The 144,179-nt window shown below is 44.6% G+C and overlaps 1 protein-coding gene across 1 annotated transcript; it reads left to right on the top strand.

Moving 5' to 3' along the window:
* The first annotated feature begins 74,503 nt into the window (after positions 1-74,503).
* On the top strand, positions 74,504-139,104 carry LOC100490372 (octopamine receptor). The gene is made up of 4 exons (XM_002937281.5): positions 74,504-74,798; positions 112,464-112,749; positions 130,926-131,102; positions 138,273-139,104. Exons 1-4 carry the CDS (start codon positions 74,750-74,752, stop codon positions 138,976-138,978), a joined length of 1,218 nt encoding a protein of 405 aa, XP_002937327.2. The 5' UTR covers positions 74,504-74,749; the 3' UTR covers positions 138,979-139,104.
* Positions 139,105-144,179: the final 5,075 nt, after the last annotated feature.

Here is a 144,179-nt window from a genome sequence, read left to right as displayed (position 1 = left end):
ATTACATTGCCAGTAGATTTGTTATTCCTGCCCCAGCCCTAGCTGGTGATTTACCGGCTGGGCCAGTCAAATACTGGCTGGGTGGTTACTGTAGACACTGATTGTGGTTGTGTAGAGCAGTGCTATATGAAAGACTGGGTCAGCTGACATTTTTAGTGGCATTGGCTGAATCGTAGCTGGTTCTTTCTCAAAGTGAAAAGCAGATATGGGTCTGGAGCAGTTTCCAAACTGGGAGGCTCGGGCCCCTAGGCGGATTCAGGCTAAAAGCTAAAAAAATGCATTAAAAGTATGAATGCTTATATATAATGACTAATGTACCCCCTATTGGAAAATATAAGAATCATTTAAGCCACCAAGGGTTCCATGACGATATAACAACATGAGGCTGAGTGCTTTTATACTGGTCATGGAACTCCAAGGCTCTAATATCCTCATATTTTACAACAGTTGAGTCATGTGACAGAAATTACACCACTAAGCTCTGATTATAACTGATGACATCACTAAGCACTGTTTATAAGGATATGATGTAGAGGATATTCATGGCTTTTGAGAATTATACCCCTATAGACTATCCATCAACTGCAGGGAAGGCACTATTGCTACTGTGCCATATCTGAGGGGTCCCAACCAAATGTTTCACTGCAAAGGGGGTCTGAACCCCAACAACCTGACATCTTCTGGTCTTCTGGTTGGAGCAGTGGGCCCTGGGGGAGTGCGGATCTCTGATGCACACGTACGTGGCACTTACATACAGTATATATATATATATATATATATATATAAAAGAAACAAAAGGAGCACTCCCTACAAACAATCAACTGCCCCAGGTGCTGCCAAAAGTTTATATAAATGAAGATCAAAGTGCCGCACACACAGGAACTTTAAAAAGAACAAAAAATCTTTATTAATCCAACGTTTCTAACACTAAATGTGTTCTTCTTCATGGACAAACCTGAAGAAGAACACATTTAGGGGCACATTTACTAACCCACGAACGGGCCGAATGCGTCCGATTGCGTTTTTTTCGTAATGATCGGTATTTTGCGATTTTTTCGGAAATTATCACGACTTTTTCGTTACCAATACGATTTTTGTGAAAAAACGCGAGTTTTTCGTAGCCATTCCGAAAGTTGCGCAAAGTCGCGATTTTTTAGTAGCGTTAAAACTTGCGCCTTTTAAGTTTTAACGCTACGAAAAAGGCGCGACTTTGCGCAACTTTCGGAATGGCTATGAAAAACTCGCGTTTTTTCGTGCAAATCGTAAAGACGCCGAAAAAATCGCAAAAAATACGAAAAAGTCGCAAAATGTTCGTTTTCCAATCGGAATTTTTCCAATTCGGATTCGAATTCGTGTCTTAGCAAATCAGCCCCTTAGTGTTCGAAACGTTGGATTAATAAAGATTTTTTGTTCTTTTTAAAGTCCCTGTGTGTGCGGCACTCTGATCTTCATTTATATATATATATAGAGAAAGGTCCTGATGGGGACAGAAACGTTACGTCGGCTGTTTATGCTACTTTGAATATATGTTTTGATTTTTCACAAGAAATCCCGGAGTTGCTGGTCTTTTTTATACTATTGGAACCCTTTACCGAGCACCCGAGGTATGTTATGTAGCGGTGTGCCATCCTTTGTGTGTGTGTATATAAATATATATAACAAGCAGAATTGTAAACTCTATCCATTCATTCCATTTCAACCCCTAACATCTTTCTTACTCCCTTCTCTCAATCGCTCTTAGAAATTCTATTCCTACTCCTTCCCCTGTCCCATTCTCTATATTGACTCATTTAATCAAGTGAAATTCTAATTATCAAATTTTCATTCATGTATAATCAGACATTATCTATGTATTCTTAGTTCAAGAGTATGAAGTATTCATCAATCAAGGGTTTTAGGAAAGTTCTGGGCTGGCATTATGGACCCCTGGCAAAAAGGCATATCCAAGGTTCACCAATGGCAACAAACATGGCAATGCATGAAAATAGTTAGAAAAATGGTACATCTACTTTCTCTTTATCTAGTATAAATAAATTTGAAGCAACTGGACTTGTTTAGTAATCATTGAAGACGTTTCACTACTCATCCGAGCAGCTTCTTCAGTTCAACTGACTGGTATGGGAAGTCCTCAGCATATATACTCTTCCACTAATCCAATCACAATGGCAAAATTCCCATACCAGTCAGTTGAACTGAAGAAGCTGCTCGGATGAGTAGTGAAACGTCTTCAATGATTACTAAACAAGTCCACTTGCTTCAAATTTATTTATACTAGATATACCATGACCTGGATGAATGAAAATCTTCATAGACATACTTTCTCTTTATAATTACTTTATAGAACACAAAATAAAATAGTGCTCTACTACCATCCAAATATGAACAAAATAGTATTCTGCTTAATGTTCTAATTCTGTTTGCTGATCCGAGTTCCTGCCTGTGTAACTAATAGCCGAATCTCCCCAGCAACCGTATGCGACAATCCTTAACTACTTAGGGAAGCTCTTAGCATTAATATTTGATCATCGACATCATCAGTTTATAAAATGGATGCCATTTCCCTTTCAAATGAAATATTCAGCACATCCAGAAATCCGACTATTTTTGTAACAATGTCACCTATCTAATATACCTATCACTGTAATCTGTTCCTTCAAAATGTAGGAATAAATACCATTTTATATGCTGAAATCCAGCTGCAAAACAGTTCTACTCTTTCTGCATCATTTGGAATCCTGGCAGGGGAGGAGGGACTAAAACACTGATGTTACACATTGTAACAACTTCTCCACAGCTTACAGACAGCATGCAGGAACTACATAACCCACAATGCATTGCACTGTGATGTTCCTTTCCTTTTTGACATCACATGTGCAGGGAATTGTGGGACTGTGGTTTCCAAACTATGGAAATCTATTTATTTATTGGTGTATTTGTCCATGAGAGACGCCATCTTGCCCTATATTTCTTGGTATTCCCCCAAAGGGCAGAATTACCCTCCTTGAGAGGTAGCCCAGGGATTTTGTCTAATCTTCCTAGAATTAGACAATAGAAATGACTTTCGGCGCATAGAGAGATAGGTGCTGTTTTTAGGAGATAATTCCATGTGACAAGATCAAAGGGAATTCATTGGTTCATTAGAATTTATGATGAGTGCAGAACAAATGGAATCACTTACAAAGGTTTCAGTAACAACGTGAGGATTCTATGGGTAGAAGTATTCATTATCATTCCTTATCCTCAATAAACATACTTCACTATTAAGGGAATTGGACCTTTGTTAGGCTTCTTTATTTCTAATTATAAAACCGTAGGCGAGTAAATGCCTTGCTGGGATTAAACTGCCACATCCGACAGGTTATTCCTGCTCTGGGCTCGGAGGGGCTTTAATGCTGATAAAACGTTAGTGCAGGTTTGCAAATTAGTGCTTCTTTCTGTAACATTACATGAGTTTCTAGATAAAAGGGAGCAACGTCTGTACTGCATGCCCAGCATCCAACTGCAAAACCAACAAGGAATAGCTTTATGGTATATCTGCTCTCCTTGGTACGAGAAGCAACACTATGTGGGGGCAAATAAAGGGGAAAATGAAGAGTTGAGATCAAGTACAGGTACTGTTTTATTATTACAGAGAAACGGGAATCATTTAACCATTAAATAAACCCAATAGGGCTGTTCTGCCCCCAATAAGGGGTAATTATATCTTAGTTGGGATCAAGTACAGGTACTGTTTTATTATTACAGAGAAAAGGGAATCATTTAACCATTAAATAAACCCAATAGGGCTGTTCTGCCCCAATAAGGGGTAATTATATCTTAGTTGGGATCAAGTACAGGTACCGTTTTATTATTACAGAGAAACGGGAATCATTTAACCATTAAATAAACCCAATAGGGCTGTTCTGCCCCCAATAAGGGGTAATTATATCTTAGTTGGGATCAAGTACAGGTACCGTTTTATTATTACAGAGAAAAGGGAATCATTTAACCATTAAATAAACCCAATAGGGCTGTTCTGCCCCAATAAGGGGTAATTATATCTTAGTTGGGATCAAGTACAGGTACTGTTTTATTATTACAGAGAAAAGGGAATCATTTAACCATTAAATAAACCCAATAGGGCTGTTCTGCCCCAATAAGGGGTAATTATATCTTAGTTGGGATCAAGTACAGGTACCGTTTTATTATTACAGAGAAACGGGAATCATTTAACCATTAAATAAACCCAATAGGACTGTTCTGCCCCCAATAAGGGGTAATTATATGTTAGTTGGGATCAAGTACAGGTACCGTTTTATTATTACAGAGAAAAGGGAATCATTTAACCATTAAATAAACCCAATAGGGCTGTTCTGCCCCAATAAGGGGTAATAATATCTTAGTTGGGATCAAGTACAGGTACCGTTTTATTATTACAGAGAAACGGGAATCATTTAACCATTAAATAAACCCAATAGGGCTGTTCTGCCCCAATAAGGGGTAATTATATCTTAGTTGGGATCAAGTACAGGTACCGTTTTATTATTACAGAGAAACGGGAATCATTTAACCATTAAATAAACCCAATAGGGCTGTTCTGCCCCCAATAAGGGGTAATTATATCTTAGTTGGGATCAAGTACAGGTACCGTTTTATTATTACAGAGAAAAGGGAATCATTTAACCATTAAATAAACCCAATAGGGCTGTTCTGCCCCAATAAGGGGTAATTATATCTTAGTTGGGATCAAGTACAGGTACTGTTTTATTATTACAGAGAAAAGGGAATCATTTAACCATTAAATAAACCCAATAGGGCTGTTCTGCCCCAATAAGGGGTAATTATATCTTAGTTGGGATCAAGTACAGGTACTGTTTTATTATTACAGAGAAAAGGGAATCATTTAACCATTAAATAAACCCAATAGGGCTGTTCTGCCCCCAATAAGGGGTAATTATATCTTAGTTGGGATCAAGTACAGGTACTGTTTTATTATTACAGAGAAAAGGGAATCATTTAACCATGAAATAAACCCAATAGGGCTGTTCTGCCCCCAATAAGGGGTAATTATATCTTAGTTGGGATCAAGTACAGGTACTGTTTTATTATTACAGAGAAAAGGGAATCATTTAACCATTAAATAAACCCAATAGGGCTGTTCTGCCCCAATAAGGGGTAATTATATGTTAGTTGGGATCAAGTACAGGTACTGTTTTATTATTACAGAGAAAAGGGAATCATTTAACCATTAAATAAACCCAATAGGGCTGTTCTGCCCCAATAAGGGGTAATTATATCTTAGTTGGGATCAAGTACAGGTACTGTTTTATTATTACAGAGAAAAGGGAATCATTTAACCATTAAATAAACCCAATAGGGCTGTTCTGCCCCCAATAAGGGGTAATTATATCTTAGTTGGGATCAAGTACAGGTACTGTTTTATTATTACAGAGAAAAGGGAATCATTTAACCATGAAATAAACCCAATAGGGCTGTTCTGCCCCCAATAAGGGGTAATTATATCTTAGTTGGGATCAAGTACAGGTACTGTTTTATTATTACAGAGAAAAGGGAATCATTTAACCATTAAATAAACCCAATAGGGCTGTTCTGCCCCAATAAGGGGTAATTATATGTTAGTTGGGATCAAGTACAGGTACTGTTTTATTATTACAGAGAAAAGGGAATCATTTAACCATTAAATAAACCCAATAGGGCTGTTCTGCCCCAATAAGGGGTAATTATATCTTAGTTGGGATCAAGTACAGGTACTGTTTTATTATTACAGAGAAAAAGGAAATCATTTTTAAAAATTAGAATTATTTGCTCATAATGGAGTCTATGGGAGATGGCCTTTCCATAATTCCTTAATGGGTTTCCAGAAAAGGGATCCCATACCTGTATATATATATATATATGGGCATTGCAGTGAGAGTGCTCTATGTGGAAGACAGAGATTCTGCCATGGGAATAGCAGTTAATACATAGAGAATAGAGAGGGCCCTTCTCATGTAAGAAACTAGACTCAGACTGGACGCTGTCTGTGCAGAAATGCGAGAGCGCTGGGGAGACAGTTGTTTGTGTTTGTTTGGACTTGGTACAATGTGATTTCCTGCGCCGCTCGCTGACTGCAAAGTAATTTCACTTCGGAGATGACTCAGCCGGCATTATGGAAATGACAGGCATTTCTCGCTTGGCGTTAAGTGGAAGGCCAAGCGGCACAGACGGGGAAATGATTTGTTCATAATGAAAAAGAAAGGCTTTTTACAAAGGCAAAATACTGAAAGGGGAAAGAAATAAAAAAAAAAATATATGAAAATAATATTAAAGACAAACTATTGAAAAATAAGCAAAGAAAAATGATGTATATACAGAAAGCACATTAAAGGGGAAATAAGCAAAGATTAGAGAAAAGAAAGAAAAGGCATATGGAAAGAACATTAAAGGGGAAATAAGCAAAGATTAGAGAAAAGAAAGAAAAGGCATATGGAAAGAACATTAAAGGGGAAATAATGGAAGATCAGGGGAAAGGAAAGATGAATATATAGACAGAACATGGAAGAGTATGGAAGGAGTATGAAAGGGGGAAGATGAATTTGCTGAAAGAATATTACAAGAAAAAGAATGTTAAACATATTAAAAGGAATATTTTAAAATATTAAAAGGAAACACTGTCAGGGTTTCAGTTAGAGAAGGAACCAGGGTAGTTTGGGGTCCAGCTAAAGAAACAAATGAGTAAGGGATCGGCCAATAGAGAGGCTCTGACTTGTGTTCCAGTACCAGCCCAGCAGTGGGTCCCCGGCTATTATCCATCTCAGTGTCCTGTCATAGAAACTATTGTGGGAAAATGAATGAGATTATTAATACAGGCATGGGATCCCTTATCCGGAAACCCACTATCCAGAAAGCTCAGAATTACGCAAAGCCTGTCTCCCATAAACTCCATTTTAATCAAATAATTTTTAAAACTGATTTCCTTTTTCTCTGTAATAATAAAACAGTACCTGTACTTGATCCCAACTAAGATATAATTACTCCTTATTGGGGGCAGAACAGCCCTATTGGGTTTATTTAATGGTTAAATGATTCCCTTTTCTCTGCAATAATAAAACAGTACCTGTACTTGATCCCAACTAAGATAAAATTACCCCTTATTGGGGCAGAACAGCCCTATTGGGTTTATTTAATGGTTAAATGATTCCCTTTTCTCTGTAATAATAAAACAGTACCTGTACTTGATCCCAACTAAGATATAATTACCCCTTATTGGGGCAGAACAGCCCTATTGGGTTTATTTCATGGTTAAATGATTCCCTTTTCTCTGTAATAATAAAACAGTACCTGTACTTGATCCCAACTAAGATATAATTACCCCTTATTGGGGCAGAACAGTCCTATTGGGTTTATTTCATGGTTAAATGATTCCCTTTTCTCTGTAATAATAAAACAGTACCTGTACTTGATCCCAACTAAGATATAATTACCCCTTATTGGGGGCAGAACAGCCCTATTGGGTTTATTTAATGGTTAAATGATTCCCTTTTCTCTGTAATAATAAAACAGTACCTGTACTTGATCCCAACTAAGATATAATTACCCCTTATTGGGGGCAGAACAGCCCTATTGGGTTTATTTAATGGTTAAATGATTCCCTTTTCTCTGTAATAATAAAACAGTACCTGTACTTGATCCCAACTAAGATATAATTACCCCTTATTGGGGGCAGAACAGCCCTATTGGGTTTATTTCATGGTTAAATGATTCCCTTTTCTCTGTAATAATAAAACAGTACCTGTACTTGATCCCAACTAAGATATAATTACCCCTTATTGGGGGCAGAACAGCCCTATTGGGTTTATTTAATGGTTAAATGATTCCCTTTTCTCTGTAATAATAAAACAGTACCTGTACTTGATCCCAACTAAGATATAATTACCCCTTATTGGGGGCAGAACAGCCCTATTGGGTTTATTTCATGGTTAAATGATTCCCTTTTCCAGGTATAAGTCTCCATCATTATTCACTCATTTGTTGGAAAGCTCAACATGATCGGTTATGATGGGTGGCCAGCTGCCCCACTGTTTAGCTCTGCATTTGGGCATTGAAGTTTGCAGATAAGGTTGCCACCCTGCTGGTATTTGACAAGCCTGTCCGGTAAAACACCAGCTAGGGCTGGGCCAGAATTACAAATTTACTGGCAATGTTACCCCCCCTCTGCGTCTAAACAGACGGGGAGGGGCGGGGCAGGGCAGGGTGGAGGGGCAGGTGGCTAGGGTGGGAGAGAGACAGCGCGGATGGGCTTTAGGGGGGCTCTCTTTGGCCATAAAAAGTGGGTGTGTCCAAAAATTTTGGTGGCCACGAATCCTCCCTGTCCCCCAAGCAAAAAATATCTTCTGCTGCCCCTGGACCAGAGTGGTATCTGCCCCAGCCCAGTCAGATTCTCATTGCCGTATACATAATATCCAAGCCGCTGGCATTGGCACTGAGTATATAGAAGATGCTACACGGAGTACTTATACTGTACCTCTCTCTTTCCATTGATATTCACGCCGGGAAGCCTCCTGTACGCAGAGTTAACAATTAAGCACTCATTTTGCTGACAGAAATAACTGCAAAGCAAATTCATCATTCCTAAGTGAATTGTTCACTTAATTAAACCAGTAAATTCATCCATCAAAGTCTCTTTAGGGCAGAAAAACATTTAATTTACTTTTCAGTCTCGGTATCATTGACCCACAAAGTGTGTTTGTATCCCCAGGGGTGTTGTACCTGGGCATGGGCAGACTGGCCACATAGGGCACCGAGCAAATCTCCCAGTGGGCCCCTGTGCCGGTGGGCCCCCAGTGTGTGACAGATGCCATCAGTTTGCTCATTTCTGCCACAGTTAAAGGTGTGTGATCAGGTCACCATTTTGTTCATTTTGGGCAAACTCAGTTCTATAAGAAAACTTTATTTCATGCTTTGTCCTATGAAAACGTATGGGCATGGGCGGACTGGCCACATAGGGCACCGAGCGAATCTCCCAGTGGGCCCCTGTGCCGGTGGGCCCCCAGTGTGTGACAGATGCCATCAGTTTGCTCATTTCTGCCACAGTTAAAGGTGTGTGATCCGGTCACCATTTTGTTCATTTTGGGCAAATTCAGTTCTATAAGAAAACTTTATTTCATGCTTTGTCCCATAAAAACGTATGAGCTTATGGTCTGTAGGTGACTGATACGGCGATCAAAGCACAATTTCAGACGCAATCACCATGAAAAACCACAATGCACTGCGTTTTCCCATCATACATGTGTTGTTGCGGGCACAATGCGAGCATTAAATCAGATTAAATTTCGCTGCATCTGACTCAACTGTTCTGTGCAACTGGGTCTGAGTCGTCAAAATAGACCAACTGCACCTGCGTTTTGTTGCGTATGAGATGCAGTTGCGTCAAATATTTTCCTAGTCTGTCTGGCATCATTAATGGTGTTCAGCGTGCGAATGGCGTCTGCGTCAAGTGTGCTGGAGCTACCGCCTGGTCAAGAGTAGTGATCAGCGAATCTCTCACATTTCTATTTTGCTGAAAAAATCCACAAAACTGCTGAAAAATTTATGAAAAATTTGTGAAATGAGACTACTGTGCGACTTTTTGGATGTGCATGACCATGACTTGTTTGACATGTTCCTGGCCTTTTTGATGAAACCATGACTTTTTTATGCAACCGCAACTTATTTGCGCGACCACGACTGTTGTTTTACGGGCCAGTAACCATTTTGACAAGGCCATAACTTTTTCCTAACTCTGCAAATTTTTGTGGCATCTTGCAGTGAATCCATACCTGGTGAAAAAATTGGCTCATCACTAGTCAAGAGATGCATGTAGCTCCAGGTTTCACACTGCGCCGTGCCTCAGTAGCCCCAGCAGGCTCAATGCGGAACGGAAGGCAGGAAGGACTGACCAGTGCTGAGTGCAACTGTATGAAAGTGCACAGAATGCATTACGGACAATATTTTCAGAGTATGGAACAAGTCATTCAAAGCCTGTTGACTCCAGTGCATTTGGTAAACAAAAAAAACGTAAGTAAAAAAGCCCATTGGCTCCAATGCATCCAACTTGAGAAAAACCTTTTGACTCCAGTGGTTTCAACATCAAAAATGTCCTTTGACTCCAATGCATTTGGTAAATGTTGCCATTTCAGTTTCGCCAATTGGGGGCAGTGAAATGGGGGCAATATTGGAGCATGCAGCATTAAAAAGCCATTAGAGTGTTAGGGGGTAAAAAAAGGCACTATTTTGCCAAGAGCAGTAACCCATAGCAACCAATCAGCAGGAAGCATTTACTGGTCACCTGTTTAAATGCCAACATCTTATTGGTTGCTATGGGTTGCTGCTCCTGGGCAAACTGAGTGCCTTTTATTACATATGGGGTAAGTCGCTTGGCACAAGTGCTTTGGGATCCCTGAAACTGCCGCTGTGCCCAGGATGATGGACCTAAATGGATTGTTTCATATACATGAAGTTTTAATCCACTTTTATCCTACTCTTTGTTTTTCCCTTGATTTTTTTTGGAAGCGTCTGATTACCGTGAATGCTGCACTGAAACAAGTGATTGCGAGCGCAGAGGTGAAAAAAACCCGACGATGAGAAAGCATTAATATGTATTTATGTACATTCCTGAATATGAAACAATATCAGCAAATTATAAATGGGGAATTAAATAAGGTATTTAAATGTAGATTAGGTGGAACAACTTGTGGCAGGAATTTGTTTGCCCTGGAATCAACTGCAGAGTCCCGCCGCTCATGCTGGGTAAGTAAGGGAGCTGCTGGGGGGGGGGCATAACAATGCTGCGCTTGTGTCCCCCGCTCCCTGGCCACTTGTGTCTCTGGCTGCTTGTGCCCCCCACTCCCTGGCCACTTGTGTCTCTGGCTGCTTGTGCCCCCCACTCCCTGGCCAATTGTTGCAACTTTTTAAAAATGTATTATGCAATAATAAATTATATAAACTATAGTAGGGTTTCTGTAGCAAACACCCCAGCTATACCAGTGCAGGAATGGCTGCCCCCAGGGCTACACAGCAGGGTATTTATATAAACTATAGTAGGGTTTCTGTAGCAAACACCCCAGCTGTACCGGTGCAGGAATGGCTGCCCCCGGGGCTACACAGCGGGGTATTTATATAAACTATAGTAGGGTTTCTGTAGCAAACACCCCAGCTGTACCAGTGCAGGAATGGCTGCCCCCGGGGCTACACAGCGGGGTATTTATATAAACTATAGTAGGGTTTCTGTAGCAAACACCCCAGCTGTACCAGTGCAGGAATAGCTGCCTCCGGGGCTACACAGCGGGGTATTTATATAAACTATAGTAGGGTTTCTGTAGCAAACACCCCAGCTGTACCAGTGCAGGAATGGCTGCCCCCGGGGCTACACAGCAGGGTATTTATATAAACTATAGTAGGGTTTCTGTAGCAAACACCCCAGCTGTACCAGTGCAGGAATAGCTGCCTCCGGGGCTACACAGTGGGGTATTTATATAACCTATAGTAGGGTTTCTGTAGCAAACACCCCAGCTGTACCAGTGCAGGAATGGCTGCCCCCGGGGCTACACAGCGGGGTATTTATATAAACTATAGTAGGGTTTCTGTAGCAAACACCCCAGCTGTACCGGTGCAGGAATGGCTGCCCCCGGGGCTACACAGCGGGGTATTTATATAAACTATAGTAGGGTTTCTGTAGCAAACACCCCAGCTGTACCAGTGCAGGAACGGCTGCCCCCGGGGCTACACAGCGGGGTATTTATATAAACTATAGTAGGGTTTCTGTAGCAAACACCCCAGCTGTACCAGTGCAGGAATAGCTGCCTCCGGGGCTACACAGTGGGGTATTTATATAACCTATAGTAGGGTTTCTGTAGCAAACACCCCAGCTGTACCAGTGCAGGAATGGCTGCCCCCGGGGCTACACAGCGGGGTATTTATATAAACTATAGTAGGGTTTCTGTAGCAAACACCCCAGCTGTACCAGTGCAGGAATAGCTGCCTCCGGGGCTACACAGTGGGGTATTTATATAACCTATAGTAGGGTTTCTGTAGCAAACACCCCAGCTGTACCAGTGCAGGAATGGCTGCCCCCGGGGCTACACAGCGGGGTATTTATATAAACTATAGTAGGGTTTCTGTAGCAAACACCCCAGCTGTACCAGTGCAGGAATGGCTGCCCCCGGGGCTACACAGCGGGGTATTTATATAAACTATAGTAGGGTTTCTGTAGCAAATACACCAGTGTTACCAGTGCAGGGTGTTACTGTTCTTTTAAGTAATTGGGCCATTGAGTCTCAGAAAGTCTCTCCCCCAGTCAGACACCCTGAGTGAGTTTGAGTGTTTATGGCACATTCCGGTGTCACTGCAAGGAAACGCAGCTATAAAATCAAAGTGCTGCGCTATTTGGCCTGCGGTGCCTTTTGTGATTTAACATTTTCCCGATGCCCAAAGAGATAAAATCTGCTGCATCAACACATTTCATAATAGCCTGAACGAGCCCCATCACTCAGCCTCTGCTAGGAGATTTATATATTAGTGGCGCCTCAATATTACACTGTAAGTGACCGCAGTATTGGCTTATTACAAGCACTGAACAATAGCCACCAGATTTATATACCGGCCTTTCAGGCAGGAGAGAGTTACAGCTCACAGCTGGGAATAAGGAGACATTAAACACCACTGAAGATATTTCACTTAGCAAATTCTGGTGCTGGTTGGGAGGGGGGCTACTTGGCAGAAAGAGACAGCAGGGCAGTAGGGTAGGAATGTGTGTGCCATACTCTGCCTGCCCTACCCTGCCTGTGTGTGCCATACTCTGCCTGCCCTACCCTGCCTGTGTGTGCCATTCTCTGCCTGCCCTACCCTGCCTGTGTGTGCCATACTCTGCCTGCCCTACCCTGCCTGTGTGTGCCATACTCTGCCTGCCCTACCCTGCCTGTGTGTGCCATACTCTGCCTGCCCTATGCTGCCTGTGTGTGCCATACTCTGCCTGCCCTACCCTGCCTGTGTGTGCCATACTCTGCCTGACCTATGCTGCCTGTGTGTGCCATACTCTGCCTGCCCTATGCTGCCTGTGTGTGCCATACTCTGCCTTCCCTACCCTGCCTGTGTGTGCCATACTCTGCCTGCCCTATGCTGCCTGTGTGTGCCATACTCTGCCTGCCCTACCCTGCCTGTGTGTGCCATACTCTGCCTGCCCTACACTGCCTGTGTGTGCCATACTCTGCCTGCCCTATGCTGCCTGTGTGTGCCATACTCTGCCTGCCCTATGCTGCCTGTGTGTGCCATACTCTGCCTGCCCTATGCTGCCTGTATGTGCCATACTCTGCCTGCCCTATGCTGCCTGCATGTGTGCCATACCCTCCCTGCCCTATGCTGCCTGTGTGTGCCATACTCTGCCTGCCCTATGCTGCTTGCATGTGTGCCATACTCTGCCTGTCCTATGCTGCCTGAGTGTGCCATACTCAGTCTGCCCTATGCTGCCTGTGTGTGCCATACTCTGCCTGCCCTATGCTGCCTGTGTGTGCCTGCCCTATGCTGCCTGTGTGTGCCATACTCAATCTGCCCTATGCTGCCTGTGTGTGCCATACTCAGTCTGCCCTATGCTGCCTGTGTGTGCCATACTCAATCTGCCCTATGCTGCCTGTGTGTGCCATACTCTGCCTGCCCTATGCTGCCTGTGTGTGCCATACTCTGCCTGCCCTATGCTGCCTGCGTGTGTGTCATACTCTGCCTGCCCTATGCTGCCCGAGTGTGCCATACTCAGTCTTCCCTATGCTGCCTGTGTGTGCCATACTCTGCCTGCCCTATGCTGCCTGTGTGTGCCATACTCTGCCTGCCCTATGCTGCCTGTGTGTGCCATACTCTGCCTGCCCTATGCTGCCTGTGTGTGCCATACTCTGCCTGCCCTACCCTGCCTGTGTGTGTCATACTCAATCTGCCCTATGCTGCCTGTGTGTGCCATACTCTGCCTGCCCTACCCTGCCTGTGTGTGCCATACTCTACCTGCCCTATCCTGCCCCAGTGTGCCATACTCTGCCTGTATGCTTTGAGAGAACTGAGAGAGAGAGCTGAAAGAGAACTGAGAGAGAATTGAGAAAGCTTAGAGAGAATTGAGAAAGCTTAAAGAGAACTGAGAGAGAATTGAGAAAGCTTAGAGAGGAGATAGAGCTGAAAGAGAATTGAGAATGCTTAGAAAGAACTGAGAGTTGAGAAAGAACTAAGAGAGAGAACTGAAGGAGAGCTAAAAGAAAGTCTAAGGTCTAAACGGTCTAAGGGACTGATATCGGCAGATACAATCGGCCCGTGTATGGCCACCTTTACTGTGGCCACCTTAACTCATACTGCTTTAAAGCCTGCACAGAAAGCAGGAAAACACTATTCATTAATATCAATAAACATACATTGCTTTCCTAGAATTTGATTCCCAGGACTCCCAGGATTTAGCCGGCAGCAACTACAACTTAACAAAGCTAAAACTAGGTTATTGATAGGTTAGCTAGGTAATATAGATAGGTTATAATATCTGCAGAAGGTGGAAGCAATGCTAGTCAAAAACATAAGGGTTTTACAAAACCACTAAACCGATTGTGGCTACAGACCCTCACTCAAATATTAAAGAACCCCCCCCCGCTGAACAATAATTATACAAAACACTAAACCTTACTGGGACTGGAACAAAATAGTTCCCAGGCACCCAGTAGTATCCGTATGCAATATGACTAACAAAACCCAGCACTAAATGGACAGTCCCAATGCAAAGTATAAGTATAATACATTCAGATAGCATACAGCCATTACAGTCACAAGAGGTTTATGTTGAGAAAGTCAATACTCATCCGGTTAGAGTATCATAAAAGAGTGAATACTCATCCAGTGAGAGTATAATAAAAGCTCAATCAGCGAGGAATTGGGTCGGGGGAGAGACGCCATCCTCCACGCGTATCACCACGTGGCTTCATCAGGAGCTGAGTCAAAAGCATAAGGGGGCTATGTGCAGACCTCTTGCTAAATGACACAAATGCACGTTCCACCCTTGGGCTTATGTGATCAACTATTTTGATCATTTATGACCAAAATGGCTTAAAAGTGATTCAGTTTGAGCCAAAGATAACTTGATTTACAAGCAATAGCAGTCAGGATCAGCCAGGATTCGAACACCACTTGGGGTGTTCCTGGCGGCGTGCATTTGCCTCTGTAGCCACTGGAGGCATTTTGGGGGGTCAGTTTGATTCTTCTCTTGTCTGTCATCTGCTTTCTGTCTGCTCCCTTTCCTCCATTTGGTAGATCCCACAAGCTGCGCTTTAATAACAACTGGTGGGAACATTAATATAAACCATCTCATATTTTTCTATCATTTTTCTACTACTTTTTTGTGCCCTACTATATACAGGGTCCAGGGACTTCTCCTGTCTGGATCCCACATAGGCATCAGTAATGGAACAGTTGGGACCCAAGTCACTACCTGCAGCCAAGTTTCTTTAAAGCCTTCTCCGACTTTGTAGTTTGGCCTCCTCTAGGCTTATCCTAAAGACGTTTGCCCCCAGAATTTGACGAGGCAGCTGAGCTCTTCATGGGGCTGATCCCTCTGCCCTGTTTACTAACTTAGGTCTTTAAAGCTGACTTACTACAAGCTGCCTTAGTTGCTAGAACAGATAGTTAGCACATAGCCATAAACTCAGCCTTACACATTTGGTGCTACTTTCATCATGAAACACACAAGGTTCCTCTGCCAACGGTTCGTCTGCCTCCCTGTGCTGTAGGCTCAGGGCAATGAACCCGGACCTTCCACTATACTGGTGAGTTATATACAGTATATTCCTGGATGATTCCTTGTCCACATTACATGCAGCCATGCTTGCACTTTTGCAGTTGTTCCTACCCATCTTCTCTTCCTTATAGATCTGAAGCTCTTCTGGGTAGGGACACCATCCCAACAATAAACACTGCTCTTCTAGGCTTAACATCTCATTACTTCCCTGCATTCAGTCATGGGATGGGGTAGACCATCCACCCTAGTTGGTTGCTTATTGAACTAGTTCTTTTTGTTTTATCTGTCAGTGGAAAGCTACAAGTTGTAGAAGACAACAGTATTTATGTAATTCCCCCTCACATGTAAATCCCGGCCTTGTTGTGTTGCCAGTAGCCTGAATAGATGAACAAGCAAACAGTGTCTAATCCATTCCAGCATGTGGTAAAATATTGATCCTTCCTTAGATATGGTTGAAGAGTAAATGTCCCGGGCAGATAACTAAGGTTCTGTAGAGTCATAAATTGCATGTTTGGGGCGGCAGGATTGATTTTTAGCAGCGCCATCTCAAAAGCACAGCACGGCACACTTTTATTGAAAGTGTTATTGCACACAATCTGCTTGTTCCCCAACTTGATTATAACCTCGGACTGCAGTGCCGATTCATTTGCTGAAATGGATAAAGTAATAATATTGAGGGGAATAATACATCTCACTCTTGGACCATATGGATCTGTGAAGAGCGAACAGAGAAGGTCAAGTCATTTTGGTGAGTTTGTATGGAAGTTAAATGTAAGAAAGGTGTTTTTCCCACTGTATATATACCCCTTAGTCTTAGTTACTATGTGAGGAAAATGGAAATTGATCAGGCTGGATGGTCACACACACTCACCAAGGGCCACAACAGCCAGGTGGGCCGGATTTGGCCCCCGGGCCTTGTGTTTGACATATATGCATTAGACCATAAATATCCCTGGGACAGTGAGCCAGAACATGTCACGCCATACACTATGGAGCAGATTCGTCAAGTACGAGCTCGAATCCCAAAATGGGTAAAATTCGGATTAGATACGATAATTTCTAAAGATCGAAAATGTCACAAAAGTGCTTACGAAAAAAACATAATAGCCATGATGATAATATCGTATTGGAGATGCGGATGTCACAAAATTTTCGTATCTGAACGATAGCAAATGGCGGGAAAACCTTTCTGATCCTTCTGTGCATGATTTTGGAAGCCCCCCATAGGGCTCAATGGCACTCTGCAGCTCCAACCCGGCCCAAGGAAAGTCTCCCATAGGGCTCAATGGCACTCTGCAGCTCCAACCCGGCCCAAGGAAAGTCTCCCATAGGGCTCAATGGCACTCTGCAGCTCCAACCCGGCCCAAGGAAAGTCTCCCATAGGGCTCAATGGCACTCTGCAGCTCCAACCCGGCCCAAGGAAAGTCTCCCATAGGGCTCAATGGCACTCTGCAGCTCCAACCCGGCCCAAGGAAAGTCTCCCATAGGGCTCAATGGCACTCTGCAGCTCCAACCCGGCCCAAGGAAAGTCTCCCATAGGGCTCAATGGCACTCTGCAGCTCTAACCCGGCCCAAGGAAAGTCTCCCATAGGGCTCAATGGCACTCTGCAGCTCCAACCCGGCCCAAGGAAAGTCTCCCATAGGGCTCAATGGCACTCTGCAGCTCCAACCCGGCCCAAGGAAAGTCTCCCATAGGGCTCAATGGCACTCTGCAGCTCCAACCCGGCCCAAGGAAAGTCTCCCATAGGGCTCAATGGCACTCTGCAGCTCCAACCCGGCCCAAGGAAAGCCTCCCATAGGGCTCAATGGCACTCTGCAGCTCCAACCCGGCCCAAGGAAAGCCTCCCATAGGGCTCAATGGCACTCTGCAGCTCCATCCCGGCCCAAGGAAAGTCTCCCATAGGGCTCAATGGCACTGTGCAGCTCCAACCCGGTCCAAGGAAAGTCTCCCATAGGGCTCAATGGCACTCTGCAGCTCCAACCCGGCCCAAGGAAAGCCTCCCATAGGGCTCAATGGCACTCTGCAGCTCCAACCCGACCCAAGGAAAGCCTCCCATAGGGCTCAATGGCACTCTGCAGCTCCAACCCGGCCCAAGGAAAGTCTCCCATAGGGCTCAATGGCACTCTGCAGCTCCAACCCGGCCCAAGGAAAGTCTCCCATAGGGCTCAATGGCACTCTGCAGCTCCAACCCGGCCCAAGGAAAGTCTCCCATAGGGCTCAATGGCACTTTGCAGCTCCAACCCGGCCCAAGGAAAGTCTCCCATAGGGCTCAATGGCACTCTGCAGCTCCAACCCGGCCCAAGGAAAGTCTCCCATAGGGCTCAATGGCACTCTGCAGCTCCAACCCGGCCCAAGGAAAGCCTCCCATAGGGCTCAATGGCACTCTGCAGCTCTAACCCGGCCCAAGGAAAGCCTCCCATAGGGCTCAATGGCACTCTGCAGCTCCAACCCGGCCCAAGGAAAGTCTCCCATAGGGCTCAATGGCACTCTGCAGCTCCAACCCGGCCCAAGGAAAGTCTCCCATAGGGCTCAATGGCACTCTGCAGCTCCAACCCGGCCCAAGGAAAGTCTCCCATAGGGCTCAATGGCACTCTGCAGCTTCAACCCGGCCCAAGGAAAGTCTCCCATAGGGCTCAATGACACTCTGCAGCTCCAACCCGGCCCAAGGAAAGTCTCCCATAGGGCTCAATGGCACTCTGCAGCTCCAACCCGGCCCAAGGAAAGTCTCCCATAGGGCTCAATGGCACTCTGCAGCTCCAACCCGGCCCAAGGAAAGTCTCCCATAGGAGACTCAATGGCACTCTGCAGCTCCAACCCGGCCCAAGGAAAGTCACCATACCGAAGCTTGAATGAATCCGAAACTTTCGTATTCAGTGTGACAAATACGATTTTTTCGCACAAGTTGTTGCACAAATTGTCGCAAGGTACGTAAAAGTTGCACAAATTAACAAAGAGGTCGCAAAAAATATGCACGAAAAGTACAAAAACTCAGATTCAATCGTACTTTAATGAATGTGCCCCTGATTGTATATTTAGTTTGATAGACATGTTGGCCATGATACATATCTAGCTACAAGCCCAAAGTCACTAGCCAATATTTCCAGTAAAATATAACAATATTGTCATTGTGTAACCTCAGTTAGCCTTGGGTCCAAAAAATAACCTTATACAGGTATAGGACCCATAATCCAGAATGCTCGGGACCAAGGGTATTCCGGATAAGGGGTCTTTCTGTAATTTGGATCTCCATACCTTAAGTCTGCTAAAAAATCAATAAAACATTAATTAACACCAATAGGATTGTTTTGCATCCAATAAGGATTATTTATATCTTAGTTGGGATCAAGTACAGGTACTGTTTTATTATTAGAGAGAAAAGGGAATCATTTAACCATTAAATAAACCCAATAGGGCTGTTCTGCCCCAATAAGGGGTAATTATATCTTAGTTGGGATCAAGTACAGGTACTGTTTTATTATTACAGAGAAAAGGGAATCAGTTTTAAAATTCTGAATGATTTGATTAAAATGGAGTCTATGGGAGACGGGCTTTCCGTAATTCGGAGCTTTCTGGATAATGGGTTTCCGGATAAGGGGTCCGATACCTGTACTAGTGATGAGCGAATTTTTTCACCAGGCATGGATTTGCAGCAAATTTCCGCATTTTGTCATTGACGAATTGTTTTGCTGCGGAAAAATTCGGGGCATGTAAATTTTTTTTGTCATGCGTCAAAAAAGGCTGCTGTCGCGTCATAAAAGGGTGGGGTCACATCAAATTGGGCATGGACGCGTCAAAAAAGGGCGGACGGCAAAAAAAGAAAAAAGACACAGTCGACCAAAAAAGGCGGGGGTGACAAAAAAATTGTGCGACAAATGTGTTTAGCGAATTTTTTGACGTTTCACGAATTTTCTTGCGAATTTTGTGGCAAAGCGAAACGTGACAGATTCGGTCATCACTACCTTAGACCTTTGGTTTGTAATATATGAAGTGCCCTATTGCCCAGCCTACACCTCGCTCCAGTTGTTTATTAGAAGTCTGATCCACTTGTATTAATGGGTGGGTAAAGGAGTTTTTCACTTGATCCCTGAGACCAGTGGCGAAACTACCTACACAGTAGACCCCACAGGGGGCTGGGGTGATGGGGGGGGGACCTGGACCTCTCCTACCTTTTTTTTTTTAAATAGCGGAACAGCGTGGTGCAATACAAGTGGGCCAGGAGGGGGGGCAGGGGCGGAAAGGATATTCACACCAGGTCCCCTCAGAAGATTTTTTTGCAGGGGGACCCAGTGCGACCAAGTTACACCACTGCTAGAGACAGAGATGTTGTCTATTGTAACACTCATGAAGGCAAAATGTACAGAAGGACACTACTGATTTAAAGACGTTATAGCCATCCGGAGGTCTCTCAGCAATACAGGCCCCTTATCTGATCATGACAAGCCCGGGGCTGCTTGCAAAACCATGAAAGTGAGGCCCATATATGCTTTATGCATAAAGAGTCGATTTACTGTCAGTTGTAGGTACAGAATGGAGACACACAAATAGGGGCATATTATTGTATAAGCATTGTATGGCTATTGGGCTATCAACTGTGTCTTACTGTTAGCAGATCTTGTCCATTGATGCAGGGGTTAAGGGTGAAGACACACTGAGCTACTAGTAGAAGCTACTTTTTCATGGCTGCTAAACTCCAGAAAATCCCCTGCCATAGATAATACTGAGAATTGCCTCTGCTAAAACACACGTAGAGACAATTATCAGTAAATGATCTGCATTGTCTGTTTTAGTAGTCGTGACAAGTAGCTGCTACTAGTAGCCCTGTGTGTCTTCACCCTAAGAACTGCTTTGGCCACTGCCTAATCAGCAGCAGTGGGAGGCTACTTTGTACTTTTGTGGTTAAAAAAATACAGCGTCTGTTGTGGGTTCATCTTCTTTTTCCTGAGTTAAATGTCTGATTGTGGGAAAGCAGAATCTCTAACCCTGCTGCACAGTTTGTATTAAACACTGAATAAACCCCACTGATTGCTGGAAGCGGAAGGTATCTATGTAAATAAGCCATTGGCCAGAATATATGCAGGTACCCGAGCGGCGGCGCGGAGATAGGGGGGCGTCAGAGTGAATCAGCAACATTTAGACTGGGAACTTGATTGCCCTCAATCAGAACTGTGACAATCAGATATCAAATCACAGTCTGCATTCATATCGCATGGGAACACGGCAGCCCATCCGTCTGCCTTGACTTGCAAATCAAAGTCATTTTTGCAATATGCTGTTTTCCTAGAATCGTGTCCAGTTTGTAAATCTGGAAAATGTAGGACAAGAGACCTCTCAGGGCCTAGCGGCTTACAGGGTGGCGTTGGGACCATGGAGGAAGCTGGGGCACAGACTGGGCAGGAAATAATCCGGTTTTGTGGTGATCAAGGGGTTAAGAGAGTTTGTGGTGGTTTCCAAGCAAATGATCAGGGCAGGCGTGACCTGACGCCATCACATTCGGCGCGTGCCGGCATTCCCTTGCCAGGAAACTACATGGTGCCTATAAGTGCCGCCATCTTGGAGGAGAGAGTTTGCCACAATTGTAGCAAAAAAATGCATCAAAATTAGTGCAACTGCACTTTGTTTCAATCAGATTCTATTGCTGCAAATATTTTTTTGTCCGGTTGGTGTTTCTGGGATTCTGCATTTAAGTGACACGTGTGCCCGATTCTTTAGACGCAAGTGTGCTCTCCGATGGGCGCAGGATTCTGAGCGAACCCTGGAGCGAGCTGGTCCGGTAGTGGCAGTAGCTCCAGGATTCCTCTACGTCAAAAAGCACATCAGCCCTCAATTTGGAACAGGAAGGCAATGGCTGAGAGTGCCAGGGCTGTGTTTAATTCCATGGTGGGCCCCCTCACCCTGCCACAGCAAAAAAACTTGGCCACTCCTACTTTATGCCACACCCCTAAATACGGCACCCTATTTTAACAAACCTTAACCCTGACATGCAGGTGTAATTACTACAGAAAATGTATAACGAGCATATTAACCCCAGCTGTGCCAGTATAATCACTGAAAACTGGCCAATGAGCACTTAATTAACTCCACACTTGCCAGGGTGGCAAAAATCCACTCCTGGTAACTTTAAGAGCTGAATGTGCATTTTTTTAAAATGGAAATTTGGCTCTTGGAGTACAAAGAGTGCAATTGCTTTCTCTACACTAGTGATGAGGCCCCCCCGGACCCCAAGGAAAGTCTCCCATAGGGCTCAATGGCACTCTGCAGCTCCAACCCGGCCCAAGGAAAGTCTCCCATAGGGCTCAATGGCACTCTGCAGCTCCAACCCGGCCCAAGGAAAGTCTCCCATAGGGCTCAATGGCACTCTGCAGCTCCAACCCAGCCCAAGGAAAGTCTCCCATAGGGCTCAATGGCACTCTGCAGCTCCAACCCGGCCCAAGGAAAGCCTCCCATAGGGCTCAATGGCACTCTGCAGCTCCAACCCGGCCCAAGGAAAGTCTCCCATAGGGCTCAATGGCACTCTGCAGCTCCAACCCGGCCCAAGGAAAGTCTCCCATAGGGCTCAATGGCACTCTGCAGCTCCAACCCGGCCCAAGGAAAGTCTCCCATAGGGCTCAATGGCACTCTGCAGCTCCAACCCGGCCCAAGGAAAGTCTCCCATAGGGCTCAATGGCACTCTGCAGCTCCAACCCGGCCCAAGGAAAGTCTCCCATAGGGCTCAATGGCACTCTGCAGCTCCAACCCGGCCCAAGGAAAGTCTCCCATAGGGCTCAATGGCACTCTGCAGCTCCAACCCTGCCCAAGGAAAGTCTCCCATAGGGCTCAATGGCACTCTGCAGCTCCAACCTGGCCCAAGGAAAGTCTCCCATAGGGCTCAATGGCACTCTGCAGCTCCAACCTGGCCCAAGGAAAGTCTCCCATAGGGCTCAATGGCACTCTGCAGCTCCAACCCGGCCCAAGGAAAGTCGCCCATAGGGCTCAATGGCACTCTGCAGCTCCAACCCGGCCCAAGGAAAGTCTCCCATAGGGCTCAATGGCACTCTGCAGCTCCAACTCGGCCCAAGGAAAGTCTCCCATAGGGCTCAATGGCACTCTGCAGCTCCAACCCGGCCCAAGGAAAGTCTCCCATAGGGCTCAATGGCACTCTGCAGCTCCAACCTGGCCCAAGGAAAGTCTCCCATAGGGCTCAATGGCACTCTGCAGCTCCAACCCGGCCCAAGGAAAGCCTCCCATAGGGCTCAATGGCACTCTGCAGCTCCAACCCGGCCCAAGGAAAGTCTCCCATAGGGCTCAATGGCACTCTGCAGCTCCAACCCGGCCCAAGGAAAGTCTCCCATAGGGCTCAATGGCACTCTGCAGCTCCAACCCGGCCCAAGGAAAGTCTCCCATAGGGCTCAATGGGGGGTTGTATCGGAGGAGCCGCCTCAAGCAGCTCAAGCGCCAGAAACGCCCCTGCCCATTGCACCTTTATTAAATCGGTCCTTAGAGTGCAATACACCGAAGTGCAAGGAGTGTGTTTTGACACAAGTACCTTTAATGCGTGGGGTTTAGGTGCAACTGAATGCAGGGAAATCTGTGCAAACGCAGTAAATGAGCCCTTGTTTGCGGTGGAGGATGCTTTCAATTAGGTGCTCCGTGTGATTACTAAAAGACATAGTTTGCAATCAGTGGATAATTATACTCTTTAACTCAATGTAAGTTCCATTTCCATGTCCTACGGCTTTTTATAGCTCTGATTGTAAAAGCTCTCAGGAGCAGGATTAAATAATATGAAGGAATTAGCTCCTCCAGCTCCCGTGTAGCACAGGCACTGAGAGATTCATGGCGCCACCGGCTGCTCTCAGATAAGGTAACAACGTAAGGTTGGGCAGCAGGAAAATGGCAAATATGGAGTGCCGGCAACCTAATAATAGCTACACAGTACTTAGTCCAATACTTGAACCATCATTTTAGGTATTTTATTGCAGTATATGGTATAGAAGCATCCATATGTCAGGAATACCCCTCATCCAGAGCCAATCACAGTGCATCTCTATTAACCCACAGCTCAAGCACAATGAACATTTCTAGTCATTCATACAGCAGCACATCCATCATTTTAAGGTCATCAGATTCACCTATGCCAAGTCACGTTCTTAATCTCATCCACACTGAAGGCAAATGAAACATTTCCATCCCCTATTTTACAACTCGGTGTAATAGTCGACCGTTTACCAATGAGAGTGGGGCAGCTGGGCAACCTATGGCAACAATGGAAACCTTAGGAGGAGGTTGAAAGAGCAGGAAAAGAGAAGCCAAAGCCTAAAGAGTGTGTTGGGGGGACCTAATGACCGATGGCACCTCAGAAAAAGAGCCTTTAGAGAAGGGTGGATGAGGGAGACCAGTCCAGAGATGCTCCTACCTGTTACCTTGTTTCTCCCTTTTATACACAATCATCTCCAAACACGGACACCTTTCTATACCGTTTATAGCTGCACATGGAAAAAGGCTGTCGAACACATATAGAGCCCTGTAATGTTTCGTTTAACTCAGCAGGCTGGGGGTGAGAAATACAAAATACTGGGCCTAATCAGTAAGGCCTAGAACAGTCTGAAATGCACCCCCACAGTGCCACCATGTTATAATTTATTATTTCAAAGTATATATAGACTATTTTTTGTTTGTCTAGTTGATGGCACCAACCCATAAGGTTGCCCTGTTGGGGGGAGCTCCTTTAGAAAGCTCTATAAGCAAGTGCACGAGTTACTTTTTCTTTGGCCTAAGAACATAAACCCGAGTGACAGACATTACCGAGCGGGACAATGTGGGAAGCTATATCTTGTCGGGGCTAGATAAAGAGATAGGAGATTGGTAGCAGCGAGAGTTGGGGTAGCCATCAAGGGCAGTTTTGTGTCCCAACGAGGAGTGAGTATTTGGGGAAGAGCCCCCAGGCAACTGTGCGCCAGTTAGGGAACTGGAGTGTGTAGGACTAGGTTCTCTACTTTCAAGAGAAGCTCATACACTGTACTTTGGAGAAAATGGGGAGAGCTGAATTAGGAGAGGAGACCCCCTCAACAGTTAACAAGACTCTGTGCTAGTGCATTTCCATATGACGGGAATTGGAGGCTCGTGCAGATAAAAATGAGAGAACACGGTGTGCGTGCAGTAGAGAGAGGATCTTCCACGTGATTCTTATTGTGTAACTGATAAATTCTGGTTTATAGTTTGCGCTCTGCCCCTGTGAGAAGTACTGACTCAACTCTGCTGCGGTTCTGCTCATTTATTGGAATGTTGCACTCTCCAGCTGCCATACGTTAGATTCCCTTCCTCACGATGTCCCCACGTCCCATCAGCAGAGCTCTGAAATAATAAGGCTCATTAATTCACACAGTCAGGTTGAAGGTTGACAAATTCTCTTGCAAGCTTACTACCCATTGGGGAGTCTTGTAAGCAATGGAACCTTGTCCCTCTCTATCTAATTCTGCTGCTTGTCACGGCAAAGTGACACCTCCAGAAATTCTTTGAAGGGCTGCCACGAGCCAGGGTTTAAATTGGGCCCCAAGAGCTGTCGCTTTCAGCGAGACAATGGGAGTGCCTATACGGTGACAGAGCTGGGGCCATTAGCTGCAGTCACTGACAGTTATCCCTGCTCTCTGTGCTTTTTCCTATATCATGTAACTGGTGTCTTTAATGATTTCAATTAAATCTAAGCTCTTAAGGGTAGAGATTTGTCTTAATTAGCTGCTTGCAAACATTGCAGAATGCTGGGGTGCCTTACAGCCTGCAAGCTGGGAATGTGCCTGATATACTGGGACAGAGCCGGGGGGTGCAGGGATATCTCACTGTCACTTTCCTGTCCTACAAAGCTGTCCGTTTGTCTGCTCCTCCCCATATAACTGCCATTATCTCCCTATACATAAGGCTGAGCTCAGCACAATCTATTGGCCATACAGTAACCCCAAGAGCTGAGTCACTGATAGAACTATTTTTCCTGATTGCTCCATGACCGGAATGATCTGCCGCCCTGCATCAGACGCAGGGGAACCTTGGAGCTACTGCCACCCCGGAACCAGGCAGTAGCTCTATGGTTTCCACTGGGGGCTGCAATAATCCACACAGATTGACTGACACCTTTTTGGTGTTATATAAATCAATAAATACAATTCAGTGCACTGCGGTTCTGGCCCAATGGGATTTTCAAGCCAGCCGAGTAGATATCGGTGTTGGTGACACTGGCCCCATACACAGGCTGATAAGCTGCTCCCATACACACAAAACTAGCTGTTTACTGGGTCTGGAGTGGCCAAGTTGGCCGTGTATGTCAGCCTGCACTGCACTGTTCCATTCGCTTGTCTGTCTGACCGACGCAGTAATGTAGAGAAAGTAATGAAAGGGAAATATTTATTTTCCAAAGATTTCTTGGATTCATAAAAATTTATTATTTTCTTGTCAGTTATCAACCTCACAAGAGGGTTCTGGACTCTGCAGCCGAGAGGAAGGCAAATTGTCTGATATTTCAGCTTCCTGACTGTGACTTATCCATCAGCTTCCCGGGGGTTGCCTTGTGATGTGGCATTGAGAAGATCAAATGGATTGTTTGTGTGTATACAGTCTAACTGTGGTGTTATTTGTGGGGTAGTATGCCCCATGCTGTAAAGTTATAGGCTATTAGAACTGAAGGTTCTGTGCCCAAGTAAAGGCACAAGGCTGCAGGCTGAGTTATACAGGGAACTCTGAGTATCACTCATGTATTATAAGGGATAATGTACCCCCTACTGTAAATGATAAGGATATTAGCAGTCACTGAGGGGTTCTGTGCCCATATAAAGGCACAAGGCTACAGGCTGAGTTATACAGGGAACTCTGAGTATCACTCATGTATTATAAGGGATAATGTACCCCCTACTGTAAATGATAAGGATATTAGCAGTCACTGAGGGGTTCTGTGCCCATATAAAGGCACAAGGCTGCAGGCTGAGTTATACAGGGAACTCTGAGTATCACTCATGTATTATAAGGGATAATGTACCCCCTACTGTAAATGATAAGGATATTAGCAGTCACTGAGGGGTTCTGTGCCCATATAAAGGCACAAGGCTGCAGGCTGAGTTATACAGGGAACTCTGAGTATCACTCATGTATTATAAGGGATAATGTACCCCCTACTGTAAATGATAAGGATATTAGCAGTCACTGAGGGGTTCTGTGCCCATATAAAGGCACAAGGCTGCAAACTTATACAACTCAGGCAACTCTGAGTATCACTCATGTATTATAAGGGATAATGTACCCCCTACTGTAAATGATAAGGATATTAGCAGTCACTGAGGGGTTCTGTGACCATATAAAGACACAAGGCTACAGGCTGAGTTATACAGGGAACTCTGAGTATCACTCATGTATTATAAGGGATAATGTACCCCCTACTGTAAATGATAAGGATATTAGCAGTCACTGAGGGGTTCTGTGCCCATATAAAGGCACAAGGCTGCAAACTTATACAACTCAGGCAACTCTGAGTATCTCTCATGTCCTTCTGTGTCCATCCAGCTTGAGAAGTGACTGTATTCTATGCATTCTGTAATAACTATCACAGCAAAGCACTGGTTATCAGCCTGTCAGCAATGTCACATTGATGTTCAGTTTCAGAGAAGAGAGACAGTAGCTGTAAAATAAAATAACACGCTTGAAACTGCAACTTACGGATAATAACTCATAATTTAGTGGAAAATTTGTGGGAAAAAGAGCATAAAAGAGTCCAGTTGAAGATTTGAGGATTCGGGGAGCTTGAAAGGGAAAGCTCAATCTTTTGAAGGTGGAAACTCTATTGTGTTCTGCCTCTCAGCACAGAATTCACTGGATAAAGGTCATTTAGATGATATAATAGAACTTTTCCTGAGCATAATTTGTTTTATCCTAAACTAGAATTTCCAGCGTATCTTTAGTAGCTTTCTGTAGAGCCTGGCTGGGCCCGGAGTTACTGTATGGAAGAACAATTATAGGGCCATGGCACCAGTGCAATATTCAAGTGAAAATTGTTAGGATGGATAAAAAGAATCCTTTGTTGCTAACTGAATTGTCAGTATTAGCTGTTCTGCTTTGAAGGTATGGGCACAGGAGCCGCAGAATGCTGGGGGATGGTTTTATGGAACAAAGGGCCCTTTCCCATAATATTCAACTAGGCTTACCCAGCCACTTGGCACGGACATAGCGGGGTGCTGGTAGATATGCAGGCATGGAATGCCGACTTTCTATTTGACCCCCCCAGTCAATAACGCATAGGTGACTGTTCCCATATAGACTGGGGGGGTACAAAATATCATTGGTTGGCGCCTTCAGCTCAAGGGTCTGCACTGTGCATTTTGGGTAATGGCACAAGGGCCACAAGTTCTCGCAGGTGACAAAGCAACCAAAAAATACTATTTCTTGCAGCACATGGAATAGCCAAGCCCAAAGATGCGTTATTACTGCGGTAACACAATTGAACTTGGCGATTCTTATACGCTGCAAAGTAAAAAATACTTTTGGGCACTTGCCGAGAGCTTGATCCCAGTGCTTCACGTGCCCTTTTGTGCCCTGAACATTGCCTAGGGCAGTGTTTTTCAACCTTTTTTGGGCAAAGGCACACTTGTTTCATGAAAAAAATCACGAGGCACACCACCATTAGAAAATGTTAAAAAATTTAACTCTGTGCCTATATTGACTATATATATAAAGTAATTCTCTTGAATAGGAATCAAATAAACACAAAGAAAGTATTTTCCGGGACATTTTCTCCACAAACCCACCCCCCCACTGATTTTTTTTTTATACACACAAAAATTTTATATTATATATTATTATTAATTGTTTTCTTACATGTCAGGCTGCGGCATCCAGGGGTGTCCCGGGATTGTCCTCCGGTGGGGAGTAGGGCGGCTGTGCATGGGCCTGGCCCCTGGTGGATCTGGTCTGTCGGGGCAGGGCCTGGGCAGTTGCTCCCCCCAGTCGGGTTGTGCCAGGGCAGGATAGTGCTGCCTCTCCTCTCTGGTTGCTCCGCCCTCCTGGATCTAATGCTGGATGACGTCACAGGCAGTGACGATTTCCGGGCATCAGGGAGCCAGGAAGTGGAAGGTGTCCCAGAGGGGACCGGGGGAGTCTTGTCTTCACCTACGGCACACCAGGCAACATCTCGCGGCACAACAGCGGTTGAAAAACGCTGGCCTAGGGGCCTAACCTTTGAATAAGCCCAAATTTCCCCTGCCCTTGGACGGCCGGCTATGGCAAACATAAGGTCATAATTATATTTCAAATGAGACAAGAACTAGAAGATCCAGGTTAGGGTTGAAAGGATCAATACACAATACATAAACCATAGGTTAAATGGAACTTTTTTGAATGCTTACCACAGATGGGTTACCAGCCATGCCAGCCACCCTCCATTTGGTGTGCAAGTAAAGGAAGGCAATAGGAACCCCATTTCCCAGGACCATGTACCCCAACCCCTGGCCTATAGCCAAGCTGTGACTATACTACTGAAAGACTTTAGTATGGGAGTATGGGATGCCTCCCCCTGCAGGCTGATTGGAGAGAAGAGGTCTTGCTTTGGTTTACTTCCTATACTCCTGGCCTACACCACCCCACATGTTCCGCTTATGCCTATCTACCTGCACCTCAACCTGCCCCAGGACCCAGATACTCAGCGATACCAGCCAAATATACTAGGAATATATAAGGAATATACCAGTGGGAGCTTTCTTCATAGAGAAAGAAAAACCCTCAAAGAGCCACAATTAATAACACAGAAATGCAGAATGGTCCTTTGGATATTGGCAAAAGCCAGCCGATCATACCGAAGCTCTTCTTTTTATTCTTGTTAATATATTGATATTCTGAGACTTACACTCGGAGAAAACATATTTCTCTCAAAGCTTTGATATAAGTGTCAGAAAAAACCCAGCTTTATTTATTTCAAAGCACCTGAATGAAAAGCCCTAAGTAATTATCTCCTATTTGGAGCTTGAGGGAAGTGGCTATACAGCAGTGTTATTATTTTAAAGATGGACTTTGGGTTTTTGTATGATTTGTGATGGCATAAATATGTCACTCACATCTTTAGAGCACCTGAATGGTTGTTTTTTTACACAGATGGAGAATAAAGCAATAATGGATCCAGATAAAGTAAGAAACATCTCCAATCAAGTGGGTAGTACTATCTCACTGAATGGCATGATGTTGTAACTGTCCTTAGTAAGTGCCGGGGATCTAATGACTTAACCATACTCTAGATCAGTGATCCCCAACCAGTGGCTCAGGGGCAACATGTTGCCAGGGGCGATTTTGGTCATATCGCCGCCTGAGGCGGCTCCTGGATGCCGCCCCCCCCCCCCCCCCCGCTCCCCAGCGCTTACCTTCTGAGCGCAGGAGCGCGTCCGGGGGCAGTGAGATCGCTAGTGCAGAGAGCGCAATTGCGCTCTCTGCACTAGAAGAGCCGAATTTCCGGTTTAAAAACCGGAAATTCGGCTCTTAAAGTTACCAGGAGCGTCTTTCTGCCGCCCCTGGTAACTGGGGCGTTTCTGCCGCCTGAAGCGCCCCTGCATGTTGCTCCCCAACCCCTTGGGTGTTGCCCTCAGTGCCCCCAAACCAGGGAGTTAGTTTTGAATTCCTGACTTGGGGGCAAGTTTTGGTTGAATAAAAACAAGATTTCCTACCAAATAAAGCCCCTGTAAGCTGATAGGGTGCATAGAGGCCCCTAATAGCCAATCACAGCCCTTATTTGGCTCCTCCATGAACTTTTATGGTGCTTGTGTTGCTCTCCAAGTCTTTTTACATTTGACTGTGGCTCACGAGTAAGAAAGGTTGGGGACCCCTGCTCTAGGATGTTCTCTATTGTATGATATGCCCTGTGGGAGAGGTGTGTTTCTATTGGCCCAGGGTTGTTATGGGTATTACTGCAGGATTAAACATAAGAAATCCAGTTGTTGTCTAAAATGATTTGTATTCATCCAGGTCATGATACACAGCATCTAGTAGAATTAAGTCTAAAGCAACTGGACCTTCTGCGTTTTCTTGAGAACATTCCACCACTCATCCGAGTGGCTTCTTCAGCTCAAAGACAAAGCTGCTCTGAGGAGTGGGGTGAAAGGTTCTCAAACAATCTCAGAAAGTCCAGTTGCTTTAGACTTATTCTACTAGATACTGTGATCCAATTGTTCCTCCCCCCGGGCTCCAAAAAAGGGTGAACGTTGGTAGAAACCAAAAGACATGAGACCTCAGTAGGTTAGAGACATTACTAAAGCCTGGACCCTAAGGTAGGCCAGAGACCTTATTAAGTCAGGGCCCCTGTAAATAAGTCTAGCTCCTGTTATAGCAAGTCTCTTCTGCACTCTGCCGTAGCATCAAGAAGCAGTTCAACCAGACTGTGAGACCTTATACACAAATACCTGCAATCTGTCATTCACCCTTTTCATTACTATGTTAGTAATTATTACTATTAGTGATGAGCGAATCTGTTCCGTTTCGCTATGAAATTTGCAAAACAGTAAGAAAATTTGCGAAACACATTTGTTGCACGATTTTTTTTTGTCGCCCGCTTCTTTTTTGTCGCCTGTGTCTATTTTTTGTCGTCTGTGCCCAATTTGACGCAATCGTGCCCTTTTTTGTGACGTGACCACGCCCAATTTGACACACAACAAAAAAAAAATTTCAGTCCAACGAATTTTTCCACTGTGAATTTTCACGGAAGTTTTGCAAAACTATTCAACAATGGCGAAATGTGGAAATTCGCTGTGAATCCATGCCTGGCGAAAAAATTCGCTCATCCCTAGTCTCTATTAGTGATGGGCGAAATGTTTCGGCAGGCATGGATTCACGGCAAATTTCCGTGTTTTGCCATTGGCTGATTGTTTTGCAAAACGACTGAAAAAATTCACAAGGGAAAAATTTGTTGCGAGCCCAATAATTGGCGCAGTCGACAATTTTTTTTTTACGTGTAACATTTTCGCCGTTTTGCAAAGAAAATTTGTGAAACACATGTTGCGCGATTTTTTTTTTGTCGCCCGCTTCTTTTTTGTCGCCTGCGTCTATTTTTTGTCATCTGCGCCCAATTTGACGCAATCGTGCCCTTTTTTGTGATGTGACCACGCCCAAATTGACGCAGAACAAAAAAAAATTTCAGTGCAATGAATTTTTCCGCTGCGAATTTTCACGGAAGTTTCGCGAAACAATTCGCCAATGGCAAAATTCGCTGTGAATCCATGCCTGGCGAAAAAATTCGCTCATCCCTGTCTCTATTAGTGATGGGCGAAATGTTTCGGCAGGGGCAGGCATGGATTCACGGCAAATTTCCGCGTTTTTCCATTGGCAGATTGTTTTGCAAAATGACTGAAAAAATTCACCAGGGAAAAATTTGTTGCGTGCCCAATAATTGTCGCAGTCGACAATTTTTTTTTTTTACGTGCAACAATTTTTGCCGTTTTGCGAAGAAAATTTGCGAAACACATGTTGCGCAATTTTTTTTGTCGCCTGTGTCTATTTTTTGTCGTCCACGTCTATTTTTTGTCGTCCACGCCCAATTTGACACAACCGCGCCCTTTTTTGTGACGTGACCACTCCCAATTTGACACACAAAAAAAAAAATTTCAGTGCAACGAATTTTTCCACTGCGAATTTTCACGGAAGTTTCGCGAAACAATTCAACAATGTCGAAATGCGGAAATTCGCTGTGAATCCATGCCTGGCGAAAAAATTCGCTCATCCCTAGTCTCTATTAGTGATGGGCGAAATGTTTTGGCAGGCATCACAGCGAATTTCCGCGTTATGCCATTGGAGGATTGTTTTGCGAAACAACTGAAAAAATTCACCAGGGAAAAATTTGTTGCGCGCCCAATAATTGTTGCAGTCGACAACGTTTTCGCCGTTTTGCGAAGAAAATTTGCGAAACACATGTTGCACGATTTTTTTTTGTCGCCTGCTTCTTTTTTGTCGCCTGTGTCTATTTTTTGTCGTCCGCGCCCAATTTGATGCAACCGTGCCCTTTTTTGTGATGCGACCATGCCCAATTTGACGCACAACAAAAAAAATTTCAGTGCAACAAATTTTTCCCCTGTGAATTTTCACGGACATTTCGCGAAACAATTCGCCAATGGCGAAATGTGGAAATTCACTGTGAATCCAAGCCTGGCGAAAAAATTCGCTCATCCCTAGTCTCTATTAGTGATGGGCGAAATGTTTCTGCAGGCATGGATTCACAGCAAATCTCCACGTTTTGCCATTGGCAGATTGTTTTGCGAAACGACTGAAAAAATTCACCAGGGAAAAATTTGTCGCGCACCCAATAATTGTCGCAGTCGTCAAATTTTTTTTTTATACGTGCAACATTTTCGCCATTTTGCGAAGAAAATTTGCGAAACACATGTTGTGCGATTTTTTTTTTGTCACTCGCTTCTTTTTTGTCGCCTGCGTCCAATTTGATGCAACCGCGCCCTTTTTTGTGACGTGACCACTCCCAATTTGACGCACAACAGTAAAAAAAATTTCAATGCAACGAATTTTTCCGCTGCAAATTTTCACGGAAGTTTTGCGAAACAATTCGCCAATGGCAAAATGCGGAAATTCGCTGTGAATCCATGCCTGGTGAAAAAATTCGCTCATCCCTAGTATCTATAAGTGATGGGTGAAATGTTTCGGCAGGAATGGATTCACGGCAAATTTCTGCGTTTTGCCATTGGCAGATTGTTTTGCGAAACGACTGAAAAAATTCGCCAGGGAAAAATTTGTTGCGGTCGACAAATTTATTTATTTTTTTTATGTGCAACATTTTTGCCGTTTTGTGAATTTTTGGGTGAAGCAAAATGGGACAAATTTGCTCTATGCATCATATGATCCTTGTAGATTGTAAGCTCTTTTGGGCAGGGCCCTCCTCACCTCTTGTATTGGTCATGTATTGCTCTGTAATGTCCAATGTATAAAACCCACTTATTGTACAGCGCTGCGGAATATGTTGGCGCTTTATAAATAAATGTTAATAATAATAATAATATGATATAATATGAGGGGTAACAATACAGAGGAGTACGGGGATAGACAGAGTTATAAAACACTGAATTAATGAATAGCCGGGGAACGAGTAACAACAGAGTGGGGGGTTTTCATGATGAGGCACCAAACTTGAGCATATTCTGCCGTTGGAAAGACATCGCCTTTCAAGTTGAAAGAACTGGCTTCATAACAAGTTACCTTGGGCTGATAAAATATTAAGAAAGAACTGACAGACTGCAGAAACTGCTAATCCCTCAGCACAGCTTGAGGAGCTACGAGCCGCGTCTCTCGTTCTCATCTGAAGTTTGAACTGAAAATCGTTATCAAGATAGAAAAAAAAGTTTGTCCTGATATTCGCAGGTTTGTGGAATAGACATTTGTATGTCTTGCTTAAAGGAAACCTTACAAACGGTGTGGGTCTCCATAAAAATATATTGCATAAAACAGTTTATATATAATAAATATTGTGTAAATAAAGCATTTTCATAAAATTATAATTTTTTTTTAGCTTTATGTGCTATTGGGTAACCATAAAAATAAAATTGCCATTGTATGAATTACGACATCTGTTGGTTAAATATTCATTCTTGGGGTATAGTTGTCCTTTAAACATAGATTGAACTATGTCATTAATTGTCCTCTGGAGAAAAACCTGCTATAAAGAGAACCAGTAAGTTGTAAATATCTCTGGAGAGACCTTCATCCTAGCAGGAAGAGTTATTCTACCTGTGCTCTACCATATAGCTAGTCGGGGGGTCTCATAGGTCCCCTGGTATCAATACCACTTGTAACACTTGTTTGGCCAGGAAATAGTTAAACCAGGCTAGTAGTAGTAGTAGTAATATGTTACATGTGACCCTCTTTCTTAGGTGGAAGAGACCTTACAGGAGCTGAGGGTATAGTGGGACTAAAACGCACTGTAGCTGTGTAGTGCAGTTGGTAAGAATGGACACCAGAAAGGTTCTTGCGGTGAATTATTAACAAGTTTATTGTCCAAGACAATGCAATGATGATGCAGAGTTATCATATACTCACAGATAGGCAGATATACTGTAGATGGTAGCAGTACTCTGAGGACAAGAGAGGATGCACACTGGTTTATCCCACCTCTTGGTAAAGTCTGGGTAGGGTAAATGCACCCTTGGCTTGGCTTGGCACCCTTTGGAAATAGTCTGAATAGATACCTCAGTCCTCAGGTTGATAACCCCTAGCGTGAGAGTCCTCCGGGTGAGTAGGGATCAGGGATTATTCTGGCAACATTGCCGGATGGAAAGAGTACTTTCAGAACTATTATCCTGGTGGAGCTGAGCTGCTCTTGCTAAATAAGCCTGACTTTCTCCAGAGGGATGGTATCCTCTGGGGTACAAATGGCTTCTGGGGCCTAATGTCAAATGGAGCTTTGCTTGGAAAGCAGCCTGCAGCCAAAGAGTAAGTCACACCATCCTGCCAGACACTATATCAGTCTGCAGGGGGTGTGAACAACCAGACTAACCTATAAGGGATAGTTTTAGAACTGTAACCTGAGTATAGGGGCTTTGCCCAATAACAGTAAAGATGTGAAGAGGTAGGGTATAAAGCAGGGGTCCCCAACCTTTCTTACTCGTGAGCCACAGTCAAATGTAAAAAGACTTGGAGAGCAACACAAGCACCATAAAAGTTCATGGAGGAGCCAAATAAGGGCTGTGATTGGCTATTAGGGGCCTCTATGCACCCTATCAGCTTACAGGGGGCTTTATTTGGTAGGAAATCTTGTTTTTATTCAACCAAAATTGCCCCCAAGTGAGGAATTCAAAAATAACTGCCTGGTTTGGGGGCACTGAGAGCAACACCCAAGGGGTTGGGGAGCAACATGTTGCCTCTGAGCCACTGGTTGGGGATCACCGGTATAAAGCCATAGGGAGCTTAACCCTATGGGTCCCTACACACTATATTATAAAGAATAGCATAAGAAGGATAATAGCTGCGAAAGTATTCAATTACAATTTCTATGAACAGCGCTCGGCTAATGGGGAGTAGAGCTGCACCTATTAAAACGTCATATTTGTGGGTAAAAGGCATGCTGAATTTTGGCGATTTATTTGCAGTTTTCCACTTGGTGTGCACTATAAGAATGTTGGTAACATTTCTGAAAATAATTTGTGTATAAAAACATGTGTAGCTTTTCTGGTAGGTCATTTAGGTTTGGGGGGGAGGGACTTAGGGGGTGTCATAGACCTGGAAACGGTGACAAAATGGCCAAAATTGGAACATTCTTCAATGAAAATATGACAAGACAGTACCCAAAACACCCCGATATAACAGCCCATGGCGATTTATAATAGGATGCAAGTGTTGCCCCAGTATTGATGCATAGCTAGTGGGCAGCATAGTAAGATGGAAATCTGGGGCAAAGCACTGACTTTAGCACTTTGCACATAAATGAGTCCCAGTTATTGAGAGTCTGCAACCTCCCAAAGTCCAATGACTATAAATGTCCAGTTCCAGATCCAAATCCTGCCCTTCCTCCGACCAGTCTGTAATGGGCCGCTTGTAATGGCAACCAGGACAAATAGCGACCCATGTAATAACTGGAAGCCTTGCTAAAGGTGAAGATATGACAAACCCAGCACGTGGCTGATCCACGGGAAAATATCCTGCAAATATGTTGCTTATAATGAATAATGCATGCACTCATCCCTCCGCGGGTTCCTCACCCTCACAGCCGTGCTTCAGCACAATGGAGCAGATTGGCACAATGGAGGTGTCAGTCGCCGGCGCAGGCTGATGTATAATGCATGGATCATAGGGAGATGCTGAATGGGACACTGCAATTTAGCACTTTATTAAAATGAGTCCAATAAATGGTGCTCCACTGAGGCTCTCCATGTTGGTCATTACTGAGAAGTGGGGCAGCCAGTGGCTTTATCTTTGTGCTGATGAATGACAGAGAAATCTATGCTGTTTGGATTGTATGTCACAGAGAGCAAATAACTTCAACTCACTTTGCTGTGCCCGGGCACTCTGCCCATATCTGCTCCACACTGACCCCTAGCAGGGGGTAGATGATTGATAAGGATTTTCCATGATCTTATTTGTGTAATCACATATCACATATATAGTTCATTTTTTGTACAATGGAACATTTTGGCTTTTTGAGCTTTTATATGGCATATTTTTTCTTTCAGCTTTGTCGCATAATAAATGAGCGAAAAAAACAACTTCTTTTTTTCCGCAACAAAATCGTATCATATACAAATCAAGAAATAAACGAACATTAGTAAATGCTCCCCTTATTGTTGTATGCAATCTCCAAGGGCATAACGTCGATGGACTAACTATGATGTTTAGAAAAGATGTATTTTTCTCACTGAGTATCTGATAAAGGAGACACTTTGTTGTTGGGGGATAAAGCAAAACAAACATTCTAGCAATTTCATGATATAATGGCCAGTGGGGGAACTGTCTCATTTCACTCTGTTCTTTGCAACTTTTCAATTGGTCTTCATTTTTTATCATGATTTAAATATGTACCTTCCTCTTGACTTATCTTTCTATTTAGCCCCATTTCTTTTCATATTCCAGTTTCTCATTCAAACCATTTCCTGGTTGCTAGGGTACTTATGACCCTAGCAAACATATAGCTGTTGAAATTCCAAACTAGAGAGAAAGCTAAATAATTCAAAAACCACACATAATAAAAAATGAAGACCAGTTGCACATTGTATCAGAATAGCACAAGTTTTCTAATTTTGCAAAAAGAGAAACAGTACTGTCTATGCCCACCTCCAGGTCATTAATAAACACATGATAAAGACATGATAACTATGTATAAATATATAAGGGGATCATATCATAATGATGCTATGATGCTTTATTCCAACAGACACGAGGGCACCCATTCTGATTAGAAGAAGATATAATTACCCCTTATTGGGGGCAGAATAGCCCTATTGGGTTTATTTAATGGTTAAATGATTCCCTTTTCTCTGTAATAATAAAACAGTACCTGTACTTGATCCCAACTAAGATATAATTACCCCTTATTGGGGGAGAACAGCCCTATTGGGTTTATTTAATGGTTAAATGATTCCCTTTTCTCTGTAATAATAAAACAGTACCTGTACTTGATCCCAACCAAGATATAATTACCCCTTATTGGGGGCAGAACAGCCCTATTGGGTTTATTTAATGGTTAAATGATTCCCTTTTCTCTGTAATAATAAAACAGTACCTGTACTTGATCCCAACTAAGATATAATTACCCTTATTGGGGGCAGAACAGCCCTATTGGGTTTATTTCATGGTTAAATGATTCCCTTTTCTCTGTAATAATAAAACAGTACCTGTACTTGATCCCAACTAAGATATAATTACCCCTTATTGGGGGCAGAACAATCCTATTGGGTTTATTTCATGGTTAAATGATTCCCTTTTCTCTGTAATAATAAAACAGTACCTGTACTTGATCCCAACTAAGATATAATTACCCCTTATTGGGGCAGAACAGCCCTATTGGGTTTATTTAATGGTTAAATGATTCCCTTTTCTCTGTAATAATAAAACAGTACCTGTACTTGATCCCAACTAAGATATAATTACCCCTTATTGGGGCAGAACAGCCCTATTGGGTTTATTTAATGGTTAAATGATTCCCTTTTCTCTGTAATAATAAAACAGTACCTGTACTTGATCCCAACTAAGATATAATTACCCCTTATTGGGGCAGAACAGCCCTATTGGGTTTATTTAATGGTTAAATGATTCCCTTTTCTCTGTAATAATAAAACAGTACCTGTACTTGATCCCTACTAAGATATAATTAATCATTATTGGATTCAAAACAATCCTATTAGGTTTAATTAATGTTTTATTGATTTTTTAGTAGACTTAAGGAATGGAGATCCAAATTACAGAAAGACCGCTTATCCAGAATACCCTTGGTCCCAAGTATTGTGGATAACGGGTCCTATACCTGTATAGAGATCCATATATTCCCACCTCTAAAGGATATGAAACAGTTAATGTTGATAGAAGAGAAACGGATGGACTCCAGACAAGGAGAGACAGTTTGGATTTATTAACTAAATACGCTGTGTCCAAAGGGATTAAATGTTAATAATAACCTGTCTGCTTTTATCAGTTAGGTTGTTGGAGGGGTTTCCATGCTGCATTGATTTTAGAGTCTTGCGTTATATTCACTTACGTGTAAAGGGAAATGTGTTATACAGAGTGCGAGGCTGAGCAGAAAGAAAGGGAAATGAAATAGGAATATTAAGAGGAAATTAATTTTATTTATAGGCAGGCTGTGACCATGAAGGTAAAAATAGGGGGGGGGGGTGCCTTGGGGACATACAGGCTTTTACCTACAGTGACTGAGCAGAAGGGGGATTTCCATCAAAATCATCACCAAGTCCATTGTATCTCTTGCTGAACTGGTGTAATACATTTAAATGGTTTTAAGGAGTGTAATGCAGGATTAATATTGATTGACTGATTAACACTTTACTAGTTGAGCTTTAATGGTTCAAGCATCAATTGATTTTTCGGACTTGAATTAATAGTAGCTATCTCTCCCCAGTACCCCATTTTTGGATATTGACTCTCTCTGGAGATGGAAGCAGTGTTGTCAGCTTTCCCTAACAGTGCAACCCAAAAACAGCCAACAGAAACACAATCCTTATCAATACTCATGGGACTAAAGGTCCCCATACACGGGCCGACTATAGCTGCCAATATCGGTCCCTTGGACCGATTCGGCAGCTAATCGGCCCATGTATGGGCAGAACAGAGCTGCCTGGCCGACCGATATCTGGCCTGAAATTGGCCAGATCTCGATCGGCCAGGTTAGAAAATCCGGTCGGATCGGGGACCGCATCGGCTCGTTGATGCGGTCCCCGAACCGACTGCCCCATAAACTCAGATGTAATCCGATCGTTTGGCCCCAGGGCCAAACGATCGGATTATTTTTTTTTTAAGTCCCTTGCTACCCGATATCGCCCACCCGTAGGTGGGGATATCGGGTGAAGATCTGCTCGATTGGCGACATCGCCAAGCGAGCGGATCTTATAGTGTATGGGCACCTTAAGGGCATCACTTGCTGTGCACTCCAGGGACTTCCAATGAGAGCCTCTATGCTCCATCCCATCCCTTGGGTCCTTGCATTGGTGCCACAATGCCAACGTTTTGCTATGACTTTTTTTTTTTTTTTTTTTTTAAACTATATTGGGCTCAATGGGCCTTTTGACACCGTGACATTTTTTAAAACTATTCATCCAATATATTCTGTTTGGAAAAGGCTACAGTGAAAGAAAGTTGCCACAAAACACTTATAGACTGCAATGTATTTTGCATGGAAAAAGTAGGTGTAAAAAATGCCCATTAACTACCATCCAATTTGTGAAGTTTTGCTGTCTCAATAAAAATTACTGCAGCAATTTTTTTGGGTGAAATGAAACGGGACGGGTTCGCTCATCACTTGTGGTATAAAAGTGGTTGAATTTACCCGCGATAAGGGAAACCGAATGTTTTCTTACACTCTCTTTAAAGTAGGGAATTTAGCGCTTTTCAGTCAACTGGAGACGGAGCTGAAACAGGGAAACGGTGGGAGAAACAAATGGGAAGCAGGGTGGGTAGAGAGAGTCTGAATGGGGGTTTTCTTTTGGTGGGAACCCCAGCGACTTGGAGCAATAGTAAGGATAACGGCCCTGCTTATGTCAGTGGCACAGATGGTGAAACACTGAAGCCTAACTCACCCTAATATGGCGGTGTGCCTCTAATAAAGTATGTGCTGAATTTAACATTTATAAAATGGCAAGAGGTTTAGCTTTATCTGAAGGAATATCCTACACTCCCAATAGTGACATAGTGCTCGCCTGTGGCAGGAAGTGATATCATACGAATGTGCGTTACATCCTCCCCTCCTCTGCCGCCGGATTTAGTAAGTTTTTTTTTACCTCTGACATTTTTTTTTTTTTACCATATAGGAACCCGAGGGCCACCCCGTTAAATTTGCCACCCTAGGCACAGGCCCTGGTTAAAGGCTTCCAACACATCAGCCCCTTCCATTACATACAATCTCTGAGTCGGCAGCTTATTGGCCCGTGTATGGGGCCCTCAGATGGGCCTACCCAACCAACATCTGGCTGAAAATTGTGCAGATTTAAAAATCCCGTCGGGATGAGGAGGGCATCACGTGCATTGATGGGGCCCTCGTCCTGATGGCCTCTATTCCGGTAAAGTGATCAGATCGTTTGGCCCGAAGGCCAAATAATTGGGACAATCCGATGTTGCCCACCTCAAGGTGGGTATATCGGGGAAAGATCCGCTCCTTTAGCACAATCACCAAACGAGCAGATCTCCCCATGTATGGCCAGCTGTAACATAATCTAGTCATAGTCTGTAATCTTTCAGCTACTTATATATATATTTCAGCTGTATTTTCCCCCATAGAGATTGGGATAAAATAATAGTAGAGAATAGTCTGGCCCTTGGCATAAACAAATAGATTAGACAGACTGACCTAGGGCTAAAAGGTAAGATAACCAATGGGGCCAGTGATTAGGTAATCAAAGTCATAATACATTCCAGTGAAGTAAAGGGGATGAATGAAGTATTGATTTGCACTCTCCATAGACGCCACGTTACCTTCGTATTCTAGTTCATATTAACTGAATTGCAAAATAATGAAAAAATGTTGTTCCAGTATGTGCTTACTACATGTAACAAAGCCCAGTGATGTATTTATATGGCTCCATTCAGGGCAGAGGGCATCTGTTGGCGGCAATAAGGGAATATTCCATTGATAGAGAGGAAGAGTTGGCACGGGAGGAAATGGCAAATATAGGGATCAAGCTAATGCATTGCAGTAGGAACATATTGGTCAGGCAGCATGGGAACCTGCGGCTGGGGAGATCTATTAAACATAATGGCTCCTAACTGGAACTGCAAGGGAAAGAAAAATATAGATTTAGCAAATAATGAGGCAATCTCACCGTTATTATTTAGAACAGATGACCAATTATTCCGCTGGTTTAAAGTTGGGAATGGTTTGACGTCAGACAGGAGAGGATAGCCACAGGGAATAGGGAGAATTAAGGAAAGGATTGCCATGAATGGGGGGAGAGAGGCAAATAATGAGAATGGGAGGTCACTATTAATCACACTGGCAAGATCCATCCACTGCGTTATCTGTAGCGGAACAGAATGCATTAGTGAGACATATTACAGGTGGGCAGAATGCTGGAGAACATTGGGGGTTTGACTACATACAGTTATAATGGGAAATGGAAGTAATGGGATATTGCTTGTATTCTATGGCAAAAGTCTCACCATATTGAAACTCTGTACTAATGGAACTCACTACTCCACACAGTTATAATCCCAGCACAGCCAGTCACCAGCACTGGCCCGTTACTTCCTCCTCCTCTTCCTCTCAGTAACATGCCTGCCATACAGCATATACACTCCAATACTTTCCACCCATCCAATTCTGTATTGATCTTACTGGCTTGTCTGGGGTTAATGTAGTGCTCATTGGCCATTTTTGCAGTGATTTTAATGGCAGTCTGTGGTTAACATTCCCGTTATCCACTTTAATTGGTGATTATACTTGCACATCTAGGGTTAATATGCTCATTATCCATTTAATATAGTAATGATACTGGCATGTCTAGAGTTAATATGCTCATTATCCATTTTCTGTAGTAATGATACTGACATGTCTAGAGTTAATATGCTCATTATCCATTTTCTGTAGTAATTATACTGACATGTCTAGAGTTAATATGCTCATTATCCATTTATTGTAGTAATGATACTGACATGTCTGGAGTTAATATGCTCATTATCCATTTTCTGTAGTAATGATACTGGCATGTTGGGAATTAATATGCTCATTATCCATTTTCTGTAGTAGTGATACTGGCATGTCGGGAGTTATTATGCTCATTATCCATTTCCTGTAGTAATGATACTGACATGTCTAGAGTTAATATGCTCATTATCCATTTACAGTAGTAATGCCATGTGCAGTGCCATTGGCCTAAAAAGGTCAAAAGATTGGGAGTTAATATGCTCATTATCCTTTTTCTATAGTAATGATACTGGCATGTCTAGAGTTAATATGCTCATTATACATTTTCTGTAGTAATGATACTGACATGTCTAGAGTTAATATGCTCATTATCCATTTTCAGTAGTAATGCCATGTGCAGTGCCATTGGCCTAAAAAGGTCAAAAGATTGGGAGTTAATATACTCATTATCCATTTTCTGTAGTAATGATACTGGCATGTCTAGAGTTAATATGCTCATTATCCATTTTCTATAGTAATGATACTGGCATGTCTAGAGTTAATATGCTCATTATACATTTTCTGTAGTAATGATACTGACATGTCTAGAGTTAATATGCTCATTATCCATTTTCAGTAGTAATGCCATGTGCAGTGCCATTGGCCTAAAAAGGTCAAAAGATTGGGAGTTAATATACTCATTATCCATTTTCTGTAGTAATGATACTGGCATGTCTAGAGTTAATATGCTCATTATCCATTTTCTATAGTAATGATACTGGCATGTCTAGAGTTAATATGCTCATTATACATTTTCTGTAGTAATGATACTGACATGTCTAGAGTTAATATGCTCATTATCCATTTTCAGTAGTAATGTCATGTGCAGTGCCATTGGCCTAAAAAGGTCAAAAGATTGGGAGTTAATATGCTCATTATCCATTTTCTATAGTAATGATACTGGCATGTCTAGAGTTAATATGGTCATTATCAATTTTCTGTAGTAATGATACTGGCATGTTGGGAATTAATATGCTTATTATCCATTTTATGTAGTAGTGATACTGGCATGTCGGGAGTTATTATGCTCATTATCCATTTTCTGTAGTAATGATACTGACATGTCTAGAGTTAATATGCTCATTATCCATTTACAGTAGAAATGCCATGTGCAGTGCAATTGGCCTAAAAAGGTCAAAAGATTGGGAGTTGCTGTGGTCAACTTTAAAGTTCTGGATCATTACTGTTATAGGGCTGCTGAACATCTGGGATGCCAGAGGCTTCTGTATTTAATTCTGCAAACAAACAAAACAAGAAGAAATAGATCATTTTGAAAAATGACTGCAGAGCAAATCCTGAATGAAGCAGTTAATGCGATCATTCTTACTTAGCCTTCGCCTCGGTGTATTCTGACGGTCTGCATTTTTAATCTCTGCAGGATGTCGGAGAGGATAAAAGGGAATTACACAGACTCGTCCTACAGAATCTGCCAATGGGATTTGGGAAAACAAATTTAGAAGCCACAAAATACACAGTTTAACCAAAGTGGCAAAGGGGAAAGCGGAACTGTAAGACTTTGCCTTCAGGGGAATTGGAGCTTCTGAGATATTGGGAAGACTTTTATTGGTGCCAAAGCCCAAACTGTCAGCTCATTTAATAATACATGAGCCCGTATATCTCACTTGCTTGGTCACTGTAAGACATATATAGGGTAGGATAGGGATAGAGAGCAAATAAAGGATAACAATAGGTGCTTACAGGGTAGGGGAGGACTGCACATGGATGGAACAAATACCAGTTAGTGCTTTCTAGGCAGTATTACATGGGGGAACTTGGCTGTGCTTCTGAAGGGGGTGCTGCCATATTGGGTTAATATGCTCTACTTATGTTTGCATGAAATCTGACCCCGGATTTAGATTTTTATGTTGTGTTTGAATCAAGGAAGGGATGCATGAAAGTGAATTGGCAGCCATTAAAGGGAAACTAGACCCCCAGAATGAATAGTTAACCAACAGATAGTTTATATCATATTAAGTGACCTTAATATATATATATATACAGGAATAGTGATGGGCGAAATGTTTTGCCAGGCATGGATTCACGGCGAATTCGCAGTGGAAAAATTCACCACACGTCCAAAAATTGTCGCCGGCATCAAAAAAGAATAGCCGCGGGCTTCAAAAGAATAGCCGCTCAACTACAGTAAATAATAGCCTAGGGCGACAATTTTTTTTGCCGCACCTCATTTTCGCCATTTTGCAGATCTTTTGAAAGATTCGCAAATTTTTCGGCGAAGCGAAACGGAACAGATTCACTCATCACTATACAGGAACAAACGGAGCACACCCTATAAAAGAACAAAAGCCCTGGGTGCTGGCAAAAGTAATAATAAAGAAGCGGAGAGCCGCACACACAGGGACTTTGCAAAAAGATATAGTATTTATTGAAAATGATCCGACGTTTCAAGCAAGTTTGTCCCTGAAGAAGAGCACCGCTAGTGCTCGAAACGTCGGATCTTTTTAATAAATACTATATCTTTTTGCAAAGTCCCTGTGTGTGCGGCTCTCTGCTTCTTTATATATATATATCAGTAAATATTGCCCTTCTACATCCTTTCCCTTGAGCCGCCATTTAGTGATGGGCTGTTGTGCTCCCTCAGAGATCAGCTGACAGGAAATAATGCAGCTCTAACTGTAACAGGAAGTAGTGTGGGAGCAAAAGGCAGAACTCTGCCCATTCATTGGCTGATGGGGCCTAGCATGTATGTGTGCCTTGGCTTGTTTGTGTGCACTGTGAATCCTATGATCCCAGGGGGCGGCCCTTAGTACCTAAAATGGCAGTTTTCTATTTAGGATTACCCAATGGCACATACTGCTAAAAAAGTATATTTTTATGAAAATGGTTTATTTAGCTGAAGCAGGGTGTTATATATGAGCTTGTTGCAATATACTGTATTTGTATAGAGACCTACATTGTTTGGGGTATAGTTTTCCTTTAAGCTGGTGGTACTTTATTGTGTTAACAGCAATGACAGAGGAACAGCATGTGTCTCTTCATAGCCTCAAGTACAGAACAGATACTAATATGTTCTATTTTCATCTCATTTAATTTATTCCATAAATGCATCTTGTGCAGTAAATCAGGTTTTCGCTTGTTACATTAAAAAAAAACAACACAATTTAATATGAAATCACTTTCCCATCAGAATTGCATTACTGTTAGAGCCGTCTCAGTGCCAAATGATCAAAACACCCTTTTACATTAAACAAACCCGGATAATGGGCAGACTGGGTCGCAAATGAAAGCATTATTTTAGCTTTTTTATTTTTTTTAAACTTGAAATTTCACACAATTGTGTGAGTTTTGGTGCAAATCAGGTGCATGTTGCACTCTCTGCACTATTGCCTAGAAGCCCTTGGCTAGGGTTGCCACTTTCCATCTTCAGCAACTCTGTCACAGGGGCAGGGCGGATGACATAGTGGGCGGGACTGGTGACATCAGGAGCGAGGTTATGATGTGGCGATCAGCAATTGGCCTGCCCAGTTTTCCTAATTTGGAAAACCATGCAGGCAGTTTTGGCCCAAAAAGCCCTCCTGAAAACCAGGCTGTCCAGGTCAAAACCAGGCAGGTAGCAATCCAATGCCTTAAGCCAGGGATCCCCAACCTTTCTTACTCATGAGCCACAATCAAATGTAAAAAGACTTGGGGAGCAACACAAGCACCATAAAAGTTCATGGAGGAGCCAAATAAGGGCTGTGATTGGCTATTAGGGGCCTCTATGCACCCTATCAGCTTACAGGGGGCTTTATTTGGTAGGAAATCTTGTTTTTATTCAACCAAAACTTGCCCCCAAGTCAGGAATTCAACAATAACTCCCTGGTTTGGGGGCACTGAGAGCAACACCCAAGGGGTTGGGGAGCAACATGTTGGCTACAATATATATATATATATATATAAAATCATAAATGAAGACATTTCCCACTTGGGGGGCCTCAGCCATTCATGTTCACCCACTTATTATCACATAGTGCTTATTTCTAAAAGATATTTTTGCTTTTTGGCCCAGAAAAAGGAGAATATTATCTTCAAACTAACAGAATTCATCATTATTCATTCTACTTACTGTAACATATTTAGCTTGGAGCCGTCTATGCAAGAACGATAGGAAGTTGCCTATTAATTACTCTCTTACTGAGAGATAAGCGATAGAAAATCAGTCTGTTGTCACTTAATCATTTTTGTTATTACTACGGCTCCAGATCATCAAGTTTATTTTTGCAGATGGATTGTACCACTGCTTCAGGGAAACGTCAGCCTCAGGTAAAGGTGGCCATACACAGGCAGATCCGATCGCTTGACGATGTCGCCAAGCGAGCGGATCTTCACCCGATATCCCCACCTACGGGTGGGCAATATCGGGGAGGCATGTTCGATCGTTTGGCCCACTCGGCAATGGGGCAGTCGGTTCGGGGACTGCATCAACGAGCCGATGCGGTCCCCGATCCGACTGGATTTCTAACCTGGCCGATCGATATCTGGCCAATTTCAGTCCAGATATCGGTCGGCCAGGCCCCTCGGTTCTGCCCCTACACGGCCCGATAAGCTGCCGAATCGGCAGCTATAATCAGCCCATGTATGTACCTGTATACCAGGTAGTTCTTTAGACAAACAGGTCAGATTTACACTCAGGTAGGCCTCTTGATACATGGGGCAAATTCCAACTCAAGGGTTTTCCTGCACCTAAAGAGCAAGGTGGTTCCCTAGACCCATTCAACAAGTTCCAGCTTATTTAGATCCCTGGATACATCACTGTAGCACCTACATTATTTATGGATACATCTGTACATAATATCCCTGTCTCCAGTAATGATAAGGGAAGACATTTCTCCCTTGAGGAGTCACCTTCTTGATGGAGTCAACAAGACTAATTTTTTTCTATCAAACCATTTTCTATAAGAAAAAAACAAATAAAATAATATCCTCAGCAGATTGGTATCAAGCCTTAGGCCAGCCTGTCATATAAGCAGTCTGTTCCCATTATCCTGATGTAGTCTTCAAAGCCAAAGTCTGGAATGTGAGCTTAGAGATTCTCATCTCCAGCAGACTCAGTGCTGCCCCATAAATCATCTCTTCTTCCTGCAGCAAAAGTGCAAAATAGAGAAAATGTACATTTTGCTTCACAGTGTATGTAGGAAGAAAGCCTTTGCTTGTGACGCTTCAACCAGTTTCCAACTATGTGGGATGCGGCGTTGTGTCGTCATTGTGTCTGTGCATGACATCATCATGCCGCAGTTTGGCACCTAATTAAAAATGACTGATGCTGAGGATGTGAGTTCAATACCCGATTATAAGACTTTTTTTGTAAGTGTCTGGGTGCATTCTAAATTGATTGATCTTCTGGTTCCTGGAATTCAACTTTTTTTCCTTTGAGGTATAATTGGCACAGGCTTCAGGTTGGGGTTTTCCCCTCCTCTGGCACAAAACAGTGGATATCTGGATAGCAGGGTTTGGGGCCATTGTCTCTGTAGGGAGCGGCAGTCTAAAGATCCCCGTACACAGACCGATAGTAGATGCCGATATCGGTCCCTTGGACCTATTCGGCAGATTATCGGCCCGTGTAGGGGCAGACATGAGGGACCTGCCCGACCGATACCTGGCCTGAAATTGACCAGATATCAATCAGCCAGGTTAAAAGATTCAGTCGGATCGGGGACCGCATTGGCTCGTTGATGCAGTCCCCGAACCGATCCCCAGGGCCCAACGATCGAATTTAGCCTACTCGTTCCCTGGTATCGCCCACCCGTAGGTGGAGATATCGGGTGAAGATCCGCTCGCTTTTAACGTGTATGGAGAGCTTTATACGCAGTGGCAGATATAACAACACAGTGCTGATCTCAAATGGCAACTATGGAAGTAAAATTCAAGTTTTCAGCGAGGAATGTCAGAGCATAGTAGCGATCGCTTACGGAATTCTGGCTTTAGAATATTGCCTTGGGTTAGGCTGGCCAGGTCCTAATTATTTGATACAATGTGAATAAATGCTGTGGCATTTTAACCCCGTCTCTGTCTCCTGGTGTTTCATTATGGTGTATATAACATTATCAGTGGGTTGGCTCAAGGCGAAGGGTCAATTGAGGAGATCAAGGTTCCTTCAACAAATATGGATGTGGCAAATGATATAACCTTCAGGAACTCTGAGACTGAGAGGAGTTTCACTGAAAATATGATAAAGCCATTAAAATGTCAAAGCCCTGCCATATCAAAACCATGATGCTACGTAGGAACAGAAATTCCACAGGCCACCTGAGCATACTAGTATAGTGTTTTCTCATATTAAGGTTTGTTTGGAAGGGTGTTTATTATACAGGTAAATAAAGATATCCAATGGGAAGGCTGTTGGAACTGATCACATTTTCCCATGACGTTTGAAAGCTTCAATCATAAACAAATAACAGTTGGGCAAAATAACATTTCCACTTTACGGGAAAACATTTGAACGCAGGTCCACCCTGGCTGGCAGGCTCGCTATAAAGATGCTGCGGGCTTTCAATGCGCAATAAATCAGACGGACACTTGTTGAAGTGCCCCAGGCATTAGATGCTTATTGCAGCACTAGGGCATGTCATGGGATAACTGATACAGATTTTTCCCAAACGAATGCACTCCTCGGTACCCATCTTTCTGAGTCACAGTGTCTCCTTCTGCCCAATACCCCTAGCTTGGTTTGAGGGATAACTATACCCCCACACACACAAGTCCACATACCTCAATGTGGCAGGTAGAGATGTGCAGGCAGATCTGGTAAGTGGGGTCTATGAAATCTGAATGAAGTGATGCAATTGGATCAGTGATCCGAATGCTTAGGCTTTCCACACAATTTACTGGGCCCCTAACACAAGTTGGGCCCTAGGCTAATGTCTAGGGCACCTAGCATGTAACACAGCACTGAAGGAGGCCCTTTAGGACCAGAGGAAAGTGGAGAGATAGGGCCATGACAGGGCAAGGATGAGGACCCAGGAAATATTAGGTGCAAGGGCTCATGGGGCTTGTAGTCCAGGCAGTGATTGGTAGATGGTAGGGAAGGCACCCTATTAAGAGCCACTAGTCACAGCTAGTGGTTGAGGAATAAGTGGCAGGAGTAGGCAGTAGCAGGGTCGGACTGGGCCACCGGGACACCGGGAAAATTCCTGGTGGGCCCCCGGCAGCCCAGTCTGACCTTTGCTGGCACTCCCCCTTCTGACTGTTCCTCCCCTGATGTGCTCAATTTATATGCACTCGGGGAGGACATCGGGTGGGGGCCCTGCGGGGGGATTAGGGGGCCCCTGGGGAGGTAGGGGACACGGCTGGCTGGGGCACCTGCAGGGCCCCTGGGGTGGAAGCCCCGGTGGGCCCTGCACCCCCCAGTCCGACCCTGGGCAGTAGGAGCCATGGCGGTTTGTTATGCTAGTTAACAAGGGATCTCCATAGGAGCTTCAGGTGGACATCCCGCTGGATAGTGTTATATATTAACATGTTGGCATTGTAAACTTATATGATTGTTATTATATGGAATAAACTTGGCTGCGGCCTTTTCAACCCACACGGAGTCAAGACTTGACAAAATGCCCTGTGTGCCATAAGCCTCAGCTCTGATACAGTAACGTGTTGTGTTTGTATGTGTTACTTTCCTAACGTGGAAGACCTGCAATATGAATTTCAATGTGTTTATACTGATTTGTCAGCTACACGACAGGTACCCAAAGTGCTGCGAATGGGAAAGTCACCCACCTGTCCTGCTATGCTGTTAAGCAAAGCTGCAATATTACATTTAGTGGCTGCAAATACACGGAATATTCTGTCACGTCAGTGGAAGAGAAGAGGATGTACAAGTACCCTCCGCTGGCAGGAGTACCGGTGGTTTGAAATTAATTCCTCACCTTTCCATCCACTTATTCCAATGGCGCTAAAGAGGATGGGGGAATGGAGAAGAGATTTCTGCATGAAAAATGGTAAGTTGTGCACTTGAGCAGGATGAGCACAGCCGAGCGGATAGGGAAGATCAATCACGTGTAATAAGTTTAGAAGGCTGTGACCTTTACATGAAAGATCTAGAAATTGTAATTTCAGGTGATGGAGAATAGGGATTAGTGGCCGGAAAGAATGGTTTTATTGTCACTTTACAACTCCCCGGTGAGACCTTACTCTGAATATCACATTCAGGTTGGGGGGCCCTGTCTACAAGGCTTGTCCCGACAACCAGAAATGCTCTCTGCTTTTATTGTCTCATTATTTTTATTGCATTCTGGGTGGCGCAATACAGAGGAGTTTTTATTATTCATACCAGATACTTATAGTATCATTTCCCAATCACATATACACACATGGGTAGTATGTAAAAGCCATGCATATAGCGCAGGGGTGGGCAAACTTTCTGGCTCAGGGGCCACATTGACTTACCGCCGGGCTGGGCCAGGCCAGTGTTACGCCGTTTCTGCGCGTCAGTCCCCAGACGCCAAGACTCCCGTGATAAGACTTGCAGAGTCGGCGGGCCGGATTAATCAAACCAAGGGGTTGGACATGGCCATGGGCCATAGTTTGCCCACCCCTGATATAGTGCCATGCTTAGTATAAAACACATGACCCTAGCACATAGGCACTGGGGCTAACTTCATGCCCATAATTCTTTTTCTTCCAATCTGTAGCGCCCGCTTCTACTTTTGGAACTTCCATTGGGCCACAGAGTGCCCCTGCCTTCTGGATGTGGCCTTTGGATCAGGAGCTGCATATCCATGGCATAATACTATATAATATACGAATGAATACTCTGTAAATGATATCCTTATAAACAGTACTTAGGGATGTCATTAGTTATAATTAGTACTTAGTGATGTGATTTCTGTCACATGACTCTTGTATATTATAATAAATAATGGACCCCCTGTTGAAAAAGATGAGATTATTAGAAGTCACAGAGGAGTTCCATGCCCCGTATAAAACAACTCAGCCTTTCACCTTGTATATGTATGTATGTATATCTTTATTTATAAAGCGCTACTTATGTACGCAGCGCTGTACAGTAGAAAACATTAATACAAACAGGGGGTTAATAAGATAATAGATAAATACACAGTATAATAATAAATACAGATAAATACAGCTGCAATAAGTTAAGAGACGAGGACACAAGAGGAAGGAGGTCCCTGCCCCGTAGAGCTTACAATCTATATGGGAGGGTAACTTACAGACACAAATAGGCAAATATAAGTGCTGTAGGTGACAGTGGGTGACATTACAATAGAAGTGCCAGATCCCAGATCAGGTGCTGGGCGAGTGCTCCAAAAGGGAGTCTTTAACCTTAGTTTTAAAAAGACTGAGGGAGGATTCTCTCCGGGGGAAATCAGGGAGGGCATTCCAAATGTGAGGGGCAGCCAGGCAGAAAGGTTTAAGACGGGAAACCGCAGTAGTAGTGGGGGGCGCAACCAAACGATTGCTCTGCGAGGAACGTAGGAGTCGGCCGGGAACGTACGGAGACACAAGGGAAGAGATGTAGTGAGGGGCAGAGGAATGGAGGGCTTTGAAGGTTAGGAGAAGGAGTTTGTAGGATATTCTGTGTTTGATAGGAAGCCACGATAAGGCCTTTAGCAGGGGAAGGGCCTGAACTCTCCTGGATGAGAGGAGGAGAATTCTGGCAGCAGTGTTTAATATAGACTGTAGGGGGGAAAGATGGGAGTTAGGGAGGCCGGTTAGTAGCAGGTTGCAGTAGTCCAGTCGGCATAGGATGAGAGCATGCATGAGCAGCCTAGCTGTTACAGTAGAAAGAAAGGGACGGATTTTGGCAATATTGCGTAAGAAAAAGTGACAGGTTTTGACAGTGGTGTTAATGTGGTTAGAAAAGGAGAGACTGGAGTCAAAGATCACCCCCAAACAACGCGCCGAATCGACGGGGTTGATGAGGGTGCTATCAATAGAGATAGAAAAGGGGGGGGGGTAGGACCAGGCTTAGGCGGAAAAATCATTAGTTCAGTTTTTGTTAGGTTGAGTTTGAGGTGGCGTTGGTTCATCCAGTTAGAGATGGCCAGGAGGCAGTTAGAGATTTGAGTCTCAGTTTTAGCTGTTAATGAAGGGGTCGATAGAAAAATTTGGATATCATCAGCATACAGATGGTATTTGAAGCCAAATGAACGGATGAGATCTCCCAAGGACAGCGTGTAGAGGGAGAACAACAACGGCCCAAGTACAGAGCCTTGAGGTACCCCCACATTAAGTACAGAGCCTTGGGGTACCCCACATTAAGAGGAACTGGAGATGAGGTTTTATTAGCGTAGGAGACAGTGAATGAACGGTTAGAGAGATAAGAGGAGATCCAGGATGCAGCCTGACTGCGGAGACCAATCGAATGCAGAATTTGCATCAGGAGGGAGTGGTCAACCGTATCAAACGCAGCCGATAGATCTAGGAGGATTAGTATGGAAAAGTGACCTTTGGCTTTGGCAACCTGAAGATCGTTTGTAACTCTGCACAACGCTGTCTCAGTAGAGTGCGCAGGCCGAAAGCCAGATTGCAGCGGGTCCAGTAAATTATGGTCATTGAGAAAGTTAGTGATACGGGAGAAGACAATACGCTCTAAGATTTTGGAGGCAAGCACTAGGAGCGAGACAGGACGGTAGTTAGAGAGACAGGACTGGTCCAGCGTGGCCTTTTTTAGGATGGGCTTGACACAGGCCTGTTTGAAGGAAGAGGGGAAACTTCCAGAGGTCAGAGAAGAGTTAAAGATGTGAGTAAGAGCCGGAGTAAGTTCAGGAATGCAGTGTTTGAGCAGAGAGGAAGGCATGGGGACAAGAGAACAAGTGGTGAGCGGAACCGACAAAAGAAGGTGGGAGACCTCGGAGACAGTTACGGGACCAAAGGAGTTAAGACATACAGCAGGGGGCTGAGGAAGGAGGAGCTGGTTAGTATTAGTAGAGGGAGCAATCTGATTGCGGATGGACTCCAATTTGTTCATGAAGAACTCAGCAAAGTCCTGGGGAGAGTGCATAAGGTGAGGTAATGGAGTCTGCGAGGGACGCAGAAGGGTATTGAAAATAGAAAACATGCTTTTATATGGTCATGGGACATCTCCATGACTTCTAATATCCTTATATTTTACAATAGGGGGTACTTTATTCACTATATAATGTGCTACATTTTGCTATCTGTCTAAGCAGCAATCTGTTTACACAAAAATAAACATAGTCTGTTGTATCAGAAAACAAATGAACACAATACATTATAGCGCAGACCCAATACAAAGTTTGGAAGGTTCTAGGTCACGGAATCAACCCATTTAGTTACTTCAGAAACATTCAGATAAATCAAGGTAACCGCACACTCCAATAGTAAAAGTAAATAAAAGTTTAAGCACAAAAAAATCATATAACAAATAAAGACTTAATCCCAGCACTTTTCGACCCGTATGGGGTCTTCATCAGGGGAAAAAATTACAAAATAAAAGTCAAAACCCCTTGCCTTTCACTTCAACCAATGAGACCAGAGACCTCCCTAGCCAACATACTATCTATCTAAGGATCTGTCTGGGCACCATGTATGGAAGAAATTAGCAACTTGGGATGCTTTTTACCTATGAAGAACACTTGTAGCAGAATGGAAAGGGGCTTCCCTAACAAGGCAGCGGAAAGTATATGCTATTGCATAGCTTATGTTTAACACCTCAAACACTTGATAAGCCAAACCAACTGGACACCATAGACAACCTGGCCGCCACCTCGTCCACCTCCCCAAGTAAGAACACATGGGTGGTGACAATGCAGGGGAGGGGTAGGAGGAAGGTAAGTGACGAGCAGTGGAAGGGGGGGCAAGGGTTCAGACTAGGGGGTAGGTAGATAGAAGAGGTACATGCCCAGTGCCCTCTCTCTGTTGCACCTTAGGCACGTGCCCCTAGTTCTGGACCATACTGTCTGGAATCATTTTTTATACTACAAAATAGCACTATATACAGTTTGGACCATTTACTAAGAAAAAGGAAAGGTGTACCACTGAAAGCCATGCCAACTGTTTGCCATCCCAGACTGGAGTATAAAAGAAGTTGCAGTTCTCTCAACAGTACAAGGGCAGCATGGGGGGCCCTTTATTCTTGTGCACCATTCAGGATAAATGTATATATGGTAGGAGTGCTAAGCACAAAATACCCCAGTGCTTTACCTGTTTAGGAGTTCAACTTTTCCATCTGGTGCAAGGCACAGAGAACACACCCAGCACTTGACCCTCTGCCCACAGCAAATGAGCCCTTGCGCTTTAGAACTTTAGCTATTTTTTTCATTTTCTGCATAATGACTGTTAGTTCCGTGTCACATTAAATATGTTATGTAACTGCTGAGAGGTGCTGATTTCATAACTACCAGAAGCTTTTGCCTTTACATAAAACCCGGCGTGAATAGAAAATGTAATTATGCTGCTGGAAGGGGACCAACAGGACCCGGCGCAGGGAATCTGTATGCTTAACGTGAGAGCTGGAACATCAGTAAGGCAATTTTAATTTGTCAGTGACCGTGTGTGGAACATAGTGCCCATTACGCCTCTCAGCATCCATTCAGATCCTTATCAGGAAGGCTGTATTGTCTGTGCTGTGATTTACACCGTGTCACACTATATGGCAGGAACGCTTTAGCAAAGAGCAAGTTACATAATGGGGAAGACCCTAAAAAGGAAACATTGGCATAGCTGCAACATGGCAACCTAACCGTAACATCTACATGTCTCTGCCCACCTTCCTGCCTCTCTTCCCTCAGGGCACGTGGCTCTATGGCTCACAGGTATCTGGCACAGGAGACAGCGCCAGGGATGCCCTCCTAAATCCAATATACTGAGCCCTTGAAAGGTGAGCTACTGCCTGGGTTCTGACCTCTTCTCTACTTTACTCTTCTTGACCCCTACCCTACTTAAAGTCCCAGAAGTTTAGTTAGCTCCCAGTAGGTTTCAGAATATCACTCAATAGTAAGAAATCCAAGTCCGGCTTGGGACTCCTCCAGTTACATGGGAGTAGGAGAAATAATAGGTTAGCTGAAAGCAGTTCTAATGTGTAGCGCTGGCTGAAAGCTCAGACTCAGGCACACTTTACTGCTGCGCTGCAAGTTGGAGTGATATCCACCCCCCCCTCCCAGCAGCCAATCAGCAGAACAACGGGAAGGGAGCAAGATAGCAGCTCCCAGTAGGTATCAGAATAGCACTCAATAGTAAGAAATCCAAGTCCGGCTTGGGACTCCTCCAGTTACATGGGAGTAGGAGAAACAATAGGTTAGCTGAAAGCAGTTCTAATGTGTAGCGCTGGCTCCTTCTGAAAGCTCAGACTCAGGCACACTTTACTGCTGCGCTGCAAGTTGGAGTGAAATCCCCCCCCCCTCCCAGCAGCCGATCAGCAGAACAATGGGAAGGGAGCAAGATAGCAGCTCCCAGTAGGTTTCAGAATATCACTCAATAGTAAGAAATCCAAGTCCGGCTTGGGACTCCTCCAGTTACATGGGAGTAGGAGAAATAATAGGTTAGCTGAAAGCAGTTCTAATGTGTAGCGCTGGCTGAAAGCTCAGACTCAGGCACACTTTACTGCTGCGCTGCAAGTTGGAGTGATTCCCCCCCCCCTCCCAGCAGCCGATCAGCAGAACAACGGGAAGGGAGCAAGATAGCAGCTCCCAGTAGGTATCAGAATAGCACTCAATAGTAAGAAATCCAAGTCCGGCTTGGGACTCCTCCAGTTACATGGGAGTAGGAGAAACAATAGGTTAGCTGAAAGCAGTTCTAATGTGTAGCGCTGGCTCCTTCTGAAAGCTCAGACTCAGGCACACTTTACTGCTGCACTGCAAGTTGGAGTGAAATCCCCCCCCCCTCCCAGCAGCCGATCAGCAGAACAATGGGAAGGGAGCAAGATAGCAGCTCCCAGTAGGTATCAGAATAGCACTCAATAGTAAGAAATCCAAGTCCGGCTTGGGACTCCTCCAGTTACATGGGAGTAGGAGAAACAATAGGTTAGCTGAAAGCAGTTCTAATGTGTAGCGCTGGCTCCTTCTGAAAGCTCAGACTCAGGCACACTTTACTGCTGCGCTGCAAGTTGGAGTGAAATCCCCCCCCCCCCCTCCCAGCAGCCGATCAGCAGAACAATGGGAAGGGAGCAAGATAGCACACACGTCCCCAACCTATTATACTCATGGGCCACATTCAAATAGAAAAAGTGTTGGGGAGCAACACCAGCATGAAAAATGTTCCTGGGGTGCCAAATAAGGGCTGTAATTGGCTATTTGGTAGACCCTATGTGAACTGACAGGTTCTGTATGGCAGTAAGCCTGGTTTTTATGCAACCAAAACAGGGCAGACAAATGCACAGTTGAAGCGAATCCCAGGCTAGCTCCGGCGGCACATACACCTGCAATCTCCATGCTGGCAAACTGGTCTGAAGGAAATCTGAAGATACAGAAGATGGCGCCTGTGAACTCCGCTGTGCTATTCTGCATGTATATGTCAGATTTACAACCTGGGATGCTTTTCTATGTAATATGCTTAACATATGTAGGGGTTTGATAAAAATGGGCCCCGTAGGATAGACACCCCTAGTACAGGCCCCCAAGGTGGTACTGGTTAATGGGACACTTGGTATGGTCTGGGTTGTTAGTAGTTCACAGGGAGTATCCCTGCAGTTCAGGTTACAGCCACAGGGTGGTGTGTAAGGTTATATAAAGGGATGCAGCCATGTGCTGTGAGGTCTTAGGCCTGGGACTGCCTCTGGTTAGAGGAGTACAACAGGGTCAGTTATTAGACAGTCAGTTCTGGTGATAGGTCGCTCCAGGAGTGACATGTAGGTGCTTAAACTAGAATGGGCGGATATTGCCCCTCCAGGAGTGGTAGTGGGGTTAAGATCCCCCAGCATTACATCAGCTGGAAGATCAGGGCACACAGTGTCTAGGTAGGTGGATCAAGCCGCCGCTAGAAGGAGTCCTACTCTGAGGGTGCCTAGGCGTTAGTACCGGGGTGAGTCCTGGAGGTGGGTCAGCCTGGCAAGAGTACCGGGGAGAGCCCTAAGAGAGGGTCTCTCGGCGTGAGTACCGGGGGGAGCACCTAAAAGGGATCATTTGGCAGGAGTACCGTGGGTTATCCAACAGGAGGGAGGTTCTCTTAAGGTGAAGCTAAGGAGTATATGCCCTGACGAATGTGTGCCACTCCTGGAGAGGTTCTGCCCAAATAAAGACACTCATTTGGTTCATTACATCTTGTGGATCTGGCTCTTTTCTGCACCAGGGATCACCTACCCTCCGGTAAGCAACTACCCCATGGGAGGGGCAAGGTACCGGGAGTTGTGTGGAGTCCCAGGACAGCAGAGCAGTCTAACATTAAGTTCCCAGGGTGGGAGTTATAGTCCCACAGAATCACCCCTGGGTGGAGGCACACCAAACAGCATTAAGACACCTGTCCCCCATAGTAAGCGGGGCTCAGGACTCCTGTAGCGCCAAAGTAACACCAGTAGCAGCACCGTGCAATAAAGTGGGCTACACATACATAAATCAGTATGTATACGTGCATCATGTGTATATTGAACCATTTCAGGATTCCTTACAGTAGAAGCTTCACAGGGTTCCATATTTTATAGATCAGATCACTTGCAATTGGAAAAGAAGAGATGAAATAAGATACCAAACTGACTGATTATTATTTACTAGGCCCAGTATGTTGGGCACGCACAGGCTCATTCCATATAGATTTTCCCTTCTGATATAAACACTGGGATTCGGCCTCTGTAGAATGACTTCTCTTCCGTATTTCAGGGAATGCCTATACCATTCTCGTGGGTATATTACATATAGATCTAAGCACAGGGGGAAAACTAATGCACAGTATTATACAGCAAAACCCATTCACAAGTGCCCTGGAATTATTTATAGCAATGGGAGGCTAAAACCGTAGCCAATTATTTCTCTTTTTTGCTGGTATTTGGGAAGCTTTGGGTTTCAGAGCCAGTTTCATCTCATTCTGTCCACCCCCTGCTTTCTCATTCAGCCCTGTACAGAACATAAGCCGTGGGTTCTCATGTTAAATTTGCAAACCTGTATGATTTAGGTAGCGGGAATATTGAGAAGACAGACATTGCTCAGTTTCCAGTCTGTCTCCTGGGAGGGAGCTAGTTCTGTATTTCTAATCATTTTTGTGTCACTTCTAATTTTTTCCTGAAGCACGGCTTGTTTCAGAAACCCTTTTAAATTTTATAGGTGCACCACTGTCAGGGCCAGAACTATGATTAGGTAACAGAGGCAAGTGCCCAAGGCAAGGGCAGGGGGGAGCCAGGACCCTAGGCACATACCTCTTCTGCATCCTCTAGCCCTGTCCCATACACTGGGGACTAGGTAGGTGGGAGGAGTGAGTCGGGAACAGGTAGGTGAGAGGAGCAAGTGGGGACCAGGTAGGTGAGAGGAGTAAGTGGGGACCAGGTAGGTAAGAGGAGTAAGTGGGGACCAGGTAGGTGAGAGGAGTAAGTGGGGACCAGGTAGGCAAGAGGAGTGAGGACCAGGTAGGCAAGAGGACTGAGCAGGGAGCAGGTAGGCAAGAGGACTGAGCAGGGACCAGGTAGGCAAGAGGAGTAAGCAGGGAGCAGGTAAACAAGAGGAGTGAGCAGGGAGCAGGTTGGCAAGAGGAGTGAGCAGGGAGCAGGTTGGCAAGAGGAGTGAGCAGGGAGCAGGTTGGCAAGATAAGTGAGCAGGGACCAGGTAGGCGAGAGAAATGAGTGGGGAACAGGTAAAAGAGAGAAGTGAGCAGGGACCAGTTAGGTGAGAGGAGTGAGCAGGGACCAGGTAGGCGAGAGCTATGAATGGGGACCAGGTAGAAGAGAGAAGTGAGCAGGGACCGGGTAGGTGAGAGGAGTTGCAGGGTGGGTGAGGGGGTGGGTTTAGTTTCTTGCCTAAAGGGTTGCAATGTGGCAAAGGGAGACAGTATTTGCAGAGTGGGGGTGAAGGAGGCAGGTGTGGGAAGGCCTTGTCTTGGGTGCCCTATGGTATTGGTCCAGCCCTGACCAATGTAAACCCTGGGCAAACACATAAGACCTTGGCAGATAGTACTCTGGTTTGGATTGATCCCAGGACCCCAGCACTGAGAGACAGCAGTACTAACATTGTGCGTGCAAATTGCACCCCTTAGTGCTCATTCAGTAAGCACTTGTGCCCAGGGCATATCAGCACACTGAGCCTTAACTCTGGGCAGGAATAAGTAAAGACGGAGCACAGGGGGTCACCTCTTCGTTAAAAAGTCATTTTTATTAAATCCATTAAGAACATTACAGAGACCTATATATCCAGCTTAACGCGTTTCATGGCTTCACGCCACTTCATCCATCTGGCTTGAGGCGCAGAGTGCAGCACAAAGTAGCCATGTTCCTACTGCCCGCCATAGGGATGCATATGTGCCCCCGGCTGAATGAATATTTGGCAGTGCTGTATTCATCGGGGATGGGCAGAACTTTGTGGTCCATTCTGGTCTTCTTGGCCCACGGTAACTGCAGACTGGACCGAATAGTTGTAATGTAAGTCCCCCACATTGTTCCATGTTGAAGTGATAGATTCCTTGTCTTAAAAATCCTTCTGCATCCCACAAAATCTATGCACCACCCAGAGCAGAGAGACTCCCACAATCCATCACTTTAACACTAACAAGGAGAGGGAGGGTGTGCATGACTCTGGGGGGGAGAGATTTCCTGAAGAGTCAGGGACATACTATCATGGTCTCCTTTCAATCTGAGTTCCCCCAGGATGAATATCAATGTACAGTATAGTTTATATGATATTAAGTGACCTATTAAAGAATCTCCCCAAAATATATATATCAGTAAATATTGCCCCTTTACATCCTTTCCCTTGAGCCGCCATTTAGTGCTGGGCTTTGTGCTCCCTCAGAGATCAGCTGACAGGAAGTGATGCAGCTCTAACTGTAACAGGAAGTAGTGTGGGAGCAAAAGGCAGAACTCTAGTACCCAATGGCACATACTACTAAAAAATAGTATATTTTTATGAAAATGGTTTATTTAGATGAAGCAGAGCTATACATATAATCTGATTTATGGAATATATTTTTATAGAGACCTACATTGTTTGCGGGTGTAGTTATTTATATTTATTTCTGAACGTTAAGATGGGTTTAAACACCTTTCCTACAAAAGCACAATGATCACTTTCCCTTTAAACAGGGAAATGCTCACATGAGCAGACTGTGGAGACTTATTCCCTCCCCACCAAAATTGCCCCCCTTGAATGTAACGCCTAGCCAAGAAAAACACAATGACACCATAGCTTTTTTGTGGGTGGAGTTCGGCCACAGCTTTATTACAGAAATCCAACATCAGACAAAATAGTCCTTGCCATGTATTACAAACTTTACCAAACATCGCAACAACATTTTTTATAACTGTTTGTAACGAATGCCGGCCACTGCAAACGCAGTGGGCATGTGAAAACCATCAAACACCACCAGAGATTAAATGGCCAAGGACTATCCCCCGCCATTTGCTGTGACAAACGAAATGTAAAGTATATATATATATATATAAGACTTTGAAAAACTTTTTTTTTTTTTTGCATAAAGAGAGCCTGCAAAGTAAATATATAAAACATGCAATTGGGAGAATTTACCGACCTATGGGTACTGGCTATTTGCTCTTAAACAGGGAGGGGGGGAGGGAGATGCTGCTCCGTGCCTGCCGAGTGACACTGCAGGGAAGAGCTGACAGGCAAAAAGGGGAGGGGTGAGTATATCTGCTTTTTCTTCCCGCCCAAAGCTAAGCTCTTTAACTCCTTGCTTGCTGGAGGGAATTAAGTACAGACCGGCTCCCCAGTCCCTCAGGGCTTTCTTTAGGCATTTCAGCACCCTCCAGGAAACCAACATTTTTAAACATATTTTTCCCATTTTTTTCCCATCTGAGTAACAGTAAACAGTAAAGTTTTCTCTTTAGGATGGTAAGAAAAGCAATTTTCTACATCGCACTTTAAAACCTATCGCTAGGCGAAGATAACTTGCCTCCCTAGTCTGACAACTAGATATATGGCCCATAATCTTCTATTTTATAAAGACCCTCCAGCTCTTACAGGTGCCACCTTCTGGGGGTTTTATCAGTCTATCTCTTTATCAGAACAGAACCAGCGCCTGTATATGTGCAATATATATATTTATATACAGATAACAAGAAACAGAGAGGAATACGTTCTTTGCTTTATAATTCAATTACACAACAACTATATCCTTCTATTAATTCAATTATTCCAGCCCTGATCTTCATTTTCAGGCACTAACACTGAGTTATCTCTGGGAATGTCTGCCTGCCCTTCCCGTATGTGTAGCACAGCTGCTTTCTATGGAGCCCAAGAAGATGCTTTGTGCTTATATTATCTCATCTCCCCTAATACCAATGTGAATGATATAACTGATCTGTCTGAAATGTGGGATTTATGTTTAGACTGGGAAAGGACATTTTCACATAAAGGATAATATTGCTGGGAGGCTTGTAAACAGCCCCCAACGTATTGCAGTGAGACGACCTTGCCCTTGGCCTATAGGAAAATAATATTTGTAGCAAAAGAAACTTACGGGAGGTTGATGGTAAAATATAGCATATGTTATACTGATTTAAGCGATATCGCTTTTTTGCTGTATCTTTTACATACACTAAAAAAATTATTGTAATAAAACAGTACCTGTACTTGATCCCAACTAAGATATAATTACCCCTTATTGGGGGCAGAACAGCCCTATTGGGTTTATTTCATGGTTAAATGATTCCCTTTTCTCTGTAATAATAAAACAGTACCTGTACTTGATCCCAACTAAGATATAATTACCCCTTATTGGGGGCAGAACAGCCCTATTGGGTTTATTTAATGGTTAAATGATTCCCTTTTCTCTGTAATAATAAAACAGAACCTGTACTTGATCCCAACTAAGATATAATTACCCCTTATTGGGGCAGAACAGCCCTATTGGGTTTATTTAATGGTTAAATAATTCCCTTTTCTCTGTAATAATAAAACAGTACCTGTACTTGATCCCAACTAAGATATAATTACCCCTTATTGGGGGCAGAACAGCCCTATTGGGTTGATTTCATGGTTAAATGATTCCCTTTTCTCTGTAATAATAAAACAGTACCTGTACTTGATCCCAACTAAGATATAATTACCCCTTATTGGGGGCAGAACAGCCCTATTGGGTTTATTTAATGGTTAAATGATTCCCTTTTCTCTGTAATAATAAAACAGAACCTGTACTTGATCCCAACTAAGATATAATTACCCCTTATTGGGGCAGAACAGCCCTATTGGGTTTATTTCATGGTTAAATGATTCCCTTTTCTCTGTAATAATAAAACAGTACCTGTACTTGATCCCAACTAAGATATAATTACCCCTTATTGGGGGCAGAACAGCCCTATTGGGTTTATTTCATGGTTAAATGATTCCCTTTTCTCTGTAATAATAAAACAGTACCTGTACTTGATCCCAACTAAGATATAATTACCCCTTATTGGGGGCAGAACAGCCCTATTGGGTTGATTTCATGGTTAAATGATTCCCTTTTCTCTGTAATAATAAAACAGTACCTGTACTTGATCCCAACTAAGATATAATTACCCCTTATTGGGGGCAGAACAGCCCTATTGGGTTGATTTCATGGTTAAATGATTCCCTTTTCTCTGTAATAATAAAACAGTACCTGTACTTGATCCCAACTAAGATATAATTACCCCTTATTGGGGGCAGAACAGCCCTATTGGGTTTATTTAATGGTTAAATGATTCCCTTTTCTCTGTAATAATAAAACAGTACCTGTACTTGATCCCAACTAAGATATAATTACCCCTTATTGGGGGCAGAACAGCCCTATTGGGTTTATTTAATGGTTAAATGATTCCCTTTTCTCTGTAATAATAAAACAGTACCTGTACTTGATCCCAACTAAGATATAATTACCCCTTATTGGAGCAGAACAGCCCTATTGGGTTTATTTAATGGTTAAATGATTCCCTTTTCTCTGTAATAATAAAACAGTACCTGTACTTGATCCCAACTAAGATATAATTACCCCTTATTGGGGCAGAACAGCCCTATTGGGTTTATTTAATGGTTAAATGATTCCCTTTTCTCTGTAATAATAAAACAGTACCTGTACTTGATCCCAACTAAGATATAATTACCCCTTATTGGGGGCAGAACAGCCCTATTGGGTTTATTTCATGGTTAAATGATTCCCTTTTCTCTGTAATAATAAAACAGTACCTGTACTTGATCCCAACTAAGATATAATTAATCCTTACTGGAGACAAAACAAGTCTGTTGGGTTTATTTAATATTTACATGATTTTTAGTAGACTAAAGTTATGGAGATCCAAACTACGGAAAGATCCCTTACCTGGAAAACCCCTGGTCCCAAGCATTCTGGATAACAGGTCCCACACCTGTATTATTGTTACTATTTATTACTTTTCTTTCTACACAGGCCCTCTCCTATTTATATTCCCATCTCTCGTTTACACCAATGCCTGGTTGCTAGGGTAAATAAGAATCTAACAACCAGATACCTGCTGAAACAACAGACTGGAGAGCTGCAGAACAAAATTGCCTCCTAATATCAATGTCTACATCATACTAAAAGTTAATTTAGGGTGCGCTACCCCTTTAATACTTGTGCCTAATCCTTGAGGTGCTCGAGACCTGCAGTTTCCCAAATGAGGGACCTCCTTGGATTATGTTATCCTTCTGGATAATGGCTTTCCATTTAATTGGTGCTAAGCCTGTATCTATACCTAGATCATACCAACAATGTTTGCAGAACAATTCATATGAACAGACGTTCTATCCCCCTTCTCTATGAGTGACATCCCAGCCCTTGTAATGTCTCCCCTTTATTTTAGCCTTATAGATAAAGGCATCTGGGGAAGTTCTATTATCTTTTAATATATTCCACTCGCTCTGCTCCGAAGCTGCCTTTCTCAGTCTCACAATATTTGATCAGAACTGCAAAAGAACGTTACAGTTTGTGCATATCCTCCCTTTGGTGCTGGGTATCTGAAGCCCAATCTGTTCTTCTTGGATTTCTGCCTCTGTAACGTTCCATTCCCATTCGTGGGAGCGTCGGCAATGGCTCCGCTTTGATGTCTTGGTAATGAAAGCAATAAGGCCGCCTTTCTGCTAACTTATTCCTTCTCTGTTATTTGTCACTGAGGGATTTATTCTAATGACGGCAAATTGAAAGAACACAATTAGGCATCTGCTATGCTCCATTTTAATTTTCGTGCTCTCTTTATTTTTCTTTTTGAAAGAATTTAGCCCAAAGGATAGACTTGGGTTTCACTGATGGCAGTGACAGCGGGTGCTGCAAATTAATCTACCCTACATATAAACCCACATCAAAGAAGAAGCGAAGCTCAGTAAACCATATCTGTTGGATATTTATGTACAGGTATAGGACCTGTTATCCAGAATGCTCGGGACCAAGGGTATTCCGGATAAGGGGTCTTTCTGCAATTTGGATCTCCATACCTTAAGTCTAGTAAAAAATCAATAAAATATTAATTAAACCCAACAGGATTGTTTTGCATTCAATAAGGATTATTTATATCTTAGTTGGGATCAAGTACAGGTACTGTTTTATTATTACAGAGAAAAGGGAATCATTTAACCATTAAATAAACGCAATAGGTCTGTTCTGCCCCCAATAAGGGGTAATTATATCTTAGTTGGGATCAAGTACAGGTACTGTTTTATTAGTACAGAGAAAAGGGAATCATTTAACCATGAAATAAACCCAATAGGGCTGTTCTGCCCCCAATAAGGGGTAATTATATCTTAGTTGGGATCAAGTACAGGTACTGTTTTATTATTATAGAGAAAAGGGAATCATTTAACCATTAAATAAACCCAATAGGGCTGTTCTGCCCCCAATAAGGGGTAATTATATCTTAGTTGGGATCAAGTACAGGTACTGTTTTATTATTACAGAGAAAAGGGAATCATTTAACCATGAAATAAACCCAATAGGGCTGTTCTGCCCCCAATAAGGGGTAATTATATCTTAGTTGGGATAAAGTACAGGTACTGTTTTATTATTACAGAGAAAAGGGAATCATTTAACCATTAAATAAACCCAATAGGGCTGTTCTGCCCCCAATAAGGGGTAATTATATCTTAGTTGGGATCAAATACAGGTACTGTTTTATTATTACAGAGAAAAAGTAAATCAGTTTTAAAATTCTGAATTATTTGATTAAAATGAAGTCTATGGGAGACAGTCTTTCAGTAATTCTGAGCTTTCTTCATAAAGGGATCCCATATCTGTATTTACCCTTTATGGGGGCAGAAAACTCCAACAGCCCACAATGAGCTTGCTAGGACAGGAGCAAGACTGAACAGGGGTTACCCTCCTGAGATTAACCCAGTCATACACCCCTTATTTATATAATCTGGGTATTATAAAGTTTGCCAGAGGAAATTTCAGTTGGCACTCACAGATCCCATGAGCAGGAATAGTAAACGTAATGTAAATTTCATTTTAAGCAAATATAGGGCACAATATGGTGTTTCCTAGGATAGGATAGGAATGGATGGATAGGAAACTGGTTGCAGGATCGGGTACAGAGGGTGGTTGTTAATGATCTCTACTTGGAGTAAGGTTCTTATTGGGTCCCTCAGGGTTCTGTACTGGGTTGACTTTTATTTAACCTGTTCATTAATGACTTGGGAGGGTGTTATAAGCAATTTATCAGTGTTTGCAGATGACACAAAACTCTGCAGACCAGTCAATTCTATCCAGGAGGTGGCACTTGCAGCAGGATCTTGACAATCTGAGTGGCAGATGAGATTTAATGTGGATAAATGTAAGGTCATGCACCTGGGATGTAAAAATATGCAGCCACTTATACCCTTAATGGGACTGCACTAGGCAAATCCATAATGGAGAAGGACCTTGGAGTCCTTGTAGATAATAAACTTGGCTGTAGCAAGCAATGCCAGGCAGCAGCTGCAAGGGCAAACAAGGTTTTGAGCTGTATTAAAAGGGGTATAGATTCACGGGAGGAGGGGGTTATTCTTCCCCTTTACAGAGCGCTGGTAAGGCCCCATCTAGAATATGCTGTTCAGTTTTGGTCAAACGGGACATTATTGAATTAGAGAGGGTCCAGAGAAGGGCAACTAAGCTGGTAAAGGGTATTTATGTTGGAGAAGAGGTGCTTAAAGGACCTGTAAGAACTCACTGTAGAAGTTGTCAGCCCCTCCTCTCCCAGATCACTTGGTTTAATTACAGAAATAGTTCTGTTAAAAGTCACCCCTTCGCTGATGAAAGTTCCTATGAGCCCGCCATCTTTAAAAGACCTGTATTATTAGGAGCGACAATTTAGATGAAGCTGATTCCCGACTAGCCCCAACTGCACATGCTCCTGTAGGGTCCGTATTGGCAGTGAGACCCAAACTAATTATATATAAATATATAAGGGGATCATATAATAATCTCTCTTTATTGATTCAGGGACTGGTCCGGTTGCCATCTTGGAGTCAGGAAGGAATTTTTCCCGATCTGCGGTAAATAGAGAGGCTTCAGATGGGGTTTTTGCCTTCCTCTGGATCAACTAGCAGTTAGGCAGGTTATATATAGACCTAAATGGTTGAATTTGATGAACGTGTTTCTTTTTTCAACCTAAGTTTCTATATTATAACTATGTTACTATGCTTGAAAGCAAACATCTCATTGCTCACAAGACTAGTTGCAGACCTGGTGAGACTCTTATCCGATTATCCTATTGTATACTGTATGTGTGCAGTGCTATTTATACCACATGGTTAATAGACTGATTATAGTACGAATATCTGAGATAAAGAAAATGTGTATCTCTTTATACTGTACCTGGCAAATGATGTTATAAGCCCCCAAAATGTTGTTTTTTCTAAAAAGTCATTCAACCCTTGCTTGAAGCCAACATAACTGACAGTAAAAGCACTTTATGGAGGAAAATTGCACAACTTTGCAGCTCCCAATGTAAGAAACCCTTTGGATCTTTATTATTAATGATGGGATTCTCTGTTGACTCAAGCAGAGCAACGTCATCTCATCGGAGCAATAGACGCTGCCTAGGAGAGCGGAGAGACCCCTCCTGCATGCATTGTCCATATACAAATCCTCACAGCAGGAATGAACTGCCTTTATAATGTATTTAACTGAAATGCTAAGGGAAATTGCTATTTAAACCCATCTAACATAGAAGAAATATATATGAAGAGGATTTTTAGAAAGCAACAGGAGGAAAGCTGGCAGGCAGCATAGATGTGAGGGAATAATCATTCTCTGATGGAGAAGCAAAAATGCCTTCCAACAGTGCCGGCCGCTCATGGATTCTGATCACAAATGGAATACGGCCGACGAGAGTCTCTGGAAAGGAAGCCAAAAAGAAAGTGCCCACAAAATGATTTATTAACTAAACTTGTCCCATCTACTCTACTGTATCTCACAGACGTTTGGAGGGTACCTCAGTGGGACTACATAGGGCAGGAGGAGGCACCTACAACAGAGTGAGGAGATAGTTTGGGACTAATGTGCACACAGATGATTCTCCTCTATTATAAAGCACATGAGACCAGGAACTCGTACCTATAGATGGAAAGTAAGGGTATAAACAGAATTCATGCCTTTGTCATTGTCACCTAAGCAGAAGCTGTTTCTTACCCCAAATCCCTCCACTTTTTCAGATGGAACTTGTCTCTGTAAATTGAAGCATGTCTTTTTCTTATCTGTGCATAAGGGTCATCTATAGTTTTTTAGGGTTCCATTGAACATGGAAGGTCCTTCTCCATTATGGATTTTCCAAGCACAGTCCCATTAAGGCAGTGGTTCTCAACCTTCCGAATACCACAACCCTTTAATACAGTTCCTCATTCATGTTGTGGTGACCCCCAACCATAAAATTAATCCTAATACCATCGGAAATATGTGGAAGGGTTGTTCGACCCCCAAATGGGTCCCGACCCACAGCTTGAGAACCGCTGCATTAAGGGTATAAGTGGCTGCATATTTTTACATCCCAGGTGCATGACCTTACATTTATCCACATTAAATCTCATCTGCCACTTAGCCACCCAGATTGCCAGTTTGCCAAGATCCTGCTGCAAGTGCCACATCCTGGGTGGAATTAATTGGGCTGCAGAGTTTTGTGTCATCTGCAAACACTGATACATTACTTACCATACCCTTCCATAAGTCATCCATGAACAAGTTACCATATTTTCCGGCGGATAAGACAACTGGGCATATAAGACGACCCCCAACTTTTCCAGTTAAAATATAGAGTTTGGAATATACTACCACCCTGTGGCTCGCAGAACCGAACCCTCCGCTCCCCCCCCAGCATCCTCCTGCTTCCCCCAGGGCACCCCCAGCATCCTCCGGCTCCCCCCAGGCCCCCCTCAAGCATCCTCCTGACCCCCCCAGCATCCTCCAGCTTACCCCAGGGTCCCTCCCAAGCATCCTCCAGCTTCACCCAGGGCCCCCCCCCAAAGCATCCTCCAGCTTCCCCCAGGGCCCACCCCAAAGCATCCTCCAGCTTCCCCCAGGGCCCCCCCAAAGCATCCTCCAGCTTCCCCCAGGGCCCCCCCCAAAGCATCCTCCAGCTTCCCCCAGGGCCCCCCAAAAGCATCCTCCAGCTTCCCCCAGGGCCCCCCCCAAAGCATCCTTCAGCTTCCCCCAGGGCCCCCAAGCATCTTTCAGTTCCCAGCTGCCTCCTGCCGCTCCTCCTGCCACTCCGGTGGTGTCCCCCGCTATGTGCCGCAGCTCCCCACTACTTCTGCACTTTTATAATGTTGCGCCCCGTGCATGTGACGTTAGTACGCATAGGCGCAACCTTATAAAAGAGGAGAAGTAGTGGGGAGCTGCGGCACATAGCGGGGGACACCACCGTAGTGGCAGGAGGAGCGGCAGTAGGAGCGGCTACGCGGCACATAGCGGAGGACACCACTGAAGCCGGAGGAAGCAGGGCCAGGGACGATTGTCCCCCCCCGTGCCCCCCTGATGGTGGCCCTGCCAGGAAGCAAGGTGCAGGTAAGTACCCGGCGTATAAGACGACCCCCGACTTTGGCATGGATTTTTCGGGGTTAAAAAGTCGTCTTATACGCCGGAAAATATGGTAAATAAAAGTGGCCCCAACACAGAACCCTGTGAGACCCCACTAAGAACCATTAACACAGTTGTAACCTCTAAACCCTTTTCAATCCATATTAGATCATTCAATATACATTGATCCAAGGTCTCCCTTTTTTCATATTGAGAAAGCACACAAAATTGGTAATAAGGGTACTAACCCAGGATCAAAACCACAATAGTTATATAATTTGTATAATAAAAGGCAATATTTATTTGCCACTATTCTATTCAGTTAGCACAATGTTATTATTATATACCTTTATAATATGTCTGTCTAACAATCACACAGCTGAGTGCCTGGGCATTGTGCTAACTGAATAGAATAGTGACAAATAAATATTGCCTTTTATTATACTAATTATATAACTATTGTGGTTTTGATCCTGGGTTAGTACCCTTATTACCAATTTTGTGTGCTTTACCCCACTAAGAACCTTACTCCATGCTAAATTAATGTGACTTCAAAGTTCTCTTTAAAGAATTCTTATACTAGAATAACACAGGAATTTATGTCACCCATTTTCCTTTGGAGCCGGAAAAGTTCATAGCAATCATCTAGAGCAATAAAAATACATGAGCATAAAATGCAGTGATAATAATGTGGGTTTTGTGAATGCAAGTTCTACAGCAGCTCAGGTTTAAACCAAGTACAGGTACGGGACCTGTTATCCAGAATGCTCGGGACCTGGGGTGTTCCAGATAAGGGTTTTTTCATGATTTGGATTTCCATACATTGAAAAATCATTTAAACATGAAATAAACCCAATAGGGCTGTTCTGCCCCCAATAAGGGGTAATTATATCTTAGTTGGGATCAAGTACAGGTACTGTTTTATTATTACAGAGAAAAGGGAATCATTTAACCATTAAATAAACCCAATAGGGCTGTTCTGCCCCCAATAAGGGGTAATTATATCTTAGTTGGGATCAAGTACAGGTACTGTTTTATTATTACAGAGAAAAGGGAATCATTTAACCATTAAATAAACCCAATAGGGCTGTTCTGCCCCCAATAAGGAGTAATTATATCTTAGTTGGGATCAAGTACAGGTACTGTTTTATTATTACAGAGAAAAGGGAATCATTTAAACATTAAATAAACCCAATAGGGCTGTTCTGTCCCCAATAAGGGGTAATTATATCTTAGTTGGGATCAAGTACAGGTACTGTTTTATTATTACAGAGAAAAGGGAATCATTTAACCATTAAATAAACCCAATAGGGCTGTTCTGCCCCCAATAAGGGGTAATTATATCTTAGTTGGGATCAAGTACAGGTACTGTTTTATTATTACAGAGAAAAAGGAAATCATTTTTAAAAATTAAAGTTATTTGATTTAAATTGAGTCTATGGGAAATGGCCTTCCCGTAATTTGAAACTTTCTGGATAACAGGTTTCTTGATACCAGGTCAATTGTAGCCTTGCATATTTTTTGCAATAATAGATTTTTTTTTTTCCTGCGCACCAACCTTTTGTGTTGGCAATATGTTACAATTTAATTTTACCAAATTGGGTATTGCTCCCACTTAGATTTTTTTTATCTTCCATCCAGGGAGGTAAGTACAGAGGAAGCAGGCCTTGCAGTTGCAGGGGAGGGGTGCAGGAGTGTGGGGGACCCAGTAAGTAATTATCCATTACAATACATCTTGGTAGAATTGATAAACTATGTTTCGGGGCCCTAAATTGAATTTGCTGTGGGGCCCAGTAGCATCTAGTTACACCACTGCTTCCCTCCATGGAGAGGTTCACAATTTTTGGTACCCCAACATGGGCAGATATTGGCTGCTGTCCTGGCTGCTCTTGACTGGGTGTGGGGGTCGCTAGCTATGTATCGGCCCACAAAGATGCCCCTCCCGATCAACATGGAACATGGACTTGTTCACATATTCATTGGGCAGGGCAGCTGAGAACTGCGGCAGGATTTTGACATTATCCCCGGCCAAATGATTGGCTAAGTACCGTTTGGCCCACCATATAAACTGCGAATTGTGCATATTTCTACCTTTATCAGAACTCTGCTACGATTGCCATTAGTCTCAGTATAAATGAGGGACAAATTGTTCTGCATGTATTAACATTAGGCTGAACAAATGGATGTTACCATTATACGCTGAATGGCTTTAAATATCTGCTATGCAATATACCATAAGCTAAATAGTCTTGATTGAAATGCTGTTTTTGTGCATCATGAGAGGAAGAGGGTGTGTGGGTGATGAAACCAAAGATATATCAGTAGCAAAACAGCAATGTCAGCATGTTTCATGCAGTAAATATGATGCCCCTATCTAGTAGCTATTTGTAATTAATGTACAAAGTGAATCACCGCTGGGGTGAGATATTGCAATTTGGCTCGAAATGACATCAAAATATGCGCAGCTGAACGACAATAATAGCTCTTTCCTTTCCCGTCCAAAAACTGTGACCCATCAGTAAGCCCACGCCTTCTGTTCCCACCAAACAGTCCCAAACAGCAAATGTTCCGAACGTTCCGTGATCTCACCCAGGAATCTGCAACGTTACTGTGACATGCAATAGTGTTGGCCTGTGGTGCCTTTGGCTCCATTTTATTATTATTTTATTATTATTATAGCCATATCTGTTATCGTTCCATAAATGAGGCCGGTCTATTTTATTCTATATAAACCACAAGCCAGAATAATGATATTTAACACAATTTCTGCTTTAATCTAGACACCATGTTGGGTGGGAAGGTTAAACACTTAAGAGGAGGAAAAGGCAATTGCATTTTGGTTCCTAAACCCCCATTGCCTGTATAATAGCACAAGTGAACTGTTGTGTATATTATTGCTATGGTGCCACTGGAACTTGTGCCATAATGTATGTGTTTAATGGGTAGTATAAGCTTTACGTTCTTGCACGCATCAATGTATAGTATAGTAGTGTGAGAATACAAATTGATTTTTTGGTCGAAATATTGAAACGATAAACGAGGCTCTATATTTGCTACCAATTCAGAGCTGTCAAGTGTCCTGGATTAATTGGGAGTCTCATGAAAATCTCTCCCACCTCCCGACAGCCTTTAATATCTCCCAAATGCTGACTGTGCCGACGCAGTGAATATCCCATGACATCACACGCATATGTGATGACATCAAACAACACGTGACCACAGGATATCAGTGCTGGGCTCTGTGCGCCACAATAATCCCCCAAGAGACAATTTCCCGGGGTTGATAGCTCTGCCGGTTCCTAGATGACAGCCCATGTAACAATAAAGGGAGCAGCCCCTGTGAGTGCTGAGTGTGGTACTAACATGAGAAATTCCAATATAGATTTGTAATACTGGTTCTACCCTGGGACCTGGTAGCCTTCTACATACACCTCTGAATAAACACTCCGAGCGAATGTGACCTAGAGAGCGTGCCAACCCTTTTGGACTCAACCTATTTACAGAAGTGTCTGTTTTTAAAAATCCACAATCGAATATCCCATGTGACTATTAGTCAGTACCCAAGGCTCAACATAACTTTTTATACACAATATATACACAGTAACGGTGGAATTACATGGACCTCAGATCCTTACTAGTGGATAAGCAAATCCTTGTGTCCAATTACATAGGCATTAATGAAACAACTGGTATGTAATGTATTGTCCCTGCTTAGAGTATAATCATGGAGTCGGTGCCCCCAGGGGTGGGTGGCTGGAGGGTGGGGTGCAGTAAGCACAAAAGATGGGATTGGTAATTCACAGTTCTAGGTTAGAATCAGGAGTCCATTTTAGCACAGAGGGCTCAGAACTATATTACCCAGTACAGCTTTATCTGCCTTCCTTTGCAATATGTAACATTGTTATGTTTTCCCATAAAATAACCCCAATCCTTCCTCCTTGTCAATTCATCACCCTTTGGACTTATTCTCTCACTCTCCCCAATACTTCAGGCTCTGCCCCCTGCTCCCCAAATTCATCAACTTGTTCATTTTCTCTTCCCCCCAATACAATAATCCCCTTTATTTGTCTTGTTTCCTGAAACATACTCTCTCACCCCACACTATTGCAATGTATTTTCCTCTGCCCCCTCTCCCCCAACTCATCAGCTGCATTTTCCTTCTGCCGACCAAATCCTCCGGCCTCTTCATTTCTTCCTCTAACAAATACATCAACCTCTGCCCCTCTCTCTCCCAAAATATACCTTTACAACAGATTTACGTCCCCTTCCTGCTCAGTAATACCATGGCACTATTTAATTGCAATTATAGTTGCACTAATTAGACAATCAGTGTTGGTTATTGTGGGAGTTCACCCCCTTCAGGTCCACATCTCCACACCTCATCCAAATAAGCCTATTGGTGATGCAGGGAAATGAAATCCCCATGGAATCCCTTTGTTTCTGGCATTTCTATATTCATTCTAATCAGGTTGAATGAATTATTAACACCCGATAAATATCCCTATTGCTGTAACCTTGAGCAATGTAAGAGCAGAATGAGGCAGGGAAGCAGAGCGAGGGGAGCGAGCGCTAAACAGTTAACTGTACACCTGTGGGCTAGCCAAGCATCAGACCTCTAGTGGTGCCTCACATTACTGTCTCATTTATCCACAAACCCAGGTTAGAACTCTCACTCTCCCTCTCTCTCTAATAATTGGAACTCTCTCCCTCTCTGATCATTGCCTTCTTTATGTGCTGCCAGTGCTTCCCTTCCCTGGCATGGTAATGCTTGTGCCAGGCTGCTCTCAGCGTTGTGCCCACTTCCACTGAGTGCCGGCACACACACATATTCCTATACACACACATATTCCTATACACACACATATTCATATACACACACACATATATTCATATACACACACATTCATACACATATATTCATATACACACACACACATTCATACACACATATTCATATACACACGCAGGCACACCTCTCCGTGCTTCCCTGTGCCAAACTATGGGCTGGAATTAACATGCAGTGTACTGCTGCCTCTCCGCCAGTGCATACTCTCCCATGGACTTGCTCAGAGACAGGACTGCAGGGACAAACGACCTTCCCCACTGGAATCCACTCAGCGCTCCCTAACAGCGTGTATGGATGAGCTACAGGCAGCCCCTTGAATGCCAGGGGGTTGGCATGGCCTCAGGTATGGGCTATTTACTTTATATACATGGGCTGGGTATGCCCTGCTGTTCAGTTGTGGATCAGTGAGATGTGCCCCATACCTGTATAGAGGTTACCGATAGCCCAGACTTTGGCTGTACAGTCAGTACTCTTATGGCTTATCAATGTGCTTTCTATCAGCAGGGATGTCATTGTTTAATCTACAGGGATGAGCAGGTTAATTCCACGTGGTGGCTTTATACCGGGGAATTATATGTGTATGAGCTGTATCTGCAGAGGGACAAATCCCATTCTGTCAGGGAGGACCTTAGAACAGAAATAGAAATAGCTCATTTGTGTATAAAGCGGTGTGTTGCCTTTATGGAGCACAGTGTCAGTGAAAGGATCACAGCAGCAGGATGGTCCTGTCCCTGTGGTACTGTCCCTGTGATACTGTCCCTGTTATACTGTCCCTGTTATACACACTTTCCCTATTATACACACTGTCCCTGTTATACTGTCCCTGTTATACACACTTTCCCTATTATACACACTGTCCCTATTATACACACTGTCCCTATTATACACACTGTCCCTATTATACACACTGTCCCTATTATACACACTGTCCCTGTTATACTGTCCCTGTTATACACACTGTCCCTATTATACACACTGTCCCTATTATACACACTGCCCCTATTATACACACTGTCCCTATTATACACACTGTCCCTATTATACACACTGTCCCTGTTATACACACTGTCCCTATTATACACACTGTCCCTATTATACACACTGTCCCTATTATACACACTGTCCCTGTTATACTGTCCCTGTTATACACACTGTCCCTATTATACACACTGTCCCTATTATACACACTGTCCCTGTTATACACACTGTCCCTGTTATACACACTGTCCCTGTTATACTGTCCCTGTTATACACACTGTCCCTATTATACACACTGTCCCTGTTATACTGTCCCTGTTATACACACTTTCCCTATTATACACACTGTCCCTATTATACACACTGCCCCTATTATACACACTGTCCCTATTATACACACTGTCCCTATTATACACACTGCCCCTATTATACACACTGTCCCTATTATACACACTGCCCCTATTATACACACTGCTCCTATTATACACACTGTCCCTATTATACACACTGTCCCTATTATACACACTGTCCCTATTATACACACTGCTCCTATTATACACACTGTCCCTATTATACACACTGTCCCTGTTATACACACGGTCCCTATTATACACACTGTCCCTATTATACACACTGTCCCTGTTATACTGTCCCTGTTATACACACTGTCCCTATTATACACACTGTCCCTATTATACACACTGTCCCTGTTATACACACTGTCCCTGTTATACACACTGTCCCTGTTATACTGTCCCTGTTATACACACTGTCCCTATTATACACACTGTCCCTGTTATACTGTCCCTGTTATACACACTTTCCCTATTATACACACTGTCCCTATTATACACACTGCCCCTATTATACACACTGTCCCTATTATACACACTGTCCCTATTATACACACTGCCCCTATTATACACACTGTCCCTATTATACACACTGCCCCTATTATACACACTGCTCCTATTATACACACTGTCCCTATTATACACACTGTCCCTATTATACACACTGTCCCTGTTATACACACTGTCCCTATTATACACACTGCCCCTATTATACACACTGTCCCTATTATACACACTGTCCCTTTTATACTGTCCCTATTATACACACTGTCCCTATTATACACACTGTCCCTATTATACACACTGCCCCTATTATACACACTGTCCCTGTTATACACACTGTCCCTATTATACACACTGTCCCTATTATACACACTGTCCCTATTATACACACTGTCCCTATTATACACACTGTCCCTGTTATACTGTCCCTATTATACACACTGTCCCTATTATACACACTGTCCCTGTTATACTGTCCCTATTATACACACTGTCCCTGTTATACACACTGTCCCTGTTATACACACTGTCCCTGTTATACACACTGTCCCTATTATACACACTGTCCCTATTATACACACTGTCCCTGTTATACTGTCCCTATTATACACACTGTCCCTGTTATACACACTGTCCCTGTTATACACACTGTCCCTATTATACACACTGTCCCTATTATACACACTGTCCCTGTTATACACACTGTCCCTGTTATACACACTGTCCCTATTATACACACTGTCCCTGTTATACTGTCCCTATTATACACACTGTCCCTATTATACACACTGTCCCTATTATACACACTGCCCCTATTATACACACTGTCCCTATTATACACACTGTCCCTATTATACACACTGTCCCTATTATACACACTGCTCCTATTATACACACTGTCCCTATTATACACACTGTCCCTGTTATACACACTGCTCCTATTATACACACTGTCCCTATTATACACACTGTCCCTGTTATACACACTGTCCCTGTTATACACACTGTCCCTATTATACACACTGTCCCTATTATACACACTGTCCCTGTTATACTGTCCCTATTATACACACTGTCCCTGTTATACACACTGTCCCTGTTATACACACTGTCCCTATTATACACACTGTCCCTATTATACACACTGTCCCTATTATACACACACAGTCGTGCTGCTGAGCCCCTCGCACACATCCCTGCCAGCAGCTCAGGGAACCATTGCATTAAGCTCATTTGTGTGCTGGTTAATTAGGCTTAGCTGGTAAAATGTCTTTAATTACAGATTCATGTTAGTCTGTATTTTTTTTCTATTGGCTGTAGGCAGAAGCATACTTTCTCATCTGTATTTATGTACATCACAGAACCCCTCAGTGACTGCTAATATCCTTATCATTTACAGTAGGGGGTACATTATCCCTTATAATACATGAGTGATACTCTGAGTTCCCTGTATAACTCAGCCTGCAGCCTTGTGTCTTTATATGGGCACAGAACCCCTCAGTGACTGCTAATATCCTTATCATTTACAGTAGGGGGTACATTATCCCTTATAATACATGAGTGATACTCAGAGTTCCCTGTATAACTCAGCCTGCAGCCTTGTGGATTTATATGGGCACAGAACCCCTCAGTGACTGCTAATATCCTTATCATTTACAGTAGGGGGTACATTATCCCTTATAATACATGAGTGATACTCAGAGTTCCCTGTATAACTCAGCCTGCAGCCTTGTGTCTTTATATGGTCACAGAACCCCTCAGTGACTGCTAATATCCTTATCATTTACAGTAGGGGGTACATTATCCCTTATAATACATGAGTGATACTCAGAGTTCCCTGTATAACTCAGCCTGCAGCCTTGTGTCTTTATATGGTCACAGAACCCCTCAGTGACTGCTAATATCCTTATCATTTACAGTAGGGGGTACATTATCCCTTATAATACATGAGTGATACTCAGAGTTCCCTGTATAACTCCGCCTGCAGCCTTGTGCCTTTATATGGGCACAGAACCCCTCAGTGACTGCTAATATCCTTATCATTTACAGTAGGGGGTACATTATCCCTTATAACACATGAGTGATACTCAGAGTTCCCTGTATAACTCAGCCTGCAGCCTTCTGCCTTTATATGAGCACAGAACCCCTCAGTGACTGCTAATATCCTTATCATTTACAGTAGGGGGAATTCATAGAATGCCCTCAGCTGTCTACATCTGGCTGCAGCCTTGTAGCCATGGAGCTTTGATATCCTTATACAGTGACAGGTGCTCACATGAGAAAATAAATCTAAAGGCTCCAATTAAACAGCAACCTCTGCTGGCCATATTTATAATGGAAAATGGTGATATACTTACATTTTACTCACATTACTCTGTGATTGGGAGACATCTCTTGGGCAAGCAGCTGTGGGCTATGGTTTGCCTGTGGGCTTGAACCATTCATGCATATTCACGTTCGCGAAAGCATAATAACTTTCTGCGCGCACAGTATCCAGCCATCGGAACAAAGGGGAAAAATAGTAATTTCTGTAATTATGAATAGCACACGCTGTAACCTACATAACTAATGAGAGGAGCTTTCATTCACTGGGACATATGGGAAGAATATTAAATAGGGGTTTCAGAGAACAGCTGAAAAAATGAAGTGTATGGGACCCCAAACAATCCAGTTGCCTCCAGGATATTAGACTAAACACCCCCATGGGGATTATGAGCCCCAGGAACAGCCCGGAGAGTGCTGGCTTATAAGCTTGGTATCATTCCATGCAGACTGTGAGCATCCGGAGCGTGGTGTTCCTGCTGAATTGTGCTTAGTACAGGGGAATCCCTATGCTGCCATAGTTTTATGGTATCTCTCTGTACAGGCTATGAGCAAACTTAGGGGGCTGTTCCTGCTGAATTGTGCTTAGTACAGGGGAATCCCTATGTGCCATAGTTTTATGGTATCTCTCTGTACAGGCTATGAGCAAACTTAGGGGGCTGTTCCTGCTGAATTGTGCTTAGTACAGGGGAATCCCTATGTGCCATAGTTTTATGGTATCTCTCTGTACAGGCTATGAGCAAACTTAGGGGGCTGTTCCTGCTGAATTGTGCTTAGTACAGGGGAATCCCTATGTGCCATAGTTTTATGGTATCTCTCTGTACAGGCTATGAGCAAACTTAGGGGGCTGTTCCTGCTGAATTGTGCTTAGTACAGGGGAATCCCTATGTGTCATAGTTTTATGGTATCTCTCTGTACAGGCTATGAGCAAACTTAGGGGGCTGTTCCTGCTGAATTGTGCTTAGTACAGGGGAATCCCTATGTGCCATAGTTTTATGGTATCTCTCTGTACAGGCTATGAGCAAACTTAGGGGGCTGTTCCTGCTGAATTGTGCTTAGTACAGGGGAATCCCTATGTGCCATAGTTTTATGGTATCTCTCTGTACAGGCTATGAGCATACATAGGGGGCTGTTCCTGCTGAATTGTGCTTAGTACAGGGGAATCCCTATGTGCCATAGTTTTATGGTATCTCTCTGTACAGGCTATGAGCATACATAGGGGGCTGTTCCTGCTGAATTGTGCTTAGTACAGAAAAATACATAAGAAGGTTCATTTATGAAGGTGCCATTAAATATAATGCATTTAGTCCCTGAAACCCCTTCAGTGTAGTTACCCCAAAAACAAGCTAATGTACCTGCCTATACATAATAGTGGTAATATTCTGCCTTTAAGGGAAGGGTCCCCCCTGCTGTGCTTGGGAACAGTCACAGGAATTGCTGTGGGACAGTAGCTGCTCTGCTTATGGGGCAGGGTGAATAAAAGCAATAATTTCATCAGTCTTTTTTCACCAAGGTCTCACATTCTTATCATAATTAGCACCCAGGTCCTACCTGTATACAGAGAATCAGGAGCCTTATATAGGGGGAAAGGGACCCGCTGATGGCTCCCCAGAATAACAAGGGTCTCCCCATTCTGTTACAGAGAATCAGGAGCCTTATATAGGGGGAAAGGGACCCGCTGATGGCTCCCCAGAATAACAAGGGGCTCCCCATTCTGTTACAGAGAATCAGGAGCCTTATATAGGGGAAAGGGACCCGCTGATGGCTCCCCAGAATAACAAGGGGCTCCCCATTCCGTTACAGAGAATCAGGAGCCTTATATAAGGGGAAAGGGACCCGCTGATGGCTCCCCAGAATAACAAGGGGCTCCCCATTCCGTTACAGAGAATCAGGAGCCTTATATAAGGGGAAAGGGACCCGCTGATGGCTCCCCAGAATAACAAGGGGCTCCCCATTCCGTTACAGAGAATCAGGAGCCTTATATAGGGGGAAAGGGACCCGCTGATGGCTCCCCAGAATAACAAGGGGCTCCCCATTCCGTTACAGAGAATCAGGAGCCTTATATAGGGGAAAGGGACCCGCTGATGGCTCCCCAGAATAACAAGGGGCTCCCCATTCTGTTACAGAGAATCAGCGGCCTTATATAGGGGAAAGGGACCCGCTGATGGCTCCCCAGAATAACAAGGGGCTCCCCATTCCGTTACAGAGAATCAGGAGCCTTATATAGGGGGAAAGGGACCCGCTGATGGCTCCCCAGAATAACAAGGGGCTCCCCATTCCGTTACAGAGAATCAGGGGCCTTATATAGGGGAAAGGGACCCACTGATGGCTCCCCAGAATAACAAGGGGCTCCCCATTCTGTTACAGAGAATCAGGAGCCTTATATAGGGGGAAAGGGACCCGCTGATGGCTCCCCAGAATAACAAGGGGCTCCCCATTCTGTTACAGAGAATCAGGAGCCTTATATAGGGGGAAAGGGACCCACTGATGGCTCCCCAGAATAACAAGGGGCTCCCCATTCTGTTACAGAGAATCAGGGGCCTTATATAGGGGGAAAGGGACCCGCTGATGGCTCCCCAGAATAACAAGGGGCTCCCCATTCTGTTACAGAGAATCAGGAGCCTTATATAGGGGAAAGGGACCCACTGATGGCTCCCCAGAATAACAAGGGGCTCCCCATTCTGTTACAGAGAATCAGGAGCCTTATATAGGGGAAAGGGACCCGCTGATGGCTCCCCAGAATAACAAGGGGCTCCCCATTCTGTTACAGAGAATCAGGGGCCTTATATAGGGGGAAAGGGACCCGCTGATGGCTCCCCAGAATAACAAGGGGCTTCCCATTCCGTTACAGAGAATCAGGAGCCTTATATAGGGGGAAAGGGACCCGCTGATGGCTCCCCAGAATAACAAGGGGCTCCCCATTCTGTTACAGAGAATCAAGAGCCTTATATAGGGGGAAAGGGACCCGCTGATGGCTCCCCAGAATAACAAGGGGCTCCCCATTCTGTTACAGAGAATCAGGGGCCTTATATAGGGGGAAAGGGACCCGCTGATGGCTCCCCAGAATAACAAGGGGCTTCCCATTCCGTTACAGAGAATCAGGAGCCTTATATAGGGGGAAAGGGACCCGCTGATGGCTCCCCAGAATAACAAGGGGCTCCCCATTCTGTTACAGAGAATCAAGAGCCTTATATAGGGGGAAAGGGACCCGCTGATGGCTCCCCAGAATAACAAGGGGCTCCCCATTCTGTTACAGAGAATCAGGGGCCTTATATAGGGGGAAAGGGACCCGCTTCCACTCAACCCCCCTCCCCCCCCCGTGCATACTTAGGTGCATCAGTAGAGGGGAACCTGTGGGCCCCAGAGTGCCCAGCAGGAATCAGTTCAGGGCTGGCAGCCCCCCCATGCCTTGTCTCCTATGTAATGACAGAATGTGATATTAATCAGAGTTGAATTATTTGGCACAAAGGCGTGACTGCGCTAGCACTTACCAACCAGCACTGCCATGTACTAACACTGGGCAATTAGCACCGAGCTGGGATCACTGCTCACATGACAGAGAGGCAATTCCCATAACAGAATACTTATATATATATATATACTCTGCTCATACACTATTTGTTTGCCCAGGAGCCTTACTAAGTGCAGTTTAGGGGAGTTAGGGAAAACATTTTAATATAGAACCCCAAATAAGGTCTCTCCTTTATTACATAGCACTTACTAATTCCTAGTTAGTTTGCAGTGCAAGGGAGAAATTGGCTTTATTTAAAGGTACCTAACTATCTAACTATAGCTACTGGGCACTAATACTGTAGGTCAGACTAACAGAAAACAGACAGATATAGGGTAACTGAAAGCAGAGAAGGCAGCAACTCTTCCAACTTCCTTGTCTTTGTCCCTATATATTGGGCAACTATTTTGTTTAATACACCAAATTAAAGAGGAATAATTACCAAATTAAAGTATGAAAAAATACCATTTGTATATGCTGATATCCAACTGCAAAATAGTTCTTCCTCATTTGAAATCCTGGCAGGGGAGGAGGGACTAAAACATTGATGTTACAAAGTGTTACAGCTTCTCCACAGATTACAGACACATGCAGGAACTACATAACCCACAATGCATTGCACTGGGATGTTCCTTTTCCTATTGACATCACGTGTGCAGCAGGGAATTGTGGGATTGGGAGGAGGCAGGCTGAAGGCAGGCTGAGGGCAGGCGACTACTGTTACACTTTATTTGAGTCACAAAGTAGTCAGCCGGATCAGCAGGGGAACAGGGGGCGGGGCTTAGGGAACTGTTCCAAACCAAAAGCTTAAGTTGTGTTTGGGTAGAGTTCCCCTTTAAAGCAGAAAGGCAGTAACTCTTCTAAATCTTTCCCTTTGTGCATCTCCCACTGTATTTGGCACCAAACTGAAGGTACCAGTCTCTATTCCTGTAGAGGAAATGCATTTTGTTAATTTTTCAGCATTTTGTGAATTTTTCAGCGTTTCACTAATTTGACAAAGGGCTGTGATTATCAAAGGTATTTTTACTCCATGGTTGTGGGGAAAGTAACAATAGGCCACAGTGTAGGGAATAATGTAACTGTGCCACACATAGTAACATAGTAACATAGTAACATAGTAAGTTGGGTTGAAAAAAGACATACGTCCATCACGTTCAACCCTAATGCCTATATATAACCTGCCTAACTACTAGTTGATCCAGAGGAAGGCAAAAACCCCATCTGAAGCCGCAGAGGGGATATTAGTCTCTATGATATAACGAAATAGAGAATAGAGACCCCCGGTGACACCTGGCAAAGCTGTTTGTATGGATTTTTCTTTATTCTTTGATGGGTTTTATTAAAGCCCAAACCTGCTATTTACTTGATTAAACACAGTTCCCATAAGCCACCAATGTGCCGTACAAGCCAAGCTGCTAATGGGGTCAGTGCGGAGCCTCTTACAGACTTGAATTAAAAATATTAATAATTCCCTTCCACCCATTGGCCCAAAACTCCCACCTAACCTAATGAGATTCTTCCGCTGGGTATCATTTCCATTTATAAAGTATGCATGGAAGGAGAGAAAGCTTCATGGGGCGCTGGAGCCAACTCATTCGCTGACCTCGGTGCCCGGGACTGATTGGAATTCTATAGCTCTATAAATTCCTGTATGTAGATAAATGGCTGCTCTTTTATTAGTGACAGTGGAAATGGTTGGCAGGAAATCGTCCATTCATAATTCTCATCCTCACTAATCCGCTCCTGGCGCTGCAGCCAGACATATGAAGGATGGCAAAGCCACAGGCCTACGTCGACTGGAAACCCAGCTCAGTTCCATAAGGCCTCATAGTATTAATAACTAAAGGGGCAGTCGACATTGCACTAAATCTCTGCCTGAATCCCTCCCAGCCCCAAACTGTGCGTTTTTCCCATAAAATCCCATTGGTGTTTGGAGCTGATTGAGCATCATTGTCAAGAGAGTGCTATTCTGAGACTAATTGCAACTATTTCTTCTTGTGTTCTTCTTCAGTTATTCAGCTTTTTATCCAGCAGCACCCCCGTTTGGAATTTCAGTAGCTATCTGGTTGCTAGGGGTTTGTATACCTTAGCAACCAGGCAGTTATTAACATTATTATTATTAACATTTATTTATAAAGCGCCAACATATCCCGCAGCGCTGTACAATAAGTGGATTACATACATTGGACATACAGAGTAACATATAAAGCAATCAATAACCGATACAAGAGGTGAAGAGTAGTGATGAGCGAATCTGTTCCGTTCCGCTTTGCGAAACTGCGAAAATGACGTGCGGCAAAAAAAATTGCCAAATAATTGACCAAATAATAGCCGTGGGCGACAAAAGAATAGCCGTGCGACAAAATAATAGCCGTGTGACAAAATAATAACCACGGGCGACAAAATAATAGCCGTGCGACAAAATAATAGCCGCGGGCGACAATAATAGCCATGCGCCAAAATAATAGCCGCGGGCAACAATTTTTTTTGCTGCACATCATTTTCGCCGCTTCTCAAATTTTTCGCCATTTCGCGGATCTTTTGAAAGATTCACAAATTTTTCGGCAAAGCGAAATGGAACAGATTCGCTCATCACTAGTGAAGAGAGCCCTGCACAAAAGAGCTTACAATCTACAGTTGTATGAATGAGAGCGTGGATTGTGAATAGAATGAGGCCTAAATAGAGAGAGAAGGAATAAAGTGTAGTAATAATTAATGACGAGCGAATCTGTCTCGTTTCACTTCACCGAAAAATCTGCGAAACGCACTTTTTTAGCCGCGACTGCGCCTATTTTCGGCGCAATTGCAACTTTTTTTTGACACGACCGCAACCCTTTTTGACGCACAACAAGTTTCGCAAGACAATTCGCCAATGGCAAAATGCGGAAATTCGCTGTGGATCCATGGCGAAAATATTTGCTCATCACTAGTAATAATAAAGATGTAAGCTCACAAAGCAATAGGTGCTGGAGGTCAGTGACCCCTATTTGAAAGCTGGAAAGAATCAGAAGAGTAAATAATTAATAAACTATAAAAAAAAATAGATAATGAAGACCAATTGCAAAGCTGCTTGGAATGGGACATTCTATAACATATTAAAAGATCAAGGTCGTATTCAGGCAAATGTGGGGGAAGCAATCGATCATACTCTGAATCAAAGCAGAAAGTCAGGAAACCAGAAGATCAAGTCAGAACAGCAATTTAGACTCACCCAGGAACTGCACAAAAAAGGACCCATATTTGGGCATTGAACCCAGGTCTTTAATGTCTATGGGTGCCGCCATTTTGGACGCAGCACCGGAGGAGAGAGGACCACTCCTCAAAACATATAACATGAATACGAAAGCCGCGTCTGTAACCAACATCCCAGTAAATACAGTTCCAACAGCCGGAAAATGATTATCCGTTAATTGCAGAATTGGCTTCACTTTGTTAGTTGGCAGATTTACCCCTAGGTGGGAAGGCACGACTCTTAATTGTCTTTTTCTGCATGGAAAGTAATTTCCCTTTCGGTTCTGTCCGGCCGCCGCTTAATGCCGCTGCCTGCAGTGATGGCCAATTATGCGGCTATCTCTAATTAAGGCTGACTATTTGCATTCTGAGTTTGTTGGGAACAATAACATTGTATTGCAAAATACTTTAGATGATAGAAAAGAAATATCTGTATTTATTCAGTTTCCCTCTCTCTGCCTCACAGTCACCTAATGAGATTCTACTCCCTCCTGCATCTTCTATTGGTGCTACCCACCCTACTCGTGCTACCCACCCTCTATTGGTGCTACCCACCCTACTCGTGCTACCCACCCTCTATTGGTGCTACCCACCCTACTCGTGCTACCCACCCTCTATTGGTGCTACCCACCCTACTGGTGCTATCCACCCTACTGGTGCTATCCACCCTCTATTGGTGCTACCCACCCTATTGGTGCTACCCACCCTACTGGTGCTACCCACCCTACTGGTGCTATCCACCCTCTATTGGTGCTACCCACCCTATTGGTGCTACCCACCCTCTATTGGTGCTACCCACCCTACTGGTGCTACAGATGTGCCTAACTGGCACACAGTGAGGGGCCACACAATACACTAACTTCCCGGAAAGGGCCACAGCTGCTATTGCTAGCTAACCTAGCTGCCTTTTACTTCTCACCCAGGTTTGGACTGGGCTGGGGGGACACCAGGAAAAAACCCAGTCCAGAACCGATCCCTGCTGGGTGCTCCAGGGGCCCCCAGGTCCCCCTCTCCCAACATGCCTAAGTATGCCCTCGGGGAGAGGGTTGGGTGGGCCGCAGGGGACCTTAACCACCTTGTCTGACCCTGCTCATAACTGTCAGCTATTGGAGGACCAACCTGCCCTGGTTAGCCCTATCCAAAAACAGCTTTCCCTACTTAAGCCTGAGCTACTTCCCGCCTCTCCCCTATACTTCCCAAGTCCCAACATTCCCAAAAAACAGAACAACTCCGGATGCATCCCGGATGAGGGGTGGCATGACTGCCCAAAATATTACATGTGTTTTCCCACTCTGTGTCCAAAATAAATTGGTTAAACACCTTTTAAGCACAAAACTGAATGAGGCTCTCAATTTTGCTTTGTATATTGATTGAGATACAATGGCAGGTATCCGGGGGCATCAGTACTACTTTCTCTACTTTATGGGCTGCTGTAAGATACCATAGTCAGTCACTATTTATTGGGCTGGTGGGACTCTGTATACTTGAAATTCCAGGGCCGATTTTCAACCCGTCTATTCCTGCCCCAGGGTGTCTGCCTTGCTAGGGTACATACAAAGGCTTATACAATTTTTTACTTCATGGAGGCACTAGAGGTTTGTGAACTCCCCAAAAAATCTTACCCCCCCCAAAATCTTTCACAAAAATTACTTGTATTAAACTGATATATTGATACCCAAGGGGCCCTCTATATTATATACAGTGGCTTGCAAAAGTATTCGGCCCCCTTGAACTTTTCCACATTTTGTCACATTACAGCCACAAACATGAATCAATTTTATTGGAATTCCACGTGAAAGACCAATACAAAGTGGTGTACACGTGAGAAGTGGAAGGAAAATCATACATGATTCCAAACATTTTTTACAAATAAATAACTGCAAAGTGGGGTGTGCGTAATTATTCAGCCCCCTGAGTCAATACTTTGTAGAACCCCCTTTTGCTGCAATTCCAGCTGCCAGGCTTTTAGGGTATGTCTCTACCAGCTTTGCACATCTACAGACTGAAATCCTTGCCCATTCTTCTTTGCAAAACAGCTCCAGCTCAGTCAGATTAGATGGACAGCGTTTGGGAACAGCAGTTTTCAGATCTTGCCACTGATTCTCCATTGGATTTAGATCTGGACTGTGACTGGGCCATTCTAACACATGGATATGTTTTGGTTTAACCCATTCCATTGTTGCCCTGGCTTTATGTTTAGGGTCGTTGTCCTGCTGGAAGGTGAACCTCCGCCCCAGTCTCAAGTCTTTTGCAGACTCCAAGAGGTTTTCTTCCAAGATTGCCCTGTATTTGGCTCCATCCATCTTCCCATCAACTCTGAGCAGCTTCCCTGTCCCTGCTGAAGAGAAGCCCCCCCAGATCATGATGCTGCCCCCCCATATGTGACAGTGGGGATGGTGTGTTCAGAGTGATGTGCAGTGTTAGTTTTCCGCCACACATAGCATTTTGCATTTTGGCCAAAAAGTTCCATTTTGGTCTCATCTGACCAGAGCACCTTCTTCCACATGTTTGCTGCCCCCCCCACATGGCTTGTGGCAAACTGCAAACGGGACTTCTTATGGTTTTCTGTTAACAATGGCTTTCTTCTTGCCACTCTTCCATAAAGGCCAACTTTGTGCAGTGCACGACTAATAGTTGCCTATGGACAGATTCCCCCACCTGAGCTGTAGATCTCTGCAGCCCCCCAGAGTCACCATGGGCCTCTTGGCTGCATTTCTGATCAGCGCTCTCCTTGTTCGGCCTGTGAGTTTAGGGGGACGGCCTTGTCTTGGTAGGGTTACAGTTGTGCCATACTCCTTCCATTTCTGAATGATCGGTGGAACAGTGCTCCGTGGGATGTTCAAGGCTTTGGAAATCTTTTTGTAGCCTAAGCCTGCTTTAAATTTCTCAATAACTTTATCCCTGACCTGTCTGGTGTGTTCTTTGGACTTCATGGTGTTGTTGCTCCCAATATTCTCTTAGACAACCTCTGAGGCCGTCACAGAGCAGCTGTATTTGTACTGACATTAGATTACACACAGGTGCACTCTATTTAGTCATTAGCACTCATCAGGCAATGTCTATGGGCAACTGACTGCACTCAGACCAAAGGGGGCTGAATAATTACACACACCCCACTTTGCAGTTATTTATTTGTAAAAAATGTTTGGAATCATGTATGATTTTCCTTCCACTTCTCACGTGTACACCACTTTGTATTGGTCTTTCACGTGGAATTCCAATAAAATTGATTCATGTTTGTGGCTGTAATGTGACAAAACGTGGAAAAGTTCAAGGGGGCCGAATACTTTTGCAAGCCACTGTATATTCAGTGGCTATAAGTGGCTGCTTTCCCTGATGTTCCAGCCTTGGTCTGTAATTAAAAAGTTACCCAGACTGCTAGTTACACATTGTCTTATTTACTGTGAATTATGATAAACCAGGTTGGGGGGCTGTTACCGAACTATGGTACCGATTGGTCACGTGTATAAATGCTAGCGTGCACAAGTAAATGTAGGGTTAATGTTTTATATAAAAGGGATTTATTCTTCCGTCACGAGAGAGAAACTGTCAGATTTAATATGGAGTTTTCAGTTTCCTCCGGAGAAAATTGTATAGATTACATATAAGTGTTTAATTATTTATATTAATAACTACTAAGATAGCCACTTTGTCATTCTTGGGTAATAAAATGAAATGTGGAGTCGCTTCCACTATTCTGTTTTTATCATCTATTTATTAGCATGAGATGAATATTTATAGTTGGCAAAAAGAGGAGAAAAGAAGCAGTAATGTGGAACTGATGGAGAAAGAGCCCAGGGGGAGAGGGGGCTCATATAATTCCCTAATTAAATGATAATAAAACAATAAATAGGGACCTAGATAAATCACAATCAATATGTAATTAAAAAATGTAATGACACAGAAACAAACACTAGTTCAGATAAGGAATGAATAACTGATAATAGAAAAATAAAGGCTTGTTAACTTACCAGAGTGCTGTGTGCAATTTTGGATGCAAATAGTAATGTCTTTTAATACCCAGTATGCAGCATTCTCCCCCTAATTCCAGTATATTTGTGTCTGTCAGGGGTTATTGCACATGGCAGGGACCCGTGATTCCAAGTGCCAATTCCTTCAGTCCAGACTGAAAATATATTTATGTGCCAGTTGCCTCTTTACAGCTGGGGCATAGGAAGGCGTGAGAAGGAAGACAACCATAAGGCCAAACCAACAAATCATTGCTTATTTCTCTACCTGCCTGTGTGCCTTCAGTGGGTTCTTCTCCTTCCCCAGCTTCTAAAAGCCTTCTTTCTGTTCTATTAAGGTGGCCATAGACCTCCACGTACCCTCCAACGTTCAGGGCTGAATCGTCAGATATAGAGGTAGAACAATAGGAATTTTACCCCTAACTGACGATTCAGCCCTAAATGCTTGCCTTTGCTCGGATGCCTTCAACAGTGGGCGATCAAAGTTTTCTGTCCCGCCCAATTGACGAGACGACCAATATCGATATCGATATCGATATTTGCAATATCGTTTGCCTTGTCACTCAACCCTACACACACCGACTGTCGTACGAAACCTATCGGTGCGTGTATGGCCACCTTTACACAGATCCAAGATACTACGTTTCAGCCATATACTAGTAAGGGGTTTGACTGATCTATAGGAAATCATATAATGCACAGGGGCTGCTGGTGGAAGGGACCAAAAAGGGAGTTTATTTATACACAGAGCGGCAGGGTGTGATAACCCTTTATACACAGGACTCTGCTATGAACAAATAAACACATGGGACGATTAGCCTGGGCCTAGGGTGGCAAGTTTTTGGGGCAGGACGCTGCTTGCTGGGCAGGGTCAGACTGGGCAGGCAGGGCACCCGGGAAATAACCTGGCGGGCCTCAGCCCTTGTGGGCCCCTCTGGCCCAGGCCCATAACAATTGGCAAATGTGCTCCCATTAATCCTACCTCCTACATTACTTCCATGCTATTTGTGGGTTCCTTCCTTTTCTATCTTGCATGTACATCCTTCTCCCTTCTACATATAGCCATACAGGTAAGGAATCTATTATAAGTAAATCCCTAATTCAAAAATAAATATATATATAAGCATTAGAATAATAAGATATAATACCTTTATCTACAAAAATTCACAGCCTCATTCACATATACGCATGGCCGGAGCCTACAAAGAAGATATCGATTACTTTTCATTTAATCCCAACACATAAAGAGGCTTTACATCTGGAATCTGTCGTGAAATATCTGAGAAGAAGCAGAAAAGGAAAGGAGAGCGACAGGGAAATAAGCCAAAAAGCTGCAAATGTATTTAGATTTGTGCAGAGTCATTGGAACCGGGGGATTGAGCTCTGTGAGCTCTAGGAAAGGCCGGGAGCGACGGTGCAGATAAATGTTATCTGTGCAATTTGCCTCATTCGGTTTCAATTTCTTGGGCTGCTGCTGGTTAATGTGTTTATTAATGGCTGAGAAAATGGCATCTTTATAATTACAGGTGCAGCCGGGCGCTGTGTCACCATTCCCTCCCAGCAGCGAAACCACTTAGATTTGCCCCTGCCTATAGCGTAAAACCTCTCCTGGGGTTTAGTGGTTAAGTCACTGCTCTCTAAATCAAGCAGAACTGAACCACCAGCCACCAGGCGCCACCAACTTGTGGCAGGAGAAGGGCCCTTTATCCCCCTGGGCCGTGGGAGCCAAAACTGTGGGCCTGAAAGAAATCTATGTGCTGGGTGTAATTAAGCATTTTATAAAATATAAAGTCTCGGTGGGAATTTCCGCATAAGGAATGATTTTATTGCATTATAAATGTATGTGTAATGCGCCGTATTAAACATATATACGCCATAAATAACAGTCATCCTAATAACAGTGCAGCGTGTCATTTGCACCTTTCTACATGAATACAGTGTAGGTTATATGGGTCCGACATTTCCCCATTGGCAGAGAGATTGTGGGGGGGATAATACCCGTGATTCTTCTCTAGAATTGTGCTTTTTCTAGCAAACAAATTGTTTGCCATAATTTGTTTTAACTGTGTAATGTAAAACAAAAGTGCTTATAGGGCAGATCCTGTAACTACAATCTGTCCGGCTCTCGACAGCAGGGCATGAAACATGGGCATTATCTGGCAGTGTGGAATTAGAAGGCGGAGCATCTTAAAGGGCAAGCAGTGCTTCTGGGATTTAGGTAATAGCAGCCAATCAGCACTTGACATGCCAAACATATGATAAATCAGGCAACTGTTATTAAGACGAATTATTGACCCATTTGCACAGCAAATAACTATGGCTCCAAATCTTATGTTTAAGCAGTTCAACATGGCACCATGCACATCAGCCCTGCGAATCTGAGACATGCAACTATAGTCTAAAGGGGAAGAAAAGGCAAAATCACACTGGGGGGAGAAGGGAAGAAGGACTCCAAGCTGCCAACCCTATGTAGCAAGTGTCTAGAACCACAGGCACAACATGGAACCCCCCGTGATTTTACCATTCCTTTTTCTTTATGTACGTAACTTGCCAGAGCAGCCGAATGCTCCAGTGGGCAGTTTGGCACCAAGTGAATAACATGTTTAGTTTATACAGGCTGCTCTCTGGCAGGGAAAGGCTATCCACATCCATAAATACAACCGATAACCAGTACAGTAGCTAAAGAGGGCCCTACAGCTTCTCTAAACCAAGCCAAGGTAGGGCTACCACTTTAGCCAGCAGCAAAACCTGGACAGAAGGAGTGGTGCAAATACATGGAGGTGGGGTGATATAAGAGGGCAGGTCTATGTGTTTGGGGGGTTGGCTATTGACAATGTGAGTGGGGCACCTGCAACCAGAGGGAAATTTGTCCATTTACAACCCTATAAACTGAAAAGCCCCTTGAAAAATTTGGCAATGCTAGCCAAAGGGCAACTCTTCCCTTTCATAGGGCATGATTTCTTTTGTGGTAGAATCTACATCAGTGAAGGAATTCAGTTATAAGTGGGATGGAATTCCAACAGACAAAGCTAGAATAAGGCATCGCTTGTGCAGGCTACATGGACCAACTTGCCAATTCGCTTGCTAAGAAGGTGACAAATTACATTTAGAGTTTAGAAAAAGCAGCAAGACTTTAGGGGAGGGGATGCCGGAGATGAGAGAATCCATAGAGAGAACTAGACTCACTATGAAAGTGTCCACTTACTCGCCAATAAGGGCCTCTGTTCCTTGGAAACTACAACTAATACCTGGTACCCTTGTGGCTTTGTATTAAATCCGCACACAGAGCCCAAGTGCACGGAACCAAGATAAATAGAGCTGTCACTTGGCGGCACTCAAACCCGGCAGCTTCGTGTCCCCTGAAAGTAAATTGATTTGCCCTTTGGAGAACTTTCTGCCTTAACATCTTCTGACAGTTTCTATGTGACCTGACCGGCAAACAGAATGGGAATATGCTCCCTTACTCAGTTACCTTCCTTTTTATTCTTACAATATATATCTGTAACAAAGATAAAATCCATGAATAGAAACAACATAACAGCGCAACAGCTGGGGATTATGTACCATAATGTACCATATATATTGTCTATAGATTGTCTAATTCAGTTTGTGCTGCATAATATGTCATTGTGTTTATATATATATTCACATACACATTCTTAGCATTAATATGTTATGTACAATTTACCATTTGCTGGCATTTGTCATAATATTAAATACAGTTTGGTGAGGCTGCCAAAATGGCAGATCTTTTGCAGAACCAAATTACAAAAAAGCTATTGTCCACAAAAGCCTGGTCAGTTTATTATAAGCGCCTTGGGTTTATGGTTATAATTAATTCTTTCTGGGCATTGTTCCTATTTCACCATGAATTGGCAGATGCTTTCTATTCTGGAAATAGAGTGCTCTTATCAGTCTCATACTCTTCTTATTTTACGTAAAGTGAAACTGATAATGAGACGTGACAGAACCAAAGCTCTGATCCCGCTGAGAACAGAAAGAGGCCAAGCACAGCCAGACCTACACATTTACTTACACACGAGCTGTCTGGCAGCATGGAACCTTGATAATGTAGTAAATAGAGAAATTACACAGATCCACTCAATTCCTTCTCTATTAGCAACTTGGAATGTCCAATACGCCAATTCCAACTAAATGACAATGAGCCGGTCAAACACAGAAATAGCTGGAGAGATGGAAATTAAATTTTCAAGATGATTCAACATCTGCCAGTTGCCTCTCGCCCACCCAATGTATCTGGCCAAGGTTCCTGCTTGTTGGTTCAACACTGGACAAGCAAACTTCTGTATGGTGCCGACTCATTGGCCATCACAAAATGTCGTTTTAGGGGGAAAGATATGTATAAATGTGTTACTTTCCTTTGGGCAGCCATGAAAGTGTCTATAGTGATACTCTTATATCTGATAAGCATTTGATTCTGAGCTCTGCCCAAAAGCTTATGGTGGAACTGAGAAAGTAATTGATTTCCCCATAGTGGCATTTGGCTTGGGGGACAATGAACATTATTTCCATTACAAACATTATCCCAAAAGAAACATTTTCCTCATTCATTTTCCTCCACAGCAATTTGGTCCAGTATGACATTTTCTACCATTATCTTTTCCCCTGAATTCCTTGTGTATACTTCTACTTGCCCAGGCTTCCTCATGTTATGGTCCAAATCAATCACAGGATCCCAGGGGCTAACTCTGGCCTTCATAGGGTGAGGGCCATTAGGCTTGGCCTATCGCTTTTCCTAGAATAAATGTTTGAAGTAGCCAAGTGACACAATTATTATTATTATTGTCCTGTTCCAGTGGGTCCAGCAGAGCCTGGAGATAAAGTAGCCTTCACTTCTCATACATGCTACCAATCCCCGTCATGTCTGCTGGGTTTTCCCTTTCCTCAGTTCCTGGAGTTATTTATTAATATATTACAGTAATTCTATGGGATGGTTTGCAGTAAATGAGATTTCTAGTAGAAACAATATCAGTGTGTAGACCTCAAATATCATACAGTTCTAGGCTCATTTCCTAGTGTGGTGCAATATGCAAAGTGCAATTTTCATACCCAAATTGCCATCTTTTGTTACCCACAATGCAATTTCAGAATGGGGATGGTGTCACCTCTGGCATACCCAACACAAACGGTGCCACAAGTCAAATGCATCCATTAGGACAGCGGTTCTCAACCTGTGGGTCGGGACCCCTTTGGGGGTTGAACAACTCTTTCACAGGGGTCGCCTAAGACCATTGGAAAACACATATTTCTGATGGTCTTAGGAATAATTTTATGGTTGGGGGTCACCACAACAACTATATTAAAGGGTCGCGGCATTAGGAAGGTTGAGAACCACTGCTCTAGGAGAACCCTGGAATTAGTGCCAGGTCCAGGTTTATGGTAGTTCCAGGGTTCCCTTGGGTCCGGGCATGCAGCTGCGTGCAGAGATGGCTGAATGGTACGTGCCACAGGTTGTTAGGATCATGTATGGGTGCGAGTGCCATTGTGAATGCTCAGTTTGGCTTCCCTTGTAGCACTATTCCATAAATGAGCCCTCTTGTATAGGGCATTAATATCATTTCTCAGGTATATCTGAGCTAAGTACCATAGCAGTGAGCCTGATTCTCCAGTAAAAAAGCAAATAATCACTGCCTGTAGTTTCTGCCTCCATCTTTACACATGGTGATTGCGTCAAAATCCTTTTTTAATGTTATCTCTGACCCTCCTACCCCTAAGGCATTGCTTCGTAAGGTTCTACCCACAAATCCCAGAAGCTTCCTTTGAACTCTTGTTCTTGTAGTTGCACCATGGAAAGCTCCATCATGGAAAACTGCCTTATCCGAAATCTGCGACCCACTGGCCCCCATTAAACATAAAGTGCTGCTGCTGTAAACTGGAGGTGAAAATCATCAAAAGTGGGTAGCAGGGGAGAAAAGAAAGTTTAAAAAAGTTTAATGGAGTAAAATATAAATAATAAGGTTAATATAAGATAGGAGATATGGAAAATACCTGCAACCCAGGCTGCAAGGTACCCGCTTCTCTTACAGGGCTGCCTGTAGGACTAATTCACTGTTCTTGAAGATCTGACACCATTGCAGTTACTCACTTGTAGCCAAGGGCACAGTATATCAATACAAAATGGCCCCTCAGACCCTGAATAAACATTAAACATGACAACAGGCTTGATTCAGCTATCTATTTATCTGTATAAAAGCAATTTAAATGGCTTACACGGATGAACCTTTTTCCTACTGAAGCAGCAGCTCACATAGGGGACTGGTAGAATTCTGTTCGGCTATGAGCCAATAAAGATCTTCCGAATTAGAAGAGAGGTCCCTGCAGGTTAATTCATCTCTCACATTGAGTGAAAATCCTTGCCAAGAGGCAGCGGCCGACGTCTCGGCTACAGAGCAGCCTGTGCAGATAAGATGCCAAACTGAATGGTATAATGACGCACAGCCAGAATCCTCACATTTATATTTAAGAACCAAATGAATAGGTTTTATATGCACCGAAATATAAATCTCTATTTCCTGCACTGGTAAAAATCCCAATCTGACAACGGCAGTAGTTTATATAAATAAGCTTCTGTGTATTTATGGGGGTAGTTATTCAAGTCTCAATAGGGCCCTAGGGCCACATCTGCAGAGCAGATAACAGATAAGATAGATTTACTATGGATACAAAGCAAGTGTTGGGCAACTATAAATTACACATTGTGCTGAATACATAGTACAGAGCAAACTGCGTCCTGTGCTTGGAGCTGATTTGGTGCAGTCAATATTTGGGATGCTGATGGGGAGATGGAAAGTTAGATTTATCCTATTGATGGAAATAGGGTAGAATAAGGCAGGATTTAATCGTGTCAATCAGTTGTTGCAATTAGTTGGGGTGAGAAGCAGTGAATATGTATCCAAGAGGTTAGGATTTCCAATACACGAGCTTGAAGAGTATGACATTCTCTGGGCTTTCTTTGTTTTTGGCACAAGCAAAAGGAGACCCTGTATATATAATCCCGGGGGTCTGTGCCGCTGTGTCATACAATCCTGGGGTAACTGTGTTATATATAATGCTGGGGGTCTGTGCCGCTGTGTCATACAATCTGCATGCAACTGTGTTGGTTTATTCTACCAGTATCAGTATTTTAGAAGAAACCCCACAGTAAAGTTTATAGGCAACCCGTGTCTGTTTTGGATTTCACTATTCTAAGATACACTTTCTATTCAAAACGCCCCCCTGTCAGTCATGTGTGTTTATGTACAAATGATTTAAGCCCCGGTGGCCCATTAGTGTCCTGATGACTAACGACGTGGCTCTTAGTGGTACAGCGCCGGTGGCCATTACTGAGGGGAAACAGCGGGGATCATTCTGTTAGAAGCGCCTAACGTGGGCAGCAGTTAATAAAGCAGCAGGTGAGACAGAGCGGCTCCCTTACACACGTTATTGTCAGGTATTTATAGCACATAGGAACCATGTCACTGTTATAGAAAAATCACCCCCGGCGACCCTTTTATTTCTATCTGCACGAAAAGTAGGAGTAGAATTGATGAATGGGTGAATAGGCCCCTGGGGTTGGGCGGCTTTGTGCGGCATAATGGGGAGCAGCAGGGAGCGGATGGGCACGTTTCTGCCTAATGCACCGGATTCCAACCTGTTAAACTAAACAGAAATTTGTTTTTCATTTGTAATTAGGTCTTAAATACAGTATACGATCCATATATCTGATTCTTATTATTATGGTTTTACAGGAAAGTCAACAGCAGTTTTAAGCCTGCTCTAAGCCACTCAGTCAATTAAACCACATTTACAGCAGCCAGTCCTAATGAGCCTCTGCTCAACACTTCATAGAATTGGTTTAGGTGCCTTTCCCCGGACCCTTCACTCAGGGGGGATTTTTCTCACGACTATTATTATTATTAACATTTATTTATAAAGCGCCAACATATCCCGCAGCGCTGTACAATGAGTGGGTTTCATACATTGGACATACAGAGTAACATATAAAGTAATCAATAACCGATACAAGAGGTGAAGCGGGCCCTGCCCAAAAGAGCTTACAATCTACAAGGAGAAAGGGTTGAGGCACAAGGTGTGGGAATGGCTAGCTATTTTTAAATGATCCAATGGTCCGGGTGCAGCACCCCAGCCCCGTAGCAAGGGGCAGAGTCGGACTGGGGTGCCAGGGACCCAACCAAACAATTTTTCCTTCTCTCTTCACTCACATTATTTATTCTCTTAATCGCTTCCCCATACATATTTGTAACCCTTTCTTGGCACATTCACTTAATATGGGCTGTATTTTCAGGAGATGTGTGTTCTCAAAGAATATTGATACTGGGAACTGGGAACAGCGCAGTGCCTCCACCTAGTGGACACTGAGGAACACACCTCTAGGGGATTTCCACTAGGAAATAATCACACACAGCTTTGGCAGAAATGTTAAACTTTATATAACTGTTGGAGTTGGAAGTTAACACTTTATGTATAACTGATTTTCCTGCTCTGAGGAACCCATGTAGTTTATCCACAGCTGGCACAGACAGTCTCTATAGATGCCCAATCCCCACTTGGATCCGGATAAACCACAACCCTTAGGTTAGTTCAGTCCCTTCCCCAAGAGCTCTTTAGTCCCCCCAGGTAGCGCTACCTGCCCCAGACTACCTTCCCTGTATAAAGGTGGCTGCTCCCACGTAGCAGGCAAATGAGCAATACCTGTCCACAGCAGGGGACACACACAAGAGATACCACAGAGGACTGATTCCTTCCTGGCAGCCCAGCAGACTTTTATTCTTTCAAGTCTATGGCTGCTCACACTGTATCTCTTTCAACAGCAGGGGCTCCCTTTATAAGCTGCTGGGCCCGCCCCTAGATTTTTGGCTCCAAAGCTTAGGCACACCTCTCCCAGACGTGCACTGGGGCAGCCAGCCAACCGGATCCCTCCCCAGGCTGTAGCTAGGCTGGATGAGATCACAGACTGAGAAACAGGGGACAGGGTTCTCTGATCCCCTACATTCTCCCCTTGGAAAAACCGGCAACGGCCTCGCTTGCCGTACCTCCTTACACTCAGAAACAGTACAACACTCCACAGGGTTCTCCACAGCGGTCTCCCTTTGACTCAACCCCTCATCTCCTTCAGGGGAGTCACTTTCAGATATGGAAGGCTCATAGTAGGACTTCTGTACTGTTGGGCCTTTGTAAGTCTTACAGTTCCGGGCCTGATGACCCATCACATGGCACTTGTAACATTTCCCTGGAAGTCTCTTACGCCGCCTGCGTACTTTACACAGTGCAGACTGGACCTGAACCTCATCAGGAACAGGGCAGTTTGGCTGTATGTGGCCTATCCTGCCACACCGGTAGCACGTTGGAGGTTTCCTCGTCTCAGTTGGGGTTTTCGCTCTCTCAGACAGTTGAGCTTTAAACGCTTCCAACTCTTTGCGAAGTCTCTTATTTTCCTCCAGCAGCTTTGCATCAGCAGGGGACTTCTCTGCATGCCCTAGGGTGGAACTCCTCCTCACCCTCACATAGGCATCAGCCTCCTCCCGCCGAACTCTCTCCATCAGAGCAACATAGCCAGGGGTTAGTGTATCCTGGTAGTAAGCTCTAATTGTCACGGCAACAGGGTCACTATTTAAAGTCCCTCTCCTCATTTGGCGAATCCTCAGGGAATCCATTTCAGAGCTTTGGATTACCCCACGACTCACCAGCAGTCTCAGGCCTTGCTCCACCCGCACCAGATAGGCAGACAGGGCTTCCTTCTCTTTCTGGAAGGTAGAGTGGAAGTTGTGGAGCATCTCTGTAGTACTTGCTACAGGGCCAAACGTCACCTCTAGGACTTCTATCAGGTCGCCTGAAGTAGCATCAGGGTGACTAACTAGGTAGGATTTTACCACATCCACAGCAGGGCAGCGAAGGCTCTCAAGGATCTTCCTTCTCATGGTTGCCTCAGGGCCGGTCCAATCTCTCACGGACACCACAGTGGAGTCTCTCCAACTCTCAAATGAGTCCTCACCCGAGGGTACCGGATCTGCACCTGAAAACACTTTAAGTCTTTTAAAATTACCATTCCACGCCAGCTGAGTCAGTTGGTCAGTCAGTAGTCCCAGCGCACTCACAATATCAGGGGTATCCAGCTGGCCTCCCGAGCTAGGCCGACTCCCCTTGGAGACCACGCTCTCACTGGATGGACATTGCTTTACTTGACTCTGTTCAGCTGGCGAATCAGACAGTCTCTTACTGGGCAGCACACCTCTCGGTGCTGTAACTGCAAACTGGGAAACAAGGGTGTCAACATGGGTAGTTATATCATCTGCGTCATCAGACAGATCTGGCAGAACAACCTTCCATGGCCCTTCATCTCCCGCATCAATATCAGGGGGAACCCTCTCACGGTCTATCTCTCTGGGGCTCTCTATAAGGACATTCAGCAGAACCCCGGCAGAATCTCGCCGTGACGCAGCCACCCTTGGGCGGAAAAATATGGGCTCCCCATCAAGGATTTCATAAATAGAATCTTCCTTTACTCTTGGCATCATGGGCCCCACAACAGCAACCTTCCGGGGGTTAAGTCCCAAAGCATTGCACCACTGACGAACAGTTTGTGGGGTTTCATGTGCAGCCATGCTTTCATCCAACATTCCCAGCTTCCCAATAGAATCTCAGCAGTGCCTCCAAAATGTAACCCTTTCTTGGCACATTCACTTAATATGGGCTGTATTTTCAGGAGATGTGTGTTCTCAAAGAATATTGATACTGGGAACTGGGAACAGCGCAGTGCCTCCACCTAGTGGACACTGAGGAACACACCTCTAGGGGATTTCCACTAGGAAATAATCACACACAGCTTTGGCAGAAATGTTAAACTTTATATAACTGTTGGAGTTGGAAGTTAACACTTTATGTATAACTGATTTTCCTGCTCTGAGGAACCCATGTAGTTTATCCACAGCTGGCACAGACAGTCTCTATAGATGCCCAATCCCCACTTGGATCCGGATAAACCACAACCCTTAGGTTAGTTCAGTCCCTTCCCCAAGAGCTCTTTAGTCCCCCCAGGTAGCGCTACCTGCCCCAGACTACCTTCCCTGTATAAAGGTGGCTGCTCCCACGTAGCAGGCAAATGAGCAATACCTGTCCACAGCAGGGGACACACACAAGAGATACCACAGAGGACTGATTCCTTCCTGGCAGCCCAGCAGACTTTTATTCTTTCAAGTCTATGGCTGCTCACACTGTATCTCTTTCAACTCTGGCAAACAACAGCAGGGGCTCCCTTTATAAGCTGCTGGGCCCGCCCCTAGATTTTTGGCTCCAAAGCTTAGGCACACCTCTCCCAGACGTGCACTGGGGCAGCCAGCCAACCGGATCCCTCCCCAGGCTGTAGCTAGGCTGGATGAGATCACAGACTGAGAAACAGGGGACAGGGTTCTCTGATCCCCTACATATTATTATTATTTATTCTTCCTTCTATTTATTTTCTTTGTTCTTTGTCACACCCATCTGGAACATTGTGCTTCTTCACAGGACGGTGTGTTATGTCTTCAAAAAACTACTCACCACTTATATTCCCACACCTAAACTCTGGTGCTACAGCGGGAACATTGGGCTAAAGGGTTGGGCAACATTAGAGTAGAACAGTAGATTGGAGCACCTTTTACTCTACCAGCCAACTGGGGACTTCCATCAATCCCAGCATTTTGGTTTGTTCTAGCACAGAGCTGTTAAACTCTTGAAGGGGTCAGTATCACTTTAACTGACTACCATTGCCCTACACAGTGCATTATAGCTGCTCACTGCTTTACTTAGATGCTCCTTGACCCTTCACTTGACCCTTCACCATAGATTTCCATCAGAATGTAATACTCTGCCTCCCTGTTTCCTCTGCTTCACATAGATACTCCCTGTGGCTCTACCTGTAGGCTGCCATCAGAGTTTTCTCATCTACACAACTACACAACTCAAGAGCTAAAATCATTTATTTATATTGTAAAATTTTGATCAGAATGGTGACATCTCTGGAGGGTTTTGTCTTCTGGTTTCCTCGAGAGCTTGGTAGGAACTGAACCTGATGCACTTTTCTTTTTTCATCCTCAATATTTTGGGCTCATTAACTCATCATAACTCTAAGGGCGAAACGTTCAGGTATGTGTGTGGTTTTTTTTAATGTTTTGTGAGTTATGGTTCAAAAATTCAATGGGAGTTGCCCTAGGCAAAGTCAAGCCATATTTTCAATTCAAGATATTTGAGGTTTCGAGTTTTATTTGAGTTTGTAAACTGGAAAATAGAGATGTGGCGAACCTCAGAAAAAAAGTTTGCGAACCCGTTCGCGAACTTCTGCCAAAAAGTGTGAACTTTTGCGAACTTTGCGAACCCCATAGACTTCAATGGGAAGGCGAACTTTAAAACCTAGAAAAGCCATTTCTGGCCAGAATACTGACTTTAAAGTTGTTTAAAGGGTGCCACGACCTGGACAGTGGCATGCAGGAGGGGGATCAAGGGCAAAAATTTCTCTGAAAAATACGTTGTTGACACAGCGTTGCGTTTTGTGCTGTAAAGGGCACAAATCACACTACATTTCTAAACTTGTGTAATAAACTGCTTTTGCAAGGACTATTGGGTTACAGTAGATGAGATCAGCAGGACAGCTGCCCACAGCAGCTACATACAGAGCAGTAGAAAGTAGATTACTAGTCAGCAAAGCTACCTAAACTCTCCCTCAAACCCCTGCACAGCTCTCTCCCTATGCTAACTCATCAAGCACACACAGGCAGAATGTAAAATGGCTGCTGGGCTTCGGTTTATATATGGAAGGGAGTGGTCCGGGGGTGGTCCAGAAGGTAGAGCTGCCTGATTGGCTGCCATGTATCTGCTGGCTCTGGGGTGAGAGGTCAAAATTTGGCTCCAGCTAAGGCAAACCCAAAATTGCGAACATCGCTAAAAATTCGCAAACTTGCGAACTTGCGAACACCTGATTTTCGTGCGAATTAGTTCTCCGGCGAACAGTTCGCTACATCTCTACTGGAAAATATGAGGTATTCAGGTTTTTTTTTGTTTATTTGATTTAGAAAGACTCAAATTCACAAGCTCCAGAACTGATAAACCCATAAATGTGAGAAAAGCGGTGAAAAGTGATAAATAAGCTCGTAAATATTAATGGCCTTATTTGTTTTCAGGTTTGTGAATTTGAATCTGTTTTTCTAAATTGAATAAACTTGCATATTGAGTGCTCGCTTATTTATTAATAAGGAAAATAACTCAAATACCTTGGATTTTTCGAGTTTCGAAAATTTGGCTTGACTTTAGGGCAACTCCCACTGACTTCCATAGAAACTCACAAGCATTTAGATGGCAAAGTTTTACATTCAAGTTTTCAGGGTTTTTTGCACTTAATAAATACCAGACATTCAAGTTTTTGAACCCTAACTCAAATTGTAGGAGTGTTAGCACTAAAAGACTTGCATCGCGGAAAAAAAATAGTGTTTATTGACTTTATTTAGTTTGTCTACAGGGTGGCACCAAGCCTTAAGGTTGGCCTGTAGGGGTGAAGCCTATATAATGAAATTCACCAGTCAGGCACTTCCTTTCCTTCCTTCCTTCTGCCTGGTTTTCAATATTCTGAAAACCAGGCAGAAACCCTCAGAATTGCCACTCAATTACCCTGCCCCTGAAGTCATCACGTGACACACAGCATCATCACACAATGATGTTGGCGTGATGGCATTGGAGTTTCTTTGTGATGATGTCAGCCCTGGCTGGGGGTGCACCAGTTATGGGTACCGACATTACATGTGGACACAAAAGGTCCACAAAAAGATGTACAGGTATGGGATCCCTTATCCAGAAACCCATTATCCAGAAAGTTCCAAATTACGTAAAGGCCATCTCTCATAGACTCCATTATAAGCAAATAATTCACATTTTTAAAAATGATCCCCTATTCTCTGTAATAATAAAACAGTACCTGTACTTGATCCCAACTAAGATATAATTACCCCTTATTGGGGGCAGAACAGCCCTATTGGGTTTATTTAATGGTTAAATGATTCCCTTTTCTCTGTAATAATAAAACAGTACCTGTACTTGATCCCAACTAAGATATAATTACCCCTTATTGGGGCAGAACAGCCCTATTGGGTTTATTTCATGGTTAAATGATTCCCTTTTCTCTGTAATAATAAAACAGTACCTGTACTTGATCCCAACTAAGATATAATTACCCCTTATTGGGGCAGAACAGCCCTATTGGGTTTATTTAATGGTTAAATGATTCCCTTTTCTCTGTAATAATAAAACAGTACCTGTACTTGATCCCAACTAAGATATAATTACCCCTTATTGGGGCAGAACAGCCCTATTGGGTTTATTTAATGGTTAAATGATTCCCTTTTCTCTGTAATAATAAAACAGTACCTGTACTTGATCCCAACTAAGATATAATTACCCCTTATTGGGGGCAGAACAGCCCTATTGGGTTTATTTAATGGTTAAATGATTCCCTTTTCTCTGTAATAATAAAACAGTACCTGTACTTGATCCCAACTAAGATATAATTACCCCTTATTGGGGCAGAACAGCCCTATTGGGTTTATTTAACGGTTAAATGATTCCCTTTTCTCTGTAATAATAAAACAGTACCTGTACTTGATCCCAACTAAGATATAATTACCCCTTATTGGGGGCAGAACAGCCCTATTGGGTTTATTTAATGGTTAAATGATTCCCTTTTCTCTGTAATAATAAAACAGTACCTGTACTTGATCCCAACTAAGATATAATTAACCCTTATTGGCAGTGGCGTAGCGTGGGCTTTCGTCGCCTGGGGCCGACCGGAAATTTGCCGCCCCTCTATTTAGTTATTCTTAAAAAAAATAGACAAAATAAAAAAAGCAGCATTAAATTTTTTTTTTTTTTTTATTGAATTTGAAATGCGGTGCGCATGTCATAATTGTCAAAAGTGGATTCAGCTGTGCGTCCGTGGCTGCCCATGGTGGCAGGGCCGCCATCAGAAATCACTGATGGGGCCCTCCCATCAGTACAGGACACACAGACATAAAAAGTATTAGGGTCACCCTACCACAGTGCCCCCTAACACTATGCTGGCCAGTCCCCCCTAACGCTATTCTGGCCACGGTCCCCCCATACAACTGCCCCATAGACAGTACCCCCATACACAGTGCCCCCAATTGCCCCATACACAGTGCCCCCCACACACATTGCCTCCAATTGCCCATAGAAAGTGCCCCAATTTCCCCATAGACAGTGTCCCCATAGACAGCCCCCTCCACACAGTGCCCCCAATTGCCCTTAGACAGTGCCCCCAATAGGAAGTGCCCCCATACACAGTGCCCCAATTTCCCCATACACAGTTCCCCCATAGACAGTACCCCCCAAAGACCTTGCCCCCCCCACAGAAAGTGCCCCCATACACAGTGCCCCAATTGCCCCATACACAGTTCCCCCAATAGAAAGTGCCCCCATACACAGTGCCCCCATAAACAGTGCCCCCAATTGCCCCATACAAAGTGCCCCCAATAGGAAGTGCCCCCATACACAGTGCCCCAATTGCCCCATACACAGTGTCCCCATAGACAATACCCCCCAAAGACCTTGCCCCCCAATAGAAAGTGCCCTCATACACAGAGCCCCAATTGCCCCATACACAGTGCCCCCAATAGGAAGTGCCCCCATACACAATACCCCACAAAGACCTGGCCCCCCCCATGGAAAGTGCCCCAATTTCCCCATAGACAGTAACATAGTAACATAGTAAGTTGGGTTGAAAAAAGACATACGTCCATCAAGTTCAACCATAATGCCTATACCTAACCTGCCTAACTACAAGTTGATCCAGAGGAAGGCAAAAAACCCCATCTGAAGCCTCTCTAATTTGCCTCAGAGGGGAAAAAATTCCTTCCTGACTCCAAGATGGCAATCGGACCAGTCCCTGTATCAACTTGTACTAAGAGCTATCTCCCATAACCGTGTATTCCCTCACTTGCTAAGAATCCATCCAGCCCCTTCTTAAAGCTATATAATGTATCAGCCAGTACGACTGATTCGGGGAGGGAATTCCACAACCTCACAGCTCTCACTGTAAAAAATCCTTTCCGAATATTTAAATGGAACCTCCCTTCTTCTAAACGGAGTGGGTGCCCTCGTGTCCGTTGGAAGGACCTACTGGTAAATAAAACATTAGAGAGGTTATTATATGATCCCCTTATATATTTATACATAGTTATCATGTCACCTCTTAAGCGCCTCTTCTCCAGTGTAAACAGACCCAACTTGGCCAGTCTTTCTTCATAACCGAGACTTTCCATACCCTTTACCAGCTTAGTTGCCCTTCTCTGGACCCTCTCTAGCTCAATAATGTCCCGTTTGAGCACTGGAGACCAAAACTGAACAGCATATTCTAGATGGGGCCTTACCAGTGCTCTGTAAAGGGGAAGAATAACCCCCTCCTCCCGTGAATCTATACCCCTTTTAATACAGCTCAGAACCTTGTTTGCCCTTGCAGCTGCTGCCTGGCATTGCTTGCTACAGCCAAGTTTATTATCTACAAGGACTCCAAGATCCTTCTCCATTATGGATTTGCCTAGTGCAGTCCCATTAAGGGTATACGGGGCTTGCATGTTTTTACATCCCAGGTGCATGACCTTACATTTATCCACATTAAATCTCATCTGCCACTTAGCTGCCCAGATTGCCAGTTGGTCAAGATCCTGCTGCAGGGATGTCACATCCTGGATAGAATTGACTGGTCTGCAGAGTTTTGTGTCATCTGCAAACACTGATACATTACTCATAATACCCTCCCCTAAGTCATTTATGAACAAATTAAACAAAAGTGGACCCAGTACAGAACCCTGAGGGACCCCACTGAGAACCTTACTCCAAGTAGAGAATGTGCCATTAACAACCACCCTCTGTACCCGATCCTGTAGCCAGTTTTCTATCCATGTGCAAACGACTTCACTAAGACCAATAGACCTTAGCTTAGAAAGCAGTCGTTTGTGGGGAACGGTATCAAATGCTTTGGCAAAATCCAAATAGATTATATCTACTGCATCCCCACTGTCCAGCTTCTTACTTACCTCATCATAAAAAGCAATTAAATTGGTCTGACATGACCTGTCCTTCATAAAGCCATGCTGATTACTGCTCATAATGCCATTCTCCACTACATAATTTTGAATGTGATCCCTTAACAAGCCTTCAAATAACTTGCCCACCACGGATGTCAAACTTACAGGCCTATAATTGCCAGGCTGAGATCTTATTCCCTTTTTAAATATGGGAGTGACATTCGCCTTCTTCCAATCACTAGGTACCATACCTGATGAAAGAGAGTCTGAGAATATCAGAAACAAGGGCCACTGCAATTCTGCCCCTAGCTCTCTCAGTACCCGAGGGTGTATTCCATCTGGCCCAGGTGCCTTGTTTACATTTATCGTGTGTAACCCTTTAAGCACCATATCCTGTGCCAACCACTGTGTAGTTGGAGCTGAGGCAACAGTGAAGCAATTGGGTGAGACTTGGCCCACTGGCTCCTCTACTGTATACACAGAAGAAAAGAACTGGTTAAGCACATCTGCCTTTTCTGTATCCGCTGTAACCATATTGTTATTATAACTCAATGGGGCCACACCCTCAACCTGCATCTTTTTACTATTAATATACTTAAAAAACTTTTTGGGGTTAGTCTTGGCCTCGGCCGCGATGCGCTCCTCATTTTCTATCTTTGCCTTCCGGATTGCTGTTTTACAACACTTGTTATAGTGTTTATATTCATTAAACGCAGCTACTGTCCCCTCTGACTTATATTTCTTAAAAGCTTTCCTTTTTTTCCCTATTAACTTCTTTACCTCAGAGTTAAGCCACATAGGGTGATTCTTAACACTTCTACTTTTTCTTATTAATGGAATGAATTGAGAACAGTAATGATTTAATATCATTTTAAATGACAACCATTTCTGCTCTGTATTTTTATCAGAAAACATAATGCCCCAATCTATGCCCTGAAGCGCTGCCCTTAAGGAGCTAAAATTTGCCTTCCTAAAATTCAGTGTCTTTGTTGCCCCCGTGTAAATTTGTTTCCTGCACCAAACATTAAATGAAATAACATTATGGTCACTATTACCCAGGGGTTCAACCACTTGCACATTTGCTATACGTTCTGGGTCATTAGAGATCACTAGATCTAGTATAGCATGGTTCCTGGTTGGCTCCTCAACAACCTGTGACATAAAGTTGTCGTGCAGCAAGTTTATAAACTTGTTCCCATTTACTGTCCTGGCAGTACTATTGCCCCAGTCAATATCAGGGTAATTAAAATCCCCCATTATTATCACTTGCCCCAAACTAGCAGCCTTTTCTATTTGCAACAGGAGCTGGGCCTCCTCCTCTTCGCTTACATTAGGGGGTCTATAGCATACCCCTACAATTAGCTTGGTAGATTCTTTACTATCTGTGAGAAGCTCAACCCATAAGGATTCAGCTCCCTCTGTTACCCCCATCACTTCCTCCTTAATATTTGCTTTTAAGTCGTGCTTAATGAACAGACACACTCCTCCTCCTTTCCTATTGCCCCTGTCCCTCCGAAACAATGTATACCCCCCAATATTAACAGCCCAGTCATGAGACTCATTCAACCAAGTTTCAGCAACACCAATCACATCATATTTCCGCTCCAACGCCAGTACCTCCAGCTCTCCCATTTTACCAGTCAGACTCCTTGCATTGGTAAACATACATTTAATACTGGTTCCGGCGTGAGAATGACGTGTAAACAACTTATGGGCCTCCCTGCCATTATCAGTATCCCGAAGCAAGTCTCCTCCCCCAATTTTCCTTACTATGCCCACTACCTCATCTATCCTGTCTACCACAGAATTTCCCGCTGCACCCTCCCCCCCCACTCCTAGTTTAAAATCTCCTCCAACCCTCTAGCCATCTTTTCCCCCAAAGCAGCTGCCCCATCATCATTGAGGTGCAGCCCATCCCTGGCAAAGAGCCTGTAGCCGATTGAGAAATCAGCCCAGTTCTGGAGAAACCCAAAGCCCTCCTCCCTGCACCAATCTCTCAGCCACGCATTAATCTCCCTGAGCTCCCGCTGCCTTCTTAATGTTGCTCGTGGCACAGGTAATATCTCTGAGAAAATTACCTTGGAAGTCCTCGCCCTCAACAGTAGCCCCCACACAGTGCCCCCAATTTCCCCCATAGTACATACCCCCAACAGACCATCGGCGGCGGCTCCTTCTCTCTTACAGGCAACAGGCGCTTCTATAAGGTTGCGCCTCGTCGCTGACGTGGGACGTCATACGCACGGGCGCAACCTTATAAAAGCGCCTGTTGCCTGTAAGAGAGAAGGAGCCGCCGCCGCCCCTTCTGATACGCCGCCCGGGGCCAAACCCCCCTCGCTACGCCACTGCTTATTGGGGCAGAACAGCCCTATTGGGTTTATTTAATGGTTAAATGATTCCCTTTTCTCTGTACTAATAAAACAGTACCTGTACTTGATCCCAACTAAGATATAATTGCCCCTTATTGGGGGCAGAACAGTCCTATTGGGTTTATTTAGTGGTTAAATGATTCCCTTTTCTCTGTAATAATAAAACAGTACCTGTACTTGATCCCAACTAAGATATAATTACCCCTTATTGGGGGCAGAACAGCCCTATTGGGTTTATTTCATGTTTAAATAATTTTTCAGTAGACTTAAGGTATGGAGATCCAAATTACAGAAAGACCCCTTATCCGGAAAACCCCAGGTCCCAAGCATTCTGGATAACAGGTCCCATACCTGTACCATGTTACTGTCCTGTTGCCTCCATATCTCACTGGTTTCTGCTGTTGGGAGAATAAAAAGGGCCTGTAACAGGGATTAGGTAGGATAATTGTGACGTCCATGATGTTGCACAGCAGTAAACCTGTATATAAATAGGTATAATAAAACATTGTGCAGCATTAGCTGTATTTCCAGGTATTTTACACAAGAGCCTTCAGCAGTAAGTGTATATATAGATATATATAGGCCCCCCAATGGAGGCAAGATTAGTTTTCTTCAGATGATAATATCACAGCAGCATATAGCAATGAGATAGTAGTAGAACAATTGTAGGCACAGTAGGAAATAGAAAGCGCTCAGCGGCCCTTGTGCTAATGGGGACCCTGTATAGCGGAACGGCCGCTGCATATAAATAAGGGCGATTCCCCTTCGGCGCAGGTTTCTGTATTTTCTCATCATGGATTCTTTGCTTACAACTTAGATTTTGGGCTTTACCTGTTAAAGATGTAACATAGGTGTAATTGGTTTCTTTTCAGACCCCCTTCTTTTCATATTCCAACCTCACATTCAATCCACTGCCTGGTTGCTAAGGTAAACAAGACTAGCAACCAGGTAGCTGCTAAATATATTCCAAACTGGAGAGCTGCTAAACAAAAAAAGCTGAAATAAACACAAATAATAAAAATATAAAACCAAATGCAAATGGTCTCAGAATATCAGTGTCTGCATCATATAAAAAGTGAATTTAAGGTGAACAACTCCTGTAAGTGAAGAAAGGGAAGTGATTGGCTGCTGGGGGAGTGGGGAGGGGCCAGAAATATTCTTCTGATGGGGGACTCAGAACCACAATGTTACTCCCCATTTCTAGGATTATTTGAATTAAGAGAAGCCTATCTCCTGCAGACTCCATTTTAAGCGAATAATTCACTTTTTTAAAAAAGTGATTTCCCTTTTCTCTGTAATAATAAAACAGTACCTGTACTTGATCCCAACTAAGATATAATTACCCCTTATTGGGGCAGAACAATCCTATTGGGTTTATTTAATGGTTAAATGATTCCCTTTTCTCTGTAATAATAAAACAGTACCTGTACTTGATCCCAACTAAGATATAATTACCCCTTATTGGGGGCAGAACAGCCCTATTGGGTTTATTTAATGGTTAAATGATTCCCTTTTCTCTGTAATAATAAAACAGTACCTGTACTTGATCCCAACTAAGATATAATTACCCCTTATTGGGGGCAGAACAGCCCTATTGGGTTTATTTCATGGTTAAATGATTCCCTTTTCTCTGTAATAATAAAACAGTACCTGTACTTGATCCCAACTAAGATATAATTACCCCTTATTGGGGGCAGAACAGCCCTATTGGGTTTATTTCATGTTGAAATGATCTTTAGAAGACCCAAGGTATGGTGATCCAAATTATGGAAAACCCCAGGTTCCAAGATTTCCAGTTAATAGATACTAAGATGTAGATACTTGTAGTAATAATCTAGAACAGGGGTCCCTAACCTTTCTTACTCGTGAGCCACAGTCAAATGTAAAAAGACTTGGAGAGCAACACAAGCACCATAAAAGTTCATGGAGGTGCCAAATAAGGGCTGTGATTGGCTATTAGGGGCCTCTATGCACCCTATCAGCTTACAGGGGCTTTATTTGGTAGGAAATCTTGTTTTTATTCAACCAAAACTTGCCCCCAAGTCAGGAATTCAAAAATAACTCCCTGGTTTGGGGGCACTGAGAGCAACATCCAAGGGGTTGGGGCGTAAGATGTTGCCCCTGAGCTGCTGGTTGGGGATCACTGATCTAGAGGTTCAGAGGCAGACAATATGCATCAGGAAATGTGGGGGCACATGTAAAGGGGCTCAGTTTCATTACAAGGTGCAGAGCATGCAGAGCCCCAGGGAGCCTCACGTGTTGGGTAAATGTGTCTGTAGAACCTTGTGTCCCCAGGCCCTACCCAGTGTATGAATGGCGTGCAATCTACCCCCCTACCTGCTACCCACCCCTTCTATATGAAGGAACTGCTTGAAACAGAGTGAGACACATCTCTCTGCACTTCATTTTAAGAAGTGAAAAAAGTTGAAGAAGTGGGGCAAAATGTGAAGTGCAAAAACATTGCATTTTATGGGGTTTTTTTGCACTTTGCACCTAACAACATGAACATGATTAGAAACGTGTTATAAAAAATAAAAGCCATATAGGTTGGAGAGAGGCAGAAGAGAAAGACAATATTTCCCCAAAAATAGAAAGCAAAACTGCTCCCTAAACTGTAGATACATGGGGGGGTGTGGGACTCCATGACCTGCCATGGCTCACTCGTGTACATTTTACACCCACAGGTACGCCACTTTATTTCTAATTAAATACAGGCCTTCGGGTGGGGGAAAATGAGATAATGTCTTGTAGACTGTAAGCTCTTTTGGGCAGGGCTCTCTTCACCTCTTGTATCGGTTACTGATTGCTTTATATGTTACTCTGCATGTCCAATGTATGTAACCCACTTATTGTACAGCGCTGCGGGATATGTTGGCGCTTTATAAATAAATGTTAATAATAATAATAATAGATTCATATAGATTGTAAGCTCTTTTGGGCAGGGCTTGCTTCACCTCTTGTATCGGTTATTGATTGCTTTATATGTTACTCTGTATGTCCCATGTATGTAACCCACTTATTGTACAGCGCTGCGGGATATGTTGGCGCTTTATAAATAAATGTTAATAATAATAATGTCACATGGGGGCGGGGAATTAGGCAGAGTGGGCGGGGAAATAGGTGGAGTGGGCAGGGCATAGGCAGGACAACCCTTATTACATTTCTGGTAGATTTGTATTTCTGGCCCTAACTGGTGATTTACTGGCTGAGCCGGTCAAATACAGGCAGGGTGGCAACCCTAACCCTGGGGTTATATAAAGTATATATCTTCTTGTAATGGTCTGAAAGCTGATGGCCACCAGTAGAAATATTGACTCCAAGTACACGTGTCCCAGACCTACAGCTCGAGGGGCTCATTAATCAGAATGATATCTGGAAAGCACGCCCACCTTGGGGCAGCTAATGTCACTTCAGCCAATGCCATACAAACTGGAAGGATTCTGGATATGAGATGTATGAATATAGTATTCTTCTCAATTGTCTTCATAAATATTCTCTCTTTTCTATTGCCGCTGGTCTCAGGGCGATGGGCATTAGCAGTGCGCCATAAGGGGGTTGCTTGAATTTGTAGCTCATTAAAAGAAGGGCCAGATGTCACCGCCATGGAACAAACACGTGTTTTTGACAGCATTAAAGGTCAAGTAAAATGTTGGTTGCGAAAAAACCTAGAACAATGTGTTTCTTGTTACAGGTCAAAGCAGACTGAAAATGTCCATGGATAAAAATGTGTCTTCGCTCTGCAATTTCTCCTTCTCTTTCCTGCGGAGGGAAGGCAACAGGACGGCGCTGGAGATTGCGCCGCAGCAAGTGGCCGTTGGATCGCTATTGACTGTCATTGACCTGATCACGTTCTTGGGCAACGCCGTCGTTTTCATTTGCCCGGTGGTAGAAAAGAGACTCCGGACGGTCACGTACATGTTCATCATGTCTCTGGCCATGGCCGATCTTCTGGTTGCCTGCCTGGTCATGCCGTTCAGGTAAGAAGCTTGTTATTAACATTGCGCTTCCCAAAGCTTTGCACAAACATCATACATCTATATTGTATTCTATATTTAAAGGGGCGGTTTTATTATTTTATAGAATGTCCCATTCCAAGCAACTTTGCAATTGGTCTTCCTTATTTTTATAGGTTTCGGATTATTTGCTTTCCTCTGCTTTCCTAATTCTTTCCAGGTTTCTCATGGGGTCACTGACTCCGGCACCTATAAAACTATTAAGCTGTGAGATTATAATTGTATTATTACTCTTTATTCTTTATCTTTCTATTCAGGCCCTGTTCTATTCATATTCCAAGCTCGCATTCAAACAACTGCCTGGTTGCGAAGGTAAACAAGACCCTAGCAACCAGATAGCTATTATTAAAACTCCAGTTGCTGAATAGAAAGCTAAATAATTCAAGAACCACAAATAACAACTTAGAACCAATCGCAAATTGTTTCCTGATACATTTATCAAAGCCTAATATAATGGCTTTGAAATAATGGCTTTAGTAGTCATATTCTAGGAATTCCTTCGGGTGTTAAAGCTTAAGTTCTCTAACACCCCGCCATTTTAGGACTTTTGCCCAGTTTGGCACTTCACTAGTAACAGATAAATGGTAACGAAACTTTTTGAAAGTATAACAGGTTGGTGCCGGAGCCTTTGTCCTGCAGTCGCCAAGCTGTGCTCTCTAATGGAAGAAAAAGAAAGTTTGCCAGCGCTTAGTTTGCCTTTAAAAATGATTTTTTACAAAAAATGAGGTGTTAGTACCACACTTTGGCCAAAATATGTAAGCTCATGTGCCACGTCAAGGCCCCTCATTGTACGTCAGGGCCGCCATCAGGGGGGCACTGGGGGGACAATCATCCCGGGCCCGGATGTTTCTAACTTTAAAGGGGGCCCGGCCGTGGTAGAGTTTTCTTAGTTCGGGCCCCCTTTAATCGAGTCCGGGCCCTGTCACTACTGGCGTCCGCCGCTATGTCCCGCTGCTCTCCGCTCCATCTGCGCTTATATAAGGTTGCGCCCCATGCGTAGTGACGTCACACGCACGGGGCGCAACCTTTATAAAAGCGCAGATGCTGCAGACAGCAGTGGGACATAGCAGCGGACGTCAAGGGAGCCAGAAGGGGAGCCGGAGGAAGCAGCAGGGGGACCGGTGAGGAACTGAAGGATGCTTGGGGGAGCTGGAGGAAGCAGGAGGACACTGGGGGGGGGGGGGACTGGAGGATGATGGGGGAGCTGAAGGATCTTTGGGGGGGGCTGAAGGAAGCAGGAGGGTGATGGGGGAGCTGAAGGATCTTTGGGGGGGGGCTGGAGAAAGCAGCAGTATGCTTGGGGGGGCCTGGAGGAAGCAGAAGGACATGGGGGGGGAACTGGCGGATGCTTGGGGGGCCTGGAGGAAGCAGGAGGACACTGGGGGGGGGGAACTAGTGGATGCTTGGGGGGCCTGGAGGAAGCAGGAGGACACTGGGGGGGGGAACTGGAGGATGCTTGGGGGGGCCCTGGAAAAAGCAGCCGTATGCTTGGGGGGCCCTGGAGGATGCTGGGGGGGAGCCAAAGGACACGGGAGGAAGCAGTAAGCAGCGGGGAGCGGGCCATAGTATGAGTAATTTGGGGGAGGACCAACAATGTTTTAGGGGGGCCCTGGCTACCAATGTTTTAGGGGGGCCCTGGCTACCAATGTTTTAGGGGGGCCCTGGTTACCAATGTTTTAGGGGGCCCTGGCTACCAATGTCTGTGTGTACTTTGTATTGATGGGAGGGGTCACTGGGGGAGGGGCCATTGGGGGCGTGGGAGGGCCTAGAAAATTTAGTTGTGAGGGGCCACGTGATTTCTGATGGCGGCCCTGCTGTACGTGAATCCTACACTGCCTAATGACATTCTGTGTCTGTGATGCAATTAAAATAAAGTCCCCCAGCAAACACTGTGAGTGAGTAGTAAGACCCTGTTGCACCTACATTTAGCTCAAAGGCTCTAGTGAGAAAGCAGGGAGCTTTTAAGCCCCAGCTCATTAGCACACATTTGGAAGAAACCATGTTTCATATTGGTGGTTCCCCAGTATCTGGCTGAACACGTATAACACGTATAAGTGCCATAAGGCAGCCTCAGAGTCGCTAGAAGGAGGCTGGAGAAGGAAATACCTCTAGTAGCTTGAAATGAAGCCCCAAGAGCTCAGAGGCCCCGAGACCCCAGAGACTGACCCATGAACTGTGAGCACTAATTGGTTTTCTGTTACATAACTTTATAAAGAGATAGCTTGCCTGGAAACCATGCTACCAGGTACCCAGTCTCTACCCATACTCCCCCGGGGTGACTTGATTGGTCTTATGCTTATAGGCAAGTGTCGCCATATTTGGAAAAGGACATAAGAAATACAAATACCAGCCTTCCTATATCTGATATTGCCCTTCCCTTTCTGTCCAACTTGCATTGAGTATGTAGAATTCTGTCATTTGTCATTAAGGCACTGAGACTCCATGGTGTCTTCTCCCAACCATGTTACCGTCTCTTTCATTTCTATTTATTTTGCTTCATCTGAAATTCTATTATGAATGCAATTTTCCGACTTGTGGTTTCTGATCCAACACAAAACAAGATGCATCGGACCTTGTTGATGAGGAGCTTGCAATTCCGCCGAGCGCGTCCGGGTTATCGCCGACGTATAGGCAAAGTAACGCCATTAGTATTCACACTGACAGTTCTGCTCTGCTCGGGAATTATAATTTGGCTGCTTACAAGTTGCTCGCGCTGAAACGCGGGGGAGCGATGATTCGGGATTCATTAATGGGAGAACTCGTAGAGCAAAGATTTCCAATGATGAAAAAGATTTGGGTTTTAGAAGTTTGTTCTTGAGACTTTTGATCAGGCGAAAATCAAATTATTTTTAATGCAAATGCTTGTTTCAATAAATCAGAAGCCAAAAATTTGCTTTTCAATATGTCACTATCCTGCGCCAGTATGTATGTGTGCGTATCTGTGCCATCGCTTGCCTTAGTCTGCATGTGTGGTATAGAGATTAGAAAGATGGCACTAATATACCCAAAGTCCAAGGTTGGAATGAGCCCCCTGTGGGGGGGGGTTAAGGGGGTGTGGGGGCCCTGTGGGGGGTGTGGGGCCCCTGTGGCAGCAGACCCAGTGGGCACTACACCCCCCAGTCCAACCCTGCTACTGTTTACTGCTTACTACAGATAGGTTTCATTGGGTTTAAATTAAAGGGGAAGTAAGGACCAAAATAAGAATATTACAAGAAATGCCGTATTGTATACATTTTGTATCAGCCCTGTAACAGTAATGATCCAGGCAGCTCCCCATCTTCTGATATTGTTAAGTCATTGTTTGTGTGCCAGTGGCACTGCACATGCTCAGTGGGATCTGGGCGGCTGTTGGGAAGCTGAGCTTCAGGGGCTGTGGGAAATAATCAAAATGTCAGCAGAAAGCAGACAGGGCTGATTATTAATCAGTTCACAAACCAGTATTCCCCATTATATAGCAGAAGGGTATGGGGAGGAAACATTAGTACACGAGGAACAGTAATGAGCTGCAGAGGAAGTTTGTCAGTAATGAGCCCCTTAATCTCACCTACCTTCCAAGTATGAGGGTTCTGCTGGGTCTGATAATGTTTCATTAATACTGAAAGCTTGTTAGTTACATTTTCTGTCATTATGTAGTTCCCCTAAGCTGACTGCACATCCCTGCACTAATACAAGCCTACCATCACGCATGACAGTTACACGGGTGCATCTAGTCCCGACTGCCGGCGTCTGCATTGCCAGATGAAATTCAGCAGGAAAGGGCGCCATTTCTTAAGAGAAAGAAAAAGACTCTGATTTTCAGTAACAAGTCTAATGTAACGAGCGGCTGATTACAGAGCGTGATGATTTGGGCTGGCATTGTGGGTACAAGGTGAAGTGGAGTTAAGTATAATTGTGTTTCATTGGCATAACAGGAGGATTGTTGAGTGTAAGTGAGTCAGTTGGAATAAAACTTTGCAAGAGAATAATGAGAGCCTTGATTTATACTAAAGGGAGGGACAGCAAATACCGAGACATTTAATGTGGGGGGAGACAGTTTGATTAATGGTCTCCGTCTGTCTGAGCCAGTGTGTGGGCACATTCTTCATTTACTGCCTGATTTACTCAGATTTGCTGAGATTGGTCAAAAGGAGGGATCAAGTTTGGGCAAAGGAGCCACTTAGGGTAGAAGAAATATGGACGATAAGTGTTGAGGCCCAACGGCCTTTACCAGGGTTGAAGTCCGGACCAATGAGGACACTAAGCTCAGAAAATCCGGTATGTGGTGTTCAAGGGCGACAGCAAGTCCATTGGTTGCTTGGCCTAACAAATTCTATAATCCCAGGGATAAACTCAACAGTGATAATCTCTCACACTCATGGTACCTATAACTGGCCTTGGGCTTCCATCACTTCAATCCATGATACCGTGATGTCACTCTAACAGGAAACTGTCATGGATTTGTATGAGACTGGGTGATGTCGCTCTGGATAAGATTATGGGGGAATATTTTTGGAATGCTATATATAAAAAGGAGATTAGTCGCCCATACTAGCTGAGATTTAACCTCGGGCAATTCATCTCCCCATGGCCCTTAGCTGGGTCAGGTCACAGCTCAGATGGAACATTGGGTGCAAGTTGATATTCTGGATAAAGTTGAGTTGTTATTGAGTTAAATCCTAATAACGACTCAATAAGCAAAGTCTGACTTTCCCTTTCTCTATCCCAAGCCCACGCTGAGTTATCAGATGCTGATTAGAGCGCAGGGGAATTTGCTGAAGAGCAGATAAGTATAATTGCATGTGGCTGGCGTATAATGATAATGTCACAGTGTAAAGGAGCCACTGAAGTAACCCGACAAGAACATAATGAGGGAGCCGTGATTTGCACCATTGGGAAGCAGGAAAGTCTCGGTAAATGTAAGAGTAAAGGAAGCCATTTATCCACAGGGGGAAACAAAAACCCTCAAAGGAGAGAAGTTCCAGCGCCTATGAGCCAGAAATGTTCATTATACAGGGGCAGCTGGAGTAACCATGACCCGCGATACAGGGAGTTTGGGCACCTTCTCTCATTGGCTGGTTTTTATTGATCGATGAAGGATTCAGTGGCAGTTGGAAGGGAAAAACATATAAGAACAATAAAAGATGTGGGAATTCTACTGATTATATGGCTGGGTGCCCTATCACAGAGGTGCTGGGTGAGAGGGTATTCCCATGTATCAGAGGTGCTGGGTGAGAGGGTATTCCCATGTATCAGAGGTGCTGGGTGAGAGGGTATTCCCATGTATCAGAGGTGCTGGGTGAGAGGGGATTCCCATGTATCAGAGGTGCTGGGTGCAAGGGGATTCCCGTGTATCAGAGGTGCTGGGTGCAAGGGGATTCCCATGTATCAGAGGTGCTGGGTGCAAGGGGATTCCCGTGTATCAGAGGTGCTGGGTGCAAGGGGATTCCCGTGTATCAGAGGTGCTGGGTGCAAGGGGATTCCCATGTATCAGAGGTGCTGGGTGAGAGGGTATTCCCATGTATCAGAGGTGCTGGGTGCAAGGGGATTCCCGTGTATCAGAGGTGCTGGGTGCAAGGGGATTCCCGTGTATCAGAGGTGCTGGGTGAGAGGGTATTCCCATGTATCAGAGGTGCTGGGTGCAAGGGGATTCCCGTGTATCAGAGGTGCTGGGTGAGAGGGTATTCCCATGTATCAGAGGTGCTGGGTGAGAGGGTATTCCCGTGTATCAGAGGTGCTGGGTGCAAGGGGATTCCCGTGTATCAGAGGTGCTGGGTGCAAGGGGATTCCCGTGTATCAGAGGTGCTGGGTGCAAGGGGATTCCCATGTATCAGAGGTGCTGGGTGCAAGGGGATTCCCGTGTATCAGAGGTGCTGGGTGCAAGGGGATTCCCATGTATCAGAGGTGCTGGGTGCAAACTTGTCACAGTTTTGTCGCACAATTGATTACGAAAAAATTGTGGGTTTTTTTTGGTCTCTGTGCTCCAAAACAGAGCAGTAATAAATCAGTAATAAATCTAGGGCAGCGGGAAAAGTGCAGATTGTGCCCATTTTTTTGCACTTTGCAACCTCCCTGCACATAGTAAATGACCCCAATAGCCTTGACTGGGTCTTGCCCCTAGGCCCCCCACAGCCACTCCCACTGCTCACACACCCCCACCCGCTCACACACCCACTCACTCACACACCCCCACCCACTCACACCCCCCCACTCACTCACACCCCCCCACTCACTCACACACCCTCACTCACTCACACACCCTCACTCACTAACAAACCCCCACCCACTCACACACCCCCACCCACTCACACACCCTCACTCACACACCCTCACTCACTAATACACCCCCACCCACTCACACACCCACTCACTCACACACCCTCACTCACTAACACACCCCCACCCACTCACACACCCCCACTCACTCACACACCCTCACTCACTCACACACCCTCACTCACTAACAAACCCCCACCCACTCACACACCCCCACCCACTCACACACCCCCACTCACTCACACACCCTCACTCACTCACACACCCTCACTCACTAACAAACCCCCACCCACTCACACACCCCCACCCACTCACACACCCTCACTCACACACCCTCACTCACTCGCACACCCCCACCCACTCACACACCCCCACCCACTCACACACCCCCACACACCCTCACTCACACACCCCCACCCACTCACGCACCCCCCCACCCACCCACACACCCCCACTCACACACCCCCACCCACTCACACACCCACACCCACCCACACACCCCCACCCACTCACACACGCCCACTCACTCACACACCCCCACTCACTCACACACCCCCACCCACTCACACACCCCCACTCACTCACACAACCCCACCCGCTCACACACCTCACCTGCTCACACACCCCCACCCACTCACACACCCCTAAACACCCGCTCACGCACCCCCACCCACTCACACACCCCCACCCACACACCCCCACCCACTCACACACCCCCACTCACACACCCCCACTTACTCACACACCCCCACCCACTCACACATGCCTCTCCTCACTGATCTCTGGACTTGTCAGGAGATTCAGATAACTGTCAATCTCGTGCCCAGCCCCAGTTCAGATGTGGCAAAATGGTGGCACGCAACCCCCAGATTTTTGCCACCCTAGGGCCAGGACTTTGTGTCCTACCCACAAATCAGGGTGGCAAAACAGGAGCATGTATGGGGCAAATGGACAAAGTAATACACAAGTACTTGTGGAAGACAAAACTTTTTCTTCTTATTTATATATAAACTGTTACAGACAATTTGAAGTACATTCATCTGTTGGAATTTATAAAGCATTCTGCCTCTAACAGGAATTCTGCTGTTTATGTGAGATTGGGGAATATATTTTATACTCATTATCAGGGTTATTTTCTCTGCATCAGTCCCTTTATTTCTATACAAACCCGAGGCAGAAAATAGTTGTTCCGCAGCGACGCACCCAGCCTGCAGCTCGTCCCCTGGAGCCGGGGATACGGATCCCGAGTCACTCGCAGCATCTCTTGTTGCTAAAAAGGCCCCCGAAATGGAAATGTTTGTGGCCGCAGCAGGGGAGCGAGCTCAGTGGCACGGGGGGCTTTCATCACTGGGGGACAGGCTGTGTTTAAAAGATGAAAGATGATATGGAATTGATTAGAAATGCATCTCTTTCAGTGGGAAACGGCTTGAGATAAAGCAAAAGCTCCCTGTTGGGCAGAGTTTGGCGAGAAAGTTCCAAAGCGAAGCGCAAAGAGTGTGTTTAGAATAAGAAATGAAGGTCTGAATGTGTCGCACCCCGTAGGGCTCATGTAGGGCCCCAAGCGCAGCTGCATTCCCCGCACTTTCCCCGCGGTGAGTTGCACGTAAAACCATTTTCACAGAATGTACTTGTGAGCGATCTGCAATGTGCCCCTTAGTGACCGCAATGGCACGCAGCCAGACCCCCGGCAAAAAGTGCTTTTTGAATGAGCACTAACTTCATGTTGTGTTACAGATACACTAATTAGGGATGCACCGAATCCACTATTTTGGGATTTCACTTTGTGAACGATTTGGCAAATAACGATCTGAATCCACGTTTACGTGGCGAAAAGTCACATGATGTTAAGGATTCAGATTAGGTTTGGCCAGCACCATGGATTTGGCCAAATCCTGCCAAAGAAGGTTGAATCTTGGCCAAATCCCAAACCGAATCCCTAACACAAATAACCAGAGAGAGTCTGATGGCTATAAATGAATTTGTTCTTCAGCTGTTTCCATTGCAAGCTGGGATACTAAAAAGGTGAAATGTGCCTCAACATATTCAGGTGTTAGAAAGCCACCAAGTCTCCATCTTATTTTAAGTCCATTTCATCCAACTTCAATCCCATCCTATGAGGGGCAGCCTGCACCTTATTTTGTCACAGAACAGCTGTGTCATTCGGCTATTGTTTTGTCGCCCGGCTATTCTTTTGTCGCCCGCGGTTATTGTTTTGTCGCCCTGGCTATTGTTTTGTCGCCCGCGACTATTCTTTTGTCACCCGCGGCTATTATTTTGTCGTCCAGCTATTCTTTTGTCGCCCACGGCTATTGTTTTGTCGTTCGGCTATTGTTTTGTCGCCCAGCTATTGTTTTGTCGCCCGCAGCTATTGTTTTGTCGCCCCCGCGACTATTCTTTTGTCACCCGCGGCTATTCTTTTGTCGCCCAGCTATTCTTTTGTCGCCCGCAGCTATTGTTTTGTCGTTCGGCTATTGTTTTGTCGCCCGGCTATTGTTTTGTCGCCCGCGGCTATTGTTTTGTCGCCCGTGGCTATTGTTTTGTCACCCGCGGCTATTGTTTTGTCGCCCGTGGCTATTGTTTTGTCGCCCGTGGCTATTGTTTTGTCGCCCGTGGCTATTCTTTTGTCACCCACGACAATTTTTGAACGCTGCGAATCCATGCCTGGCGAAACATTTCGCCCATCACTAATACCCACAGATAAGTGAATAAACAGCTGTTCTATTCCATTAATCCTTTCAGTTTAGTATTTGCCTCTTACCGGAATCCATTGCCCATCACTTTCCTGCCCGCCCATCTCCCAGGAACACATTTTCATACTGTGACATTTCCTTCCCCAGCCCTTTAGCTGTAATCTTTACATGGGATTCCAAGCTGTAAGATATTGTGTCGCTCACACAGGTTCTTATTTTCTATAATAAGATCAGCGAATAACAAGCAGTTGTGTTCCATCAATTCATTTCCTCTCAGTTACCGGCTCTCTGACGTTCATTCCCTGAAACGCTTGCGCTCTGTGACCCCTTGGGAACTCACTACATTTTCTATTTTGTGACATTTCCATACCCGCTAGCGCTGCAAACGTCATAGGATTTCAGAATTGAAGACATTAAGCTGTTTTTTCCCCCAAATTCTGCGGCAAAATCAAAAACTGGTTTAGAACTAATATTGAGCAAATTTTTTTGCCAGGCATGGATTCGCAGCGAATTTCCACATTTCGCCATTGGCGAATTGTTTCACGAAACCTCCGTGAAAATTCGCAGCAGAAAAATTTGCCACACGTAAATAAATTTTGGCGCCCGTGAAATTGGTTGTGGTTGTGTCAAAATTGGACGCAGTCACAAAAAGAATATAACTGTCACAAAGGGGTGCATTAAAACCCGGTGGGCCCCTCCGATCAAGACTCAGTCCCTTAGACCCTCCACCACCTAAGGACGTGATGCTGAGTGGGGGTGGGGGGTCTGTACATTGAGAAGTCCGTGACTGAGGTAGGGGGGCCCCCGAGGTGTCACCCCGCCAGTACGACACTGGTGCCTGCTCCCTCACCACTCCATTGGATACTATTAGCATCCTTCATAGGCACTGAGTCAGCATTTACTCCAAATCATTTTCATAAAACTAGTCTTGCCATGATTGTATTACTTAGTGTGCCAGGGGACTAGTCAGTTTTACCAGTGGAACCAGCAGGGGATGCCCTTTATGAAGTTGCTCCCCAACCCCTTGGGTGTTGCTCTCAGTGCCCCCAAACCAGGGAGTTATTTTTGAATTCCTGACTTGGGGGCAAGTTTTGGTTGAATAAAAACAAGATTTCCTACCAAATAAAGCCCCTGTAAGCTGATAGGGTGCATAGAGGCTGCCTAATAGCCAATCACAGCCCTTATTTGGCTCCTCCATGAACTTTTATGGTGCTTGTGTTGCTCTCCAAGTCTTTTATATTTGACTGTGGCTCATGAGTAAGAAAGGTTGGGGATCCCGGGGTTAAAGTGTGTCCCTAACTCCGTGCCACCAGGCTTTGCATCCATAGGGGGGCGTTGCTATGATACTGGAGGCAGAGTTCCCCCCGGCGGGCACACATACACCTCACAAGTCTCCACAATTATTTAAACACCATTTCTTCTTAAAGCAGGAACATTAATTTTTGTACATGCCGGAGCTTAGTCTGTGACATGAAGCACATACAGACTGTACCTTGATCCTATCAGGCTTGACTACAAACCCTATGATATCTACTCCCTAAATCCTACAAAGAGGTTAAACCACACAACTATACTGGGGGGGGGGGCATTACATCCTCACGATAGCATTCAGTTATGGCTACCGATCATTGCAAATGGATTGGTGTAACTCGCGGCTTTAAGAGAAACCGTAAATGGAAAGTGGATTTATTTTGTCACCCCTGGCAGATATGCGGCTTCCGCTTGAAAAGGCTCAAAAATACAATTTGCTCTTTCCCTGCGCCTCCTCACATTAGGATTCAGCACCGAGCTCGGCTATTTTTCCCCAGGCCACCGGCGTTCAAGAGCACCTTGGCTCTCTGATCCAGTCATTTAATGTTCCTTTTATCTGATGCCAAAGACTCACACATATATAGTACCTTATAAATCCGTACACTTGTGCTATGGATCTATATCTCATATAGAATGCACAGACGCACCGCTCCCCGCGGCAACGCTTTAATCCTTTAGAATAAGCAATCGGAAAGCTGGGAGTAGAGTTATATTTAGTCTTGCCGGGAACCGGAGCGATGTAACAGAATGTATTCGCCGGGTCACTATAAATACACGGCACAGACACTGTTAGCCCCAGGTTATTTGTTTAGCAAAGCTACATTTAAGCTGGGTATATCTTTTGGGAACTGGGGGGCATTACTTATATATATATATATATATAGGAACAAACAGAGCACACCCTATAAAGGCTCAAACGCCCAGGGTGCTGGCAAAAATAATAATAGTATACAGACAGTGATCCACACACACCAGGACTTTGCAAAAAATGAAAAGTTTATTTGAAAAAAGGACCTTTTTTTTTTTTCAAATAAACTTTTCATTTTTTGCAAAGTCCTGGTGTGTGCGGCTCACTGTCTGTATACTATATATATATATATTAGGCTATTGTAATGGTTTAAGGCAGGGATCCCCAACCTTTCTTACTTGTGATCCACAATCAAATGTAAAAAGACTTGGAGAGCAACACAAGCACCATAAAAGTTCATGGAGGTGCCAAATAAGGGCTGTGATTGGCTATTAGGGGCCTCTATGCACCCTATCAGCTTACAGGGGCTTTATTTGGTAGGAAATCTTGTTTATATTCAACCAAAACTTGCCCCCAAGTAAGGAATTCAAAAATAACTCCCTGGTTTGGGGGCACTGAGAGCAACACCCAAGGGGTTGGGGGGCAACATGTTGCCCTGAGCCACTGGTTGGGGATCACTGGTTTAAGGGCTACCAAATATATACTCTTCCAGAACTGTCCCTACTACAATAGTCCCATGACATTTCCCACCACCTAAAGTTTTCAATTGACCACACTTTCACATAAAACCAGAAAAGGGATTGTCATTCTATAACATTCTAAAAGTTAACTTATAGGAGAACCACCCCTTCAACATGACAGAATGGGCCAGGGATTGGGCACTGCCATACAGCAGGCCCTGTGGTCTGTGTTTTCCCTCTTTACCAGGTCCCCCTGCAGTACAGGTATGGGACCCGTTATCCAGAATGCTCGGGACCTGGGGTTTTCCAGATAAAGGGTCTTTCCTAAATTCAGATCTCCTACCTTAAGTCTGCCAAAATTATTTAAACAGTAGATAAACCAATAAGGGGTAATTATATCTTAGTTGGGATCAAGTACAGGTACTGTTTTATTATTACAGAGAAAAGGGAATCATTTAACCATTAAATAAACCCAATAGGGCTGTTCTGCCCCCAATAAGGGGTAATTATATCTTAGTTGGGATCAAGTACAGGTACTGTTTTATTATTACAGAGAAAAGGGAATCATTTAACCATTAAATAAACCCAATAGGGCTGTTCTGCCCCCAATAAGGGGTAATTATATCTTAGTTGGGATCAAGTACAGGTACTGTTTTATTATTACAGAGAAAAGGGAATCATTTAACCATTAAATAAACCCAATAGGGCTGTTCTGCCCCCAATAAGGGGTAATTATATCTTAGCTGGGATCAAGTACAGGTACTGTTTTATTATTACAGAGAAAAGGGAATCATTTAACCATTAAATAAACCCAATAGGGCTGTTCTGCCCCCAATAAGGGGTAATTATATCTTAGTTGGGATCAAGTACAGGTACTGTTTTATTATTACATTTTTAAAAATGTGAATTATTTGATTAAAATGGAGTCTGTGGGAGATGACCTTTCCATAATTCAGAACTTTCTTGATTATGGGTTTCTGGATAAGGGGTCTGATACCTGTAGTGGGGTCTTCTGTATTTGTAGTAATTTCATTGTGTATCGGTCATTCAACTATAGATCCATGAATATCTAGGATGGCGAATAAGTTTATGTCATTATGTTAATTGACCTTCAAGCAGGCTTCCAGAAGTATCTAGCAGACCCAATAGAAATCTACCACAACTGTCCTTCGGCCTGAGCCTCCCTGGCGCTATAGTTCCTTTACCGAATGGCTGAAACTATTGCACCTTCTTTAGCTGCCCACTACACTGAAAGATTTGCCCGTTTGGCGAGGTCACCAAACAAGTGGATCTTGTGCCTCAACCCTTTCTCCTTGTAGAGTGTAAGCTCTTTTGGGCAGGGCCCTCTTCCCCTCTTGTATCGGTTATTGGTTGCTTTATATGTTACTCTGTATGTCCAATGTATGTAACCCACTTATTGTACAGCGCTGCGGAATATGTTGGCGCTTTATAAATAATTGTTAATAATAATAATAATCTTTTTTTGGATTGATCCAATTGTTTTACCCAAGGGCCAAATCACATTGACAGAGTGTAAGGGTGTAGGTTGTTGGGCCGGGGCCTGCATAAACAAGCAGATGTGCTCCTTGCACCAGTGAGACTTTTAAACCTCCGTGATCAACATGACGATTTTTGGCCATTGGTTGGGTGGGCCTGTCTGAAGGCCCAGGGTCGGACTGGGCCGCCAGGACACCAGGAAAAATCCCGATGGGCACCGGCGGCCCAGACCTGACCCTTCTGGCGCTCCCCCTGCCCGAGCGCTCCTGCCCCGCCACATTAAATTTACACACTCGGGGAAGGACGTTGGGTGGGGGGCCCTGCGAGGGGGGTTAGGGGGGCCTCTGGGGGGGGGAGGCTATGGGTGCGGGCCATATGGGCAGGCTATGGGCGCGGCCCCGGTGGGCCCTTCACCCCCCCCCAGTCCAACCCTGTGAAGGCCCCAGACCCAGTCTGTCGGCAGCTTTTATTGGCCCGTGTATGGCCGCCTTTAGATGCTAGGGAATTCAAAGCAAATGGAACATTTCATTTTCATTAAACAAGTATAAGTGCAGCAGTAACCGCGCTCGTATTGACAGATCCGTAACACATGTTCTATAAGTACACGTAACGCACAGAATGACCCTGTTTAACCCCTACATGAGACCTGAATGGGGAACATAATGGCTGCAGCTTAGCTCACAGCCTTTCCCAGGTTATATAATAAATATGTATAGGATTCTCAGCGGCAGCTCCGACTCCTCGTTCCCTGAGCAGAACAATGCAGCGCGGCTAATGCCTGACAGGGGCACTTGACTCCGTATGAGCAGAGATTTCATATTTATTGAAGCACATTCCGTGGCTCTTGCTCGGCTGTAAAATCGTTATTTCTTTTTGCCTTGGATGTTTGGATTTCCATATTTATTTAAAGCGACAGCCACGCCAAAACAAACAGCATTGCCGAAATATGGCTACGGGTGCTGGCTTCCCTACTGCTGGTGATTATGGATCTTGCCTCTCCAGGGGCAAATCTATAATAACTGACTGGGAATTTAAACTTTATTTTTTACCTTTTTTTTTTTTACAACTGTTCAATTGATGTTTAAAATTCCAGGCACAATCTCTTACAGGAAAGAGTCAGATACGGATCAGCAGAATGATTCCAAGCAGAGCAGGTGTCAATAGGCAGAATTCCATTATCTCAGTGTTACACATATATTGGGCACAGGCAGGTTGGTGATTTCATCCTATTAAACAAAAGAGAAGAAGTTTATATACCGCTATATATTGTCAGCAATGGATACTAATGGTGGCCATACACGTAAAGATCTGCTCGCCTGGCGAGGTCACCATCATGGGAGACTTCCCTTGGGCCGGGTTGGAGCTGCAGAGTGCCATTGAGCCCTATGGGAGACTTTCCTTGGGCCGGGTTAGAGCTGCAGAGTGCCATTGAGCCCTATGGGAGACTTTCCTTGGGCCGGGTTGGAGCTGCAGAGTGCCATTGAACCCTATGGGAGACTTTCCTTGGGCCGGGTTGGAGCCGCAGAGTGCCATTGAGCCCTATGGGAGACTTCCCTTGGGCCGGGTTGGAGCTGCAGAGTGCCATTGAGCCCTATGGGAGACTTTCCTTGGGCCGGGTTGGAGCTGCAGAGTGCCATTGAGCCCTATGGGAGACTTTCCTTGGGCCAGGTTGGAGCTGCAGAGTGCCATTGAGCCCTATGGGAGACTTTCCTTGTGCCGGGTTGGAGCTGCAGAGTGCCATTGAGCCCTATGGGAGGCTTTCCTTGGGCCGGGTTGGAGCTGCAGAGTGCCATTGAGCCCTATGGGAGACTTTCCTTGGGCCGGGTTGGAGCTGCAGAGTGCCATTGAGCCCTATGGGAGACTTTCCTTGGGCCGGGTTGGAGCTGCAGAGTGCCATTGAGCCCTATGGGAGGCTTTCCTTGGGCCGGGTTGGAGCTGCAGGGTGCCATTGAGCCCTATGGGAGGCTTTCCTTGGGCCGGGTTGGAGCTGCAGAGTGCCATTGAGCCCTATGGGAGACTTTCCTTGGGCCGGGTTGGAGCTGCAGAGTGCCATTGAGCCCTATGGGAGACTTTCCTTGGGCCGGGTTGGAGCTGCAGAGTGCCATTGAGCCCTATGGGAGACTTTCCTTGGGCCGGGTTGGAGCTGCAGAGTGCCATTGAGCCCTATGGGAGACTTTCCTTGGGCCGGGTTGGAGCTGCAGAGTGCCATTGAGCCCTATGGGAGGCTTTCCTTGGGCCGGGCTGGAGCTGCAGAGTGCCATTGAGCCCTATGGGAGACTTTCCTTGGGCCGGGTTGGAGCTGCAGAGTGCCATTGAGCCCTATGGGAATCAGTCCCTATGTGTCCTTTTTAATTGGCACATTGAATGTGGGAATTCAGAATAAATCTGGGTATAATAATGGCAGTTACAGGGTACCAGCTGCCCGATAGCTGCCTGACAGAGGAGATCAGAACACGGCCAGGCCACTAGAACAGAGACTCTGCTACAAAAAGGCCACTTCCATAGGATGCTTAAACCGTGTAATTGTAGGCATTTCTGTTATCAGTGCGAATACTGGAAGCCGGCAATAAAACTGATGCGCTACAAATAAACAACAAGCAAAAAGGTCTGGGGCAGGAAATTATGGATCAGTGCGAGTGAAACTGATAACATGGGACATCTGTCAGGAGATCTGATAAGATGCCATTCAGGGAATACGGCATAATAAATTCCATATACACGCTGCCCGTGCCAGATCTGTAGCTTCCGTTAAAAAGCAATTCATGAGTCAGATCAGGACAATGCAGGAGAGATATACGGCCGGAGCGTTTGGCACCGTTCCACACACTGGTACATAAAGTAGGGGACGAGGGCTGGGGACGCTGGCGCAGTGACAGGAGGTGGCTAGAGAATCAACGGATTGGCACTAAAATTTGGATTTCAGTAGCACCGGGATTAGTACTTGAGTGTATATACAGGGTATATATATATATCTCACCAAAACTACTGCGCACTCCATTAATGTCCACTTCAATTTAAAAAATACATCACATCGACGTTTCGGTCCTGGTCTGGGACCTTAATCAAGATGTTACACACAATATATATATATATATAAAGCGGGTAATGTGCATAAACCACTGTAAAAGAATGATCCATATAATACAGTGCTCAGGGTCGGACTGGGGGGTGCAGGACCCCCACTGCGCCCCCCTAACTCCCCCGCAGCCTGCCCGATATCCTCCCCTGAGTGCACATAAGTGAAGCGCGTCATGGGAGGGCACCGGGAGCGGTAACAGGGATCGGGTCTCGGCCGCTGGGGCCCACTGGGTTTTTCCCCGGTATCCGGGAGAGTAAGTAAAAGGTAGTTTAGCTTTCAACTTAAGGTTTCCTTACTGTAAGGGCAGCATTTAATGGAGAGCTAAGCCCTTAAAACAAATATGGCTAGGAATAATCTATTCTATATACAGAACATAGAGTACCAGCCCTGAGGTTCAGCAGCGCTTTAACAGTAATGATCCAACATCCCCAAACGAGCGTATTTTCCCACTTTGCAGGGGGCAATATCCCCGCCGCAACAACATTTTTAAATTTGGCTCCCATACGGAGCAGTCGGGACCTCTCCCCACTGCTCCATATTGGAGTTTAAAGGTGCGCACTCGCGGCGGAGGGGGGGGGTCGCACGTTCGCGCATGGGTGGAGGGAGGGGCGACCAATAGGGGTGGCCTTGGGGTGCCCAGAAGACAAATCCGGCCCTGTTTATGCAACCAGAGTGGGGCCACCTAGCCTTTTCCACCCCCACCTTTTTCTTATCCTTTTACCCTCACTATCACTAGGTTCTTGGTTTTGGAATCAAGATGTGTTCAAAGGAGTTTGTGTTGCTAGTGTATTTTTGTTTGTTTTTCTCTCAATGAATTTGGAGGCATGGTCAGATTGGGCCCCGGCAGCCCAGATCCGACCCTTGCCGGCGCTCCCCCTGCCCGACCGTTTAACTTAGTCGAGCTCAGGGGAGGACATCAGGTGGGGGACCCTGCGGATGGAGTTGTGGGGGACCCTGCGGGGGGTTAGGGGGGCCGCTTGGGCGGGAGCCCTGGTAAGCCCTGCACCCCCCAGTCTGACCCTGTTTGGACGGTATGGCTAGTATATTAGGGCCCTCACTCAAAGATGGGGATGTGTGTCCATTAGGCTCTGTCCCACCCCTGTCACTGCAGTCCAGGGGCAAGTTCTGGCTTTGGAAAGTGTGAAGTGGGGTCTGAAGACCCTTGCCATAGTTAATGGGCGATTTTTTTACCAAACCATTACAGCCATTGGAGTCCATGGGCGTTTCTCGGCGAAAAATGTTGCTCATCACTAAAGACTGCAGGTCTTCGACATGGGCTCTCAGGGATATTTTGGTGCTTCACCTTTATAATGTTGCGCCACTTGTCTTAGCTTACGCCGTGGTGATGAGACAATAGAAACCTCTGGCTTAGGAGAAGAATAAAAAGACAAAGAACAATAAGACTGTGTGAGCATCCAGCGATCTATTTACTGGCCGTGAATCAGAGGGAGAATCAATACTGTAAATAACCGTAACAATGTGAAAGAAGTGGGCAGCCTGTGCGCTCTAATTGGCCTTTTGCTGCCGTCAGCTCCAATCCATAACCATTAGCAGATAAACAGGGAGACGGTGTTACAGAACAGAAGGAAGAATGGCAGAAAGGAATTTACCTCCTACTTATTCCCAAAGGATGTGAATGTGGGCGCTATTCATTAAACTCTAACATTTCTCAGTATTTTCTTTTTAAAAATACAAATAAACTCATTTTGGAATTGTTGGATTTCGGATTTTGAGCCGTTTTGTTGCATTGTAAAAAACGACTTCGGAAAAAAAGAAATCCAAGCATTAGCAAATGGGCCCCTTAGTGCGTGTAACCCAATAGGGTATGTTTGCTGCCGTACGCTGCGCTCCCCACTAAAGCTTTATCATAACTTGCTTTTCAGCATCATTTACGAAGTGACGGGAATGTGGCTCTTTGGCAAACAGTTCTGCAAGGTGTGGATTTCCTTCGATGTGATGTTCTGCACGGCTTCCATCGTCACCCTGTGCTTCATCAGCCTGGACAGGTACTGCTCCGTTGTCACCCCCTATCATTATTCCAAGAGGATGTCACGCCGCAGGTGAGTTTGCCGGAACCATTTCCAAACATATACAGTAATGTCAAGTGCTTTATGTTACAGAATGTGTTAAAGAGCCCCACACAGCACAGAAACCCCTAATATCCCTATCCCTGTAATCTGTTCCTTCAAACTGTAGGAATAAATACCATTTGATATGCTGAAATCCAGCTGCAAAACAGTTTTTCCATTTCTGCATCATTTGAAATCCTGGCAGGGGAGGAGGGACTAAAACATTGATGTTACAAATTGCAACAACTTCTCCACAGCTTACAGACAGCATGCAGGAACTACATAACCCACAATGCATTGCACTGTGATGTTCCTTTCCTTATTGACATCACGTGTGCAGGGAATTGTGGGATTGGGAGGAGGCAGGCTGAGGACAGGCGACTACTGTTACATTTTATTTGAGTCACAAAGTAGCCAGCCAGATCAGCAAGGGAACAGGGGGCGGGGCTTAAGGAACTGTTCCAGACCATATTATTACATTAAAAATCATGAAAAGGCTGCATAAGAGCCAATGAAATAACAGGGACAAAGTTTTCTCCTGTTGAAGTAAGTAATAGTAACCAATCAGCATGTAACATTAAACATACAGGTAGATTTAAGCTGCCAATTCAGGTTCTTCAGACCAATTGGGCAGCTTATCAGCCTGTGTATGGGGCCCTCTGACAGACCTACCCAACCAATATATGGGCAAAAATTGACCAGATTTTGATTGGGCAGGTTTGATTTTTCTGTCAGATCGAGGACCACATCAGTGAGCCTCCATGGTTTGTTGTCCATCAAATATATATATTGGGGGAAAGATCTGCTCGTTTGGGGACCTCGCCAAACTCTGCTATTTCATCTGAATGTGGATATTCCCTGACTTGGTTTCCCAACATCATTTTGGGTCTTGGCATTGCCTTGAAAATGTACGAAAAAGCAGCCATGAAGTTTCTTTGCTGATGTTCTCCTGTAACAGTGATGCTGGGTACAAGTTCCACCCTAGCATTTTACCCAATAGCTGCTTGCCTGGATCAACATATGTACAAACCCTTTGCAAATTTTGATAGGAATTTCCATATTTATAGTTAATACACTGATGATAGCATGGCTCAGAGCTCTGTAGTTCCACTATACACAGTGTTGTATGCAATTATGAGAGAGGAATTACACATTGTCAACTGAGAAGCTCATAAATAAGCCCCCTTTATTCTTCCACTAACTACTCTTCTGAAGGCCAGTTAGGGGGGTTTTGGGGTGAGTGCTTATTTGTGCCCTGGGTACCCCTGGAACTATAGCAGGGTGACTGTTACCCCAATGTTTCTATATATCTGTAACCTTGTTATGGGCTAAGGGGGCCCAGCCTGAAGGCCAGTTAGGGGGGATTTGGGGTGAGTGCTTATTTGTGCCCTGGGTACCCCTGGAACTATAGCAGGGTGACTGTTACCCCAATGTTTCTATATATCTGTAACCTTGTTATGGGCTAAGGGGGCCCAGCCTGAAGGCCAGTTAGGGGGGTTTTGGGGTGAGTGCTTATTTGTGCCCTGGGTACCCCTGGAACTATAGCAGGGTGACTGTTACCCCAATGTTTCTATATATCTGTAACCTTGTTATGGGCTAAGGGGGCCCAGCCTGAAGGCCAGTTAGGGGGGATTTGGGGTGAGTGCTTATTTGTGCCCTGGGTACCCCTGGAACTATAGCAGGGTGACTGTTACCCCAATGTTTCTATATATCTGTAACCCTGTTATGGGCTAAGGGGGCCCAGCCTGAAGGCCAGTTAGGGGGGATTTGGGGTGAGTGCTTATTTGTGCCCTGGGTACCCCTGGAACTATAGCGGGGTGACTGTTACCCCAATGTTTCTATATATCTGTAACCTTGTTATGGGCTAAGGGGGCCCAGCCTGAAGGCCAGTTAGGGGGGGATTTGGGGTGAGTGCTTATTTGTGCCCTGGGTACCCCTGGAACTATAGCAGGGTGACTGTTACCCCAATGTTTCTATATATCTGTAACCTTGTTATGGGCTAAGGGGGCCCAGCCTGAAGGCCAGTTAGGGGGGATTTGGGGTGAGTGCTTATTTGTGCCCTGGGTACCCCTGGAACTATAGCAGGGTGACTGTTACCCCAATGTTTCTATATATCTGTAACCTTGTTATGGGCTAAGGGGGCCCAGCCTGAAGGCCAGTTAGGGGGGATTTGGGGTGAGTGCTTATTTGTGCCCTGGGTACCCCTGGAACTATAGCAGGGTGACTGTTACCCCAATGTTTCTATATATCTGTAACCCTGTTATGGGCTAAGGGGGCCCAGCCTGAAGGCCAGTTAGGGGGGGATTTGGGGTGAGTGCTTATTTGTGCCCTGGGTACCCCTGGAACTATAGCGGGGTGACTGTTACCCCAATGTTTCTATATATCTGTAACCTTGTTATGGGCTAAGGGGGCCCAGCCTGAAGGCCAGTTAGGGGGGATTTGGGGTGAGTGCTTATTTGTGCCCTGGGTACCCCTGGAACTATAGCAAGGTGACTGTTACCCCAATGTTTCTATATATCTGTAACCTTGTTATGGGCTAAGGGGGCCCAGCCTGAAGGCCAGTTAGGGGGGGATTTGGGGTGAGTGCTTATTTGTGCCCTGGGTACCCCTGGAACTATAGCAAGGTGACTGTTACCCCAATGTTTCTATATATCTGTAACCTTGTTATGGGCTAAGGGGGCCCAGCCTGAAGGCCAGTTAGGGGGGGATTTGGGGTGAGTGCTTATTTGTGCCCTGGGTACCCCTGGAACTATAGCAGGGTGACTGTTACCCCAATGTTTCTATATATCTGTAACCTTGTTATGGGCTAAGGGGGCCCAGCCTGAAGGCCAGTTAGGGGGGGATTTGGGGTGAGTGCTTATTTGTGCCCTGGGTACCCCTGGAACTATAGCAGGGTGACTGTTACCCCAATGTTTCTATATATCTGTAACCTTGTTATGGGCTAAGGGGGCCCAGCCTGAAGGCCAGTTAGGGGGGGATTTGGGGTGAGTGCTTATTTGTGCCCTGGGTACCCCTGGAACTATAGCAGGGTGACTGTTACCCCAATGTTTCTATATATCTGTAACCTTGTTATGGGCTAAGGGGGCCCAGCCTGAAGGCCAGTTAGGGGGGATTTGGGGTGAGTGCTTATTTGTGCCCTGGGTACCCCTGGAACTATAGCAGGGTGACTGTTACCCCAATGTTTCTATATATCTGTAACCCTGTTATGGGCTAAGGGGGCCCAGCCTGAAGGCCAGTTAGGGGGGGATTTGGGGTGAGTGCTTATTTGTGCCCTGGGTACCCCTGGAACTATAGCGGGGTGACTGTTACCCCAATGTTTCTATATATCTGTAACCTTGTTATGGGCTAAGGGGGCCCAGCCTGAAGGCCAGTTAGGGGGGGATTTGGGGTGAGTGCTTATTTGTGCCCTGGGTACCCCTGGAACTATAGCAAGGTGACTGTTACCCCAATGTTTCTATATATCTGTAACCTTGTTATGGGCTAAGGGGGCCCAGTCTGAAGGCCAGTTAGGGGGGGATTTGGGGTGAGTGCTTATTTGTGCCCTGGGTACCCCTGGAACTATAGCAGGGTGACTGTTACCCCAATGTTTCTATATATCTGTAACCTTGTTATGGGCTAAGGGACGACCCAACTAATGGTTGAATCTCCAAGGGGGCTTGAATTAAAAATAAAGTCTGACAGTCACTTGTACAAGACTTCCCATCCATTGATGCTATCCATTTAAAGGAAAAAGAAAGTCAAAGTCACTTGGGGGTGCCAAAATGTTAGGCACCCCCAAGTGACTTTGACCACCTACCTTTTACCCCGGGCTGGTGCCCCTGTGAGGAGAGAACAGCACCAGCCCGGGGTAGCTGCCGTCGCTTACTTCTTCCTGACTCGCTGCGCGCGCAGTAGAGTGAATAGTGGAACTTAAACATTAAAGTCGGCTTTTCACTCTACCGCGCATGCGCCTGGCATTTCAGCAACGGAAGCCGGAAGAAGGAAGCGATCCGCTCCAGGTACCCCGGGCTGGTGCTGTTTTCTCCTAACAGGGGCACCAGCCCGGGGTACGAGGTAAGCGGTTAAAGTCACTTGGGGGTGCCTAACATTTTGGCACCCCCAAGTGATTTTGCCTTTCGTTTTCCTTTAAATGTTACCCTTGCAACTGGTCCATAGGGAGTCCATGGTGTCTGATCCAGTGATCCCCAAACGCCCCTTTTGATGTTGCTCCCAATGGCCAAGTAGGAGCCATTTTTAAATTTCTGGCTTGGAGACAAGTTTTGGAAACCCAGAGACACAGTTTTACGCCAATCAGAGCCTCCTGCAGGCCAGCAGTCACATGGGGCTACCAAATAGCCAATCACAGCCCTTATTTACCATCCCCAAAGAACTTTTTCCATGCTTGTGTGGCTCCCCAACACTTTTTACATCATGAGTAAAAAAAGGTTGGGGGATACCTGGTCTAATGCAACAGGTACAGCCTCAGACATTATTAACAACATATTTTCATGAATTACAGCTCAATCCCAGCCTCTTCCTTTACAAGCAATGGTTTTATTGGATTTCAGGCTGATGGGTCAGTAACCAATCTGTAAGCACATAAGTGGCTCTATATACCAGTAGCATAGCACGGGCCCAGTGTGAACAGTCCCTCCTCCTCCGCACTCCTCCCGAGCCCGTTGTTACCTGGCTAGGTGTGAGGGGGGACTACCAAACAGCAGACCCTGCAGTCTGTGCCCCCCAGTCCCCGAGGCCCCCGGCCATTGCTATGCACTGACTGTGCCATTCTTTAGCAACAAAATCAGCTGCCAAACCGGCTGTCAAACCAGTCCTCATATTTCAGTGCTACCTGACAAATCCAGAACTTTTGTGAGTTCTTATATAAGATCAAGCCTAATCTCTATGGAATAACAGGCAGACTGGAGACAAGAGACATGATTTCCGCTCTTGAGTTCCTATTCTCCCCTATTGCTGAGGGAATTGTTCCGCTCGCAGTTGAAGACGCTCAGAACTGAAGTAGAGCTTTAAGGATAAACCTGAGAATATTTCCCAGACTCAATAATAAAATATGTTCTGCACCCTTTAGAATGATTTTTTTTGTTCAATGCGCTTTAATAAAACAACGTTTTTTAAAAAAAAATGAATATTTAACATTCAAAATCCTAAAGGGAAACTTGTGCACTCAGTCAGAAAAATGTAAATGGCTGAAAGGTCTGAAGCTGAAGCAATCAGAGAACTGTCACATGTTCCACAATATTTGTTTTAATCGCCTGAGAGTGTGGATATTTCTATTGTATTTGATCATTTTCACTTCACAGTTGCATTTTCTGAAGTTATTCACACATATTGGAACTGTCGGCACATACTGCGCCCATTCCCAAACATGAGCATTCCGCCTTTATTCAAGACGAGTTTCCCGTTGCCAGAGTGATCGTTTCCAGGGGTGCCCTGGCAATAGGGGTGGGATGTTTGGTTTCAGACCTAGATATCACGACAAAGGTGATAAACTCTCTTTACATGAACCGTCAAGAGTTTTACAAGATCTGTCATTTGGGATAAGTTAAGAATGAGAGACCTTATGTGGGCTAGGAATGATAGGTGGACATTTCTCATGGCTGGAGGTACAAAGCAAAAGTATAGACCTATTTCTCATAGGCTGGAGGTGACTTGAGTTTATAATCAGTGTCAGACTGGCCCACCAGGATACCAGGAAAACTCCCGGGGGGCCCAGGTGTCAGTGGGCCATTTTGCTTCTATCTATTGAGCCTATTTCATGGTCATTCCCTATTTCTGTATGGGAACAAGGAAGCTTTATAGATAGAAGAATAGATTATAGTATGTAGAGAAAAGAGACTAGGATAAATGAGAGTTTGAGGGACGAGAGGAGGAATGTAAGTTCTGAGAGTGGGCCAGCGGTCTCTGGTGGGCCCCTGCCATCTCAGTCCGACACTGTTTATAATGGCCTATAATCTTCATGGTTGAAACGTGGAAAGGATCCCATTGGACTCATGTGTTAGATGTCCAACACTGACAACAGACAACCAATGGAAACAGTGTTGGACTGGGCCTACCAGAAACTTCTCCATAAGGATTCCCACCCCTACCACCGTTACCCCCCTCATTATGAACCAACCCCCTCCCCATGCATACCTTCCCACCCTCGCAACATACCTCTGACCCCAGGCAATGCTGGTCTCTGTAACCATCCACCACTTCTCCCATCCCACAGATGCTGGGTGGGCAGGATCTGCATCTTCTGCACATGAAATACATTATATCAGGGATCCCCAACCTTTGTTACACATGAGCCACACTCAAATATAAAAAGTGTTGGGGAGCAACACAAGCATGAAAAATGGTGCCAAATAAGGGCTGTGATTGGCTATAGGTAGCCCCTGTGTGGACTGGCAGCCTACAGAAGGCTCTGTTTGGCAGTAGAACTGGTTTTTATTCAACCAACACTTGCCTTCAATCCAGGAATTAAAAAAAAAAAGCAGCTGCTTTGAGGCCACTGGGAGCAACACCCAAGGGGTTGGGGAGCAACATGTTGCCCCGGAGCCACTGGTTGGGGATCACTGCGTTATATACTATATATTCACACTTCAAAAAAACATGCTGAGTGGCCCAGGTGAGGTGGATCCCACTAGGGCTAAGGCCACCGGGATCTCTCCCAGTGTCCCTGCAGCCCAGTCTGACCCTGAAATGAGAGAGGAAGAGCTTTAACTGATACTCTCTCATCCGGCTACAGTCTCACTAGATCCATAAGTTATAAATGGACCTGCTTTCCATAATGGGCAATGTACAGATTCGCTGGAAAGTAGAGGGACTTTAAGTTCCAGAGCTCATCCTAACACAGTGGAACAAGGTGCGGGAGGGGTTACACTATAGTGTGAGTTCAGGAGGGTGGGGAACTCACCTCTGCAAACAGAGACGGACTGTCATGGACTGTGGAACCAGGTATTTATATATAGTATAAAGTATTTTGTGTACAGAATATACAGAATCCATTTATGTAGGTTATTCTACAGATAAGGACAGTGATGAATAGCCCGACAGAAAGATACTGCTATTGCTCTTATTTTACGTGCTAAACAGGGCCATTAGATGCACAGACCTATGAGAACTTGCCCTGATACATATCGGATCTTTTCCAATGACACATTATTTCTGCTTTATCCACAGATGTATCATTATGACAGTGACTATATGGGTTTACTCCTCGCTGATCTCCTTTCTGCCCGTCATGCAAGGATGGAATGAAATACCCGGCGTTGATACTGACAATGGGAAGCAATGTATCTTCGTCACCAACTGGACCTTTGCCATTGTGGCCTCCTCCTTGGCATTTTACATCCCCTTCATCATCATGTGCAGCATGTACTTCTTCATTTACCGGGCGTCTCGGCTGAAAGCCACTCGGATTGTGTCCCAGACGCTGGATTTGCATTACCACCCAAACAGTAAACGGCAGAACAACCTGCAACTGGAGAACAAAGCCACCAGGACCATGGGCATAATAATATCGGTGTTTGTCATGTGCTGGCTCCCGTACTTTGTGCTCAACGTTCTGATAGCCGCAAAGGGCACCGATTCCACCAGCAGAGTCTTGGTGAACGCTTTCAAGTTCATCACCTGGTTGGGGTATTGCAATTCCACCATCAATCCCATGTTATATGCCTTTCTAAATCGGGACTTCCAAAGGGCTTTGAAGAAATTGCTGATCTGCAGGCGCTGGAGGTCCCAGGTGGACATAGGAGATGACATGGTCTCCATCGTGACATTTTCTAAGACAGCTCAAGATCCAGAATATAACATCAAAATGCCAATCAGCAACTGTGTGCTTAAGAACAAACCAGCAATGAAATGCAACCCTACAACCCACTACTAATCAATAACACAAACACCCTATAGAGCACATACTCACCTATAGTTACCTTTCTGTATCAGCTGAAGGTATCGCACAACTGCTCTACTGATTCACACTAAACACAACTAAATCTCATATTTGAACCTTCTTCTAGTCAACTGATAAGTATTTTATCATTACTAAAGTGTTTACATGTTGCGGTTCCCTCCACACGGAGATCAGACGTGGAACCCAAGACACAAGAATGATCATTTACAGATGGAACTGCAGTGCGCAAACAGGAAGTTTGGAAGCCCTTTTTTTACCCATAAGGCATCATTTTCCCCATAATTCAACTGTGACTGCATCCAGTGCAATTGCTCCTGATGCATCAAATAGGAGCGACTAGAGATAGTGTTCAGACTCAGACTGGTTGCAGTTGCATCTAGTGGGGATGGAGTCATTTCAGATAGGGTTGCCAGCTAGGGCCGGGGCTAGTATTACAGATTTACTGCCAATGTATTTGCCGGTAAATTTGTAATCCTTAGTTTTTCTCTGGCCCACATCTGATCCTGCCAATTCTGCCTCCCCGCTCCCCCTCCATCCCACCCATCACCCCTTCCGCCTTGGCTCCTGACAAATGGCAAAGGGGGCATTTGACACACCAGGATCGGGGGCCCACTAACACTCCTTTTAACTTGGGATAACGTTTGGCATCCTGCAGAGTTGACAGACCCCTCATTTTAATCAGATGGCAAAGCCCTAGAGTTAAGGTTCCTGTAATTTCTTTTCCTTTTTACCTTTGGGATCAGGTCCGGACTGGCAATCTGTGGGTTCCGGCAAATGCCAGAGGGGCTGCTGTAAGATGCCATAGACACTCACTATTTATTGGGCTGCTGGGGGGCTGTTTGGGCCTCTGTGTACTTGAAATGCCAGGGCCTATTTTAATTCTCATTCCAAACCTGTTTGGCATAGACTTTTTATCATTTTTCTGCTCCCAGGGGTCCAGGGCCTGCCTGCTTTTCTATATTGAATTTAACATGATTGAGGGTTATACTGTAACTAAATTCCTGGGGCAGTGAGTGCCCACCAGTGAAATTTTGCCCAAGGCCCACTGGTATCTTAAAGCGGCCCTATATAGCTGCACCCTTTGTGTCATAGTCCCACCCAAATTGGGTCCTACCCCTTTCCTGTGATGTCATTTTCCTGCCCCACTAAGCTCTGCCCCCTCTCCTATGTCATTGGCCAGGTAGGCTCCAGCAGGTAGATGGCAACCCTATTTTTGGATTGTACATTCAAAGTGGTGTTCGCATCCAAATCACTGGGTACAAGCCTGGGGCCCCTATAAACAAACCACTGGGCCAACCATGGAGATACCACCAGGTCCATGGTGCTGGGGGTGGTAGCTCTAGGGTTCCTCTGCGTCAATAGTCACAGTTGGGTTTGATTCATCAAAAAAGGTATGATGGAGGCATTGGTGACCATATGGAAGTGCTGGAGCGTGTTCAGACACAAGTACCTTAATGAATTGCAATAATCGCTCTCCATCACATCCATTTTAGAGCATCTGCACTGCGTAAATGACCCCTATGACTTTAGCAAAAGAGAAGGGGAAAAAGATTAAAGGCGACTAAGTAGAACTGAGTATAACAGAAACCAGCCAATACAGGAGCACAATAGACAGGAGTAGAACACAAGGAATTGGCCAATAGGAGGGAGAGGTGATGAGGGAGACCTTAACAACAGGGAAGCTGCACAACTGTAACAGTGATAATAACCGTGCAGTTGGACTCAAGCCATAAAGAATGGGAAAATAAAGGAGAAACGGGACAGGGAAGCAAGAGAGGCACAAAGGTGATAGCAAAAGGGAAACATAAATAGAATGAAAACATAAAAACTGGAATACGCTGGCAGTATAACTCGAAGGGAAAAAATAACATATTAAATAATGAAAAATGTAAAAATAAGCAATGTACATATGTTGATACATCATATTGACATATTCTTGGTTGACTAAATTACACATTTGCTGGTAACTCTATAAGTTATATATATATATATACCATGGATGGCGATTGCACCCCGGAGGTTGTTATGTTACAGCTGCTTGTATCTTATAGCCTTCAGCTGTCGGTAAGATTCTGAGAGTTGCAACTTAACAAATCCAAAATGGCGGCAGATCGGCCAACCCTGAGTTATGTAGTAGTCAATAACGATCATGATTACCATTGCCTGAATGTATCATTGTTCCCATGCTCCGCTGACGCACACATGAAACCGATACTGCGCTACACGCTAGGATCTTGTTTTATGAATGTAACCGAGCGCACTGCCCAATGTAGCTTCACGCCAAGCCAACGTGGACTTTTGGTGGATTCAATGTACTTCTCATTTGAAACAAGGACAATCTGTTCAATTGCATTGCTTGGTCTATGTAACCTTCCCGCTGTTTCTAGATTTATAAACCGCGCCACATTGTCAGATCACGTGCATCTTTTTTAGCCTTTGTAATGAGCCTTTTATGAGATTTTCTACCCCAGCAGTATGTATACAGGCTTACGGCACAACTGATGTTCCATAGGATCCTTGTGCAACACAGACCTGGGGATAAAACAATCCGTTCCGCCTACTGCTAAGTAGTTTCACAGCTCTGGCAAATTGAAAAGGTGATTTCTCTACCAATCACTGTGACAAACCACAGCCAACGCCACATTCCAAGGAAGAGGTTACAAGTGGCCAATCAGTGATGGGCCTGAGACAGCCGGCTCATTGCCTATCCAGCAGGTTCCAAACTCAGTTGTCTTCCTTGTTTAAAATGAAACTTTTTGCAATAGAGTTTTGAAAATAAAAACCAGGTCATTGGCAATTGTATGTCTTCTGTTTCTAGCAGAGCGCTAAATAGTTCTTTTATATCACTTACTGTATCCAACATGGTTACACACTATGGTTTTGCTCAAGGTTAGGGAGGTTTATCCATTAACCAATATTTTGTTTATAAGGGACTCCTAAAAAGCAAATGTGCTTAAGGATTCATTTGTCTCAGTGTATAGAACAGAGGAGTCAGTGTGTGAGAAACGACACTGCAGTGGTACAGCAGGCTAAAGGTGCCCATACCCCTTCTGCGACATCGCCAAGCGAGCGGATCTTCTCCCGATATCCCCCACCTTACGGGTGGGTGATATCAGGAAAATCCAGGCTAATTAACGATTGAATTATAACGAGGTATAGGCAAAGTCGGTCCGGGGAACGCATTGGCTCCCGATCCGCCCTACGGGTGGGTGATATCAGGAGAATCCAGGCTAAAGGTGCCCATACACCTTCAGATCCGCTCGCTTGGCAATGTCGCCGAGTGAGCGGATCTTCTCCTGATATCCCCCACCTACGGGTGGGCAAAGTCGGTACAGGAAAAGTCAATCCGACTATGTTGCCAAACGAGCGGATCTCCACCCATAGGTGGGGGATATCGGGAGAATCCAGGCTTAAGGTGCCCATACACCTTTAGGTCCGCTCGCTTGGCAATGTTGCCAAGTGAGCGGATCTTCTCCCGATATCCCCCACCTACGGGTGGGCGATATTGGGAGAATCCAGGCTAATTCGATTGAATTATAACGACGGATATAGGCAAAGTCGGTCCGGGGACCGCATCAACGAGCCGATGCGGTCCCCGATCCGACTAGATTTTTTTAACCTGCCCGATTGATATCTGGCTGATTTAAGGCCAGATATCGGTCGGGCACAACCGTCGGTAGTGCCCATACACGGGCTGAGAGCTATCTCCCCTACCCCTGTATTCCCTCACTTGTACTGAGAGCTATCTCCCCTACCCCTGTATTCCCTCACTTGTACTGAGAGCTATCTCCCCTACCCCTGTATTCCCTCACTTGTACTGAGAGCTATCTCCCCTACCCCTGTATTCCCTCACTTGTACTGAGAGCTATCTCCCCTACCCCTGTATTCCCTCACTTGTACTGAGAGCTATCTCCCCTACCCCTGTATTCCCTCACTTGTACTGAGAGCTATCCCCCCTACCCCTGTATTCCCTCACTTGTACTGAGAGCTATCCCCCCTACCCCTGTATTCCCTCACTTGTACTAAGAGCTATCTCCCATAACCCCTGTATTCCCTCACTTGTACTGAGAGCTATCTCCCCTACCCCTGTATTCCCTCACTTGTACTGAGAGCTATCTCCCCTACCCCTGTATTCCCTCACTTGTACTGAGAGCGAGAGAGCGAGAGAGCGAGAGAGCGAGAGAGCGAGAGAGCGAGAGAGCGAGAGAGCGAGAGAGCGAGTGTATTGGGTACTAATGGAATGGGTGACAGTAAGTGAATGGGAATGGCTGCTGACTGCCAGCTGTGTGTCTTGGGAAGTAAAAGGATCAATTCAGTAACTTCAGGTAAGTTTAATTTGTCTTGTGACTGGCTGGGAATATTAGGGCTAAGTGATTCCCCTGCAGGATATTGAATAACCATGTAATATAAATCTCACAGGACTTAAGCACTAAGCAACCTGTTCCACCAGCTCACCCAATGGCAATGGCCAGGATAGACAGACAGGTTAGACCTACCTACATAGTAATTTAGGTTGAAAAAAGACGTAAGTCCATCACGTTCGACCATAATGCCTATATATAACCTGCCTAATGGCTAGTTGATCCAGAAGAAGGCAAAAACCCCATCTGAAGCCTCTCTAATTTGCCGCAGAGGGGAAAAAATTCCTTCCTGACTCCAAGATGGCAATCGGACCAGTCACTGGGGCAACTTGTACTGAGAGCTATCTCCCCTACCCCTGTATTCCCTCACTTGTACTGAGAGCTATCTCCCCTACCCCTGTATTCCCTCACTTGTACTGAGAGCTATCTCCCATACCCCTGTATTCCCTCACTTGTACTGAGAGCTATCTCCCCTACCCCTGTATTCCCTCACTTGTACTGAGAGCTATCCCCCATACCCCTGTATTCCCTCACTTGTACTGAGAGCTATCTCCCCTACCCCTGTATTCCCTCACTTGTACTGAGAGCTATCCCCCATACCCCTGTATTCCCTCACTTGTACTGAGAGCTATCTCCCCTACCCCTGTATTCCCTCACTTGTACTGAGAGCTATCTCCCCTACCCCTGTATTCCCTCACTTGTACTGAGAGCTATCTCCCCTACCCCTGTATTCCCTCACTTGTACTGAGAGCTATCTCCCCTACCCCTGTATTCCCTCACTTGTACTGAGAGCTATCCCCCTACCCCTGTATT

The sequence above is a fragment of the Xenopus tropicalis genome, chromosome 1 (assembly GCF_000004195.4).
Source record: "Xenopus tropicalis strain Nigerian chromosome 1, UCB_Xtro_10.0, whole genome shotgun sequence".
In the NCBI taxonomy this organism is placed as follows: domain Eukaryota; kingdom Metazoa; phylum Chordata; class Amphibia; order Anura; family Pipidae; genus Xenopus; species Xenopus tropicalis.
This window is presented reverse-complemented; position numbering and strand designations above follow the sequence as displayed.

What these genes read in the sequence shown, in the direction of transcription:
- LOC100490372 (XM_002937281.5), top strand. Translation starts at nt 74,750, where the DNA reads ATGAGCTACAGGCAGCCCCTTGAATGCCAGGGGGTTGGCATGGCCTCA. An exon ending in GGGGGTTGGCATGGCCTCAG is followed by an intron (nt 74,799 to 112,463) that starts GTATGGGCTATT and finishes TTCTTGTTACAG; the next exon opens with GTCAAAGCAGACTGAAAATG. An exon ending in AAGAGGATGTCACGCCGCAG is followed by an intron (nt 131,103 to 138,272) that starts GTGAGTTTGCCG and finishes CTTTATCCACAG; the next exon opens with ATGTATCATTATGACAGTGA.